At 37.5% G+C, this 115,092-nt stretch overlaps 4 protein-coding genes across 13 annotated transcripts; 3 read left to right on the top strand and 1 right to left on the bottom strand.

The window, feature by feature from the left end:
- Positions 1–3,974: 3,974 nt before the first annotated feature.
- kifc3 (kinesin family member C3) lies at positions 3,975–48,615 on the top strand. Of its 8 annotated transcripts, none has more exons than XM_083552905.1 (22): positions 3,975–4,173; positions 23,811–23,919; positions 26,591–26,730; positions 30,384–30,585; positions 30,673–30,809; positions 31,963–32,028; positions 32,890–33,021; positions 33,188–33,418; positions 36,068–36,229; positions 37,726–37,873; positions 38,012–38,142; positions 39,152–39,263; positions 39,793–39,971; positions 40,066–40,170; positions 40,272–40,402; positions 40,833–40,956; positions 41,511–41,640; positions 41,992–42,221; positions 44,404–44,556; positions 44,864–44,990; positions 45,976–46,022; positions 47,748–48,615. In XM_083552905.1, exons 2-22 carry the CDS (start codon positions 23,838–23,840, stop codon positions 47,754–47,756), a joined length of 2,778 nt encoding a protein of 925 aa, XP_083409031.1. In that variant the 5' UTR covers positions 3,975–4,173; positions 23,811–23,837; the 3' UTR covers positions 47,757–48,615. The 8 variants fall into 8 exon arrangements, with proteins under 8 accessions (XP_083409031.1, XP_083409034.1, XP_083409033.1 ...); XM_083552907.1 differs by having other exon boundaries at positions 3,978–4,177; XM_083552902.1 differs by lacking the exon at positions 3,975–4,173 and adding an exon at positions 13,769–14,422.
- A 1,147-nt stretch (positions 48,616–49,762) lies between these two features.
- On the bottom strand, positions 49,763–68,633 carry wt1b (WT1 transcription factor b). Of its 3 annotated transcripts, none has more exons than XM_083553088.1 (9): positions 67,838–68,633; positions 65,276–65,386; positions 63,703–63,793; positions 59,910–59,981; positions 56,381–56,483; positions 54,444–54,591; positions 51,861–51,950; positions 50,418–50,501; positions 49,763–50,286 (listed from the first exon to the last, which is right to left on the bottom strand). In XM_083553088.1, the coding sequence occupies exons 1-9, from the start codon at positions 68,217–68,219 to the stop codon at positions 50,165–50,167; spliced, it is 1,203 nt and encodes a 400-aa protein (XP_083409214.1). In that variant the 5' UTR covers positions 68,220–68,633; the 3' UTR covers positions 49,763–50,164. The 3 variants fall into 3 exon arrangements, with proteins under 3 accessions (XP_083409214.1, XP_083409212.1, XP_083409213.1); XM_083553086.1 differs by having other exon boundaries at positions 50,409–50,501; positions 67,838–68,629; XM_083553087.1 differs by having other exon boundaries at positions 50,409–50,501; positions 65,276–65,383; positions 67,838–68,627.
- A 14,249-nt stretch (positions 68,634–82,882) lies between these two features.
- eif3m (eukaryotic translation initiation factor 3, subunit M) lies at positions 82,883–91,889 on the top strand. Its single transcript, XM_083553107.1, has 11 exons — positions 82,883–83,041; positions 84,649–84,781; positions 84,965–85,103; positions 85,801–85,924; positions 86,010–86,104; positions 86,203–86,286; positions 86,372–86,471; positions 86,991–87,072; positions 90,018–90,161; positions 90,333–90,393; positions 91,693–91,889. The coding sequence occupies exons 1-11, from the start codon at positions 83,000–83,002 to the stop codon at positions 91,814–91,816; spliced, it is 1,128 nt and encodes a 375-aa protein (XP_083409233.1). The 5' UTR covers positions 82,883–82,999; the 3' UTR covers positions 91,817–91,889.
- A 13,072-nt stretch (positions 91,890–104,961) lies between these two features.
- Positions 104,962–114,775, top strand: prrg4 (proline rich Gla (G-carboxyglutamic acid) 4 (transmembrane)). The gene is made up of 7 exons (XM_083553184.1): positions 104,962–105,432; positions 105,780–105,892; positions 109,699–109,862; positions 110,099–110,126; positions 111,933–112,059; positions 112,455–112,637; positions 113,918–114,775. Exons 2-7 carry the CDS (start codon positions 105,790–105,792, stop codon positions 113,943–113,945), a joined length of 633 nt encoding a protein of 210 aa, XP_083409310.1. The 5' UTR covers positions 104,962–105,432; positions 105,780–105,789; the 3' UTR covers positions 113,946–114,775.
- Positions 114,776–115,092: the final 317 nt, after the last annotated feature.

Raw genomic sequence — 115,092 nt, 5'->3', positions numbered from 1 at the left:
CAAAAATTGCCTAGGCTATAAGAAGATCAGTAACAGCCTGAAACTGAGTTACAGTACACTGGCCAGTGTACTACAGAGGTTTTCCAAGATGGGTTCCACTCGGAACAGGCCTCGCAGAGGTCGATCAAAGAAGTTGAGTCCTTGTGCTGGGCGTCAGGTGCAGAAGCTGCTTTAAAAAACAGATGCATGACTGCTGCCAGCATTGCTTTAGAGGTTGCAGAAGGTCCACTGTGGTCTGATGAGACTAAGATACACTTGTTTCGGCTCAGATGGTGTCCAGCATGTGTGGCAACACTCTGGTGAGAAGTATCAATCAAAATTGTGCCTTGCCTATAGTTGAGCATGGTGGTGGTGGCACCATGGTCTAGGGCTGCATGAGTGCTGCTGGTCCTGGGGAGCTGCAGGTCATTAGAGTAAACAAGGATTTCAACATGTACTATGACATACTGAAGCATAACATGATCCCCTCTCCTCAGAAACTGTCCAAACAGCAGCTCTCCAACATAACAACCTCAAACACACCACCAAGATGACAAATGCCTTGCTGAGGAAGCTGAAGGTAAAGGTGATAGAGTGTCCAAGTATGTCCCAGACCTGAACCCTATTGAGCACCTGTGGGGCGTCCTTAAGTGGAAGGTGGGGAAGCGCCATGTGTCTAACATCCAGCAGCTCCATGATGTCATTGTGGAGGAGAGGAAGAGGATCCCAACAACAACCTGTGCAGCTCTGGTAAATTCCATGCCACTGCTGGATAATAATGGTGCACACAAAATAATTACACTTTGGATATAGTTTTGACATGTTCACTTAGGGTGCACTCACTTTTGTTACCAGTTATTTTGGCAATAATGGCTGTATAGGGAGTTATTTTTAGAGGACAGTAAATCTGTACTGCTACACAAGATGCACATTTACTACTCTAAAATATATCTAAGTTTCATTTCTGTAGTATTGTTCCCTGAGAACATCTAATAAAATGGTTGCTGAAATGTGAGGGGTGTACTCACTTTTGTGACATAATGTATTTCAAATATAAAATAGGATTTTGTCATTTTTACTGTATTTGATAGAGTTGATGAAAATGGCTTCATATTTTGTATCAAAATACTTTAGTGTTTTGTAGTTTTGTAGTTTTAAAATACTGTAAAATACTTTGTAAGAAGTCTACATCTCAAAAAAAATTAGGCCTCTGATTGGTGCCTACTCAGTAATTTGCCCAAACTTGTTGAGAACAGAACAGAAAATGTATCCATATGAAAGTAGGTAAGGAGTGTGCAGGCTGCCAGCTTTCAAATAGGTGATTAATAATAAAAAATATTTGATTGGCGAATATTGTAACCTAATTGAAGTAGCTGTTTAGTAGGATCATGACTTTGCATTCCATTGCATGGATAACTGCTTGACACATAATATAATATTATATTAATTATTAACAATCAAATAATTAATTAGTTAGAAACTAGTTGCTATAAACACAGGTGCCATTAATCATTTTCTTATGAATGACTTGTTTGTCATTGAGTCAATGTTGCTGATGCAAAGTAGCCCTTCGTTACCAAACACCAAGTAACTAAATTAGGATACAATTATGAGTCATTTGAAAACTGTTAAACATTAAACTCTGTTAATTTAAAATTAACTTTCATCTGGACGATCACGGGGATTATGTATTTAAACATTTGATCTGTTATCTCTTGGCATATGTCAGATTTATTGCACGACTCAGCCAGAGAAAAGCTGTTGCTATCAAACATTGATTACTTAATCAACTGAGTCGGTGTCATGGTGAAGGAACAGATAAAATAGGACACTTGATGAAAGGTTTGTAAAAAAAAATTTAATGCTCCCTTTAAAAGTATATTTTAGTATTTTTAAAATACAATAATACAGTAGATTATTTTGATACATGGTATGGCTGCTGTATTTTGCAGTTTGTTTTGATACACTTATAATTAATGCATTTGGTATTTAATTCAAAAATACAATTTGATGTATCCTTGCCCCACCCTGACTATAGCTATAAATTATCCATATAAAATGGCTGTTTTTCAGTATGATTTGTTTTCATATTGTGTATATTTTGTCACTGTAAATTATCTTTGTCCAGACATATTGTATTGTAAGAAGAGAGAGAAAGAGAGAGAGAGGGGGGGGGGGGGGGACAGGAAATGGGAGGATATTTCACATTGTGTCTCCCAGCCTAGTAGGCCCAAGACAGGAAGTGCAAAAAAAGGCGAGAATATAGGACACAATACTGAATGAGCTGGTTTCATTCAGCTGACGGGAAACACTAAGAAATAGCCAACTCTTTCACTCACCAGTGGGCTACAGCATACAAGTTGCTCATTATGTAAGGGATATAAAGATGTTTTTTGTGCTAATTCATTTGTGTATACCAGAGAACATTAAGATACAGTAAATCCATTTTACACTACAGCACTGGTGAATTCTCAAATGCTATTGGTCAAAAGGGAAGTAATTTGTTAACTGGTTCTAATAAGTTATTGCTTCTGTAGTAAAACTGGATCTGTCAGTGTATCTGAAGGATCTAGAGGGTGTCACAATAATCTAAAAATAATAACAGATTTTGGAAAAATCGACCACAGTGGTTTTTCACCACAGGAAATTCTTTAAAATAGATTACTGTGTGTGTTTTCTATTCTCATTATTGAATGACTACAGTTTATGTGATTACAGTTGCTATGGCTCACAGATATTCCACAACATAAATTGTGACTTCATCATTCATTTCCAGACATGATAAGATAAAAAAAAAAATATGTATAATGATCGTAATCAAAAGCCCCCATTACAACATATCCAGAAAACTTAAATGTTTAGTTGCAAGCAAGCCAAGTTAAGTCTTTTGGCTACACTATCAACTAAATCTGATTTAGTCAGTATCATATTATCTACCATTGACCTATTTTACTAAATGTGTAGCTAGCTTATGCCACTTAGGACTTTCTAGGTACTTGCTAGATAAATAAATAAATGATTGCAATTAAATGATTGAGACCCTACAAAGATAGGGGGCACTATAAGCCTATAGGATACTTTCTATACTGATGCTATTTAAGGAAAATCAATCCTACATCCAATTACAAAAAACATTGGGTATATGTATAACAAAGCATCACAAGTCAAGGTTTGAAACTGTTTTGGCTTTGTCTTTCCTCACAATGTCCAGCTTTTCTTGAAAAGTCCATCTTGTAAATGTCCTTGTAAGTATATCTACGACCAAATCAATTTTTTTCTCCTTTGTCATCCATTGTGGGATGGAAAAAAAATAACAGCAGTTAAATTTACAAAAATATATATTTGAGCTTGTGTTTTGAGTTTGCTACAGATGCAGTTTTGCGAGCTCTGATTAGTACGATCTTTGACCGTCCTATCAAAGGGTGTGAAAATGTCAACGTTATTGTATGCCTGCTAGCTGGCCCTGCAAATCGAAATTTGATTGGTTAAAGAAACAGCCTTCAAGCAACATGGTTTTAAGGCTAGAGGTTGCTCACAGTGATCATTATGAAGGGCTTACGGCAGATACCTTTGACCAATACATGATGTGATCGTTGAAAGGATAAGAACTGTAATATAAGCATACACTACTTGAAGCAGAACAACCAAGTAAAAAGCTACAGTATGAATCGAAGAGAATAGACAAATGGGAATAATTAAATACATATTCATGGAAAAAATATAGTGATTCTGATGCCAGCAGAGAAGGCCTTGCTGGCTCTGATGGGCACCACTGCTTTACAGTACCTATTACCAAATCATATTACCAAATAGTGCATACTTTTTGTAAAAAATGTACTTTAAGAAGTAAAATTAGAGTATAATGTGTGCTTCAGTGCATTGTGAGCAGACAGTTGTGCATACTTCAGAACTATCTAGAACAGTGTGTAAGTAGGAAAGAACGCAGCTACGTCAATGCACGGCAGCGCGCGCGGTCAGCTGTGCGCGCCCTCGCTGTCTTTTTTTTTTTCCGCGTGTCAGGACTGCGCGTTCCCGCGTCTTACCGCTGCTCCATAAGTCGCCGCTTGTCTTTTCGGCTCGGTGGAGCCGCTTTCTCATTCATATCTCACGGCAAAAAAAGGACGTCGGCTGCAGGACAAAGCTCAAATTCTTTTGAAATACATGAGAGGAAAAGGTTGATTTTGGCGTCACACAGTAAGTCTGACTTGTGTGTGTGTGTGGGCTTGTGTCCAGACTCGAAAGTCTTGAAAACGGTTACTATAAGTGTGTAAAAGTTTTTCTTTTTAGGAATAAAGTTTGGCCGGTCAGCAGGGAAAAGTCGCGTTGACGTTGAGACCAGTTTTTTTTAATGCGGCTGTGTCCTAAATCGGTGGACTCGTGCCCTCGGTAGGGCGCAGAAGTCGCTTTTTGCTACAGTTTTACATAACTGTACTTTATGCATGGGATTACACTTAATGAAGTTTCGAAATGGTCCAGTGTGTTAATAATTATTCAGATAAACAAATTCTTAATTAAGAAGAAAGAAAGAAAGAAAGAAAGAAAGAAAGAAAGAAAGAAAGAAAGCAAGCTGATTTGGAGCAGGACCCAACGACTACCCCAATAGTAATTAGACTACTAATTAGACTATTATTATTAACCGTAATATGACTAATAATATGCAGTGATGGGACTTGAGGAGTTTTTTTTTTCCTTAAGCAGCTTTACTTGTACTTTTCGGCAACTTTTACTTAATTTATATATATATTTTAAATAATATTTTACTTGTATAACATTTCAGGGGGAAAAAACTTGAATTGCGTTAATTGAGAACCTGTCGCGAGATCACAGTTTCTCGCGAGAGTTTGAGTGTCGTAGGGGTCCTGTAACAGACAAATTTCCATCTAAATGTATGATGTGTAGAAATGTGAAATACTAAATAGCCTAAATGGTTAAAATTAGGGCTGCAGCTATCGATTATTTTAGTAACTGAGTATTCTATCGATTAGTCCCTCGAATAATCGGATAAGTACTACTTTTTCTTTATTAAAGAGCAATAAAAAAAACTCAACCAATTTAGTGCATGTAAATGCCATATTACATCAGAATGCAAATACATATCTATAAATAAAAAATATATAAAAAAATATCAATTTAAAAATACTTCAAAAACAGTAAACGCACTGTATGGTGTTTTCTTTTGTTTTAGTTTGAAATGATCCCAAACTTTGGAAACTTTGTGTTCTTTGGCTTGAATCTTATCCATGCCCCTTCGCTGTTTTCTCTCCTTTCCTTCGTTTTTCTTTCTGCAGCGTCTTCTGTGTTTACCTGTCCAGGGGTCTACTTTATCACTTTCCATGCAAAGGTTGTGATTTATAAAAAGCAAACTTGACGGGAGAAAATGCACTCCTTTTAAATTCTGTAAAGCTGCTTTGACACAATGTCTGTTGTGAAAAAGCGCTATAGAAATAAAATTTACTTGAATTCTAGGTAAACTCTGAGCCCCGCGTATGTACCAGGCGGAAACACGGACGGCACGCACAATCTTTGCGTGGTACGTGGCGAACGCACGATTCTAGCCACGATTTGTGCGTTCACCAAATTTATAAATGAGACCCCAAAGCGCTCCAAAGTTTGGCGGGTGGTGCGTCAGTATTAATGGTCGTTGGGGAAACGCAGTGCTCCGTGTGTCTATAAATGAGCTGAACAAATCATCGGGGCAAATTATGTGCTTTGATGCTTTTTTAATTAATCAGCTTCTTTTGTCGCTTTAGTCATGTAGAAATAAAGATGGAGTACTTTTGCTAAAGTAATATTTAAGCATAGTATTTGTAAATGCTTGAAGGTTGTAATGATGATTATTACTACAATTAATTTTATAGCCCATTTCGAAAACTCCAGCTCATTGTAAACACACCCAAAACCTGCTTGCTCAGCCGCTGAGTAATCCTTCTAATTCTTTAAGTATCATGTTGGTGTGAAATCAGTGTCTGAAATGATGCATTTCCGTGGCCTGTACACACCTGAAATCAGGTAATGTGTAGGCATGATAGGTATTCTCCCAGCAGTGATTCAGACTGATGGCATTAATAGTCTCCAGTATGTTCCAGTGAACCTGCATTTAGAGTGTATTTGATTAAACCTTCTATGTACTGAATGAGGGTGTAAAATGCTGTAAATGTATGTGCAAGGTGTTTTCTAGCACACCTGGGTGTAAAGTTTGTCTCTTGCATGTAAATAGTCTGCCACTATTTAATAATTGATCTACAAACAATTCCAAGCAATGAAAGTTTCATGTATGATGACGGGACCTGAATATGGCACTCATATTTGACATAATTGCAGGTTTTGCCACTAGGTAATATACTGTATACTTGCTGTCTGTCTTTCACACGCATCATACCTGTGTGTGGAATTTGTCTCTCTTTTATTTTTTCTCTCTAGGAGAATTGGCATAAAATGTCATTTGTTGCTCAGTAAATCTGCTTCCAAAGCAGAGAATTAGTTCAAGTAAAATTTCCTTTTTTTTAAAGTGACATTGAAAGTGTTCTTATTTTATATATACTTTTATAACATACAAGAATGGTAATTATGCAATGTGTGAAAGTTTATGCACTTCTCCAGTGCATAGTTTCAGAACTTATGACTTGACCTCTTATTCTGAGCTGACTGAGGATGCCTACTTTATAACACAGCATTTTAAACCAATGAATTAAATTGTAAACCAAAGTGATTCCAGTTCACTATTTCCACTCTCCAGAATTGTCCTTAAAAACTGTGGAAGTCAAGACACAGCTCCAAATAAATTAGAACATAAGTTGGTTAGTGGTGACTTCTCATTACGGGTAAAATTCTTGAATTTGCTTGGTTATATGTTCTTGTTTAACAATGAATACCATGTACAGTAGGTGTTCTTTAGTGAATCCTTCTGTAAGGAAATGCAAAACATTTTGAAAGATGAATTCCGTATGTCTCCTCTTTTTTCTTAGTATTAACTCAAAAGACTTTTGCAGTCGTAACTGTCTACATCCACAGCAAAAGTGATTACAGGAACTCGCTTGCTTCGCAGGCATTCCACGGGGTAAGACCTGATAACAGCACGACATGTTCTTTTGTTTAAAAATATTGTAAACATTACCAAATTCCTGTAGCCTAAGAAAAGTTAAACAGATAAGAACAGTGTGAACAGTGGAACTGCTTTGCGTCAGGCCACATCACTACAACCTGGAGTTTTATAACCTGGACAGGTTTAATATGAAGCTGACTGCACTAGATTGGATATACAGCATTAACAGTACAGTGAATCGTGTGCAACTTGGGAGGTGTGTTGGAGGTTTTAAAAACAAGCTTAAGCCGTTAGATAGAAATGCAAGAGGAACGCGGTGTTGTCTTCCACGTCTGTCTTTTGCCTTTTAGGCTATTTATTACTGCCTCAAAGTCTTTTCACTGGAGCAAGTTACGCATTTTTGTATTTATTTCTACTCCTGCAGTTTTTCCTTCTTTAATGCTCCTTTCAGGAGTCGTACTGGGTGTGTTCGAGAAGGAAATTAAATAACGCAGGGATTAAGAGGGCACGATCTGTACCATCTACAAATCCGTTGCTCGAGTCATTCCAGAGGGTGAGTCTGAGCCGAAATTGAAGTGTGTTTGTTCTCAGAAGGATTACTGTGAGAAATAAACAGTGTTGTTGCTGCTGTTTGGGTGGCGGTTCATCCTGCTATTCTGGTCTTCACTGAAAGACAAGTGAAGTTGCAGGAACTAGTTTCGGGACTAGTAACGGTTGAATAACCGCATAAACAATGTTTTTACACAGCACAAACAAAAAATATGAATGTTAATACGTTTTAAGATGGCAAATAAACTATTTGATTTGTTTATGATGAAATCAAATCAGTTTCCATTGTCCTGCTGTTTACTGAATGGCACATTTTTTAAGTTCAAATTTATTGATTCTGATAACATGAACACAATTCAACTTATAATAATTAATTCAGTTTATCACAGTATGTGAACAAATGCATGTAAAACTGCAAAAAAAAATTACATTATTTATTTACCTGAGATCATCAAGCCAAATATTCTGCAGGAGTCTGCACGGTTTGTGAGTTACAGTGTTGTGTTCCTAAGCAAGTCAACCAAACTTTGTTTTTAAAGGCATACAGCAAATACAAATTGCTTGACATTGGAGATTTACATTGTAGGTGGTGTTTGTGTGCTGGTTTTACACAATACACACTTATTAGAGCCTGTGTAGCGATGTTGTCTCCGGATTGTTTCTGAACATCATATTTATTTTTGCTGAGTCTCCTATAAACACACACACACTTCTCTGTAAGTGCTCACTGTAAGAGCATTTTTTCACAAGTGGTGAAAGTGCTCAATCGAAACCAGATAGAAGTGTATGCTGTTGGCTGCACCATACCAGCAGGTGGCACTGTGCTCCTCTCTCCTCTTCCTTTCATGCAATCTTACTACTGTCTGCTGGTGGCTCTCCCCATTCCAGCTTTAGCAGTGTTGCAGACCAGAACAACACAAGTCTCATCACATCATCATTATAGTTAATATATTGGGCAATTTTTATTTATTTATTTATTTTTTAACTATTATTGTAGTCTGACTTTCTGCCATCAGTTTTACTGCTTTATTTAATATATAACTTAATATGTATATTTATTTATATTTTTATCTTTTCTTTGATCTTTTGCTGTGAGCACCTGCAACCAAACAATTTCCCAATGGGATCAATAAAGTATTCTGAATTTGATCTGGGGAATCTTGGAAATATTCCAAGTTTGATACTTACCAGGAATGTATGGGAATTGATTAGAAATGTGGGGAGATTTATATAAACTCCCCACATAAAAAAGTAATTTCTTTTTAAGCATTGATTTAATTGTTAGAATATGTATGTTAGTATGTAAGTTTTAGACATTAATGTTTATGTAATTTATGTAAATACTCATCAAGATGGACATTTTTCCAATTTTATTTTGTGTGCAGGATTCAAGAAATTATTCGTTGTGTTATGTAGAAATGCACAGAACATGTAGAGGGTGTGGCTTCAGTAACCCTGCAGTAAGTGTGATTGATGAATGTGCAGGGTAGAAATTCAATTAAAATTGCATTCAATCTGTTTTTTTTTTCACAAAGATTATTCTGCAAGATTGATTTATTCCAACTACATAAGTTACCTTAAGCCATTATTTAATTCCCAGTTTATTCCCATTAATTCCCTAGGAAAGTTTCCAGTCATGAACATTTCTGGAATTTTGCAACCCTAATAATCGTACAACTCAAATAAAAAAACGGGCAGAAAAGTACAGAACATTGGTGGTGAGTGGTCTGTAGACGGTAATGATGTGTGTTAGCTAACACATAATATATCATTCGTTTTCTGTAGTCAAACTTTCTTTCGGCTTCTCCCATTAGGGGTCGCCACAGCAGATCATCCGTATTCATGATACGCACGTTCGATTTGGCACGTTTTTATGCTGGATGCCCTTCCTAATGCAACCATCCCCATTTATCCGGGCTTGGGACTGGCACTAAGAGTGGCTGGGGTTGGTTCCCTGACCGGGGATCGAACCCGTAATTGATTTAAATGTGCTCATGGAAGACAGGATCCAGTGGCTCAGACTGAGTCAGATATATTAACAATTGAGACTTTCTGATTGCAATAGTCCTGAGTTTCTCTACAGAAGTAAAATGAGTAAAGATGTTTGCTGGTGCATGTTTAAACACCCTGTGTTTTAGAATTTGTTTTGTTTGTTTGTTTTTTAAGTTACATTCAGTTTTGGGTGGGTAGGGCAGAGGCAAAGTTTCTATTTTAAAAAAAAGCAGCTGTGGGAAATATGAAAAGCAGATGTGGAGCTGCAACACATCATGACTGCTTCTGTTCTAGTGTGTGCCCATGCCTGGACATTTTGCTGGAGACTCTGAGTCACACTGGATGTGACGGTGTTCGTTTAGAATGCTCTGCACTAAGAACCATTTTATACACACACACGCCCCAGTTACGATGACCCCTATGATTATGGTGCTTCCCACCCATATTACTGGGTGTATAATTAGGGCCTGAAACACACACACACACACACACACACACACGTGTGCGCACACCCCGGGCATGTAAGGACAGTCATGCCACTTGATTTGTCCATGTCTGTCTTTGTCTGGTTGTTGTCCTTTTTTTTTTTTTTTTTAAACTTGTCTAATTGCCTTTGTATATATCAGTCCCTTGTATTCCTGTCTGTCTTTCTGCCTTTACTTCCCTCCTTCTTTCTCATCTTCCAAGTGTTTCTGTCTCACTGTGTCTGTTTTTGAATTTCTCTCTTCCTGTTTCTTCCTTCATCTGACCATCTGTCTGGCTTTCTGGCCTCTCCCCTTACTCCCACGTTTTAATGAGAAATTTGTGTTTCTGTCATGCTCAAACTAATTTTCCTAACTCGCTACACCTCCTTTTTCCACCCATTCAGAGTTCCTTGATTTTGTCCTCTCTGATGTAAAGTTTGGAAGTCAGATTTGGCCTGAAGTCTTTAAATGAGGACTGTGTGGTTTCGGTTGCTCAGGTTCACTAGTGTGTGCAAAAGCTGGTAGCTGCTTGTGAACTTTATATGCAGGAGGCATATTTGTTAATAAGTAGACATACACCTGGATAGTAATCATATTTATTGCTTGTGGGTTAGGTCGATGATTTCCATCAGCAGTGAAATTACAATCCTAGAAAGGAATGTGGCAGAAGTTTGCCTTCTCACAAGAAAACCACCCTAAGCATACTGCCAAAATACACACTAGTGGTTCAATTGGTTCTCGCGTCAATAATAAAAATCTATGTCAGGACCTAATCGTTGCTGTTCATTAGCAGTGTCTGCTAAATTTGCTAGAATTTGAACAATTTAGTCAAGTACAATGGGCCTTAACTAGGGTCGCAACATTCCAGGGATCACATACACACAGCACACTTACTGCAGGGCTACTTAGGCCACACCCCCTACATGTACTGTGCATTCCTCCATAGGTCATTTCCTGAATCCTGCAAAATAATTTTGAATTTGACAAAATAATGTCAAATGTCCATCTTCAAAAATTTTATTTTTAAGATAAAAAATTTGTTAAGCAATTGTTTGTCACAGGATGTGTAAATCAAAATAACGCTCATTTAAATTCCAAATGGTACCTTTACAAAAGTATTTGCACCCCTCATAACAGTTTTATGCAACACCTAGATTAGAATGTTGTTTTGTACTTCCATTGTACATACAAGTACTAAATAGTCAGCTGGACTTTTGACTTCAGTGACAGGTGGATATAATAAGATAAGAAGGGATTAGGCTGAAAGAGTCTAAGTGCAATAGAGGGAAAAGTGTAATGGTGCTGAGGCTCGGAGTATCAGGGTTATTACTTATTACTGAGATTTGATTTAGTTTTTATACAAAAGAAAACATTTGCTTTAACTTCAATGTCACATGTCCGGCGTCTGTAAATGAGTGACAGCTGGGTTTACGCATGATTACAGCTCTGTATCTTTTTTTTTTTTGCAAAGAAAAGCTTCTTCTAAAGTTCTTTATTAGGGGTGTGTCTGTATGTATCCAGGTGAAAGAACCATGACCTGCTCCAGAGCTGACGACAATAACAGCATGTGCACCAAGTCTGAGACAGTCCAGGATAGTGCAGATGCTCACATTAAAAATGGTCCAAACTCTCTTTGAAAATCACATTGCGATTCAAAATATGGTGAAAAATGATTGTGTAAGCCTTCAGGCAGGAAAACAAATCTCCACAATTTATGATTTATAAAGTTGGGAGGTTGTAGCTCAGTGATTAAGGGATTCGACACTGGATTGGAAAGTCACAAGTTCAATTCCCAGCACCACAAACCTGCCATTGCTGGGCCCTTGAGCAAGGCCCTTAACCCTCAACTGCTTAGTTGTAAGTTGCTCTGGATAGGGGCATCAGCCAAATACTGTAAATGTAGAGTGTGGGAGAAAGTATGCTATCTGTAATAATATAAGCTAGGTCATGGATTTCTTTCAGTGAAAATGGTTGACAGGTCTGGTAAAATATCATTCAGTGTAATGTGTGAGACTTAATATAGTGACAATGTAATATATATTGCTTGTGTGGAATTTTTTGTCCTCATGCTCCATGTTGAATTTGGTTTTGCTAATAATAAACATACATTTGCATCCATATTTGTTCATGCCCATGTTGATTAAAGTATTATAAACTTTAAACGTTTAAATTCAAGTTACATTTAGAGCAGATAAAAAGGTGCGATTAAGTTGTGAAATAAAATAAAATTATATATATTTATATAAAGGGGTGTCACGGTATACAAAATTCACAGTTCGGTATGGGGGGGGATTCAAAACATAAAATTGCTTGTCATTTTTCTCTTACTAATAGTTTTTTTTTTTTTTTTCAATTATCATTAATATTGTGATCAACATTTGAATATTTCACATGTTTAAAACAGTTTAAAAAAAAAAATGCCTGCTTGGTTAATTGATATATGAAATCATAATTTCCTAAAGATATGATCTGCTTAACAGTTCTACTTCATCTATTTCATCATTCTTTAATGAATGTCTTCATTCCTTCCATCCTTCATTCATTCATTTACTCCTTCAATATGTGGATTTGTCTGGATTTTCTCCTTTCAGTAGATTTTTAAAGCTGGACATAAAACGCTAGCGCTATGGATTCAAGAATCAAGATTTATTTTTTTTTTTTCCAGTTTCACTGCAAGTTGCATGCTGCATATAACTACGTTTGTGAGACAAAAAATCTTCAATCTATAGCACTAGCATTTTAATGCATAAGCAAAACACTTTTTATGTCCGGTACAGAGTGATGCGACACAGCGTTCTGCAAACTCGAATTTATTTTTATACCCCTGTTATTGTTATGTTTTCAAGTTAAACATAATTCCAAAAATGCGCTCAAAGTGCAAAAACCCGCGACTAAACAAACTTGCAATCTGCCACTTTATATGTTCTTGAGGAAACTCAGATCTTGACTATGTTCCACACGTGTGCACAGAACATAAAGCAGTGGAAATTGATGGTCCAAAGGATCTGTATTTTGAAATTAACACTCCTAGCATTGCTGCATGTCCCACAAATGTCCATTTTAATCGACCGTTCAAGATTAGCACCATATTACACACGTTACATGGAACAGTACCATCCCCATCACTGTTGCTCCATTTCCAAACAAATTAAACACGTGACAATCAAGCCACCAGAAATATCCTGCTTTAATCGAGACTGTCAAGTCCCATCAGGTGGCATTGCAGTAATTGTCACAGCAGTGATAATATGGGTCATGCTATATTTAGACCCTCACTCTGAGAATGCTTAGCTTATACAATGCCTCGTGTATGTGGCGCCATCACCATTCCACCTATTGGAGGCTGTATAAAAAGCTTTCTTAAAATGTGAGACTGGAGAAGGGTGAAGAATTTTGTTTATGTGGTAACCCAATACTTTGACAACACCTGAAGCATTGTAATGTTATTTCTTGATAGGGGGATTAGTAGGAACTTCGTTCTTTGTTTAATACAAAGATTTATTCATTCCAACACCGTAAAGATTAACTTATCTACGTGACCTAGCAGGGTTTTGTGAAGGAGTGTTAGGATTCAGAGTGGAGGACTTTAGACTCGATCATTATAATTTTTTCCATAGAAGAGTTTCTAGTTTTATCAGGGGTGTGTCTGGGTGTATCCAGGTGAGTGGGGCATGATCAGCTTCAGTTATAAAATCGGTAGCAAGCTATAAAAGCAGCGCATGCACCCAGCCTGTGAAAACATTGGATTATCCGGAATCTAAACGAGCATTAGGAGCAGCTTTTTTCTGATGTCATACCCCACTGTTATTGAGAGCTTACGGGCTATGTGGTCGTTAAAACCAGGAGAGTGGCTATATAGCAGGAGACAGGGACCAAATAAATATATTGTAGAAGTAAACTTTGCCTTCGGATTGAAATTTGGAGAAGAACCTCAATAGACATTGATCTCTACGGCTGTAAGGTGTTGCTTATGTTTCAATATAGGCTATCTGACTGAACACCAAGGTCGCCAACGCAGCAGCTGATATCAGACAGCTGTAACTCGCACCAGAAGATAGCATTACAGTTTCCCTGTGGAGTACGAACAGGTTGAATGTCCCCCGGAGGACTTGATGTGCAATTGGGTGTTACCTGAAAGTGTTTTGTGTTGGTCGCTGAGATCATGTACGTGCTGTGTACACTGCTGCTGCTGTCCATCCAGAGCCTACTGAAACGACAGAAGGCTGTCAAGCCTAATGAAGCCGAGGCAGCAGAGTACATCGAAACACCGAGGCAAAAATCACTCTATATACAGCACAAGAAAGTGGAAAATCCTGTCGGGGGTGGAACCCAGGACAGACGCAGGTCATGCACCAAAACCCAGCTGAAGGTCCTTGAAAAGAGTGCAGAAGCCCAGGTGAGAGAGTTAAGAATGTGTGCACACACAGGAATAGTGTTGATGCAGACGAACAAATGAGCAGCTTTACTATAATTGTCAAATAGTAATTGTCTGGTTTTCCATGATGCTGATATGGCATACATTTTATTAAAGATATGAGATGAAAAAAGATTATGTAGTGTTGGTGTGATTAAGTAATAGCATTTCAGTATGTGTTTAATGAGCCTGGTTATGGGTAGAATACAAATTTCAGTCTATTACAGTGTAAATATATTTAGTTTGAAACAGTTAAGGCTTTGGAAAGTCGAAGTTTTCAGTCCCAGTGAAGAAAGCATGGTTGCTGTGCTGTCCCAATAGTCATAGTTTCTACACTATATGGATATTAGTATTGACACTCTTGTCTCTAACCCTAACCCATATGTGGTTCTTTCGTAAACTGTTATTGCAAAGCTGAAGGCCCACACAAAATCTTTCCTTTACTTGAACTATGAGATCCAAACCTGTTCCAGCATGGCAATGACCCTGTGCTCAAAGCAAAACTCCATGAAGATATACTTTGCATTGTTCGGAGTGGAAGATCTTGTTTAGAGCTCTGGCCTCAAACCTTTTGAAAACCTTTGGGATGAATTGGTGTGCTGACTGCACCCCAGGCCTCCTCACCTACATCACTACCTGACTTTACCAACACCCTTGTGTCTGAATGAGCACAAATCTAAACAAGCACACTCCAAAATCCAGTGAAACCTTTTCTAAAGGAGTGAATCATAGGATTAAAGGAGCTAATTAGGACTACATGTGGAATGCGATGCTCAAAAAGCACTTTTCATATTTATGACCAGTAGTTCACAAATGTATGGCAAAATTGTGTATGTCAGCACATGTGGAGGAAACTTCTGTACCTCTGTACCTGTCAATCCCAATACAAGTGGTATGGCATTTGCATTTTTCTGTTCCAGTGACGGAGGTGTGGCCTGTGTATCTGTAAGTCCCAATCATGTAGGTGTGGCCTGTGTATCTGTAAGTCTTACTGAAGGAGGGGTGGCCTGTGTATCTGTAAGACTCACTGAAGGAGGGGTGGCCTGTGTATCTGTAAGGCCCAATCATGTAGGTGTGGCCTGTGTATCTGTAAGTCCCAATCATGTAGGTGTGGCCTGTGTATCTGTAAGACTCACTGAAGGAGGGGTGGCCTGTGTATCTGTAAGACTCACTGAAGGAGGGGTGGCCTGTGTATCTGTAAGACTTACTGAAGGAGGGGTGGCCTGTGTATCTGTAAATCCCAGGGGAAAGGGGGAAAGTGAACATGGAGCTATTTAAGCCATGGTGCCCACATTTACTGTAAAAGAAAAAAAGCTTTAAACATCACAAAGGGTAAAAATAAATTTCTTGCTGTGGAATGTTGGGAATAATGGCTTTATGTATTGAATGACTTGTATTAGTGATATGGGTGAGATGTGGTAAGAAACTTGTGATCTGTGTTTATGGAAAGTTAAAGGTGAAGGGGATAAAGTTACAGAAACATTCAGAACTCTGTTCTGTGGAATTGTTCTTCTTTGGCCCTGGTGTTCTGTGTTCAGCTTAGGTAGTTCGATTCTCTGGAGTGTGTGAAATATCCAGAGAGAGAAAGAGAGAGAGAGAGACGGACCTTGAGTGCTTTAACAAGCACTGACAGGTTAATCTGATTTCTTCAGGTAAAGCACTCCTCTCTATCCAAATTTCCCCCTCACACATGCCACTGAACTTTTTTTAGGTTTCCATTTGCAAGATTTTAAGATTCGACTGTAACCCTGCATTTTTGGTTTTTGCTATCCATATTGCAACAGGACAACAAACATGTTTGTTTTAGGAATATGCTGTATGTGTGTATGTACTGTATATTTGTATACAAACACAAGAATTGGAGAGAAAGGAAAGTGTCCACAAGAGGCAGCTTTCTGAACTCGATGAATAGAATGGCTTTGCACATTACTTTTTTGTTTTGTTTTTTAAAACACCTGAATCTCTCATAGGGAAAATGCTCCAGCTTAGCTCGGATTTCTCTTTAATGGTGTTTGTGTTTGTAACCCAGTTACTGAGCAGTGGGAGGCATGTGGGAAAGTGTTTCTCTCTCTCTCTGTAAGTGTGCGCGAGAGCGAGCGTTCCATCTCTGGAGAGCTGCGTTTCTGAAGTAAATGAGGTCAGTGTATTGGTGCTGTATGTGAGTGAATGAATAGGCTCTTAATACACAACCAGAATGTGTGAGCTAACTTCATTTAGCAAGGGAAGATTCTCGTTTGTGTTGTTTGAGCATGTGTGAAATTAGAGCTAGCATATTTTCAGGGGACGAGGGGGAAGACATGCCACAGATAATGTATTGTATACTGTACACAATAATGTGATCAATTCTCTAAGTTCTTTCTGAAGAAGTACTATGATTAATAGACTAAAGCAATGCCTTTATATGTATTTATATCATATAAATACATATTTATAGTTCGTGCTCAAAATATGAATTTTCTTTTTTATTTATATTTAAACTTAAAGTGTCTGTGATTTAGGATGAAGGATAAATGTTTTGTTTTGTTTTTTTCATCAAAGTTCCTGGCAACACTGAAAAAACTCAGGTGTTTATTATATTATAACAACAAAAAGCAAGTTTTTTTTTTTTTTTTTTTTTTATGAATCAGTATATGGTCTCTTTTCTTTTCTTTTATGTTTGTCTTTACTCTATATAGCTCTTTGCTCTATAGTCATTGTCTTTAAATGTGCTTTATAAATGAATTGTGACTTGTCCATTTGCAAATCAGAAATATATGCAACTTCTGAACCAGCCGATGACCTGTGGGGCTTTCTATCTAATTTAAAGATCCTTCTAGACTTTAAAATTAAATCTGTTTCAATTTTACTACTATTTATAGCATGAAATCTTATTGTGATGATTTGTGTAAATCTGTAAAACACAAACTCAATGAATAATTTCAATCAGTTTTCACAAGATTTGTACAGTGACCCCCACAAAACCTGGATTTTTCATTGGCGATTTATTTTTTATTTTTAAGTCAATTCAAGAACCATATATAGCTGACTCAGTACACCGAGAAGTAAAACAATGTTCCTCCAGAACCCTGGTGCTACATAGACAACATAACAGAAAACACAGAGCTGAGGACTAGAAAGTGTCCTCGCCACATAAAGTGCATCGTGTGCAACCTGGTGCAAACAGTGCAAGACAGTAGACAACACAGGACAGTGTAGGACAAATACACAAAACACAAAATAGCACTGCCAGTAAACCTGCTGTATATTACACAGTGCAGTGTGTAAGAGTACTGAGTACAGGAGTGAACATTTGTAAGTAAACAAAATGGTTTGTGCAAAAAAAAAAAAAGCAATAGCAGCAGTCAAAAAGATGTGCAAAATAAGCATGTAAACAGTATTCGTTATTATGTAGCTAATCTTTTCAAAACTGCAAGAAATATGCTCAATCAACAAGCGAAGGTTTTTTTAAACAAGCATGATTTTTGTGGTGATTTCAGCCGAGCGATACGGTGCACAGACAACAGTGTTGATTATGGAGCAGCAGCTTCGTCAATAAAACATAGTTTGTGCACAATTATGGCAGAAATTCGAGTTAAGCTCTTTTAAGACAGTGTTTAGGTCATCTTCATGGTAGATCAAAAATTGCATGCTTTATTCTGCATGTCTCAAATTGCAGTCCTGCTGCATGAATTCTGTATATTCAACCAGATGTTATGTGCTTCAGTGTTTGAGGACAAAAGTAGGTTGTCATGTGACCACAGTGTGCGCTCTTAAATAGCATAGTAGGAGGATCTAAGCATCTTCTGTAGTTAAAATATTTATTTTTTAGCTAATCAAGGGGAGAATTGGAGAAGAGGTGGAGAGGAAGGGGTGGTGATGTCCAGTGATGCTGCTTCCATTTCCGTTACTAAGGAAAGTGTGTGTGTGTGTGTGTGTGTGTGTGTGTGTGTGTGTGTGTGTGTGTGTGTGTGTAAGAGGGAAAGAAGAGGGAGGGGAAGAGAGTGAGTTAGTAAAAAGAGGAGGAGTGCAGCAGGAAACTGGTGGCAATGTGACCGTGCATGGTGTGTGTACAGTCAAAGTGTGTGTGCTCGTCTCCATGGCGGTGATGGAATGAAGAGAGCCGGGAGGTGAGTACAGCTGGACGGTGATCCACTCTATCGTTTGTTGCCTAAAATGCCGCTTGCTTCTAATTATATCACTGAACCTTTTATTAGCAAAAGAATATGTAGTGTGCGATCTGGACTCGCACTCGAACAGCACGCTGCTTTTTTTTTTTTTTCTCATCTCGTGTAAACTTCTCATTGTGTCTGTGTGTGTGCACAACGGAGACAAAGGCTGATGGGTGATAGACTGCAGATGGCAGCAGCCTGCTGGTTTCGTTATGGTGCACCATAGTAGGGAGCGGATCGTGTGTGTGTGTGTGTGTGTGTGTGTGTGTGTGTGTGTGTGTGTGTGTGTGTGTGTGTGTGTGTGTGTGTGTGTGTGTGTGTGTGCACATTGAATAATTGATGGGTATGGCTCGTCTAATGTAATGCTCTTTGTCAGTTGTAGCTCTCCTGTCTCTCGTCACAGCCTCTTAACTGATTATAACATTCCAGTGGATGTTCTGCTGCCTTTTTCCTAATAACAGAATGTCTTGGGCATTATTATTTACTCAGTGCGACAGAACAAACATGTTGCAACGTTGTGATTTTATCGTGTAAGGAGTTGATTGTGTCCTATGACAGAGTGTATATATATATATATATAATGTGAATATATTGACAAATATATGTATATTACACTGATGTAAATGAACCACTAATTTCATATCATGCATGCAAAAAGTTACTGTTTAAATGATGCTTTTATTCTGTGGCCTAATGGAAGAAGCCGAAAGAAGATTCATATTAAGAATATTGCAAGAAGCAAAAACCCTTAATAGTGAGATTATTGCTGTGCTGTGGATCAGGCTGCTTCATTCTATTAATTTTTTTGCTGTCCTGGAAATGAGCCCCACAGGTTCTGAGCTATTTATCTTTATCTTATTCGTTTATTATTTCAAAACAGGAGGTAGAGGAGACTTGCAATGTTTGCATTTCAATTCATTTCTAGAGCAGTGTAACTGCAAACTGGTTTTCATGTGAGAGAAGAAGAATGTAGGATAGCTCAATAGTATGTGCACACAGGACATTTGCTCAGCAGGTTGAACCACCAGAGGGAAAAGAATTACTGACGTGCAGAATGTGTTTTCCGTTTCAAGGTGATGTTGCAACGCAAAGAGTCATATAAAAGTCACTTCACACTTTAACCTAGCAAGAGAAAATAAATGCTAGCTAGACTGGAATACCTTTTACTTGCAATGTGTGATAGACTTGTGTTTTATTATATGATGAACTACATTAGAAGCATTAAGATTAAGGCTACAAAGACAACCCCTATACAGGAATTACTTTGCTTGTTCTTTTCCCAATATCCAATCAATGCACAAATCTAGTAACTAACTTTTCAAGACTGGATACTGTCCATGGGAATTAATAGGAATAAACTGGGACCTTAGTTTACATCTTCCTTGTGCTGTGTGTAAGCTAATGTGCAATGAAATTATACTTACAAGTAAATCAAACTCAAAAATCTTAGTTGTATGCATTTCAACTTATGACCAAACAAACTGTTTATTTTTTATGTTCATATGTCATAAAGTTTATATAACATTCCCAAATTTCTCTTTAATTTCCATAAATTACTGGTAAGTTTCCAACTTGAAATATTTCTAAAATTCATGAAAATGTTCTGGAAATTTACCTGCAATCTTCCGCCTCTTTGAAACCCTACGCATAATACATCAATACACTGAGAAAGCTACAACTTTTTAACATAAATACATTTAAATATAGTTTTTTTTTTTCTGAAGCCGCTAAAAACATCTTAATAGATTCATCTTCATATTCATATTTACTTGTCATTTTGCACACTTGCTACTATTTGCACTTCTGGTAGATGCTAAACTGCATTTTGTTGCTGTGTACCTGTACAATGCACTGACAAAGATCTGTCTGTCTCTAACTGTCTGTCATGAACACGTGTTTGAATTACTGCAGGTTTTTGGTCAATATTGTTCTTGACTAGGTTACAAATGCCATTTCAGTCCAGTAAATATACTGAATATTTTTTTGTTTCACTGTATGTTGTACTGATCAGTGCCTCAGTTTTGTAGGTGTCTCAAACACAACCATTACAAAAGACAGGTTTTGTAGCAATAATTATGTTGACAATGTTTAATTAACTTCATAAGGAGCTTATATTTGTGCAGGCATTCGTGCTATGATGTTGCAATAGTATTTTTAATGCTATGTTAACTGAGGTAAAGACTGTGTACCTTCTGATCGCTGGAGTGGCACAGTTGCATGAATTATTTCTTCAAGGCATAAACTGTCTTTCAGGAAGTAGAAATGTATGGAATGTTCTACCCGATGTGCTTTTTTTAGTATTGAGGTGCCGTCTCTGCGGTCTGGGAAGCTGCAAGCTTTTTCTGTGCTGAAACTCAGTCACGTTCTCATTCTCCTGAGAGTAACCTGACTCTACACTTACAGAGAAGAGAACAGAGGTGCTGATCCAGGAGAGAGTGTGTGCTGAATGCATTTAGGTCATCGAATGATAAACAGCTCCATAACATTAACCTCGTTACGTCCAGGTGAACTCTCAGGAATGTTGCAGCCCTCTAATGGTCAGCAGTGAAAAATCACACAACGCTTTAAGCTGTAAGGCTCACCATGCCTGCGATATATTATTGTTTAACCTTAACATTCTAATCAACTGTTTAATGCCTTTCAATCAGCAGGCTAAAATCTTCACAGATTCAGCTCAAATATGGTAGCGGTTTTGTTTTTTTGTTTGTTTTTGAGGGAGTTTAAGAAAAACAATACACACAGCCAAATATAATTTTCTATTTTCTAATTACTACTATATAACTCTTCTGATATCATTTGCTCTAAACTTAATTACTAATAAATAAATACAATTATTATTAAATTTGTATTTAAAAAATTTTAAGGATGTTTCCTATTGCTGGCGTTACATCCTATTACTTATATTTATGAAAAAAAAAAAAACTCAGAAATGAAAGAATTTTCATATCGCATTGGAAATGTTTGCCTAGGCATAGTGAAAAATCATTTAGTCCCAAATTTGCCCTCCGCTCTTCTGGGAAGATGTTTCACTAGATTTTAACGGGTTCTTGTGCAGATTTGTGTTCATCAGATACAAGGGTGTTCGTGAAGTCAGGTACTGATGATGAGGTCTGGGGTTCATTCAGTGTTCCAATTCATCCCAGTGGTGTTAAGTTTGGAGAAGAACCACATATAGCAGGAAAGCCAGGTGTCCCAATACTTTTGTCCATATAGTGTATATGCGAATAACCAAATGTGGTTTAAGATGAATATATGAGAATTCTGAACCATGATCAACTTCAAGCTTCAGGGTTTTTCTAATTGTTCAGCAAATTTTGTTGTTCAAAATATATACATTTTTGATGGGTCCTTAGCGAATGATTCTTTACCCCATCCATTCGGCAAAGACCTTACAGATAGGGGGAGCTGTTGACTGCTTTAGTGCTTTTTTGGAACAGGTGCTACCTTTGATCTGGATCTGGCCCAGGTTGTCTGGGCTGATTCGCCCTTGACCACAGTATGAGGTGGAGGGAGAGTGGAGGCCATCTGTTGATAGGTTTAAAGGATTATGGGTAATCAGGAGTGCGAACATGGAGCAATTGCGTCTCATCAAACGATTTTCCATTTATTTATTTTTGTTTATCAAACTGCTCTTTTTTCCACTGCTTCTTTTACTGTAATGGAGTAGAAGCCGGGTTGCCGTTTCAGTAGGAAAGATGTTTGGTTGGGTCGGATCACTTTTTCACAAAGGCTGGAGGGAGAAACATTGCTATGTCCATACCACAAATTACCGAAAAACAGGAAAGAAGGTGTGTGTGTGTGTGTGTGTGTGTGTGTGTGTGTGTGTGTGTGTGTGTGTGTGTGTGTGTGTGTGTGTGTGTGTGTGTGTGTGTGTGTGTGTGTGTGTGTGTGTGTGTGTGTGTGTGTGTGTGTGTGTGTGTGTGAGAGAGAATTGTAACTTCTCATACCTTAGCGTAATCGGATAGCAGGTGTATTATGTTTTTATACTTTGATATTTAAAAAAAAAAAAAAAAAAAGTCTCTTGTAATATGAAGTTATGAAATCAACCAATTAGTATGTTTTAGTCACCATGCACTTACTGTATGAGTAGAATATATAATGTTGTTCTCTCTCATCGCCAAAGTGATTCAAGCTGAGCGCTTGTGTAGCTCTCAGGCATGTTATGCTCAACTCTGCAGGAGCCAGCATAAAGCATTTTCCTGCTTTTGTTCCGATTGCTCTGTTCGGCTTCTTGTTATTCAAGCGGATCTTAGTACTGCAAGTGAAACTCATCATTCTGTTTGTTTTTTTTTTAATTCTTAAACATGCCACAAAGGGGTTTTTGCACACATTATGTGGTGCAGTATTATTTCCAATGCTGCTGCCCCCAGTGGATTTATTATGGTATTACATGGGATTAAGTGCTAGTGCAGTTTTTCATTTCCTACATGATGAAGTATTTATACTACTCCTCGCACTACCAGTGTTACGTGTGTTATTTAGTTACAGATTATGGAAGCCTGTTTGTGTTTTTCGAATGTGCAGTGGGATACTGCAGTAGGTAAATGCACTAAAACAGGGGTCTTCAGTCTCCTCGACAAAGGGCTACTGTAACTGCAGCTTTGCATTCCTGACATTCCACACCTGTTTCCACCAATGTATGGTGCTAATTTTGGTCTTCTGTTAAATATTAGGTGCTTCAGATCTTTGATTGGAAATAAAACTGGCATCTTAGTGCATAGGACCAATAGGAGATGCCCTGGTTTAGGCTAGGAGTGATGATCATGTCACAGCATGGCTTCCACAGTATCATAACGATCCTGGAAAATCTGTCCTGCCAGTTGGATTGAAAGCAACAGCACCTCAGGCTTTTCCTGTTTGTGTTATAAACTTGCAAATGAGCCGTGTTGTCATGTGTGAGTGTGTGATTGTATCTCTCCCTATGCTTGCATGTTCCTGTGTGTCCATGCCTGAAAGGCTGGTTCTTCACAATCTGGGTTTTTTTTTCCCCCTACATCTCTCCATCCGTGTGTGTGTGTGTGTGTGTAAAATCTATGATCGGTATTCTGATTAATCAGAACCGTATTGCTCTGGAATCTAAGAAATTCCTTGTAGCAAGGAATCATGGGAAACATTGCCACCTGCAGAAGAGGTTCCATGCTCTGTTGCATATAAAGGTTGAACCGGGCACGCGACAGCAAAGTCATTCTTTCTCTTGCTCTCTCTTTTTCTCTTTCTGTTAGCGGTACACTCTGCTTGGCCCGGCGGTCATGTTTAGCACAAGGAAGACGTGGGACCTCGACCACACCCCCTGCCTGCAGGAGCTCTGGAACACAGACCACTCATTGGATGGTGAGTGAGCTCACGTGCTTTCGCTCAAACCAGTGTGTCGACATTTTTTTGATGACAAGCGTGTGTGTGAATGAAAGCGAGAGGAGGGTAGGTGTGTGCGGTTGTCTAGCTCAGTCAGAGAGGAGAGGAGAGGAGAGGAGAGGATAGGAAAGGAGGACAAGAATGCGACAAAAGGAAAGGATATCAGGATGAATATGGGGAAAAGCATTTTCACGTATTCCAGGTAAAGCTCTTGCTCGATGGAGAATGAAGGAGTTTGTTAAAATTCTGAATGAATGTCGATTCATTTTTGTCATCTTAAAGCTGCTGATGTTAACGGTAGTGTCGGTGACATGACACACTAAAATATTTGGCTCATAGTGTTATTCGTCATGGTTTGTTCAGAGCTGTCATTTCCCTGTTTTTAAATCGAAAAGCGGGTTTCTTGGATAACGTTCTTGACCGGTGATCCGCTGAAGGACATGCAGTTCCTCTTCGATCATTGGCTCGGGGGTTACCAAAATTAAATCGCATATATGTCGCATGTAAGGACCTCGGAGGAGTCGGTCCATCTAGACTAGTGTTCTGAGAAATGGCATTGCAGCTGCAAAAACATTTCCCGCTGGCATGACGACCTGCTGCATTCATGAGTCGTGTTTCCTGCATTTGCAAAAAAAGATAAAGATAACAAAATGTAAACAGTTCTGTATAAACAGGCAAATATTACCATCAACAAGAATGATCTGAGTGCCATCATGTCTTTACAATGTATGTACACATTCGTACTGAAATCCCTCATACTTCAGCGCTGTCACCATTTTGTTTTGTTTTTTTAGTTTTTTTGGTTGTTTCTTTCTTTTTTTAATCATCAAATTTGTAAACATACGCAACAATGCCAGGGCTGTGAAAAAGAAACTCGAGTTAGCGCAGTGTCACTGTGGCTACTCAATCTGTGCAGGAAACACGGTTTGTAGTGCATTGTAAAATTTAAGTTTTGCACATGCGTGAAATCGCCACCACTTCCATTTTCACGTCTCGCGATATGGATTCTTTTGCGCTTCATGTCCAGCTTTATTAAAAGGAGAAAATCCTGAAAATTCTGCATATCAAGGGAGCGAATGAATGAAGGATAAAAGGAATGAAGACATTTGCTAGTATGCTGAAATGCACACACACACTGTATTATACACATCTGTATTACCCAAATGGGGTCTTACAAAAAAAATTTTTTTATATAAAATTTTTCCATTTATTAGAATTGTATTTAACTAATTTAATCGGTTACTCAATTTAATTAATATAAACAAATCGTACCGAGCTGTGAATTTCGTGTACGTTACACTTCTAATGTACACCTAGAATATACAATTATAGCAGCCTTTTATAACGATTACTTGACACATTGCACAAGACAATCACAATCAAATATAGTATAATTTCTATAACAGAATGTGTGATGTATGCGAATGTTCGGCATTTCGGATTAAATAACATTCCTCTATAGATAAACGTGTTGATAAAAGTCTTAGAGAAATCAGGATTTTATAAACGTTATTCAAAGTGAGCTAAAATATCTTTCTGGTCTCTGAGCGCCACCATATTTGTAGCTGTCCCATGAGTTTTGCACAATCTCCGTATCACAGCAGCTGTCAACACACTGACATTTCAATCACACGTCTCCGACACTGCCGGAGCGTTGTCTTCCGCGACGCATGCAGTGTAAACCCGGCTTTAGATTGCCGTGCTCTACGTGCATGCTTCCCAGTCGCTTAGCAACACTGCGATCACTACCTTAACCGCTTGAATGGCAGGCATACCCCTCCCATGCTGAAAGCACGAAGCCACCGGTTCTCTTTTTGACGTCATTAATCGGCTGCCTTATTGAATTTTACAAGCCTTGCAGCTTCTGAAAGTTTGCTGTATGCGCTTCCTCCCGTATTGTCTCAGTAGCCTTTTAAGAGATTACAGAAAGTTTCAGGTGAAACTAAAATCCATCACAATCACTACCTTGTTTTTTTTTTTTTTTTGTGTGTCGCCAGGGTTTGTTGGAGCACAGAGTCCTGATTGTTTTCCCATGATAAGACTCGGAGGCACTGTGCAGTAAATTGAAAAATCAAGACACACACACACGCGCACGCACGCTATACATACACACATGCAGGTACCCATGTTAGGTTAATGTGTCACTTGCAGAAGCCTTTTATCTGTTAACATACCATGTTTATCGCACTGTTCCTGTTTCCATAGTGCCTGAAAGACCTTGAAATTGTTATTGTGGAAATAAATGGACAGGGGGGGCATCCAGAGGGGAAAAAAAAGGATCACAAATTTAAAGAAAATCTGTGTTAAAAAAATAGTTTGTCTATTATGTAAAGGATCAGTGTTTTCTCTCATATTCCAAATGAGGTTCATGCCCCTGAATGCGTTTTGGTGTGTGTGTGTGTGTGTGTGTGTGTGTGTGTGTGTGTGTGTGTGTGTGTGTGTGTGTGTGTGTGTGTGTGTGTGTGTGTGTGTGTGTGTGTGTGTGTGTGTGTGTGTGTGTGTGTGTGTGTGTGTGTGTGTGTGTGCGTGTGTGTGTGTATATAGTATGCGTGTGTGTGTGTATATAGTATGCGTGTGTGTGTGTGTATATAGTATGTGTGTGTGTGTGTGTGTAAGATATAGATATTGATCATATATTGTGTATGTGCAGCAAGCTCAGTGGATTTCTTGATCAGTGATTGTGAGGATGAGAGCTCCTTCCTGACGCTGCCCAACTCCGTTCTCCAACGCCGTCGTTTGACCTCCGACCTCTCCGATCCCAGCCTTTCTGACCAGCAGCTGCTCATACAGGTAACATTAGCTACTTATTGACTTTGCGTTTTAGCTGTGCTGTGTTACACTCACGGATTTCCAGCTACTCTAGTGCTTATTTCACTTTAATCCCATGAGATGAGGCTATTTGAATAGGAGAGGCTATTCAAAAGGACCTGCATAAATGAGTACATCACCTTTTAGAAATTCAGGTTTTCATCTATTTCTCAGCAAATATCAGACCAATTTTCTGCATTTATTTTATTTTTTTTTTGTTTACAAAACAGTATTTTTTTAACATTTACTTTTATGATCATGAGTGTGGTCACCAAAGATATTTAGGATAAAGAATGTAAATTAAATTTGAATATTAATTTAAAAGAGAGATTGGATGTGTTTGAGAAATGTAATTATGCTGGATACTAAAGGTTTTTCTATATTATATATCCATAATATTTTTCTCTTTCACACATGCATATTTATATCTATATCTTGTGTGTGTGTGTGTGTGTGTGTGTGTGTGTGTGTGTGTGTGTGTGTGTGTGTGTGTGTGTGTGTGTGTGTGTGTGTGTGTGTGTGTGTGTGTGTGTGTGTGTGTGTGTGTGTGTGTGTGTGTATATATATTATATATATATATATATATATATTACACGAGACGCATGTTTTCTAATTAAATAATTGATTTCTGAAAATGACATAAGCAGCTATTTTCACACACACTTGGACTTGTTTATCTTATTGGACACTACATACTCAGTGGTCGTACCTAACTATATTAGGTGTTTGTGCAATGTTGAAATATCACACATATTTGTGTGTGTGTCTGTGCCTGTATTTGTGTGTGAGACTGTGTAAGAGGATAGGGTATAAATGGGAACGAGCTGGACTCTTCATACCCAGGTTTCTAGGCTCTTCACTTCTTAGCTCATGCTCAACCCTGATTGGTCACTGATCACATGCCGCCCAGCTGCGTTCCTGTCTTTGAGAGGCCAGTGCTTTTCCCTTTGAAAGTGCAGTGACTTTATGATCCAACACAAAAGCTTTGACGTGGGACGCTCTTGCATATGTACCACAACTGTGTACTCTGCATTGCATTGACGTCCTGTCAAGCTTGGTTTTTAATGTTGACGCCTAGCAGAAAGGGATTTATTACTTGAGTGTCGCTCTATCTACCATTTTAGCTAACTCGGCTCGACAGTGCATTTCCAACTCTGTTAGGCAGATTGGAGAGCAGGCATGTGTGAGTATATTTGACTCTGTATGTTACGGTTTAAGTTGATTTGGTTTCTGGTTTTGAATTAAACATGAGCTAAGAAAAATTCTGCTGTGCTTTAGGATTGTTCTGCTCAGTGTCTACATCTAATGTTAGTCCTGCTTATTATTTTTCAACTTATTTATATTATATTGCTGATTTTTCACTCCTTATCTTTTATCTATTAATGTTTCCATTCTTTCCATTGTCATTATCATGGGAATATATACTCTAACACACTTGGGTTTTTGAGTTCTTGAACTCTCTAATCTGAAAGTGATTTTCTAGGTTTTGATTGATCACGTGTTGATTGATTTAAAGATGTATCTGGTCAACACCATGCACACATACTTTGTCAAATAATAAACAAATGGGAAACATTTTGGTTTTAAACAAAGGTAAGTAAAAGTATAACTGCTGTTGTGGTGTTTTCTGTTAGCATTTGCCATCACATTGTCATTTACAAAGTTTTCCACCACTGGAAATACTTCAAGATGGAGGAGTTCTTGTTTCTCTGTGATTTTTGTTTACCTTTGTGTGAGAGAGCACGAGCGAGTGAGAGGGAGATCTAAAGCAAACTAGAGGTTGCTGAGGGATAGACCGGTATTAATGCTATTAATTAAATGGCAAGGAATTGTCTCGTACTTGTTCTATATCAACAAATGTTAAATTGTACCCGCTAGTAAACTGATGTGATGTAAACAGTAAAGCATTGTAAAATCACTGGGGTGATAACAGTAACACTCTCGCATCACTCCTCATTACTCCTGCATTGCATGGGTTAGTTTTGTGTATCAGTATGCCCTGTTGTGTGTTATTTGTTATGTTAAATAGTAAAACCATCCGGTTTGGTTTGTCTGAATAACTTTCCCCTAATGCATTGTTTCTCAAATCAGTTTTTTGGGACCCCATGCCTACCCACCCTCCCCTCCTTCCTCCAGCTATTTGTATCATTAAAGAAGAAACACAGATGTATCTGCCTGATTATAATTGTCTTGGCTCTCTCTGCACCATCTCACCTGTACAGAAGGTCACGTGCGCTCTCTCTCTCTCTCTCCCCCATGCAATCGTTTATTCACATTCTCTTCTCCCTCCCCATCTTTGTGTTTAGCTGTGAGCTCTTTTTGTCATCACCGTGATTCTCTTTATGGAGAACGTTCTCTACAGTGCTGCGGGTTGCTAGTCAACTGCTAGTTTTATTGGTCAGGCATTCACATACTGATTCTGTTTGGAGATCAATAAATAAATTATATATTTTTTTTATACATTATAGAATGATGCAGGTGTCATGTTTTAGTCCTTATAAACAAATAAAAAGTTGTGGGTGTCTCTTTTTTTCTTTTCCCCCTCACTTTTCTTTTCACCCCAGCTTGGTCACCATAGAGTTCCCACTTTCCAGCTAGCTCTCTCTATTCAATAGCATACAATAGCCACCATCTAGGCTGTTCTCTCAGACATATCAGAGTCCTAGCTGTGATTAGATACCCTGATATTGCTTTGTTGTTTCCTAATGATCATTAAAGATTGGAAATGATGGCCTCAAAACAGTTTAAACCAGATTACACTTAGATTAGATTAGATTCAACTTTATTGTCATTGTACGAAGTACATGTACAGAGCCAATGAAATGCTGTTAGCATCTAACCAGAAGTGCATAAAATGGCTATTTACAATAAATAACTATGTTAAAGGAGGGCATGGGTCCATATGTACAGGGCTGAGAGTGATTCATGTACATAAGAGTGCAGTAGATAATAAGCATAATACCATGCTCAATAATGATATTCATATATGAATGCTTGTTGTATACAGTATATGCAGAATTAATAATATATATTTATATAATATTGCAATGATAACCCAACTAAAAATTAGTTATGGATGGTGTGAAAGTGGATAAAGCAGTGCAATACATACAGAAAAGTGACAATGCAGTAGTGTATTTGTTGACATTATATGATCAACTGTTCAGTGCACAGGAAAGATAAGAGAAGGTTGAATAGTCCATGATTGGAGTGAGATTGAAGTCCTTTGCCGACACCGTTTCTTGTAAATGTTCTACAAGGTGGGTGGCTGAGTGCTGATTTCTCCACCCTCTGAAGGGCTTTACAGTCCGAAGCAGTGCATGCGGATGGTATTGTGAGGATAGTACAGCGATAAAGTTCTCCAGTATCCTGTAGCACAGAAGGGACTTTAAGTCTCCTTAGAAAATGGTTGTGCTGTTGTGCCTGTCTAGTTGGATTGCAGTGGGTTGATTGCATTTTTTTTTTTTTTTTTTCCTTTTTTTACTATAAAGATGTCTGGTATTAAAGTTAAACAAAAACCATGTCCCTAGTATTGATATGATACTGAATTATTTAATGGAGATGCATGACATCACTGAATCTTAGCATCACTTAATAGGATGTACTGTAACTAGTTTGAATTGTCTGTACGCCAGGTGCTGCAGGAGAAGGTGTGCGAGTTCCAAGCTCGATTGCGCAGTGAAGACACCACCGACAGGCGACTTCTACAGCGACTACGTGCACCACAGGTCAATCAAGACCCACAGAACAAAGTAGGCACAAGCCAAGAGCATCCATTCACTAATCAAGAGATTCTCGAGCAGGACAGCCAGCAAAGCCAGGCTGCCTATAACACAAGTAAGAGAACTGGTGCATGATTTAGTGTATAATCTGTAGTGGAGTTAAGATTTGTTGTATTGACTGAATTTTTTTTGACTGCTGTAGGTGTAGGGAGCGTGAGCGCAGGATCTCCACATCCACAAGAATTTCCTGATATTGTTGCGGTGAGAAAAGGTCACGCACAGCCTCGGTTTAAAGAAGACGTCCACCAGCTTGTGCTTATCACAGGGCTTCACACACAGGTGAGCACACTAGGCAGGCATGTGCTGGTGATAAATGTTCATGTCAGTTATATGATCTAACATACTGTAACAGTAATATTGTTACTGGGGCATGTTTTTTATTAAGGTTTATTTAGTTTGCATTTTTTACCAAAAAAGTAAGCTGACTGTAGCTGTGGTGAGTTACAGATATATCATGTAATGTTATGTTAATAGGTTAGTTAGCTACATTTATGTAATATACCCCGATCAGGCATAACATTATGACCACCTGCCTAATATTGTGTTGGTCCCCCTTATGCTGAGGAAGACAGTCTTGACCGCCGATGATCTTCTCAGCCGTCCTCACTATCCTCTGTAGGGTCTTGAGATCCGAGACGGTGCAGTTGCCAAACCAGGCAGTAATGCAGCTGCTCAAGATGCTCTCAATAGTCCCTCTGTAGAACGTGGTCAGGAATGGGGAGGGAGATGAGCTTTTCTCAGTCTTCTCAGGAAGTAGAGGAGATGCTGGGCTTACTTGGTGATGAAGCTAGTGTTGAGTGACCAAGTGAGGTTATCCGCCAAATGAACACCAAGGAATTTGGTGCTCCTGACGATCTCCACGGAGGATCCATCGATGTTCAGTGGAGAATGGTCACTCTGTGCTCTCCTGAAGTCAACAACCATCTCTTTTGTTTTGACAACGTTCAGAGACAGGTTGTTCAGGCCATACCAGGCTGTTAACCGTTGCACCTCCTCTCTGTATGCTGACTCATCGTTCTTGCTGATGAGACCCACCACGGTCGTGTCATCGGCGAACTTGATGTGATTCGAGCTGTGCATTGCTACACAGTTGTCAGCAGAGTGAACAGCAGTGGACTGAGCACACAGCCCTGAGGTGGTGGTGCTGGAGATGCTGTTTCCGATCCGAGGTCTCCCAGTCAGGAATAATGTTATGTCATGCCTAGTCGGTGTATTCACTACATCCTTTGATGCATCAAATACAGCTAGAATAGGAGTTGTTCTATAAATAGAATTATATAGTAATGCATTTCTTGTCCTATAATTTCCGTTACAAAAGTTATTGGAGCGTTGCTCTTCATAGCCAGTTACTGGTTACTAGTAACCAGTAAAACTGGTGTGTGTGTGTGTGTGTGTGTGTGTGTGTATGTGTGTGTTTGTGTGTTCCTCTCAGATTGAGGAGCTGGAGAAGAAACTGGTGGACCGGACTCAGGAGGTGGAGAGACTGCGCTCTGAGCTGGTAAGTGAGGCTAGGCCTGAGTTGCCATTAGGAGCTGAATGTTGGAGGGAAACACTCAGTCAGATAAGAATCGGAGGAGTTTACTAAAGTTGTGTGTTTAAAATCTCACCTCCTTGTGCAATAAGTACAAACACTGCCTGTTGGATTTCACTTTTAATAGCCAATCTGAATTAATCCATGAAAATGTAGTGTTTTCACACAGCTTGCCACTCAGGTAGAACTGTTCACTATTAATGAACCAAAAATGTTAGTGACAGGTCTGTACTGTCCACACTGATTTGCAGGTTATTAAGAAAAGCTTTTTGGTGACACAGGAATTATAGCTGCATTCAATGTAATTCACTGCCACAATGACGTCTGTCATGAATGCCATGAATGTAATGTGAATGGTTGCCTGTCATTCACTCGCTAAAATAAAAGTAGGGCAAAGGTAGCACATTATATTAACAGCTAACATCCGAACAATTAGGACATTTTATTAATTTAAGTAATTTGTCAATTATGTTGTCTGTCAATAAAGCTCCTGGTTTTGTACGAGTTTGCTGACTCATGGCCGAGGCAGCTCACCTAATTTTTGTTTGAATTTTGACTTTCAAAGCAGCTAGCTTCAGATAACATTTGCGGTCATCATTTCTTACGCTTTTAATACTAAAAGCAGAGGCTCTGTTAAGATTATGCGGTTTTCAGGACTGCATAACAGTGAATTCTGTGTCAAAGTTTAGTTTCAGCTAGCGTCAGTTTGTTTGTGCCTGGTTTTATCTGAGAGCTGAGAGAATGTCACACTTTGAGACTGAGCCCAACCTAGTTTACATATGAGAGCAGCAAAGCCTTTCAGTACTGTGTGTGTGTGTGTGTGTGTAGGGGGCGACAGACCTGGAGAAGCAGCTGGAGCTCCTAGAGAGCGAAAATCAGCGGCTTAAACAGGAGCTTAAGTCCAAGAGCATCCATGAGCCTGCACATGCCTGCTCCACCTCCAGCTGCCCTCACAGCCAGGTAACACTGAGAGATGCACTCACACACACACACACACACACACACACCTGTGAGACATCTTTTTTTAATGTTTAGTATGATGTAAGTAGCACAATACATCCTAGAACAGTGACTTGCATAAATGTAGTGCATTCCCTGTCTGACATCATCTCTGTGTGTGTATCAGGAGGCAGCAGCCCTCCGAGGGGCGCTCTCCTTATGTGAGGAGCGCTGTAAGAAGTATGAGTGGCACATGGCCAAGCTACAGCATCAGCTTGGGGAACGAGCGGGCTCAGTGGACGAGTTGCATGTGTGCCTGGAGGAGGCGCTACAGAGCCGAGACAAGCTTCACAAGCAGCTCTCTCACACAGAGGAAATGCTGCAAAGGCACAGTGTAGCAGCGCCATCTCAGGCCATGGTGAGAACTGTGCACACATTTATAATAACCCTGCCTTTAGCATTTACTATTTACTGCAGTCTATTTTTTAATACAGTTTCAAGAATGTACACTTACTGAGCACAGGGCTGCCGCAAGGTCTTATGTCTAAAAATCAAGTTAATTTAGCTGTTCTAGGTCTTAAATTATTTTAAACAGGTTTTAATTTTCTGATGTCCATGTAACGCAACCTCTAATTCTCATTAAAATGCTCTCTTTAGAGCTTTAGGATTTTTTTTTTTGTTTCTTGGTGTTGTAGTTCTTTCTTCTGCTAGTCCAAATGTAATTCGATGTATTATGACTGTTAATAAGCCCAACAGGCAATCAGCTTACTGTTATTGCCACAAATCAGGTTTATTTTTTAATTTAAATTTTTTTTACTTTTTTTTAGTTAAGCGATATGCATGAAAAAAAATGGCTTGGTTAAAGCCAGTAGCTAACAACGTATTTGTGTGTTTTTAATGTCGTGATTATACATCTTTTTAACCATTAAGAATTACATTTATAAAGGTCTTGGTCATATATTTGATTTGGTGAAACCTGCAGAAACCCTGGAGCATTTTATTAGGAGCACCTATACACCTATTCAGTCATTTAGTTGTCTACGTATTGTGTCTCAGCAGTTCAGTGCATAAAATATGGACCAGCAGTTTTGGGCATTGTTCCACCATCAGAATGGGGAGTAAAATGTGATCTTAGTGATTTTAATCATAGCATGATAATTGGTGCCAGACTGGTTGGTTTGCGTTTCTCTATAACTGCTGAACTTTTAGGAGTTCCACATACAACAGTCTCTAGCGTTTATTCAGAATGGTGCTATAAAGAAGCCTCCAGTGAGCAGCAGTTCGGTGGACAGAAATGCTTCGTTTATAAGGGAGGTCAGCAGAGCATGGCCAGTCTGGTTTGAGTTGACAGAAAGGCTACAGCAGAAAGCATGGATATTGAACAGAGCACCAAACACCAAGACAGCGCTGGGCAATCTACCTCATGAACATTTAAATTCTCTCCCCATCATGCAATAAAAATAAAATAAAAAATTTCCAATACCACTTTATTTATTATTTTTGTATTCTGTGCAATCTTTTTTTATTATTATTATATTAAAAAATGTGCAATTTCACATTTTTATCCCATTCAAGTGGAAATATACCGGGCAATAAAGCCTTTTCTGGTTCTGAAAACCACTCCTTGGTGAGCAGAAAAGCATCCCAGAATGCACGATCCATTTTTCCTTGCATCAACGATTCTGGCTGGTATGTAACAGTGTGGCAAATGGGTTCTTGTTGCCCTTTTGCTAAATAATACTAATCAATCATTGCTCGAATGCCACAATCCGTTTTAGTATTCTTGCTGATCATGTACAAAAATGTACCCATTTCAGTGGATACTTCTAGCATGATAAAGCACCAGGTTATAAAGCAGAGATCATCTTAACCTCGTTTCTTGAACTTGACAATGAGTCCAATCTACTTCAATGTATTTAAGTGGTATTTAAATGTATTCAAAATCTGAGTACAATAGAACATGTGGGAGGGGATTCAGTGCATGGAAGTGTGTCTGATAAATCTGCAGCATTCATGTTAACTTGAACCATAATCTCAAAATAGTGTTTCCTGCACCTTGCCATGAAGCATTAAGGATATTTGTATATGAGTGTAAAGGAAGGGTCCACCCAGCAGTATTCTCAATAAAGTGCTCAGAGTGTATAGATCCCTTAATTAGTCTTTTGATTGCTAAGTTTTTTTAAATCAAACATTTGATTTAAATGGGGAAATCTTTTTCTTTTTAATGAGGTTGTTCTCATTTTTTCCACAACAGAGAAAGAAAGAACGAACGGACAAACTATGTAGCAAGTGTCCAGCAATGTTACTTCTATCTTGGAATGTACAGTGGAGGGAGAATGTTCCATTACCCTGAGCCATCCTGTGAAAAAACATACAATACTGTTGTGTTGCAAGTCGCTTCCCTTGGGCTGTTTGCTGTTTGTTACTAGTTCAGTTTTTAAGCATCAAAAGCCTGACACATGATAAACATGTTAGGAAATTCTCATATTGTTAAGAAAAACAAGACAATCTAGCTTCCTCTTAAAATATATATATATATATATATATATATATATATATATATATATATATATATATATATATATATATATATATATTATAATTATTTATTTATTTATTTATTTTTTTTGTTCGTTAGATTTCGTGAGAACATTTAATTGTAATGAGTTTATAATGATCTGAGTTGTCCAGGATTTACTTTTCAGCCTAAATCCTTATCTCCTCCTATCTTCGTATCACTTCAGTCACCAGCTTTTTTTTTTTTTTGTCATCCAACAATTGAGATTAAGAATTTTATTCTTTATTCTTTTTTTGTTTTGCATACTCTCATTACTTTTTCATGTCATTTTGCAAATGATAAAAAGCCTCTTTTTATGTAATGCAATACATCCTCAGTCTACAGTTAATGCTGGTAGCATCAAATTTAATACATAGAATTTTTCAACAATTACAAATCTTGTTTCAAAATACAAGGAAATGAAGTGACACTTAAATTTTATACGCCCCGCATTTTATGCATTTTCTCTTTCGCTCACTCGCTTGCTCTCTGTCTCTTTACCTGAGCAAGGCAGCAGAAGCAGAGTCAGCTCAGTGGAAACAGGCTCTAATGGAGGCTCAGGCACATAATCAGGCTCTCCAGGAGCAGCTGGGGGTCCAGCGCCACCTCCTCCGAGAGCTTGAGCAGAAGCTTTATGACAGCCAGAGAACCAGCAGTGAGCTTCGCAAGCAGGTACACATACACACACACATGCACACACGAACATCTAATTATGCTCAGTATCTTAATGTGAATACCAGAGCTTTTTCTAACATAGATGATGAGCAACTTATTTCTCTGCTCTGCCCATTAGGGGTTTCTTCCATTTTCTTTTTTGAAGTCTCTTTGATTTTTTTTTTATTTTTGTTTGTTTGTTTTGAAGTTTTGAATACTGTTGTGTGTTTCTTTTATGGTTTAACTGGCGTGCTTATGGTTAAAAGCTTGTGACACCTGACCATTTATACTAAGACATTTAAGACTTTTTTTTTTTTTTTAAATGAACATTCCATTCTTGATTTGACCTTCACTCTTTTGGGAAGATATTCTACTAGATTTTGGATAATAGTTGTGTTCATTTGTGCTCATTAAGCATTAGTGAGGACAGGCAGCTGACCTGGTACTCAGCCACCTTCTAAGGTGTTTATTTGAGCTGTTCGAGTTCTTCCCTTCTAGCCTTGTTGCCTCATTTCTTTATAGGGCTCACATTGTGTAAAGGGAACTTTAAATAACATCAGAATTTCAGCTAGACCCTGATAATACATGTTTTACATATACTTCTGGTCTTACTATGGATTTTTGTGACCTTCTCATTCAGACATTTTCTACAGCTCTGTCGTATTCTTATTTATTTATTTATTTATTTTGGTTCTGAAGCTGAATTCTAAAAGGGCTCAGCTCTGCATTCTGTTTTTTGATACTTCAAGCTATGCTCTGGCTTTTTGAGGCCAGCTAGATTTTCCTGACCAGGGTCAGCAATGAAAATGTAAAGTGTCCATATCCAAATGCATTAATTCTTTTTTGCCTAACTAATAATAGATTAATCTAAATGATGGTTTTATGGATATCATTGAACTGTGCTTTTTGAATATACAATATAATACTGTTAGGCTAATATTGGTATTTGATAGGATTCGACACTGTCATGCGATCAGTACATTCCTGCTTCCATATCTCCAAATCCTTGTCGGTGGATTTTGCCCATTGTTGATCCTTGAAGAGTAGAAGAATATGTACTTTCTCAATCTGTATGAATAAGTGACATGGTCTCACCCATTGGGGTCCTTATACCTTGGTGGACTCTCACAGCCTCCCAGGTGTTTTTTCACTGGGCTATATTAGACTTGAGTGTCTGACTTCTCCTTATTCATTCTGAAAGGAATGTTAGTAGATTAGTGTAACACATGGTTTTCGAAAGTGGGCTATTTATCTGCTATGGGGTGTTAAAAATGTGATTGTGTATTTGAGAAATGTCTGAATTAATCACAAGATATGCATTAATGCTCGACTGACATTTGGGATTTTTCTTTCCAAATAGTTTTTGATTTTAATTTTTCAGATTATTTTATTCAATATTATTAATTCAATCTGTTTTACAAATAGCATTTATTAAGTTGCTCATCACTTTATTTATTTATTATTATATATATATTTTTTTCTTTACTTATGCACTATTTTTGCATATATATCAGATCCTGGCTTATGAGGGCGAGATGGAGCAAACTCGAAGCCAGCTTGCAGCTGAGATTCAGAATCTCGAGGAAGAGAAAAACAGGGTCATCGAGGAGGCATTCATCAGAGCCGAGAGCGAAATGAAAGCTGTACACGAAAACCTTGCAGGTGTGTGTGTGTGTGTGTGTGTGTGTGTGTGTGTGTGTGTGTGTGTGTGTGTGTGTGTGTGTGTGTGTGTGTGTGTGTGTGTGTGTGTGTGTGTGTGTGTGTGTGTGTGTGTGTATCTAATCCTCTTTTTACATACAGGCGTAAGGATGAATTTGCTGACTCTGCAGCCTGCTCTGAGAACACTTACATGTGACTACAATTGTCTGAAGAGGCAGGTCCTGGACTTTCCCTACATGCTGCAGAATGCAATTGCTGAGGCTAAGCAGGAGGTGAGAATCCAATAGAAACACACTAATGTGTGATTATGAACATTATACATTTGTGGTCATGTGGCCTAGTATTGATCATGTACAGCTTGCACAGCTGCAAAATATACATGTGTATATAGTAAAGCTTAAGTAATCATTTTGTTTTAACGGGGAGGTGTATGTAGTAGACATGGAGTTTGTTGTCTTATATTTTGTCTATGCATACCAACACAAATGGCTAGATTTGGATTTTACTTTTTTTAATTTGATACAGATAAAAATAAAAATAATAAAAACACCATGTAAAATAGTACTGAACTTTTATTATAAAAAATAAATGAAATGCTATGGACATTGTGTAGACATTTAAAGATTACCAATTTAAGCCTGACTGTTTTGAATTTATGTAAAATTGTAATCCTTTAAGCTAAGATTCCATTAGTAACATTAATTGAAATAAAAAATTCTTTAGAAGTATTGTTTTTTTTTTGTTTTTTTTTTAATTTCTACATGTAATAATACATTTGTAAATTAAGTTACATTTGATTTTATTTGTTAGCTTTAGTTAATGCACTATGAATTAACAGAAATGAAGTACAGCACACAATCTAACAAGTCAAACAGCACATGGTGTCGGTGGTTTGACTCTAGAGGCCGCTCTTGTACTGCATAATGACAGCGAAACTTCTCATCCACTCCAGCACAGACGCAAAACCCGGAAAAACTATCAGTAATTTTTGCCGACAGTTCAGCAATCAACAATAGTGCCGGTTAACTGGCAAAACCGATGAATCATTCGACCTCTGGTACAGATATATCATTTAGCCCATGCCAATTATCATAATTTCTACAGGGGTCCTCTGGCAGAATTTTTAGCAATCACATTTTTTTTTATGCTGTACATAAATATTCTTCACATACTTTTATCAAATAACATTGTAAAGCTGCTTAATCTTTTTCTTACACACTTAGATGTGCGTGTGTGTGTGTGTGTGTGTGTGTGTGTGTGTGTGTGTGTGTGTGTGTGTAGATATGCCACATGATTGCAGAGGTGAGCAACACTAACCAGGAGCTGCTACGCAAATACAAGAGGGAGATGAACCTGAGGAAGAAGTGCCACAATGAACTGGTCCGCCTCAAAGGTACAAACTGTACTCTGTAGAATATACATTAAAAATGATTTTTTTTTTTTATAAAGTGTAGAGTCTCCCTTGACAATGCTTGTATATCAAAACAAGTGCATAACTTCAGCATAATTACAAAACAAACAAAAAAATTAAACCTACTGATACAATGGGTAAAATTGCATGCATTAAGGGTTTAGGAGAGATCACCACATTCTAGCCAAAAGGAAATATTCATGTTGTTGAGGCTGATGCAGCTGGCTAGAGAAAATGTTCTGTATATAAATCTATTTGATGGAAATTCTTCAAAAATAGTTTTTACTTTTTGTGAATTGTGAACATTAGTTTACAAAAATATTTCTTGTAATTGTTAAATATTGTGTAATTTAATCAAAACATTTATACTCTGTAATGTGTGTAGGATTTCTAAGGGATGTCTAACGTCCGGTTTGATTCCATGTCTCATCTTTTTAATAAGGGCCTAATTTTTATTTTAAAGAAATGACTTGATTCTCAGCAGTTGATTTAAAAAATATATTTTTAACAGGAAACATCCGCGTGTTTTGTCGCGTGCGTCCCATCTGCCAAGAGGAAGCAGAGACGGAAGCCAAGAGCGTGGTGTCCTTTGACTCTGACGACGATGCAGTGCTTCACCTTTCCAACAAGGGCAAACTTATGGTCTTTGACATGGACAAGGTCTTTCCACCTCAGGCCACACAGGCAGAGGTCAGGAGGTCACTGCAGCCACTGTTTGGGTTTTTTTTGTTGCTTTTTAAGTGGCCTGTAAAGTGATCTCATAGTGTCTCTTCTGTTTGAACAGGTGTTTCAGGAAGTGCAGTCTCTCGTCACCTCCTGCATTGACGGCTACAACGTGTGCATCTTCGCGTACGGACAGACAGGTTCAGGAAAAACCTACACCATGGAGGTAACAGTTTAGACTAAGTTATGATCTCACCATAAACAAATAACTTTCATCGACATTTTTCAGATTATGAGTGTTAAATATTTGGTCTGTGTATCACACAGGGTATTCCCAAGGATCCCGGCATTAATCAGCGAGCTCTGCGTCTGCTCTTTTCTGAGGTGACTGAGAAAATGCCCGACTGGCACTACACCATCACTGTCAGCATGGTGGAGATCTACAATGAGACACTGAGGTAAGAACTTCAGCACTCTCTCAAACAAACGTTTAGACTCTGGACCCTCACAACTGCCATACAGCAGTTAACCACAAGAGGGTGAGCATTACATTGATTTTATCACAGCTAAGGGTGTTTTATATTAAAAAAAATACAAAACACATTTGGTTGCTTAGCAGCATAACAGCTGGAGAAAATAATTGCTGTAGTGTAAAGTTTTGGTTTGCAACAAGATTTTGCACACGCTTAAAAATGGATTTTAGTTTTCTTGCAGTTTTATGTATTGCCATCTAGTTTGAGTGTGTATAGAGAGACTCCTGCACACCCCTGCACATGTAATTACACATTCCAAGGTATTGCTAGATTGTACTCTTTAATTGTGCTGTGTACTCTCTTTAATTGTGTATTTCATTGTGCTTTGAATGTAATGTTACTCTATTTTTCTTAGGAATCTGTTAGGGGACAACCCGAGTGAGAAGCTGGACATTAAGATGTGTCCAGATGGCAGCGGTCAACTGTATGTGCCTGGACTTACAGAGTTCACAGTGAAGAGTGTAGAGGATATTAATAAGGTAAGTGCTCTTCAAATTTGTTTAATTAAAAAATAAATATAATTTTTCTGTATCAATTTATGTTTATCCTATGCTTTGATTTGTTTCGTTTTTCTTCCGTCACTTGCAGGTTAGCACAAACAAAATCAATAATGTATACTATTATTACAAACATGACATAAACCAAATGTTCTTATACACCGATCAGGCATAACTTTATGGCCACCTGTCTAATATTGTGTTGGTCCCCCTTTTGCTGCCTGAACATTTTAGAACCGTCGAGCATCAACAGCATTAACTTAAATTTTCAAAATTGAGCTACAGAAACTCGTCTGTTGGATCGGACCACACGGGCCAGCCTTTGCCCCCCCACATGCATCAATGTGCCTTGGTCGCCTATGACCCTATCGCCTTCCTTTCTTCGTCTAGTCATCACAATTTGGCCCTCGTCAAATGTTATAAAAATGTTATAATGTCAATGTTATGCCTGCTCAGTGTATTTGTGTAGTACAGTGATTAACAATGCTGCTTGAGTGGAAGTGTGTGTGCTTAATCTTTGTCCTTTGAACCTGTAGGTTTTTGAGTTGGGTCACATGAACAGGGCGACAGCATGTACCAACTTGAATGAGCACAGCTCTCGCTCTCATGCTCTCCTCATCATTAATGTGGCTGGATTTAACTGCTCCACAGGGCACCGCACCTCAGGTGATCTCACATACACACGTACAGAAACATTGAACAGCTTATCTGTTAAAGCCTATTCGATTGGTCAGAACCTGCTCTTTTCTGCTGGTTAGTCTTGCTGTTGTAAACAATCCCAATCATACAGGCTAGTCAAAGTATCTGGTAACTGGTAATACTCATTCATGCTAACACTTTCCCTGATTCTGGTCTACAACCTATCAACATTGTAAAGTAAGGCACAGCTATTATTTAATGCAGCTTATTTGTCGAGGGATAATCTATGTACCTGTTTTCATAGCAGCTTCACTTTGTATTGTTTAGTGATAAATGGAATAATGGCAGCTGTTCTTGTTTGTATGTATGTTAATGCAGGTAAGCTGAATCTGGTGGATCTGGCTGGTTCAGAGAGAATCTCTAAATCTGGGGCTGAGGGAAGTCGTCTGCGTGAGGCGCAGTGCATCAATAAGTCGCTCTCTGCGCTGGGTGACGTCATTAACGCACTTCGCTCTCGCCACTCACACGTTCCCTTCAGAAACTCACGGCTCACGTACCTGCTGCAGGACTCGCTCAGCGGAGAGAGCAAGACACTAATGCTGGTGCAGGTGTGTGCACCGCTTCATATAGTTTGGCTTGTGGTGATTGAAAATGGTGACCTCTGCCGTAACTCTTGCAGAGATGCAGCACCATCTATTATTAAATACTGTCTGGTTTATGAGTTTAAAGTAATACAAAATCAACTGCCCTACTTATTATCAAAGCATTTCAATAAGCAAGCTGATTTATTACCAGCTTAATAACGATAGTATTTTGCTGTGTTTTTAGGGGGTAACAATTAGGAAGAAAGAACACAGAAAATTCTTATTATAACAGTAGAAAATCATTTTAGCAATTAAGAAATTTAAAAACCTAAGGTCCATAAATGTTATTTAAACATGAGCAAGTTCCATCAAACATTGTACAACATTGAGCAATATTCAACACCAGGTTAATGCAACATATGTTCTCTAATGCAGGATTTTCATGTTGAGGGGAATGTGGAATAGGTTGGGCGTGTAATAGGGACATAGTGTTTAAATTATACATTTTATATTCAGACTTTTTAAATAAATCAGCTTTTAGAGAGTTAAACTTCCATAGAGATTTAAACTGTTAGAACCAGTGGTGGACAAAGTACTATGATTATTATGGAAATAATGTTCCTATTAGCTTTTTTATTTTTTTAAGACTTTTGCTTAATCAACTCAAGTTTGTGAAAACTATAAACGATCTATTAATAAAATTATATTACGAGTCAAACACTGATATATCTATTACATCATGAGCCCAAAACCTTCTTTATATTAACTACTTAAAAAAAAATAATTGTGCAAATAGGGTCATCATTTATGAGTCTCAAGATGTTTTGCTTGTTGTTGAATTGACACTGAACTGTATGTTCATGCCATGTAGATACGCCCAACCGGCAATCAAAACAGTTTATAAAAAAAAAAAAAAAAAAAAAAGAGCCTGATTGGTGGCTTGCTGTGTGCTTAAAGATTTTATTAATTTATAAATAAAAACGACTGATTTCGCTAAAAGTAGTCGAGTAAAAAGAAGAATATTTGACTTTTTAATGTAGTGAAGTTAAAGTAAAAGTGTCCCCAAATGGACATACATCAGTAAAGTACTGCTGTTTAAAAAAAGCTACTTAAGTACACTAACGAATTACATTTACTTCATTACTGTCCATAACTGACTAATATCCCAGCAGTATACTAAATAAGCAGCAGCAAACTGGGACTATTTCTAGGCTGGATTGAGGTACTTTAAGGCTAACTGTAGCCTTAGATAAACAAAAACCAATATGGCGGCAATATATTAACGTGCTTAAAATTAAATATGTACATGATGTGCGTTATTAAATGAGTGTGCACTGTTTTTGGAGGTTTTTTACACAACAGCGTTGCCGCGATTTGTTTGATTGATTGGTCATGCGGATGGAGAAAACCTGTAATGCGGATAAGGAGGCGGAAGCCAAAGTAAACGCAAACAAAGTTTATTGAGAAAACTCAGGAGATAATCCACCAATACTTGTAGCCAAGCAGTAATATCCAGTGGTGCGCGGATAATACCCGGGAGCGCGGTCCACCAAGTTCTGTAAAAGCAGAGACAGTTCGTGTAGAGAATCCACGGATCCGCGCTATGAAAATCGCAGCGCTGGGCAGCAACGGATAAACGTAAAACAGCAGGATCGGGGTAATCCGGGGTGCCGTTGAGAGAATGCGGAGTCTGAGAAGAAGGGTACGTAGCGGGATAGCTAAACGCGATTACACAGACCGCCATGAACCAACACATACGATCATGAACAAACAATAACGGACCGCGAGTGTAAGGAGGTGAGGGGTTTAAATAGGAGATGGGATGAGCGAGTGAATGAGAGTCAGGTGTGTGTGATCAGCATGACTGCGAGGAGCTCCGTGTGGGCGGGGCACGCACGGGAGAAGAAGCAGGGTGCTTCAGGAAATGCCGCCGCCGAAGCGGGTGTGGCAGGGGGATTCCTGACATAACCGACGTTAAGTGACAAATTTGCCCCCCCTTGTGCTCGAGATATTAGGGTTCGGCGACATAAAAAAAAAATCTACACATAACCGATTAAAAAATGATAAGACAAAGCGAGAATTTGGCGGTTGCACTTCAAACACGTCGACTTAATAGGGTTGGCGAGTTAACCGAGGTTGAGATAAGTGGGTTTGACTGTAATTCTAATGTACGAAACCGTGCATTCATTTATTGTACTTTTTTCAGGTGTCTCCTTTAGACAGCAATATCATTGAGTCAGTGTGCTCTCTGAAATTTGCCCAGCGCGTTCGCACAGTTGAGCTCGGATCGGCCTCCTCTTCACGAAGACAAGCGGAGAACTCTTCAACGTCCTCCTCACCTACCCATGACAGTGTGGAGGTACATGCTAAGAACTTTTAAATAGTATGATACAGATAATTAAACATATATTATGAAATTATAAATGAGACCCCAGAGCGGTCCAGAGTTTAGAGAGTGGTGCGTGAGCAATAACGGTCCATGTGCAGACATGGTGCTGTGCCTGTAGTTAAATGGACTAAACGAAGCATCAATGTAATTTGTTTTAATGCTTTATTTATTATTATTTTTTTTTTGTATTCGAATTACTCAAGGAATCGGTTCTGTCAGCATTGAGCACATAACTTGCGAAGTCAGCAAGATGTCTTTCTCTTTCTCTCAATCACAGTTGGATTCTCCACCCATAACTCCTGTGCTTTTACCCATCTCCCGGGCAAGCAGTGTGGGCTCTTCTCTTTCTACTATCTCCAGGGTGTCCAGCACACGGAGGCGATCCCAAAGCCAGCAAGCTCCAGGTGAGAAGATACACAAGCCTACGTCCTATTGTCTGTTTCCCGAATAGTTTAAAATAATAGGAACAGAAAATAAGTTTTTCAAAGTCAGTTATTTCTCAAATAAAACTTTTTAACTAAGTGAAAAAACGTTAGGTATAAGTTCTCAGGGAACACAGTGAAATGGCATAGTTATAAAAAAGAAAAGAAAAAAACAGCCATGTGGTATAAAAGTAAGGAAGATGATGTAAGTAATAAAACCTAGCAGGAAGTGATATTTTTAATTTACCATTTCTAATGGTTTGCAATTATATTTCATAAAATAAGTCTAATTCTAAAAACATTACAAGAAACAAGTTTATGTAACCACTTTCCTCAAAGCAGCTGTAAACACTAATTTTTCTTTTTGAACATTAATGAGACAAAATAACCAGTTTGCCATTTTTCCAAGAAACTGTTAGATAAAGGTCTTGTCTTGAATTATTTCCCATATTAGGTGGAAAACTTGATGGAATGTTGAACCACTCCTATATTTGCCAGTCATCCTTAAAGGTTTTTTTTTTTTTTTCCACTGTATTAAGTAATTACTCATGGTGCACTTTAGTACAGAACGTAGCTGGGCAGGAGGTGATATAACAGTTAGATTTGCAATTCACCAAAGGATTTCTCAAATGCTTATAAATTCCCTTCTTCTATCTAGTATATTAGTACTAAATAATGGTATTCCTGGGTCTTTAACTGTTCGGATTTTAGTGTGTTCTTTAGTAGTTCAGGTACAGATCAGACACCTTGTATGAAAGTTGTTACTTGTAATGTTTGTGCACAAGAATCATTTGTCTTGCATGTGTATTTCTTAATATATTTTTTTAAATGCATTTTCTGTTTACTTATAATGCAACCATATTCTAACTATGAGGGGATCTAAATTATTCCTCATTCCTATTTGCTGTCCCTTGTCACCTTGTCTGCATTGTGATTGGTTGGTCTCCTCTGATTGGTTGGTTTGCAGACAGACAGGTAGACAGAGGCAGTCCATTGCTTGGGGACAGTGGGCAGGTAGGTAGGGTTTTATCCGATTAGTCTCTCGGCATGGAAATGCTCAGCATGGCATCCGTGTCACCTGATCGCCCTCGGTTCATCTAACACAATGTGTGCTAACCCAAAGAAGTTGTGTGTGAGTGTGAGAGGAAACCTGTGTTGGTGTTTGTTTTCCTTTTTTTTTTTGTGTCGTTTACGTGTGTCTAAGCACCTGCTTTTTTTCCTGTGGCTTTCTTTGTATGTGAGAGAGAGAGGAGTGTGTATGCACCTGCTTTTGTATGGCTGCACTGTTCCTTGGTGCTCACTTATTGTATATGGGTGAACCTACAGTATATCATGAACACAGAACCCACATGTACACGGCTCTTTCCAATGTTGGGCTCTTGCTTTTGTCTAATCCATGAATAAAGCAAGCTGTTATTTTCATGCAACTTTCATGGCTGGTGACTAATGAACTGTAACGTATTTTCCATACTCCGTCACGTCAGAGCGTAAGGGTTTATTTAGACACGCTTCCTTTGTAACCCTAATTTTATCTGTTCTTTTTTTTTTTAAACATATATGGCTAAAGGTTTGTGATTATTGAGCGTATATGTGGTGTGTCTGTTTCACACTGCTCTCACAATGAAGCATACAGTTGTCTTGAATGTCTGCACTAAAACTAAGACTCTGATCGCACACACTCCTCCTCATCCGAGACGTCAGTAATGCTCTTGTAGCTGAAAGAGCCCAAATTGCCACAGCCACGTTCTAAACTCTCTCCAAGTCAATATCCATGGCTTATAAATGAGCACAAATGAACATGATGAGAGAGAACTGATGGAGAATAGATCTGGAGTGTGTGTTTATCACAGATTGGTTGTTTTGTATACACAATAGAGTCTTTATTTTTCATTGAGAAAGAGTGTGATTCTATTTCATTATGTGCTTAGATGCTACAATGATTGATCTCAGACACTGGATCAGTATACAGTCTTCGTTTATACACGTTTTGTTCACCCACAGAAGTTGTAATTAACACTTATTGGGACTGTTTGAACATCTGTTATTTAGGGAGTAGTGCTGCATATACTGTATCATACTAGAATGAACAGAAAATGAATGTAAGACGAAAAATACAAATGGCTCGCATTTTACCATAAATGACCAAACAAAAGTACACTGAACTCATTTTTTCTGCTGTCTGATTTTAGATTAAGATCTTTCCAAGCAAATTCATTGTCCATTCTTGGTTTTGTAATGCTAAGGAGATGGGTTTTGCACATGCAGACACTTCTCCCTGAGTTTCAACACATTTCTCTATTTTGCATTTGTGCCAGTTCTATTGTAGATCTCATCCAAACCCCATGTCCTTCTACACTTTCCTGCTCTCAACAGCGATTTGTAGGCCCAAGCTCGCATGATTTATTGTTTTGGAGTTGTACGGTGACTTGTGACAAGCTTGTAAGCAATACAAGCTATGTTTATTCCTAACTCCATATTTGTTCATGTAAACAGATGTGAGCTATTATTTTTGTTCTTGGAATGAAATGATCTACTGAAAAAGCGAAAAAAATATCCAAGATAGTATGGAAAATACAATGTGGTGACTGTGGCTTTTTTTAAATAGGATTTTTGATTTTTTTTCTTAACAGTCAGCTGGATTATTAAGTCAAAGTGGGGAATGTGGGTTTTACTTGTGGGCTGTTTAGATTTTTGTTCTCTTGCAGTTTTTTTAATATAATCTCTTTGTTCTTTGCTCAGGACGAATGAAGCTTGCCACATGATGCTCTGATGAATCGAGTGTGCTGAGAATCTGCCCTTCAACATGCTCCGCCACGGTTTTATTTCAAACACCGGGGACCGGGACGAACCAAACTGACAAATCAGGGATATGTGCAGCATTTCTGTGAGAGATTTGACTATACTATTTGTGACTGAAGAACCTGCTTTCCTGCCAGGCTCTGTGCTGTCTCATGGAGAATGTGAACACTTCCTCCCTCGTGGCAGTGTTTATGGACCTCTATGCACTTTAGAACACACTGATCTGATCATTCATAGTGTTAATAACCCAGTCTGGCTTAGGACTATAACAGGACTGTGTTTAACTTTAAGTATGTGTGTTCTTTCTCTTTTTTTTGAGAGAAAAATACTAGTGTATTCTCTTGTTTTTTTGGGTTTTTTATCGTCCTTTTTTTTTTTTATTATTATTATTATTATTCAAAGCCTAAGAACAAAGTCATACTTCTGAAAACTTGTGTAGCAGTCGCAGTAAGCAATAATCAAGGCCAAAGTTGAGCCTGTCTGTTATCAGTCACGTTCTTGTTGTGTATATTTGGAACTGAAGGCAGCATATTGAAGTCTTCCTGATTTAAGCATGTGTAATTTCAAATTTATGATCAACAGCTGACTTATTCATTCCATATAGCTGTGAATAGGAATGCTTTACATTTCCACCCACAGTCACTATTGCATTTTCACTGTATGAACTCTTTCATCTGAAATGGACCACTGAGAGAGAGCGGATATTGACTGCTGTGGGGTTTTGCTAGCTCTGGTTTATAATAGCATTGCTTTGTATGCATCCCAGTTTTTTGTACACTTTTTAATAAATGCCTTCAATGTGATTTTATTCTTTCGCCTTCCCAAAAGTTTGTGCATTTCTCTGACGCCGAAACGCCATCAGTTACAGCAAAGCGAATAATAAAAAAAAAAATTTCTCCAGGTCTTTCTCACCTAAATTCTTTATATACACTATATAATAAATTCACCATAATTATTTCTTTAGTGTCACGAGATGAAACCTCTCCTGACCTGCGTATCTGAAAGAAAGCTGGTTCTTGTACATTTACGAGAGAGAAAAGATGCCGTGATTGTCAAACTCAATCATAGAGGAGGGCCAAAATTAAATAGCAGGTCTCAGTAGAGAGCCAAACGCTGTCAACATTTAATAAACAACAAGGCAGTAAAAAAAGTGTGAAAAGTAAAGTAAAAACTTCTGCTCTTATGCGGATTTGCCTTAGCGAGATGCTTGGCATCGTTTCTTGGCTGTCAGTTTATTATTTATATGAATTGGAAACCAGGAACACACTCGATGTCTAATAAATGTTTTCTATGGTATACTGTATTAAAGTACAGCGAATAACACTGATTTATTATTCTTCATCATGGCACATGTTAGTAGGTGGGATTTATTAGGCAGCAAATGAACATTAAGTCCTCAATGTTGATGTGTCAAAAGCAGGAAAAATGGGCAAAAGCAAGGATTTGAGTGAGTTTAACAAGGGGCTAAATTGTGATGTCTAGACGACTGGGTCAGAGCATCTCCAAAACTGTAGCTCTTGTGGGTCTGCAGTGGTCAGTATCTATCAAAAGTGGTCCAAGGAAAGAACAGTGGTGAAACGGCGATATGGTCGTGGGCAGCCATGGTTTACTGATGCACGTGAGGAGTGAAGGCTGGTCCGTGTAGTCCGATCCAACAGACGATTTACTGTAGCTTAACTGCTGAAGAAGTTGCTGTTAATGCTCAATGGGTCAGGACTGTTTTGGCAGCAAAAAGGGGACCAACATAATATTAGGCACATGGTCATAAAGTTACGCCTGATCTGTGTATCTGTGGAACTGATTTATACATTACTAATGGCGGACTAGTCTCTTCTTCAAAATGCCTTTCAAGCAAATCCACTATTCCAGTCAAATCTGCCATGATTAGCATTGTGGTCATGTGATCTAACCAGTCACCAGCTATTTAAACATGCAGAAAGGATTTTCCTTGTTGGTTTGTATAAGAAGATTTTTAATACAAAATATGGATATTAAAAGTCTGTCAAAGATTAACATACAGTATATACAAAAAATACATAACAGTGCATTTTTGTTTTCTTTTTTTTAAAAAAGGCATGTTTATAAAATCAGAAATAATCGTAATTCTATGTGAGCCGGTTTATCCATTAAAGAGCTCAGTTCATGAGTTATATACAGCATGAGATGATCTAAATTATTCCTTCATTCAGGATCTGAAGCCTTTTGTTTATTTTTTCTGGGGATTACTTTTATATTCCAAAGCAGTTTAATGAGGTTAATAATTGAGTGTTCAGTCTTGGGCATTGCCGTCGTCGGGTCTGTTTTAATAATCACCAGGAGTTAGTTAATGATTGTATGTGTGTAAGGATTGTGGGAGTTCAAAGAGACGACTGCAGTTTGGTGACATTCCTCTCATGCATGCTATGATGTCTGACAAGCTCGTCCGACCGAGCAAACTTCTTCTGACAGCTCGGCCAGCGACAGGTAAACGGCTTCTCACCTGAGACAGGCAAAAAAGAAGCGTGAGAATAATTAAACGCATTAGTACTAAGCTATATAATAATTGCTAATGAATCTGTACTTAAACTGAAAGAGGATGAGGATGAAAAGGGGATTACGCACTTGTTTTACCTGTATGAGTCCGTGTGTGAGTCTTGAGGTGGTCAGAGCGTGAGAACTTTCTTTGACACGTCTCACACTGAAATGGTTTTACTCCTGAAAAAGGGGAAATGAGAGCATGAAGATTATTAGAGAGCAGAATAATGGGTCAATTCTGATCATTATTTATGTTGATATGCTGATAAAGACACCATGGATTATATTATTCTAAAAAATACATAACCATGTACAGTAAAAACATGCAGTAAAATTCATTTCACAACATAAGAAGGCTGAAAACCTTCAAAAATTTAACAAAATAATAAAACTAGAATAGAGGAATAAAAACTACATGGATAAAAGTATTGGGACACCTGACCCAAATGTCCTCCAGCATGACAATGTCCCTCTGCACAAAGACAGCTTTATGAAGAAAAGCTTTACATGGGTTGGAGTAGAAGATCTTAAGTGACCTGCTATGAAGTCCAAAACTCAACCCTATTGAACTTCTTTGGGATGACTTGGAATGCTGACTGCACCCCAGGCCTCCTCACCTCACCTACATCAGTACCTGACTAACCAGTACTAACACCCTTGTAGCTGAATGAGCACAAATCTCAAAAACACACTTCAAAATCTAGTGGGACATTAAATGTGTTCTAAATGTTCATAAACCACAGTTTTACAGTCAGGTGTCCACAAACATTTGTCCATATAGTGTAGTAGAATTTAAAATAGAAATGTAAATACATTATGGAGTAAATATATGTGGCAGTATTTATACTTTCACTCTGGGAAGGCAAAAACAGTGTGGTTTCTTTAGTAATTTTCTTTGATTTTTTTCGTTTTTGTAATGCAAATTCTCTGGTAGAATTTTTAAGAAACTAAGAATAACACAAGCATAAACACATGTTGACTGATTAAAAATTATTCATGTCTTGCAGGACCTGAAAAAAGTTTCCTGATTGATGTCTAATTTTACTTCCATGTTTCTGTTGTATTTTAAACAACACACAGTGATCCATAGCATTGCATCAGACACCAACAGCTTATATCTTTTATCAGCATTTCCTGCAAACAGCTACCCATTAATTACTAATAAATATGGGTCAGTCAAGATTTTTTTTTATATATATTTTATATTTTAAAATATTTCCAAATGATCCTAATTGATTCTGATAATTCATGAAAATTCATGTAACTGTCTATGTGAAGAGATAGCTGAATGGCTTCCACTGTAGAATTCTAATCATAAGGTTGAGGGTTCATGCCCTGGCATTGCCAAACTGCCACTGTTGGGCTCTTAACCCTTTCTGCTCCAGGGGTGCCGTGTATCATGGTTGACACTGTGCTTTGGCCCAAGCTCCATAACAACCTGGGATACTGTATGTAAAAAATCACTGAAGATATAAACCCAAAATGTAATGCATATATACCATTAATACAAGGTGAATAAAGATAGCGCTGGATTCTGACCTGTGTGTCTACGCTGGTGTCTCTTTAGCTGGTCGGATCTGGAGAATCGGCGGCCACAATCCGTGTAGTCGCACTGGTACGGTTTCTCTCCTGAACACACACATATTTATGAAATACATTACCACACAAAATATTTAGAATGCCTGTTTTTTGGGACACAACTTCCACTTGAAGAATCCATTTATTTTAATTTATATTATAATTTAAGTTTATTCCTTAAAAATTCCTTAACCTCGTAGTCGTCAGCGCCGCGTCCGCGCAACCAATATCCCGTTGTTCTCAGGTGTTAATGTTTATTAAATAGATTAAATAAAATAAGTAGATTAAATAAAAATGAAATAAAGAGGGAGAAGAGTAACCATGACTAACTATACATTATTCTAAAGGTCTAAGCCTCAAGCGGCGATTTCAGATCACTGTTTTTCAATGGAAAACGTCTCAATCAAAGTGTGCTGAAGTCTGCCAGTATAAACAGAGCTACATAGCTTATATTTATACAAAAATGCTAACAAATTAGACAACATACTCAAGCAAAGCTAAGCTACATCTATCTAGCTAGAGAACATACTGTACTTAAAACATAGCTAGCAAACAAATAATAGAGCCAAGAAAAAGTTAGCTAGCTGGCATTAGATAAAGAATGTTTTCCAGACTTGTTTGCTAGTTAACATTAAATAATATGCTGAAACAAATTTAGCTGTCATTAGTTGATTAATAAATAAACTAAGCTATCCTACTGGCATTAGCTTGAGAATGTACCCAAAAACATCAGCGACCTATATGGTATGCACAAATGCAGCAAGCTAGCTGGCATAAAATACAGAAAGCTAAAATTTAAAAACAGTGAAAACATAGCTAGATAGCTGATATTAGGTAGAAAAGGTAAACAATAAATGTTTTTATTTAAAACTGGACAATATAGCTAAGCAAAAACGAGCTAGCTAGCTGGCACTGGTCACCTCGCATTAAACAGTATTCACAAAGGCAGATAGCTGGCATCAGATTAGGAATGTTCTCAATAAAATTTTGTTAGTTAACATCAAATAATGTACTGAAACAAAGTTAGCCAGCTGCCATGAGTTGATCAAATTTAATATTAGACAATGTATGCAATAAACTAAATTATCTTACATGGAATTAGCTAGAGAATATACCCTACAACATCGGCTACCTAACATTGGACAGTATACCAAAATACACAAAGTTTGCTGACATAAAATACAAAATGAGCTCAAGGAATTTTGCTAGCTATCATTTGACAATATATACAAATAAATATTAGATTAGATTTACTCTTGTTGTCATTATATTATCATTATGCGAAAGAAACAAAGTAAAAAGTTAAGCTAGCTGCCTTTAGGTAGGGAAAATACAAAATAAGTTATTTAGTTAACTTAAACAAGGCTAGTCCTTTAGCTGAAGTACATTCTCATTAAATAGCTTTTATAAATAAGGCCAGCCAGCTAATTGACATTAGCTAAAGAACAAGGAATTTAGCAAGCAATTTAGACCATAATCCCAAACAAGGCTAGGTGGCACTAGCTACAGACGTAATTTTCTAACAAAGCTAGCTAGCTGACATTAGGAAATGTACAGAATCCATGTAAATAGTGAATTGAGATGGACATGCTCAGGGATGTGTGGTGTATATCCAACTAGCGAGCTGTGATTCACTGAGAGAAGATGGGAGTCTATCAGTTATTAAGTTATCACTAATTTCCTTGGAAATTGCATATTTACACACCAAGCCTTTCCCCATAAATAGGAGTCAACATGTGATTAATTACACCACACACACACACACACACACACACACACACACACACACAAACACATACATGTTGGGAGTGGCTTTAAATAAATGGGTGAGATATAGTTGAATGATGTCACCATGGTTACAAAAGCAGTTCTGGTTCCTGTATGACCCCATGGTGTGTGTGTGTGTGTGTGTGTGTGTGTGTGTGTGTGTGTGCTTGTGCTTACATCTGCTGTATTCACACTCCATGAGCAACTGAAAACTGGATGTTGAATTAGGACTATATGTTTAATTTTTGCCAGCTTCTTTTATGGATTTGTGTTGGAGCGAGGCAATGTTTGGATAAACATGTCAAAAATGTATTACCCCTCACTTGAGAATGTCCAAGCTTTTTCCCTTAAGGTTTGAGAAATCATAAAAAAGAGCGCAGTATATTACCGGAATTGTGTAGTGGAGACTTGAGACTGAGACAGTGAGTAATATGTCCTAAATATTTTTTTTATTTACAGTGATCACATTTAGAATTACATTTTACTACTGTCCACCACTGGACATCATGCTCTGTATGGATTGTATTAAATTGTGATGACATATTATACATGGATAATGTTATGACTGATTTTTTTCTCAACACTACAATGGTGCATTATTTTGTTATTATCCATGCATGGTGTATTAATACACTTCGTACAGTCATTGTAATGAAGAATCCTTTCAGTTATCTTGCTTATGTTGTGGTTATGCATCATAGCCCCCAAAAAACGCAAGGATAAAGAACAAGTGTGAATGTGTAGACCACTTAAACAACAGACATGAGTGTCTCTTACCTGTATGTTTCCTTCCATGCATCTGGAGGTGTGAGAGTTTAAAGTATCTCTTGCTGCAGCCCGGGTACGAACACACAAATGGGCGCTTCTCATTGGGTTCGGCCGACCTCACGATGGAGGGCGGGATGCTCGGGACTCGTCTCACATCCTGGAGGAGGGTGAGACAGGCCTGGGGTTAAAAGCAGTATGTAATGGAAACACACAAAGATACGTGTCTAACTAACAAACAGCTCGGTGTGTGTAAAAACGTTCTTCATCAGCAGTCAAGATCTGAAGTTCTGAAGATCGCTTAAAAGCAGTAATATCTGTGTGAGGACTGAGTGAGGACTTTTGTATTTACGGCTTCTCGTTTTATTTTCTTATGGTGTTACAACTACCAGTTTAAAGAGAGAATTTATTTGCTGTTGAGTCTAGCTACTAGAAATGAAACATTGCCCTATCCAACTTAGCTCTGTTTGTTTAAAACCACTTCAGGGAACACCTTGTTTCCCTGTTTTCCCCAACAGATGTCACCATTTTGTCCCTTTGTCCTCATTAATTTTTAGTGTTTCCACCTGAGTCCTGTTTGCCTTGAGTGGTTTTATGGCCTTTTGACTCAGGTTCGTGCTTGGTGGTTAAAGTTGTGTGGTCCGTTTTTCGAGTTTGTTTTCCCTATGTCGCCTGCCTTTTCCAGAGTTCCAAGGTTCCCTTGTTTTGTTTTGTTTTTTGAGTTTGTTGCCATAGCTCCAGAGAAAGACTTCACTTGTAGTTTTAGATAGATATTAAAATATATTAAGATATTAGAAGATATCAAATTTTTCCTTATTGAGTTGTAGACAGATGCTTTTCCATTGTGCTGTATTCTTTAGAAACTAATTAATTTTTTTGTTCAGGTTTTTTTTTTTTGCATTTAAAATAAATACAGAGTTTGTCTCTGCATTTGAGTTCACACACACACACACACACACACACACACACACACACACACACACACACACACACACACACACACACACACTTGTGGCAAACTGCTAGAACTCCCACTTCTCACTCGGTCAACCCAGGTTTGAGCCGAGACCATGAGAGTGTGCACTTAAGAGTCAGGAAGAAAACGCTCATATACTATATGGACAAAAGTATTGGGACACCTGACTTTTCTAGCCATTTGTGGGTCTTCCCCAAACTGTTACCACAAAGTAAAAGAACAGGTTAGGGTTAGGTTAGGTGCATAAGGTTTTTGATTATTACATACTGATCCCTCTCCTTCCATCCAAAGCATATTGTGACTGGCATTTCTTCAAACTTCACTTCATAATTATTTCTGAAGCTGTAAAAGTTTGCTAGGGAACATGTCTATAAAATGATGAACAATCAGCCAATCCAAATATAAACTTATGAAGCTTACAAAAATACACTTGTTCTAAAGCAATGGTATTAGTAAAAGTATTACCAGTTAGTTACATTACATTAAATGATGAGTTACATTATTATTAGCAGTAAATAAATATCTTGTAATGTATTGGATCATCAGAGAGGTGTGAGATCAAATGAGAAGCAGAAAACATAATTTCTTTAAGGAACCTTTGAGATATTTATTTCTCAGAAAAATGGAGCCAGAGAAAGGGGATCAATAGTATTTGTTGTTCTACATACATCCACTGCACTGACAAGACTGTTTGTATCTAGTAAATGCTTTTCCTGATGCTGAACAGAGTTAATGATTCAAACAGCAACACAACATGGGACAGGTCTAACTAATCAAATGTTTAAATCGACCTGTCCTTGACACACAATCTCTGCTACAGCTGACTGACAGGATTTAGAGGGGAGTCAGTTTATGACCTTTAGTTGAACCTGTTTAACAGTAGCTGTGTGTGTGTGTGTGTGTGTGTGTGTGTGTGTGTGTGTGTGTGTGTGTGTGTGTGTGTGTGTGTGTGTGTGTGAGAGTGTGTAAACACCTGAATTCCTCGGAACATGCCATGTGTGTGTATGTGGTACTGAGCACTGTACATCACAGGAGCAACAGCTGCCGTGGGCTCGCTCTCGAATCCTGTAGTCGGACTGCAATACGTCACAGAGAAGACACAGAAATGTGCATGTTTACTCATCATGGCAACCTCAAATGAACAGGACAGTTTGTTAATAAAGGACAAAATAGCAGGATCTAACAAACCTCAGACCTCTACACATATTGTATATGGAGATACAGGGAATTATATGTACAATATCTCGAAATGTATATAACTTATGCGGTGCAATATCTTATGCACCTGAATAGATAAAAAATTAGGAAATGTGGGGAATTAGGACCTTATTTTACTTTGCTTTAGCAAGTATATTAAGATCTTTCCTACCTTTAATAATGAAATGAAACGTTATTAAAGGATGTTTCTAGTAATGAAATAAACACTTTATATAAGGCCACGGGTGTTATTCCTCTCAAAGGTTCTGCTTATGATAAGTAGATACCACTAAGCATCAATCACAGCGTTCAAAATGGAGCGCGCTCTACCCTGATTGGTGGATTGCTGCGAACTTGACCAGTTTTTATCCGCTCATAAATAAAAACGAACTACCGATTTCGCAAAATATAGTTGAGTAAAAAGTACGATATTTGACTTTGAAATGTAGTGAAATTAAAGTAAACGTCTCCCCAAATGGAAATACTTCAGTAAATTACAAATACGCAAAATAAAGCAGGTACAATTGCATTCACTTCGTTACTGTTCACCAAGGCATTAAATATATATGAAATGGGGAAAAAGTGTATTGAATATTTTATTAACTGCAGATCTATTAGGATTTTTATCCACTGCTTGTTTTAGCATCTATAAAAAGGCACAAACGTGTGAAATACGTGCATACATTAGAATGTTTTGGCTATTGAGATGGATACTACAAAAAGAAGAAAAGAAAGAATGCTGAACTGATATTCTAAACAAATCTATTTCCTTCTGGTATGAAGAATGATGTCTGTATGAATGAATTTTCAGCACTGATAAAGTTCAGAGTCAGGCTGTGTAGGGAGCACCTGATGAACCTCCATAAAGCTCCCTTTGTCCTGTTAGCTGCACATCTCAGGCTACGCTATCAGCTAACACTAAGCCAGTCATCCCTCAGACTATCTATCCATCTTTCTGCACAGACAAACAGCTCATGGCAAAGAGGAGGAGCAGGGGCATAGTGATTATCTGCATGAACGTAAATATTACACTCTGCTAAAGTCACGCCCCTCGCCCATGCTCGCCCATCACGCCGCATTCCACTACAACCGCGTCAAGATACTTTATCTTCTCTGAACTGGTTGACTGAGCAAAAGCATGACCCCCTTCTGTCTCCAGCTCCCTTTCACCAGTATGAGTTAAGCATTGATTTCATTCTGTAAAGTTTTTTTTCTAGATGTTAAACAGCAAATCTTAAAACACCCTAAATCACACACCCTTTTAATCTGGGACACTGGATGGTGGAAAAACAAAGCACTTTCTTCACTCACTGTGCACTGAGCCACATCTTATTGCCTCCTCCTTATACACACACATACTTAACCAATACCCACTGTCTTTTCCTTCCCCCTGTCTGTTTTTCTTTTGTGCTATTTTCCGAGTTCACGGTCAAGGTCAGCGCTCTATAACTGAAACCTTCAGAGGAAGTGGCTCCCACTACAACAGCTCCAAAACAAAATAGTTTTGCACTCTCAGGAAAGAAGGGAGTGCACTACTCTATTACCTAAAGCTTCACATCTGCAGTGCTTCAAGACAAAATGAACATATTCAGTTTTTTTCTTTTTTTTACCATGTTACTGCTAACATGCTAGGCTGCAACCTGGTAACGTTTGAACTGACAAAATTATTTTTTACCACTTATATTTTTGCACCAACTTTATTTAGCTGTTATAAGTGACTTATTTTGTACATACTGCAAAACATTACATGTAACTACAAACTTTTTTTTTTTAAGTATCACATGCTTTTTACTTTGTGTTGGTATATTGTTGTAGTATCAGGTCCAGTTCTAGCCAATTATTTTAGGGTGGGCTGGGACAAATAGTAGGTGGGCAATCAGTGGTAGTGGCCCCAACACCTAATCCAGTTCTCCCCATAACTAATATTTATAAAACTAAACTAAACTAAAATTAAACAGTGATAATTAAAACAACTTCGAAAACTTAAAACCTTAATAAATCTTGTTTTTATTGGATCAGATTAGTTCTCAAATAAAATTAAATCCTAAATCAACTTAGAGACATTTTTTTTAACTACAGTACAAAATCAGAACACTATAAAAAAGTTTTTTTACACTTTTATAGAACTTTTTCCTTTTTTTTCAAGATTCATAACTTCACCAAAGACAGAATTAGAACATTGTATAACTACTTTTTTCCACTTTTAATAAAAAAAAGGCATATTTTCTGCCCCCTCACGTTATTACTTTATAACCAACAGCAACCTTAAACTTTGTTTTTTTTTTTTATTGTACCTACCAATTTTTTGTTTCTGTCTAGCTATTGTTCTGTCCATCCATCAGTCTATCTACAGCATTAATCTCCTGTTTTCCTTGGTAATTCATTTATGACTAAAGTATCTGTTATGGATTTCTCATGGGTCAACATCTCTAAATTCCTCTTTCTTTTATGCTGCATTTTGTGATGATAAGGGGTGTAGGATTCTTGACAGTGTAGAGAAGGAACTCTCACATGATGATGAAGACACCAATTTCCAGGTCTCCAGCCATAATCGTGTACTGAACCAGGAAGAATTAAATAAGCAGCATATGTTACCAGAAGCATGTTTTGGGTAATTAGCTAATATTAGCTGAGATGGCACAGAACTGGGGCTGTAACAGCCAAGAGATGGGTCTGCTTTGGTGCACTTGTTGTGGACTAATGAGCTTATTAGACGTATCTAATAATAATAAAAAAAAAACTTGTGATCAGGTGTGCACACGGCCAGCCCTTTATTGTATATGCAAGGAATAAAAAACTTTCCTATAAAAGCATGCTTAATCATGTCCATGTACAATTTTCTTCCTCAACATAAATAATTTCCTACCCCATAGCTAAGTGTTTCTTTAAACCTGAGTATTTTGAAAGTGTACAGTTCTAACCCTAACACAATCTAACTGATCTGAAAAGTTATGAATGAACCATAACTATTAATATTTACTTCAACTAGACTTCCTTTGTGCTCACTATTCTTTCTTCTCTTTCAAGCTGTTGATTGTGTCAGCGCTGTTTTCAACACTACATATATCTTTGCAGCTGCGTACTGATATGAAACCGAGTCCAGTTCTTTGAAGATAACCCAGAGTAGAGGCTATCTGTTGCCAAAAGAACTAATCTCAGGCCAGGTCAATAGGATCGAGGGTCCCGCTTTTATATTCACTGCACCACTTCTTGCATTTACAATGCCTTTACTTTTTAGGTTGAAAAAGAAAAATGTGGTGGAGGAAAGTGCAAAATAGTGCAAAGTGATCTGCGAAATGCCATACCTCTTTATGGTAGAGGTCAGACTGTTGACTGGGTTCCAGGTCATACACTCAGCCATTTGGTACAGATTATCACTGCCAAAAAAAAAAAAATAAATACAGTGTTAAAACAATGAAAACGATTGGAAGGTTGTGAGTTCAAGTCCCAGGGCTGTAAATGAAACTTTTATTTCCGAACCTTAAATTCTTTAATTGAATTCACTACGAAAGTAAGGAATAAACTATAACAGGCCATGCTGTTATATGATATTTATCAACAACAAGGCCTGTTATCACTGCCTTATTCCAAAGCAATTTGCCTGTGATTACTTGATTAATGAATAACATTTCATACTTTTTATCTATTTATAGTTATACTAGCTGAAAGTACCCGTGCTTCGCTACGGAAGGTAGAACGCTAAGCAATATGGCAATAAGCAGTAAGCACTGAGCAGGACTGGATGATCAGAGATCAGAACGTAACGTCAACAAACAACGTACTCCCCCTTTGTAGTACCGATACAGGGCAAACTACTTTGAAAATAATTTTTATCGTGCATCTAACATGTAATAAGAAACAATGTAGTAAGTTTCATGAGGATCCGTACTGTTATTTCGAAGAGTTTACAATGCGTGAGAAATCGCGTTTTTCGTGAGTTAGCCGCGATCCAGGGAGAATTTTTCAAAACCCTTTCTTAGTGAGCACCTAAGACCCAAGAGGAAGGTATGTTCCAAATTTCATTGCAATCCGTTTAGTGGTTTTTGAGATTTCGTGATGAGTAAGTGAGTCAGTCAGTGGTATTTGAGCTTTATATATATATATATATATATATATATATATATATATATATATATATATATATATATATATATATATATATATATATATATATATATATTTAATGCTCTGAAATGTTTATAAGGCAAGTTATTTCCTGTTATCACTTACAATGTAGCAGCTATAAGCAGTCATTCCTTCTCTAGACAAAAAGATGCTGAAGACAGATGAAAAACTTACAAATTGCTGACAAATAAGATTCCATAAATGTTAAGTAAAAGCATCTTTGTGGACAGTGTCAGCATAACAGTTACAATGGTTAAAAAAACTTTGCCTATTAGCTGTGAATGAGTTGTTACTAAAGAAACAATGACATCTTAAAATAACTTTGATTTGAATTGTTGTTCTAGAAAATTTACATTGATGGAATTTGGCAGACACTTTTATAGAGAGTGAGTTAAAAAATTGTTATCTCATTCATAAAACTGAGCAGCTTTGAGGTTAAGGGCTTGCTCAGGGGCCTAGGACTGACAGCTTAGTGTGGCCAGGAACTCACAACCTTGGTATCCAATGTCCAATGAATTAACCACTAAGCTACCATCTTTCCTAAAATTAATTGGCATCTTTTGACCAATCGGAGTCCAAGATTTCAGTAGTGTTGTTTTATATTCCGTTTATTTAAAAATATTTTTTTAAAGTACCCTTTATTTTTTATTAAACTTCGTTCACTGTATTAAGGAATCGTGTAGTAACAATGTAGTGTGTGTGTGTGTGTGTGTGTATGTGTGTGTGTGTGTGTCTGTAAAATGTTTAATATTAGCATCCATTAACTGGAAGGTTGCTTTAATCCAGCAACTCTAGGTGAACTTCATCCAATCTTGTATAGTATTAAATGCAGCAAGTTTAAACCAGGAATAGAGATACACAATAGAACTGACAAGAAATCTGTTAGCCTCTAGTTAACCTCTAGTGAGCTACTGAACAGCCTTCTAGTCTAAATAAATAACCATTGAACCGGCTGTAGTTTCTTAAATATAAACTATATGCGATTTTCAACTGAAAACTGTCTTATCTGACTGACATCAAGCTCAAGCTCCTGTTACCTCTCGCACCTAAATGGTCAAGGTTACCAGCTAATACATTCAAATACTTTTCTAGCAAAGTTAGCAAGCTAGTAACTCAAGAAAAGCTACTCAAGTGAAGTTTTTGCTTTTGAAATCACGATTAGTTTATTTTGTACGATTGATTTAATCAATGTGTTAAAACATGTACAGTATAAAAGCTCTGTAAAAGGCTACTTTCTCAGTTTTCTGTTTTTGTTTCAGAGTTTCATAGGGATCTACTATGCTGTAAGAGATATGTTTTGCTAAATACATTGAAGTTTGATGTTGTGTTCTACAACTAGTAAATAAATGATTTCTGATTTTTCAAGAAAAGCACAGGAGCTGCTGTACTGTAACTACTTTGCTTAGCGTTCGCAGGAAGAGAAGTCGGGCGCCCTCGCTCTCATATCTGATCAATGACAGCAGAACTGCAGAGGTCTGGAGAGTCAGCGTGCCTGGTACAGTGTCGTAATAATGTAACAAGGTGAACGTGCTGACAGCAGGGAGGCGTCGAGAGGGAAAGAAGCTGAATTAACCAGCATGGAGTGCTTACAGTCTGTGCTTGAGTCAGGCTAATTGATGTGTGAATAGAGCTACAGTTTTCAAGTGTGAAGGAACACAGTGGTAATGTATCACATTAAACCCAAATGTATATAAGTATAGAAGATGGACTTTCTTTTTTTAAGTGGATCGCTGTTTTATGTTTTTATTTCTCACCCTTTTTTCACTGTTTTAAGTGTAATATTTTTATGGGCAGTAGATTTTCCAGCAAAGGTGGATACAATACATCTTATACCTGAGTAGTTGAGCAGAAGTAGTCTAATTTTTTTATCAAAATAGTCATTGTAGTCGCATTAATCAGTTTGACATTCACTGTTTAGTACCCATGAACAGAAAATGAAAAGCAAACTACAAACGTTGAGATTGGAGCTATTTGCTTTAGAAACCCATGACTTGCTATTTTTAAAGTGTTATATTATTAACCACTGGCCTTGATGTTAAATGCTAGAAATGCTCTTCCTGTTGTGTTGTTCGTGATGTTAGTGATCATTGTGTTTCTGTATTACAATGTAGGGCTGAATAAAAATTGAAATCTTTTTTTCCTCTTTTGTATCATGTGCTACGGGGAATTGACTGAATACGCAGCAGTACTACAGGAAGACGAGGAGGCGTCATTAAATCTTATCTACATTCGTTCTCATATTTTGGGTTCCACACGATCTGCCTTTTCTCCAAACAACATGAGGACATTTTTCCAAGAATATTCCAAGAATCATTGAGTCTAGTGGTGTACGCTTGTTTTGCAGAACTGTTTACCCCCTTCACCCGATTTACATTGAATGAGTTATAACCTGGAACTGAAATGGATTTCATTCGGAATATTTCATTTATAAAAATAAAAACATTTAATAACTAAACCCAGATTGTTTTTTATTTTTAGCACTATTTGTTTACTTATAATCAATTATAATTATTATTAATCTCAATTAATTCCATTATAACACTACAAATGATTGGAGTTGATATTTATTCAGAACACCTTTTATTCCAGTCTGTCTTCTAAACTATTGTTATGCCATACCAGTTAGCCCTCTCCTGTCCTTGTGCCCCCATACACGTTTTAATATCCCATAATTTTCCTTTCTTGGCCCCCCACTTCTGTCCTCAGCCTCTGATTTACCCCAGTACTATTCTCTCTGGGGATGGCCAGGCAGGGAAGAGGAATTCAGAGGAAATGGACTGTAGATCACCCTGAGTGTATTTTGGCTTGCTAAGGGGCTGCTGTGCAGTTCTTAACCTTTATACAGACAGCATGGCTCTCCGCAGGCTTACACTAGATTTCTGAGTCACATAGTGGGCGAATCTGCCATCAGCATATAAAATGCTGTCAGATTAGATAAAGAAATTAATGCTTTAAATGCGATTAGACTTTTACCTGTTGTAGCTGTTTCGTAAAAGTAGAGTCTGGCTGTCGCTAGGGGCGTGGCAACCATAGACAGGGGGCGGGGCCAGGTACTGCTGCTCATCTATGAAAAAGAAGGGAATGAATTTTAAAATATTTTCAATGATTTATTAATGTTATTTTGCTGTTGTTATTGCATTGTATCAAGTATGTTTTAATTCTCACTGAGAATTGCAATGGACAGCCATCTTAGACAATCTAAATAACTTCTTTCAAAGGATTTAGAATCCCTCTAGCCATTACCAATACAATATATTTGTTCAAATGTTTACCCCAATGTTTAAAGCCAGGATTCTACTGGAGAGATGGAAGTTAGGAAGATGGTAGAGTTCCAGTATGAACTTAAAAAGTTTCCCCATTTGTTCTTTACAACATTATCTGAAACATTTAAATTATCTAGCAAGATTTTCAGGAACACTGACCTTCATGGCTGGTAGCTGCTCAGATGAACGCTCCAAACTTTATATACCAAATATCCAAAGTCTGACATGGATAAATTTAGTATACATGAAAAGTTTGGACTAAAAAAAGCTCTTGTACTTGTACCATTTTCCCCTCCTTCTATTTTCCTGTTTACTCTGTACATAAGGACTAACAGATTGTTCTTCAGGGAGTAGATATTGAAGTGTGGCCTTTTCCTCACTCCACTTATCCAAACAGGCCCTGTGCTCTCGGAACCCATAAAGCACTCACATGGATTTCTGTATCAAGTACTTACAACTAAAAGAGGATTAGGTATTTTAAATTTACCAGCACTACAGGGGGTACAAATGGGTCATCTGGCAACAGTAGACATTCCTACTCTTTATCACACTCTCCTTCAGTTTCTTTACTTCAGTGGAGGAGGATTGAACAGTTATTTACATTTAAAGGTGATAATAATTTGGAGCGAATTGGTTTGCTACATTGTTGTTAATATCCTGTGCTTTGATTAGCACTGCCTGACCCCTTGATTGCTCCACTTTACAATTGTAATGTATTCACCAATGTAAAAGTTACTTTGAATGGAAGCAACTGCGATATAATTTTAAGGCTACCAGACAAGATATAGAATCCAAATCATAGGTTTATTTAAAAACATTTGTTCTGATATTTTATCTTTGTGTGGTAACAGCTCCGTCAAAATGGCAGACATAATGTACACTACAGTAAATAGCTTCATTAACTATAATAATGGATTTTGTAATTATCTAATTAAATAAAGGTACAGTTGTATTTTGGAAGTTTCTACCATTGCAATGTCTAAAAATTCAATGCATTGTATTTTGCAGTATTCACATTTAATTAAATTTTATTGTTTTATTTCTTTATTGAAAAAGATCATTGGAACAGTTTTTGACACAGAAGGATGTCAAATAATAAAAAGTAACACAGGAAACACTAAAGTATTTATATATATATATATATATATATACAGTATTTACTGCACTCACAATGACTTGACCTGTCTGTTTTATTGTCCCATATAGTGTAATCTCTAATGGTTTAAAAATGTATGTAACAGCTAATTTGCAATGTTGTGTGGGTGTGTATCAGGTGCCCTTACCCACAGTGGTCTGAGACAGAGCATCCTCATGTTTGAAAGGGTGAGAACAAGGAAAAGGTGACGAGTGATGAACAGGTGTGTGAGAAAAACTCAGTGCTCCATCCACATCTGCTGTATTAGAAAAGAAAGTTAGAAAAAAAAGAGTTAGCTCTCTAATTTATTTTGTGTAATACTTTTTTTTTTTTGTATTTCTAAAGCTTTAAGGGGAACAGTTGGACCAAATCACGATTGAAGTGTTATATGTCATTTTTATTTTTAAATATTTTTTGTTTTTGTTTTTTTATACTTACACCTCAGAAATTTACCTTATATAAAAAATTTTATTCAAATATTGTATGTATTTTATTTGTGTATGCAGACTGTCATATTACTAAGTAACCACAATGCCTGCTATCCTGAATACTTTCCCATGTTTCATGATTCATCAGAGAAAACAAAAATATATTATAAAACACCATATGAACACTAAGGCATTTGTGACCTTATATTAAAAATGAGAGAATCTAGAACCTTGCAGCAGAATTAAAGTTGCGCTTGTTGAAAATGAATAACATTCCAAACCACAATATTTGCACATTCAGCAGAACTGTGGTATTAAAATGTAATACTGTCAAATGTAGTTCATCTGCCAAGTTCATTTGTCAATTGTTATCATTAAAACTGGAGCTGCAAAGTAAATGTTGGGTAAGTTTAAAAACGGTAAGTTTATTTTATTAAACACTGGTAAAAAATACATGGGATGACATCAGAAATAAAAATGCATGCCTATTTGGGCTTCCTAAATCACAGCTAATGTATAATTTGCTTTTTCATCCTATTTAAGACTGGTGTCTTAACAAATTAAGAAAAAAAAAAATTCAGCCACTATGATTTACTCTCAATTTACTCATTATTTAAACTAGGAGACCCAAACCTATTCCAGCATGACAGTGCCTTTGTGCACAAAGCCAGCTTCATGAACATATGGTTTACATGGGTGAGAGTGAGAGTGAGATCTTAAGTGGCCTGCTAAAGTGCTTTGACCTCAACCCTATTGAGCACCTTTGGAATGATTTAGAATACTAACTGCACACACCTAAAGCCCTTAGATAGTGAATCTATCACACCCTTATGGGTTTATGAGCAGAAATCTAAACAAAAAACATTAAAATTTAGTGGAACAGCTTTCCAGTAGAGTGGATGTTATTATAAGAGCAAAAAAAGGACAATGTGGAATTGAATGTATCACAAGTAAATCTTATGGACAGGTGTCCACAAACTTTAATTTACACAGTGTATACAAAGTTGTTATATTACTTCACATTCATGGAATCAGATTTTCTCCAGGACAGAGAAATTTAAAATTGCATGTTTTTTTCTTAATGGTGGCCTAATGATATATAAGGCTGATGTGTAAATGATGTGTTTATAGCTGTTATATTAAAAGTCATAAATTGTTTAGACAGTACACTTTTTTATGTATGCTAATTAATATTATACAATTACTATATTATTAACATTGTATTATTTAAAGGCTCAATGGATTTTACTCAACCATGTGGTTGATTACTTTTTCCTAGAAAAGCAAGCCCTAATGTTTTTACTCCTCACCGATGAAAACCAAATTTGTATTATATTTCATTATGAGTCCTGTAGTAGCTCCTATACTACTTCTGACTCCAGGACGTATCTATATATCATTCACAGAGTAACTTTAACTACATTTATTAAATCACAAATAAAATATATAGGACCAAGAAATCACAGCATTCCCTGAACAGCAGATCCTGATATCTGTATATTAATCATTAACAGAACACTGATGCAGTACATGATATACTCTCTGTGTGATAAATGGCATAATGTAACATCATAGTAAGATATTAAGAGGTGAGGGAGCATGAATATATTTTTTGTAGTTCCTGGCCCTCGTGATGAGATTTGGTCCTAGTCTGTGATTAAAGGTCAGTGAAAGTTCGCAGTAAAATCATACAGAGATTGACTCGTTTAAACATTCACATATTGTTTTGGCCAGGTTTTAACACTGCAGTGCTTTGTGGACAGTGATGATCATCTATCATTGTTGTTATTCTTAAAGCAACCTGATCTCAGCTTTTCAGCAATGTTTCATTTTTGTGTTCCAACATTCGTTCTTATAAATTGCTTTGTTAGACGAGTTTCAATCAAACAGCAGTCAATATCAACATTGCACCGTTACTGAACACTTGATTTATATTACTGTATTTATTATACTATAATTAAATAATGCAGTAAAAGTAACCCTTATAAGTGTTTGAAAATAAGCTTAGTTCAAAAGTGATTGTAGATTTATGCCGTACAGACGTGTGGACACTGATGCCACCTGATATTTTCTCTTTCTTGAAAATAGTACTTAAATTTTCCAACACCACCAATTTAAAGGAAGACAAAATGTGTGTATTTTCAATTAACATAATTAAATCCATTACATTAATCTACTTTTAGCTGTATGACTGACCCAGGAGTGAATGATACAAAATGAATGCTCTGTTGTTGTCTGCACAAATGTTTTTAAGAAGAACTTGATGAATGAAGATCACTTACCCCTTGGGATTGGAGGATTTTCAGCACAGCCGTTCAGATATGGGTTGGTGCTGAACCCCCTGTTCTGCCCAGACGATGACTCGGTGAACGCCCCGTACCTGCAGCCTCCGGTCAGCTGCCCTGAAAAGTGCACAGTGAAGGCTCCGAGAGTGCAGTGAGGATCATCATGGGTGTCTACTGACCCCCAGCCAGGCTCCTGCTTGATCAACGAGTGTGAAGTCAGAGCTCCATATGGAGAGCCAGGGTGGAAGTCGACTATCGGACCCCACTGAGGAGCGCCGCTGTTGGGACCTGGAAGAGGTGGTAGAGTGGGTACGGCGGGCATGAGGGGAGTCAGATCTCGGACGTCCGATCCCATCAGCCCGCAGGACTCGGTCAGCATTTAGAACAACGGAATCAAGATCAAAACACGAATAGGAACTAATTTCCCTTTATAACTTTTCAGAACTCTGAACTTTCTTTTGGGGAAAAATTCATGAAAATGTCTTGCAAGTTTCTGCCCGAGAAGATCTGCCCAAGTCCGCAGAGATGCAATAGAAATCAAACTCCAGTATAGGGAGCACTTTGGAGTGCTGGTTTGTCTTCTTTGGGAGAGAGGTGAATGCGATAGAAAAGGGTTCAGAGGAAGCAAAAGAAGTTAGAATGGGTGAGATAGAAGTCACCCCGATCCTTTCTAACAGTGTCTGGAGCTTGTCCGTGTGAGTCGGATGTAAAACAATCCTGGAGGAGGAGGAGTTAAAGGAGAAATGATGAGCACTTCATTAGCTTTAGTCATTCTTCTAGACAGCACTTTCTGTGACCTGACTAATGTCATGATTAATGTTTCTGTGGGGGTGGGGGTGTGTAGCTTATTATTACAAGATTATAAAGTAAAAGAAATAGTGTTTATTAGGGTTGTAATGGATTGATTGACAAATAATTTATGTTAATAATAAATAATAGTAGCAGGATATTAACAAACTTCAAAGTGCTATTCAATCTAGCCAATGGTTACGATGATTACAATGGTTACAACTGCAGGGTTTCCTGTTGTCCTTGAAACATCTGTAACAAGAATGCAAACTTATAATGAAACTAATAGCAACATTTGTGACAAGGAGCAATTGGACTTTATAATCCAAATCTGTTCGAAATATGTGATTTGATATGATAAACCATCTAAATTGCTGTAACTTTCACAGTTTCCTCTTTTTCACTTCCCAATTCTTTTGAAAACCATCTGGATTTCATTTATAATTCAATTTTTTTCTTACAAGTCAGCAATTTTGAGAATAAATCTAAACAGTAATTTATATTTACAATTACATTGATGAAACAATGAGATTTTATTAAACTACATTTTTGATGATATTCTATAAAAGAATAGACACGATAACGATCAAAGTTTTGAAAAAGATAACAAAGATAAATTATTTTAAATTGTAGTTTATTTACTTCCATTAGCAGTAATGGTTATTGGTAAATTTTAAATTTTACATTTTTGGTTCAATATTGCCCCAAACAACATAAAGCTCTTTCTTTATTGAGAACTGTAATTGACTGTAATATTGATTTAAATTATATTCAATAATAATTTTTTACTTTATAAATTACATTTCTGCAACTTTCCCCAGGTGTCATTTGTCAGTGATCTGATTCAGCTCCATGGGAAAAAGACAAGGAAGCCATTAAAAGTGTCTCTGGCGCTGAAGAGGGAAAAAATCCCTTGAACACATTACAAGCATATCCACACTCACAGAGACAAGACCAATGTGAAACATCCCATCTGTTAGACTGTGGAATTCTCTGCAGCAGTACTATCTAAACTAAGCCTTACCTGCTGAGCCTGGGAAGTGTCTGGATATAACCACAAGTATCTTGTTTAATCAGCCACACCCACAACAACAATGTTAAGAAAATGACTCCACACTGGCGTGACTTACAGTGCAATTGAATAACAGCAAGAAAAATTTGTTACACTAATATACAATATTCACTTGTCAGCCATTTTGATAGGAATTCTAATAGATCCCGTTAATAACATTTGAATCATATGTAGCAGAAGCAAAATGCTAACAATTATACAGATTCAGGTCCTCAGTTAAGGTTCGTATCAAACATCAGAATAGCAGAACATCAGGATGTGTGATTCCTTACTCAATTAACATTTTATTTCTTGGTGAAGTTCCTTCGACTGCTAAGTACATTAATTGCTCTATGGAGCAATATGAGGTAGTGGGCATGCTTGCTGACATCTGTACAACATCTGGAAAGGTAACCCAATCCAAAAAAACAATTGTATTATGCATAAAACTACGATTGCGACAAATACAAATCTTTATTATTTAATTAATCAAGGAAACATGAGCTTTTTCGTAGCAACACTTTCAAACTGATGGTCAATGAAAAGATTGATATTTCAGTGAATTTCAAATATATGAACATATGAGTGAATCTGGATATTTGAAAGGTTTCTATGGGAACCTGAGATCAGAGTGCTACTGACCGAGGGCTCAACTCTGTATGTACTGAAGAAGAGGGGGATGGTGGTGTCAGAGAGAGTGCAGAAATGCTGAGTCCCCACTTGTTGCATCATCTAACAGCAGGACAGTGGGGGAATTTCTTTACTCTGGAAAAGCTGTGATTCACTGCAAATCTTATGCAGTCTCACAGGACCGTAGCTTCTTTTTTCACAATTCAGGGTTTCATCACTAGGACTTGATTAAATACAATACGTCGGAGCATGAGCTATGTTACAGTAATTGCAAAAAGTTTTTTTTTTTTTTTTTTTGTACAAATGAAGAATTCTGAAGAATTGGCTGAATTGAATAATTAAGAACTCATGGTACATTTATTATTTACTAGGTTTTTAATCCAAGAAACAAAAGGGAAAATAGGGACACAAATTTGGGTGCAATGAACCTTGTTTAACAAGAACAAAATCAGGAGATGTAAACAATAAGCTAAAAGTTGTTTTATATATATGTAATATATAAAACAGTTTTAGCTTATTGTTTACATCTCCTCATTTTATTACATCTGATTTTATATTAGTGATACAAAAATCACATTAATCCAAATAACAAAAACTGAGGTAAACTGTAAATTTGCCATTTATCTTCTCACTATTTGTCGACAATTTATTATAAATAATAATGTAAGCTACAATAATTCCTGTCTTAATTTCAGTCTTCTTCTTTAGGTTAGAAATATATAAGGTGCCAATTTAAGTCAGTTTTAAATTGAACTGAAAAGTGGCTCCAGTTTATCTTAGTGTATATAAAAAACATTTACAGCATGTGTCAGACACCCTTGTCCAGAGCAACTCACAATTATCCCATTCATACAAGCTGCTATGTGGTTAAGGGCCTTGATCAGGGGCCCAGGAGTGACAGCTTAGTATGGGTGGGATTTAAACTCATGACCTTTTTATCCAAAGGCCAATGGCTTAACCACTAAACGACCACCTCCCAAAAAGATGTTGGTCAGTTAAGGGTTAATAGTACTCTCAGCATAGGTCATACAATGGTCATCTTAAAGAACTCATTTTGCTGCTTACCTCTAGCACTAATATTAGAAGTGTTAAAATCTCTAAAGACAATTAAGCAACCAGGAGAATGTCAATGTCCTGTATATAAATAACACCACAATGAAGTAATGATACTCAAGACCAGCATCAAACCTAATAAACTGGACAAGAGATAAAATTATAAATGTTTAATGAAATCCGGAGCACAGTGTGATCCAGTAAATATTACTACGGTGGGCTATATCCAAACTTCTTCATATGTTTTTTATTTAATGCAAAGAAATGTAAATGTAACCAATTCTACCAGTTAATACCAAGTTGATGTATGTGTTTAAATAGACTGTTCATAGGAAAACCTAAAAGAATGAGCAAAAATATCAGGATCCAAAAGCACAGTGTTGAAATTTCATACTGTATCCCGAAAGGCTTCCAGCCTTATAAATGTTTAAATAATCTTGTGTGACAAATTTCAACACTACAAAAAGTGTATGAATAAATAAAGCTCAAGGGGGCAAATAGCCTTTATTAGTCACATATACATTACAGCACAGTGAAATTTGTTCTTCGCATATCCCAGCTTGCTCAGAGCGCAGGGTCGGCCATGATACGGTGCCCCTGGAGCACAGACGGTTAAGGGCCTTGCTCAAGGGCCCAAGAGTGGCAGCTTAGCTTAAACCCCCGACTTTCCGACCAGTAACCCAGCACCTTAACTACTGAGCTACCACTCCTATACTTATGCAAGACACTGTACACGTATCATTCAGATACCGAAGGTGTCTTTTGCACTCAAAAAAGCAAATAGAATAAAATTGTGCCAACACTAAACACAAAACTGCACAGATGCTAGGGTTTGGGTTTCTGTAGGATTCTTCATGACATTTTTTATTCATGATTTTATTTCCTTCAACCCCAACCCCAACCCCAACCCCAAACCCAACCCCAGACACACACACACACACACACACACACACACACACACACACACACACACACACACACACACACACACACACACACACACACACACCAATATTAAGGTTAGGTCCCAAGAATGATAAAGGTGTCTGATTTTTTACACTTCAGAAATACCAAAGCATCAAAGAAAAGATAAAAAAAAAAGTATAAACAAGACACTTGTATTGCTAAATGTTCTGCAGATGTCTTGGCTTGTGTTTGAGCAAAAAACATTACTACTCTTCCTTCCCCTTCATCTTGACACATACACAACATTGCTACATTTACTGTTATATGACATACTTTCACCCAGAGGAAATGTCTATGGCTGTGTCTCAAATCAGTAGGGTGTTTTTAAAGATATGGTTTGATCATAAACAGAGTATAACAAAATTATGGATTTGAAGAAGAATGTAGAATTGTACAAACAGCACTTAATTTTCTGATAACACTTAAAGCTGGCAGCTTTAAACAAGGTCCTAGTGACAAGGGAAAGCTCCTGAGACAAAATGAGAGAGAATTTGAGAGGAACCAGGCTAAAAAAGGGAAATCATTGCTCTCCAGCAGTTGTATGCTATAATGTAAAGCAGTGTGTTTAAATGTATTCTATTCAGAATGATCATTAGTGTTGATTTCTGTAGAGTTTACCTCTATAATATTTTAAGTTTTAAGCAAGTTATTCACTGTAACAGTGGATATCTGGCTTGAGTGCACAGTTCAGAGTATAAACATCTACAGTCTAAAGATCCATGAAGCCACTGAGGAACTCAAGATCTTTGAGGATGGATTTGGACTGTAATAATTATCACCTGTCTACTTTAATGGCATAGGACCACATGTTGCATGAACAGCTCTGCATTTAAGCACCTATTACTACACACCTCAACAATGGAACTGCAATGAATAGATATTTTGTGCCACCCAGATGAGGATGGGTTCCCCTTTGAATCTGGTTCCTCTCAAGGTTTCTTTCTCATACCATATCAGGGAGTTTTTCCTTGCCAATTTCACCACTGGCTCGCTCATCAGGGATAAACAATTATAAGGAACAAACTTATAGGCAATAACTTATAGGCACAATTTTATACAACCTTATAACCTTTATTTTAGACACTGTTCAATGTAAAAAGTGCTATACAAATTAAAATGAATTTCATTGAATTGCAATTTTTGCAAGTGTAATCACTGGGATTGTCATAAGAGGACATTCACCATCATCTATGTGATACTCTCCACAGCAACTTCACAACAAACTTCAGGGACAACAGATGATTCTCAGGTCATGAAGGCGCCAAGCAAACTAAGAGTATCAGGATGAGTCAGGCAAGGCCAGCAGGCATCTCAATAGGGAGCAGGAGTAACATCTGGAGAGAGAAAGAGTGAGAGAGAGGGTATATGCAGGGCTCGCACTTGTGCTTTAAGAGGATATACATCATGCCCTGATACAAACTCTGGCAAGACTAACTATAACAGAATAACTAAAGGGAGCGCACCCAAGCACACAAGCAGGAGAGCACCCTGAGTCAATCATTCCACCATCATCAAACCAAGGTGAATAACCACTGAATGCCTCCATTGCAATCTTTGTTATTGTAGATACTAAAAAAAAAAAGTGCTCAGATACTAGATTTATTTGCTTTAATTGTTTATTTGATTCTTTATATGCTTTTAGTACTATATTATAAAGTGTAGATCAGGGGTCACCAACGTGGTGCCCGTGGGTTCAAGGTAGTCCGCAAGGACCACAAGAGTAGCCCGCGGGCCTTTTATAAAAATACATAATATATATAAGAAAAAAAAACTTTGTTGAATCATTGTTGATAATTATTATAAGAAATCATTAACATGATCAGTGTCTTCACATAGATAGAATATCATTAATTATTAATAATAATATATAATAAAATTGTGAAAATTTGTTATTTCAGATCAAACTGAAAACTGTGTGTATCAAACCGGTAGCCCTTCACATTAATCGGTACCCAAGAAGTAGCTCTCAGTTTCAAAAAGGTTGGTGACCCCTGGTGTAGATAGTTCAGTATAATCAAATTTATCAAGGTATGATCTATTAATTAAATTACTAAAATCAAATTAAATTAGGCATTAAATTACTTCTGAGGTTTTGTTTTTAGCTCACAAACCAAAGTCAAGTCAAGGCAGTTAACAGTGGGTCAGTTTAGGCAGCTTGGGCCATGGCCCTGGCACATTTTGCTAATTTATAGATGACAAAAGTGTAGGTAACGCATAATCACAGTCTTCTTAGTCTTTTCTTGTTGTGATTTCAGGGTTGACTGTAACTAGAGAGAACTGAGGAACCAAGGAACATATTAGAAACCAAAGAGAAAGTGTTTGCTTCTTGAGTTTTCCTCCACATCCTCCTTGTAAGGTTCTACAATTACAATATTTTAAACAAAATCTAAACAAATGACCAATGCGACATGATACACTGTATGGTCAAATGTATGTGGACACTTGGCCATCACACTGATATGCACCACTTCCAAAACCCTGAGCATTCGGTGTAGTTAGTCCTCCTTTATATATGTTACAATTTTCAGTTAAGGAAACCTCAATGTAAAAGAATTACAGATTTGTTTTTGATATAATGAAAGTCCCATGTGGTCCAGTTTAGTTTGAGTCTACAATAATGTTTCTTTTACACTGATGTAATCCACATAATATTCAATTTTGAGAATGGCTGAGATTAACCAGGATACATCTTACAAAAAGATACTAAATCTCCTCACAGATAATGGCATGCAAGGACCCAACTAACAGTCACAAATCATGAGCACTTTTCCTCTGACACACTTGGGAACTTGGGAGCGAAAAACCTGCCAGCACTCACAAGTTCACTGTTTTATCTCAAAAACCTTTTTTAAGATCAAATACTAAACTCAGTCAGATCCAAAGCTTTAAAAGTGTTCTTGTGTCTCTTGCAGTTTCTCTTCCATGTAAAATAAATGACTTGTGTCTGAGCAGTAATCTGTCTGCAAGAGCAGGTGAACATGATTCGGTCCACTAAATGAGTACCAGGTTAAATGTCATGTTGCCACTGTTGGGCCCTCAAGCAAGGCCCTTAACCTTAAAGTGCTTGGTTGTATAAATAAGACAATTGTAAGTCGCTTTCCCAAATGGTGTAAATTTAAATATCCATATTTGGACTTAAATTTAGTTAAAGCATTGGACTTTGGATCCTAAGGTTGTGAGTTTAAATCCCAGCTACAACAAGCTGCCTGGGCCCATGAGAAAGGCCCTTAACCCCATAGCTGCTCCGTTGTATAAATAAGATAATTGTAAGTCGCTCTGGATAAGGGCATCTGCCTAATGTAATACATTTTATTGTAATTTTATTGTAATTAAATCAAATGCATTTAGTGTGTTGTACAATTTAAGAGATATATTACTGATATAACCAAATATAAATACATTATTTGTATTATAGTCAGGTTTATATAATGTGTTCTACACAATTTTAAATACAGATACAAATAGAAATATCACATCACAATAAAAAAAAGGTCAGTGAGCACATCTGTTTAAATCACAAACACACCTGTAATTAATAATAATTATAAACTCTAGTAATAGCAAGTTTTTCCCCCTACTCATGTGACCAAATATAAATGGGTGCAAACAGAGATATGAATAGGAACAAGTGCACTGTTCTTTATTTCTTTGTTTTAATCATATTAATGTACAAATTGGCAAAATAAACCAAAGAAATATATTTGCCTTGCTGAGGAAGCTGAAGGGGTACGGTGATGGAGAGGACAAGAATGTCTCTAGATCTGAAACCTATTGAGCACCTGTGGGGCATCCTCAAGCAGAAGGTGGAGAAGCGCCATGTGTGTAACATCCAGCAGCTCTGTGATGTCATTATGGAGGAGTGGAAGAGGATCCCAAAAACAACAACCTGTGCAGCTCGGGTGAATTCCATGTCCAGGAGGATTAAGACAGTGTTAGATAACAGTGGTGCTCGCACAAAACATTGACACTTTGGACATAGTTTTGTTACCAGCTATTAACACAATAATTGCTGTATGTTGAGTTCTTTTTAGAGGACAGTAAATCTGCACTGCTATACAAGCTGCACATTTCTATAGTATTGTCCCATGAGAAAATGCTAAAATGGTTGATAAATTGTGTTGGGTGTATTCACTTTCGTGAGATACAGTATTTGTGCTAGCAAATAAAGATTTTAATTCACTTTAAAATGATTAATGTACATTCATTGCGTTTTTTTAATTCTTAAATTCTTTGTTATTATAAAACAAATATTTTCCTTAAAATCAATAAAGCATTGTAATGGAAAAGCATAATAATTATTTGGAATGTAACCAACAAACTGCAGAAATTCTAATCAAATATTATGTACCACAGTTTTACGGTTTACTCTTTTGAGATATAGATCCCTAATGATAACTCACATTAGATAAAGAGCTTGCCAGAGGCTCCACAGGAGATCAGTTTAAGACTCAGGACAGGTCACTGAAGTTGAGTAACTTGAGTAAATAAGTACAAATTAAAAATTATGTTTTGCTAATTCCTATTTGTTTCTATTTGTTCTTTGAATTTGGTTTTTGAAAAAAAACTTCTCGAAGACTTATTATACTTTTACAGCATTTGGCACCCTTAAAACTAAGAAGTTGAGAGTTAAGGGTCCAGCAGTGGTAGCTTGGTGGTGCTGAGATTTGCAACTTTTGACTGTCCAATGCCTTAACCACTGAGCTACTCCCTTACTAGACTAGACTACACCCTCTTCAGGATTAAATACAAATACAGATAGAGGTCTGAATATTTGGAACTCTAAATAGCTAGAGCTACAGATATTGCATTGCATTACAGCCCTACAGTATACCGTATATACGACCTTTAGATTCACCTGTTGACACAGAAACAGTTTTGATTTTAATTTCAAATGTTCTCATAATGATTTGACTTCATATAACAATGAAACATACATATTTCTAAGTAACAATGCCATGACTTTTCATGTTTTTCGAAAATACCTAAAAATTTAATTTACTCAGCATTTGCATCTCATACTTATCATTTAGCTTTTAAGTTATTTTCAGGAAGAAAATAGGAACTAATCACTGTTGTCTGTTGTTGTGGTCAATAAAAAAAAAATGGTTTAACCTTCTCTAGGTGTTCATGAAATACCTGTATGGCACCTGTTTATTTTTTTGTATCTCCCTTTAAAGTCAGTGCATATTAATAGATTTTTAATACAGTCACCAGATGTGCTGTACATCAACAGTTTTTGGGAAAATGTTTATGGCCTTAGATCAGTTCTGAGCAATAGCTTATTCTCAGTAACCACAAACACACCTCTCATCAAGCTCTGTGAGAAATATTTTTGGAGAAAACTGAGGCAGCACTCTCTGTAATGGATTGGGATGCACAATTTTTATGACTCTTACACATTCTCGCTGTCTTGGGAGGTGTCAGACCAAGAGATTCAGGAGGAAGGTATTTAACCAGCCCCAGAAACATCTGGGACATTCTTTAGGAGACCCAGTAGGACATGTCCAGAAAAAATTCAATACAGCAGTCAAAAAGTGTTATTGATCTTAATATATATATATATATATATATATATATATATATATATATATATATATATATATATATATATATATATATATATATATATATATATATATCATCGAGGAGGCATTCATCAGAGCCGAGAGCGAAATGAAAGCTGTACACGAAAACCTTGCAGGTGTGTGTGTGTGTGTGTGTGTGTGTGTGTGTGTGTGTGTGTGTGTGTGTGTGTGTGTGTGTGCATGGTACCCTGTGATGATCTAGAATACCATTCAATGTTAGTTCTCCCACCTTGTCCCTATTCAATGAAGGTTTTTTCCTCAGGTAAATCAGATTAGTTCAATATGCCAATATAAATTATTGCAAACTGACCGAGGCATGTATTTATTATTTTAAAAACCTGTTGTTGTTATCATTATTATTACAAACATATTATCATTCAAAGTCATTTAGAATTTACAAAATGCAAACTGCGCGAACAGAAGAAAAATCTTGCAAGTCAGGGAAACTTGCAAGTCAGGGATTTTGTAGGATCTGAATCAGGTGTATGATTAACCATAACTGAAACAGAAACAGTTGTGTAGGAGGCTCTCCCAGGCAAAGTCTCTTCCAGGCAAAGATTTCAAAGCAGACTGCAGTTTCAAAATGTGCTGTTCAGCCAAGGAAACTTAGTGGATGAAAGACTAAGTGGATGAACGCAGTGGATGAAAGACACATCATGCTTACTTCCCTTTGACATCAGAAGATGTTCATCAGTGCCATTATCAAGGAAATGGTGAAAACTAATCGGACTCAGGTACACCCATTTAATGTCTGAAATAGTCTGGCCAGAAGTGGTCTTCATAGAAGAATTGCAGGCAAAAAACCATCCCTCCAACAAAGAAACAAGGCTAAGCAACTCAACTATGCATGAAAACATAGGAACCGTGGTACAGAGAAATTTTAGAAAGTACTCTGATGAGTCAAAATCTGAAATATTTGCCGAAGTGCTAAATAGCGGTACAATAATGAGAGTCAGCAGGCAACAGTGAGGCATGGTGGTGGTTCCTTGCATGTATGGGGCTGTATTCCTGCAAATGGATCTTCAGTAAAGAGAACAAACAAGTCCTGAAAGTGATGTTTTGTCCAACTGCCCATCCCCACCACTGGACGGCCTTGACTTTAACATCATTGAGTCTGTGATTACATAAGGCGAATGAAGAGTTTCAGGCAGCCTACATTCACAGAAGATCTGTGGTTAGTTCTCGAAGATGTTAGAACAACCTACCTGTGGAGTTCCTTCAAAAACTGTGTGCAAGTGTACCTTGAAGAATGAATAATTTTCTCACAAGTGCTTACAACATTTGCACAGTATATATATATATATATATATATATATATATATATATATATATATATATATATATATATATATATATATATATATATATATATATGTTTTCATATTTTGGACTTCTGATTTTTTTTCCCCAAGCACTATAGATAAATAAATGTTATATGAAATAACATTTAAAAAATATTTTTAAAAGACAACATAATGTAAAATGATACAAATTTTCATTTGTTAAAATACCTAACATACAAGGTGTCTTACAAGTTGGTTTTAAATCCCATGGAATCTATAGAATATACAAAAAAAAAGAGAAGTTTTGAGTAAAAAAACAGTGTTTCACATCTTCACTTTATGGCGCAAGAACAGTCGAATTTGTCAATATGAGAAATATTCTTACAAAGACAGGGAAACATTCCAGGAAAGTATTAAATCATTGTCTGACAAAACTTATACCAGTTTTACAGTAACAATCACACCCCCACTTCTGTAACTATCTCTCTCGCTGCATTCAGCTGAATCCGTAAATATTTTAAGCTCATTTCACTGGAAGCTGCATATTTGCTGTGCTTTTATAGTTACTAATAAAGCAGAAATTCACAGACCTGCACAAATTACCCTTGTACATAAAATGTACTAATGTATTTTTAGAATAATACAGTTTTTCCAGTTACAGCTACAAAGGTTTTAGCCTTGTTTGTTTGCTTTAACGTTTTGTAGAATTCAGCCATAGCACCTAATTGGTCTTTTCACAGACCAACACACATATATATTATATATTTTCTGTGTTATTTGCTAAAATATTTTTACTAGACACCTGAATATAAATGTTAAACATAATATTAAAAAGAAAATCCTATCCACAAATTTATACAATAAAACCAATTACACACTACAGCTCACACAGCTAGTTCTCACTAGTTCTCATTGTTGAAGTGTTGGTTTTGGTTCAGTATCCAGGGCATGAGGAGCTCACTGAAGTGAGGCGCTTAGTGAAGAGGTCACTGACCTTACTGATGTATGAGGACAGAAAAATAGGTAGGTGGATGGGGTGAGAAGGTTCGGAGGATGGTGGGTAAGTGTGTGGAGTTGCATTTTGACTCCAGCTGAGCCAAAGGAAATGATTTAAATGTAAAATAAATGTCTTGATGAACATAATTTATTTCTTATTTTCTTGCATATTTCTTTGCTGGGATACAAACCAAACCCTTTAACAGTTAACAATGTTATCGAAGACCTGTGAGAGACTGAATAGTTTTTTTTTTAAAGAGAAAGAGTTAAAAAAGTTTTCGAATTTGATACATAGGAGTATTTGGTACCAGGCACATCCTTGCTGCTAGGGGAATGATGTAGTGTAGCTGGCCTGCATTCTTTGGAGATGAAATATAACTCATCTCAGCCTCTAAAACAATGTTTCACTTAATTCTAGTTCAAGGTCTTTAAAATGTTATGCATTTCCAACATTATTAAAGGACTTCTGATCTCCAGCCAACAAGAAAGTGAATTATTCGGACTCAGATATTAGGTTTGTTTTACATGCTCCTCTTGGTTTCTTTTGACGACTGGTACAACAAAGTGTCTTTTCCAGCTCTCTGAGTCACATGATGTTGCAACACTTCCTAGTGGGTAAACTATCATAGTTTTTGTATCCAGATCTTGAGTCATCTTTCTGAAATTTGTTCAACTCTTCACAGTGTCCTTTGGCTTGCTACTTATTACAGGCTCATTTAATCAGATATACTTGCTTCATAAAATCAGTGACTATCGGAAAAAAAGAGGAAGATCACTTGGGTAATGGTTTCTCTGTAAATCCATTGTTTTATTAATTGTTATGAAAATCTGGTGTTGGATTTATACCATTTTATTCAATCAAGTCAAGTCGAGTTTATTTCTATAGTGCATTTCACAACAGACATTGTCTCAAAGCAGCTTTACACAAATCAACAGTTAAGGTGAATGGTGTGCATTTATCCCTGATGAGCAGCCATGGCGACTGTGGCAAGGAAAAACTCCCTTAGATGTTATGAGGAAGAAACCTTGAGAGGAACCAGACTCAAAAGGGGAACCCATGTTCATTTAATCTGGTGAATCGTTGAAGTAGAATGCTACACATGATCTGGCTAAAAGCAGATGTGTAGATTTGAATGTTGGGATTGTTTTTATCTGGTTACTTTGTTTTCCTCCCTCCTCGCAAACTCTGTCTAAAGGGTTCACTGTTACTGTATGTTGCCCTGTGATGGACTGATTTATTGTCAGGCATCTTTCTGCCTTATGTTTAGTGTTCTTGAAATAAGCACTGAATCCAGCACAACCCTGACTAAGACTACATAATTAGTAATGTTTATGAATCTATACATTTTATAATCATAACAGTGCAGAACATCAATCACTCACTTCATGGGTTTACACATTCCTTGCACAATTAATTGCCTGTGGCATGTTTTTTTGGCCCACACTAACTGGATTGAGAATTCTGGTGATCTCCTGGAATATATAGGCATGCCAGCTGGGCATTGAGTGGTTTTGACCACCTTTTGCAGGGTTTTCCATTCACACACAGTGATGCTGCCATAGCATACCACGATGGAATTGGTCAAGATGCTCTCAATGATGCAGCGGTAATAACTCATTAAAGTCCCTTGAGACATATGGACTTTCTTAGGTCTATTTTAAGAACTATAGATGCTGTTGCGAGTTCCTAAACAGGGCTAAAGTTTGCTGGTGCCAGGACAGATCCCCAGAGATGTGGACTTCTAAGAACTGAAAGCTGGAGACCCGCTCTACCCTAGATTCATTCATGTAGACAGGGGAGTGTCTCCTGCTGTTGGATTTAAGGATGTCCACATTGAGCCCTGAAGTCTTCATTAAGGCTCAGGTTGTTGGTGGCTTACCATACTGCCAGGCTTTGGAACTCTTCCCTGTAGGCCGATTTGTCATTGTTGCTGATCTGGCCAACCACAGTGGTGTCATCTGCATACTTGATAAAGATGTTGGCTTTATACAAATTAGTGCAGTCATGGGTGAACGGGAAGTAGTGTAGTGGGCTCAGAACACAGCCCTGTGGGATGCCAATGGTCAGAGTGTGGGTCAAGGATATGTGCTTGTCCAACCTAACAGATTGAGGTCTGTTTGTGAGAAAGTCCAAAATCCATCTGCATGTGGGGGCTTGATGGTCAGTTTAGTGAAGATGGATGGATGGAAAAACATCAGATGAGCAGAGTTTCTAGGAGAAGAAACATATTGAAGAGAGAGGTCCGAGGAAACTACACAGACTATTAAATCAGTAATTCGAAATCACTCTTTGCAAACATGATGAGCAGAAAAACATCTCAGAAATTACAACACATTGAACCATGAGGTGACTGAGCTTCAGTAATCTGGGTTTCACACTGGATTTTAACAGGAGGCCATTCAGAAGGCACAGTGATCACAGGTTTAAACTTGGATAATGGAATAAAACCTGTTCTGAATTATTTGTATCTACATACTTTATGAATATATAGTGAATATAGGCTTCCTAATAAAACACATTTTTAAAAAACTAGTGAGTGTGTACTCAGGTTGCATGTTGCTACATACGTTATGTATATTTTACTGCTGCAGTGTGATAACTGCACCAGTGAATATAGGCTTCCTAAAATAAAATAAAATAAAATAAAATAAAAATAAAAAGCTAGTGAGCGTGTACTCAGGTTGCATGTTGCTTTAAGACAGGCACCCGGAAGTACATGAGCGGCTCCGGCGTTATGCGTAAGTTCTTTTTCCGGTTGCTTGAGCCTTGCAGTGAGCGTGTGGATTTTATCTGCGCTTTACAAGCATGAGTGTTCCGGCTTTTATCGACATCACTGAGGAGGATCAGGTATCATTCAGTCTATTTCAGACCATCTACATGTGTGTGTGTGCGTCTGTTGGCATCTTGTACTGCTTTGTGCGGTATTTTTGTTTGGTTAACGCGTTAGCAATTAGCTCTTGCCCGGCTCCTGGCTCATCAATGGACTAATCCCAAATTGGTCCCTACTTTGTATAAGTGTGCACTAAAATGGGTGTGGAGTAATAGTTTCTATACTCTGCGTAGTACACTTTTTGTCCTTTAGGGCTGTGTTTGGGATGCTGCCTGTAGATCTCTATCCCACTGGCTAATTTATTAGCTGTGTCCTCATGGCCTGTTATCACCCTCTGCTATATCTCATCTCTTTTATATAGGACTGTTATACCGGCAGTCATCCCGTAATTTCAGCCAAGATTTATATTTATTTACCAACTATAGAAATACAAATAACTACTGTCATTTGAGGCAACATTATTCATCATACATCATTCAGCTAACTCTATTTTAATCTACTTTTTTATTTGTTTATTATTTTAATAAATCGAGTGTGTCGTAATTATTTGAATTCCTGTGGAAACTTTGAGCATTCTTGTAATATGTTTGTGGCCATATTTTGTCTGTTTTGTGTAAACATTTGTTGTTGTTGTTTCTTTTTTAGGCTTTTTGTATTTTGAATAGTTGATATTTGCATATATATCAGCTTGTATAGCAGTACAGATTTACTCTCCTCTAAAAAAAAAAAAAAAAACATAGTCATTATTGTCTAAATAACTGCCAACAAAAGTGACCATGTCAAAACTGTTTAAAGTGTCAGTATTTACTGTGTTCACTATTGTTATCCTGCACTGCCTTAATCCTCCTGGACATAAAATTCACCAGAACTGCACAGGTTGTTGTTAGGATCCTCTTCCACTCCTTTATAATGACATAACAGAGCTGCTCAATAGCCACTCCATCACCTTCATCTTCCTCAGCAAGGCAGTTGTCATCTTGGTGGTCGGTCTGGGGTCATTATTATGTTGAAAAACTGCTGATCAGTCCAGTTTTTAAAAGGAGGGCATTCTGTTTTGCTTCAGAATGTCACAGTACATGTTGGAATAAACGTTTCTCTCAATGAACCACAGCTCCTCAGTAACCAGCAGCACTTATGCAGCCCCAGACCATGATGCTACCACCACCGTGCTTGACTGTGGGCAAGACACAATTTTCTTGTACTTCTCACCAGGTTCATGTGCTGGACACTATCAGAGCCAAACAAGTTTATCAAGTTACAGGACACAGGACTTTTTAACAGGCTTGGACTTAAAAACCTTTAACATTTGTTCATTTATATATTTGTTTGGTCAAAATAAATGTTTTTGCACATAACCAAAAGGAACATGCATCTGCATTTGGGAAAAAAAAAAATATTCACAGGCACTGTATATATATAAATGTGTGTGTGGGTGTGTGTGTATATGTATATGTATATAATGTATGTGTATGTATGTATTTAGCTATTATGATCCAGATCCAGACAAAATGAACAGGAAAATATGGCCACAAAGATAAATATTGAGATATATATATATATAATATAAAAAATAATTATTTAGTGTGTGCTTAAGTGAGTTTGTTCATGTGTCTTCTCCCTGTAGGCCTCTGAGTTGCGGGCCTACATTAAATCCAAAGGAGCAGAGATCTCGGAGGAGAACTCTGAAGTAGGCCTTCATGTCGATCTGGCTCAGATCATTGAGGCCTGTGATGTCTGTCTGAAGGATGATGACAAAGGTATTGCAATCAGCCATGTCCATGCCTTACATATGGTGTACAACATTTGAACTAAATGCATATTGCTTGTGTTTTGAGTTTCACACTTTTCTTGCTCGAATTTTTTTACGCCAGCGATGGTAAACTTTTACCATTCTAAAATAGAGTGCTGGTTTTAACTTTTTTTTTTGGTTTTGTATGTAGATGTGGAGAGTGTGATGAACAGCATTGTGTCTTTGCTGCTGATCCTGGAGACAGAGAAACAGGAAGCGCTCATCGAGAGTCTTTGTGAGAAACTGGTGAAGTTCCGTGAGGGAGAACGGCCCACTCTGAGGATGCAGCTGTATGTACACTTTACACTTATTCGTTCATTTTTACATCTTTTTAGTCTGTTTGCTCCTTCATTTACCCATTCATTCATGCATTCATTCACTCCCTTTCTCACCCCTTTGTCCTTCTTTTCTTCTCTTGTTCCCTCTTTCTCTCACCTTTTTTTTTTTTTTTTTTTTTTTTTTTTTAAAAACATCACATTCCCCATTTAATCCCAATTTTCTTCTATAATTTCATCCACTCTTCTGGAAAGAGGTTCCACTAGATGTAGGCGTGTGCTTGTGGTAGTTTGTGCTCATTCAGACACACGGGTGAGGAGGCCTGGGGTGCAGTCAGCGTTCCAATTCATCCCAAAGGTGTTCAATAGGGTTGAGATCAGAGCTCTATAGCAGAACTTCAACTCGAACACATGCAAAGGTTATCTTCATGGAGTTTGATTTGTGCACAGGGCCATTGTCATGCTGGAACAGGTTTGGGTCTCCTAGTTTAAGTGAAGGGCAAATATCAGCTACTGCATTTGAAGACATAATATACAATTGTTTCTTCAGTTTGGGAAAGAACCACATATGGCTGGGAAATTCCGGTGTCCCAATACTTTTGTCCATATAATGAAAATGTTTACCAGCAGGGGTCTGCCGGACTTTGTGGCATATTTTAGATTTGCTTCATATTTCAGTCAGTGTCTGATGTTTTTTGTTTTAACGTTTCAGCCTGAGCAACCTTTTCCACGGTATGGACGAGACTGCACTGGTGCGATACACGGTGTACTGCAGTCTCATCAAAGTGGCAGCTGCCTGCAATGCCATCACCTTCATCCCTACCGATCTGGATCAGGTACACCCTGAGCAGCAGAGCTAATGCAGTGAGTGGATTAAAAAGCGATCAGCTAATTACAATAACTATAACTATTTGTCTGTAGGTGCGCAAGTGGATCGTTGACTGGAACCTAACCACAGAGAAGAAGCACACGCTTCTGAGACTGGTGTATGATGCCCTGGTCGACTGTAAGAAGAGGTGCAGACATTCTTACAGTTTTCCTGGAAAAGGTGTTAGATTTTATTTCGTTTGAATTTTTCAGCCTGTTCATCATCATGTGGTTTGTATATGTATAGTGAGGCTGCAGCGAAAGTGATGGTAGAGCTGTTGGGAAGTTACACAGAAGACAATGCTTCCCAAGCCCGGGTAGATGCCCACAGGTATGCTGTTTTTCCATCTTACAGTTGTCGTTTTACGTATTCTGTTCAAAGAGATATACTACATACCTCAGTTTTTCTTACACAGGTGCATTGTCCGCGCTTTGAAAGACCCCAACACTTTTCTGTTCGACCATCTCCTGGCTTTGAAACCTGTGCGCTTCCTGGAGGGAGAGCTCATCCACGACGTGAGTAAAAATTAGGCATATATTTGTTAAATTTCCATATTTTTCGTTTAATTTTTTCTCTGAGAGACAAATAATGAATAAAGAAATAAATCGCGATCGGCTTTCCCAATTTATATTACATTTTTTTTAATATATAAATGAATATATATATTTATCACTTTTAAATACATGGAACGATGTATTTAATGTTATTGACCCAGTATCATATCCAGGATAAATAAAAAGCAGGAGATAAAGCTATAAAATCTTTTTCTTATTCGTTATTCTTTTATTCCTGCTTTATCTGTTTCAAGCTGCTTTAAGACAATGTCTAAGTGCTATACAAATAAAACTGAATTGATTTGAATGAAAGTAAATTATCTATGATGATTCTGAGCAATCAGATGAGTCGTGGTGATCACGGGCACTGATCACCCGCTATGGACAGTCGAATGATGAATGGCTTTATATATGGACCCTTTCCAAGTCTGTCTTTTTTATTAGACAATATGTAATCATGCACCTTCTCTTTCTTTTTAGCTGTTGACCATCTTCGTGAGTGCAAAACTAGCAGCCTATGTCAAGTTCTACCAAAGCAACAAGGACTTTATCGATTCTCTCGGTAAGTGCATCAGGCTTCATGAAGCCTAGAAGTTTTAAACAAATTAAACACATGCCTGCATCAACCCTTTGGTACCTGTAATACCATAACATGTAGCTCTCTGTAGGTTACATCTGAATCAGTTCCATCATATTATTCCAGTAATTCTGCACAAAGCGATGACTGATTATGTGCTGAGGCAGAATGGGATTTTGAGAAGATATCCGCTACTGTCTTTGTGATATGCCATCCATTTCTTTTTTCTGTTTAGTGTCTCAAACTATGTAAGCTTGTCTGTTTCCCAGCAGCTTGGTCCAGTTTGGGTGGAATAAGTATGTAGGCATTCATGGTCCCCTGGTGGTCTAGTGGTTAAGATGCAGCGCTCCCACCGCTGCGACCCGGGTTCGATTCCCGGTCAGGGAACCATCTCCAGCCACTCTTAGTGCCGGTCCCAAGCCCGGATAAATTGGGGAGGGTTGCGTTAGGAAGGGCATCCAGCGTAAAACATGTGCCAAATCAAACGTGCGGAGGATCCGCTGTGGCGACCCCTAACGGGAGAAGCCGAAAAGAAAGTTTAAGTACGTAGGCATTCATTTAGTTCAATGTTAATGATTTTCCAATCCATTAGCTGGTACAGAAGAAAGGGAAAGCTCTTTACTGTGCTTCAATTTAATGTCTAGGCTAAAAGTGTTAACAATAGTGTAACACATAATGGCTAATAAACCAGTTAAACACACACATTATTTAATATATATATATATACATATACACACATTTTGGTCGCACCCCCGCAGCCCCTACGGTACTTAATTGAATTCATCTAGACATTATGCCACTTTTTATAATAGTGTACAGTATTTGACCAAATAAATAGTTTAAAATGTTATTCCTGACGTTCCTGAACATTCTTTCCCACTGCGGATTCCTGCAAATTTTAAGATAACTTGCAACTTGCTGTTCCAAATGAGAACCGTGAATTAACGTGGGGGTTGACTGACTTTGTGTGTGTGTGTGTGTGTGTATATATATATATATATATATATAATACACTAACTTGTTTTCATGCTTGACAAACAGGCTACTGCCTAATATTAGTTTACAAGTACAGTACACTGATCTATTTGTTGAATAGGAGAGTAAAAAAAAAAAAGCCCTTGCAGTCTGAACGAAATGGGGAAGAAACTGAATAATGGGATTGCAAAAGGGCAGCGTGCTTTAAGCCTGAGCTGATGAGCATTATTATTTTAGCATCACGTTCACCGGAGCGTGAAACGCAAGCAAAGCACAAGATGTTCCGCTAGCATCTGGGCAGTGTTTCTGATCTGCTGGAATGTACCACTCAGCAGAGGCTTTGTTTGGTGTCTGCTCCATGATGCGAGTTCATTAATGCTGGCATCCTCCCTACCTAATATGAACAAGACATTTCAGACACTTTGTAAAGACTCAGCACCTAATGAAATGGATCATCGCTTCTGAGGTTGTGTCACTGGCTAGTTAATTAATGTAAATACATTTTTAATTTGGTTTAATGTTAATTATTTACATTGCATCAGCATTGGCTATTAGTTAAATATTCGTGTTTGGAGCACTTCTATGCTTTTCTGACGGTGCCAGGGTGCAAATGAGGAAATGAGAGTAATTTTAAAGTGTTGCAGTGCGATTGTCATTAGTGTTCATGTACTGATATTAGAGTGACACTGTGCTGTTCCATTCCAGTGTTAAAGTGACAGTTATGCAGTTGTGCAAAAGAAGGAGTCCAGTAAGGGAAGGTCGTGGCAGTATAAGAATAAAGTCGAGATATTTTGAGAATAAAGTTAAAATTATGAGAATAAAATCGTAGCAATACGAGAATCAAGTCTATATGCCCCAACGCATTGGGACCCCAGCTGAAGTACTGGCACGCACCGGTGTTTAACTCCTTGAGGATCGATTTCTTTGAACATCATCCTCATCTCTTGGAATAACACGCAGATTTAAACATCAATATTCTTGGATCGATCACTGGTCGCCATTTCAGATTGCACAAAAGAGGCAATTTCCTGTCTGATTTTTTTCTTCTAAATTAATTACATTTCCTAGATAACCGCTGCAGTGTCTATTTATTAATTATTACTACAAGATGATGCGGCAAAAGAAAACAATTTCCTTATTGCTAAACCCTGACCTAATAGATTTAACTAAATCCTCCAGGTCTATTTAATGCAAAACTCTTCTGTGCGTTTCTTAAAATGTTACCACTTTAATCTCGTATTGCTACGACGGTATTTTCATGCTTATTTTTTTTACACGTGGCACTAAAACGCCATCGTATGTCGAGGCGCTGCAATGTAATGAACGATTTAGACCCCACAGCTCTGCTCTACCTTGATCATGCATGTACAGTAAGGAAACCTTTCAAGTTTGTTTACCCCGACTCGCTTTGCCATGTGCAGCCACACAATATCTAAAAAGTCTTTGCTGTAGTAATATAAATTGCCCTCACTTGACCTAAGAGGCCCAAACCTATTTTGGTATGACCACGTGCACAAAATGAGATCCATGACCTGATTGGCCGAGGTTGGAGTGGATGAACTCTCATGGCCTGCACAGAACTCTGACCTCAGAGATTAACAGAATGAACTCTGCAGATCTTTTTATTTTATTTTATTTTATTTTTTTTTTTTTTTTTTTTTGCTGCTAGCTACCATTAGCGAGAGAACGCTGGGCTGAAGGTGTCGCGGATTGATGACGGAAAACTTCGAACGAGTGTTTTGTGTGTCGGTTTTTAAATGTCTGGCATTCTGACGTGACAACTGAGATCATACAGTGTGACATGGGAATCATGTTCATACAGTCTGACAAGCAACAGTCGCAAAGGACTATAAAACTTGAGCAGTGTGAGCCTGGCATTAGGCAAGCTCCAGTTTTTTGTTGTCCACCAGGCACGACTTTTGTTTGTTTATTTATTTATTTTTATTTGTGTATAGGTCTGTTGCACGAGCAGAACATGGCAAAGATGAGGCTGCTTACCTTCATGGGCATGGCTGTGGAGACGAAAGAGATTTCCTTTGACACAATGCAGCAGGAGCTACAGATCGGTGCAGATGATGTTGAACCCTTCGTAATTGATGGTATGGCTCAGCTTCTGAGAACTTTTATAGAGATTTTTGGTTGATTGAGCAGAGATCATGTATCATGACTTTAGTCATTAGTGCCAAATCAGCTCTTAGTGACCGACCTAACATCAGCGCTGCATGGGTCCTGGACCCTAATTGTTGTGCACGTATTATTTCTTTCATCAGCTGTTCGGACCAAGATGATCTACTGCAAAATTGACCAGACACAGCGCAAGGTTGTCGTAAGGTGAGTTTCCTGAGATACGTGGTTTCCGCAGGGTCTTAAAATTTTTAAAATTCTAAATTTTAGGCCTCAAAAAGTCATTAAATCATTTTAAACTGGTAATAATTTTTCCGATGTCTATGTAACACTATTTCTAAAGCTCATTTACGAATGTTTTTGTGGTTGTTGCAGTTTCCTTGGTGTTTTAGTTCTTTCTATTGCTAGTCCAAATATAATTCACTGTATTATGACTACTTGTTTTAATGTCATGATATAGGTCTTACATTTCATTTTAAAAGGTCTTAAAAAGTCTTACATTTGACTAAGTGAATCTTGCAGAAACCCTGTAGATAAGATCTCATATTCTGGTTTTCTTCTCAGTCAGTATTCATTCACACTAGTAGTTGGGGTTTGTATACGTACCTGGGTGCAGGAGGTTTGTTTCCTGGGTAGTGATAAAAGATGTTTCCAGCGATGAGGCATAACATTATGACCACCTGCCTAATATTGTGTTGGTCCCTCTTCTGCTGCAAAAACAGTTTTGACCCGTCGAATAACCAACAGCATTAACTTCTTTAGCAATTTGAGCTACATAAGCTCGTCTGTTGGATTGGACCACACGTGCCACTGCAGACCAGGAACATCCCACACGAGCTGCAATTTTGGAGATGCTCTGACCCAGTCATCTAGACATCACAATTTGGTCCTTGTTAAACTCGCTCAGATCCTTACGCTTGCCCATTTTTCCTGCTTCTAACATCAACTTTGAGGAAAAAATTGTCACTTGCTGCCTAATAAATCCCTCCTGCTAACAGGTACCATGATGAAAAGGTAATCAGTGCTATGTTATGCCTGAGCGGTGTATATTTAGTTTTGTATTTCAAGGTCTTTAAATATGTTGTATGAATTTCCATAAATTGGTTGTCATTTGATCTCCATATTAATATCTGAGGAACGAACACCAAACCAAGTTTTGCAGAGTTACGAGTTTTGTCGACGTCTCAGCATTTACGTGCACAAATTTTCCCAAACTCCAAAACATCCAGTGAAACGCTATTAAATCGGGTATTAAAAACGGGAAGAATGTGGTAGACTGACTTTTATTATACAAATGTAAATATTTCAATTATATAGTTTAAATCAAAAGCAAAAATCTGAAAGAATAGACCATCACTAATCAGTGTTTTATTCCTGGTCCTGCATGCTAACGTGTGTGTGTGTTCGTGTGTGTGTGTTCGTGTGTGTGTGTTCGTGTGTGTGTGTTCGTGTGTGTGTGTTCGTGTGTGTGTGTTCGTGTGTGTGTGTTCGTGTGTGTTCGTTCAGCCACAGCACTCATCGCACGTTTGGAAAGCAGCAGTGGCAGCAGCTTAACGACAGTCTCAGCTCCTGGAAGCAGAATCTGGCCACAGTGAAAACCAGCCTGCAGACGCTCTCTCCTTCTGCCTAACACACTCATAACGTTCAGCAGTTTTTATATATATATACACACACACACTCAATAAAAGACAAATGAAGACCGTATATTTTGTGGCGTTTGAACTTTTTTATTTAACATTTAACACTCCATGTCTGTGTAGAATTTAGTTTGAGGCTTTCATCTGACGTATGGAGTTAAGTAATCAGGGTTGTGGCAAATATTATTGCATGGTGAGAGATGGGACACAGGCTTCAGGATAAGGATTGTTTGTTTAGGATAAGAGATAAGCTTCATTTGACAAACATTCAAGTCCATTTCTATAGTCTTTCTCTCCAAGAACAAAGTGAAGGGAAGTGTAATAGGAAAAGGGAATACGTACACTAATGTAGGGCCTGTTTGTGTTCGTATAGATAGATAGATGTTGACATTTCTGACTTAAAAAAAAAAAGTTAAAAATATATTGGATAAAACAGGATCAAGAATAAACTGAAATGTAATACTGACTTCAGTGGAGCTAAAGGCAACTATTTATTTGCCCCTGAATAAATAGTTGTTGCACACTTCATCAATAAATTGATGAAGTGTGCAGATGATTCTTGAATGTCATTAATAACGGGGACTGTAAGGCATCAGATAAAGCAACGATCAAATAGTTCTCTAAAATAGGTCAAAAGTGAATCCTGTGAACCTTCAATTTTTGAATATATACAGACAAATATGTGTACATTTGTGTTGTTGAAATTCATAGATGCCATAGAGAAGAAATTCAGCTTTGTGCAATTCCAATCACTGTAATCCAAACTGTTGTTTACCTCAAGGAATACTGAAAAAGTGCACTGTCATTGTCAACATGACAAAAGGTTCTTTTTTTAGTGTGGTATTGTTTGTATCAATTATCATGAATATTAAAAAAAGGTTGTGATATTAAAAAAAATTCATATGCATTACTAATAATTTCCTCTTGTTCCTGATGAAATTTCTTGAGGCGTTTGTATAATTTCCGCTGAAACAGGAAGTCAGGGTGGGTTTGACTGGACAGAGGATGCAGGTAAGAAGAGTACAGAATGATGTCATCAAAATGTTTCATCTGTATTGGTCAATAGATAATTTGAATGCATATATCATTTAAAGTTGAGTTTTGGCATTGTTTTTGAGCTTGTGATGTAAAAATGATGCTAAAAGCCACTTTTATTCAGTTTTTGCGGGACTTTAGGCTACCTTATTCCTGAGAAAATTTTGGGCTGAAATAAGTCTCTATGTCTCGGTACTTAAAGCATACTAAAGTGATATTACAGAGGACAATTGCTTTGGTTATTTACTCTATACACTATTCACAATACACTTGTTTTCAATAGAAAGTTAATAAAGGTGGAGTCCGTGCATACCCCAAACTAGTTACATGGTCTGCATTTGCATAGTTAAATCTAATAGGCTATTATATTTTATGATGCAATAACACTCATGTCATTTGTTAAATACAATTTCAAATATTAAAATGAGCCTTTTCATTTTTTAAAAACCTCTGCTGTGATCATTATCACACTGTCTAAACTGTGCCCTTAAAAGTCTCCTGGAGGTATACAGTCAACACATTTGATTTTTTTTTTCCTCCATGCTACAGGTTATGTTAGCTTTTCTCAGATGCTTTTGCCAAACTACTCATTCAAACTCCACATCATGTAGTCACTTGTGCACATCATAAAAGCATTTCTCGTTGCTCTGATTCAATTGCGAATGCTTTTGTACATTCATTTGACTGATTGTGTACAAATGTCTGCTGTTTCCTATATCATCAGTTGTTTGTCATGTTGAACAAAATATTTAGTTGTATACACCTGAATAGTTTTAACCCCAAAACATCTCGGCATCGGTTAATTGCAAAAGTCATTGAATGCAAAATGGTTACCAGTTGTCAGAATCTGTCGATCTTAAATTTCTATTAAACTTTTTATGTAAAAGTGTCTTAAATTGATGAAGTGTGCAGATGATTCTTGAATGTCATTAATAACGGGGACTGTAAGGCATCAGATAAAGCAACGCTCAAATAGTTCTCTAAAATAGGTCAAAAGTGAATCCTGTGAACCTTCAATTTTTTAACATATACAGACAAATATGTGTACATTTGTGTTGTTGAAATTCATAGATGCCATAGAGAAGAAATTCAGCTTTGTGCAATTCCAATCACTGTAATCCAAACTGTTGTTTACCTCAAGGAATACTGAAAAAGTGCACTGTCATTGTCAACGTGACAAAAGGTTCTTTTTTTAGTGTGGTATTGTTTGTATCAATTATTTTAAGATATGCACTTACTGGTTTGCAAGTATTAAGAATGATTCGAGATTCGAGAAATGCTTCAAAGCAAAAACTAAGGAAAATCTGTAGTGTGTAGAGAGACTTGGCTGCCTGTTCACTTTCAATTCTAAGCACTTCTCTATGGGGAAATTCAGAAATATTATAAACAATGTCCATGAAAGCATTCCTCCAGCCAAGCATATTCCACTCAAGTGGAAGATGTTTAATGATTGCATAGCTTGCTGTAATACATGTGGCGGTCTTGGAAAACCCATGAGATGTCACTGTGGTTGATCTATGGGGAAAAAAAGAAAGAAAAATCCGGTTTGGACCAAAGTTGAGTTTTTCTTCCAATAATATAATGCAACATATGAACTTTTAGCAAACATAATTTTACTAAATTGATATGCAAATATTTTTTATTTGAACTAATTTCTACTCTCTGTAAAGACCATGGTGTGTAAGGAACCAGTTTTTGGTGGTAAATGTGGTGGTAAGAACTATTTTTTACACAAATTACCATAATGAAACATATAATCCCTCTCAATTCAGTTTGCAATTCAATACCGATTGTTGAGTTTGTTTACGCTGCTTTTTCACTGTCACAACACAACAGTCTAATGTAGTTAAATTCTCTGGTAGAGGCCTGAATCAGAAGAACAACCTGACACTGAGGCTCGATTAAATGCTATAAAACGAGTTTTACCTCAGGTGAAACAGAGATTGTTGATGATGATAATAAAAATTAGTACCAGCAGATCTGACAAATCTGTAGATTTCTTTAAAATTCCGCAACTATATTATACATGCCGATCTAGTTATAAATGTAGAGGTTGGTTGTGCACCTTTTAATTTTGGAAGAAAAATTATAGTCCATGTGTTGAAGATGTATGCAAAAAATGTATGTATGTACATTTGAATTCAGGAAAATCTACACAAAATACAAACATGCAATTACAAATACAATGTGACAGGTTTTCTTAGGCTGCCATACACACACATCCATACTGCCATAGGTGTCTTCCAAATGAGCGTATAGGTGAAGACTAACCGTGCCTCACAACCATCCAGGCAATTTTACTATCACTAATCTTCAGGGCTGGAAAAATATTATTGGAAAAGATCGTATTTTATTGTGTCTTTACAGTGCATCCGGAAAGTATTTCCAGTGCTTCACTTTTTCCAAAATGGATTAACTTCATTATTTTCCTCAGAATTCTACAAGCAATACCCCATGATGACACGGTGAAATACGTTTTTTGGAATCTTTGCAAATATTTTAAAAATGAAATAAATTACATGCACATAAATATTCACAACCTTTGAACTGACACTCAAAATTGAGCTCTGGTGCATCCTGTTTCCACTGATCATCCTTGAGATGTTTCTACAACTTGATTGGAGTCCACCTGTGGTAAATTTAGTTGATTTTTAGTGATGTTGATGTTGATGTTTAGTGATTTGGCCATGCCATGCCACAAAGCCATAAAGTTCAAAGAATTGTCTGTAGATGTCCAAGACAGGATTGTATTGAGGCACAGATCTGGGGTAGGATACCAAAAATGTTCTGCAGCATTAAAGTTCCCAATGAGCACAGTAGCCTCAATGCAATGCAGCACTGCACAGAGACATCCGTGATGAAAACCTGCTCCAGAGCGCTCTGGACTTCAGACTGAGGTGACTGTTTATCTTCCAACAGGACAAGGACCTTAAGCGCACAGCCAAGACAACAAAGGAGTGTCTAAGAGACAAAACTGTTCTTGAGTGGCCCAGCCAGAGTCCAGACTTGTCCCCAATTGAAAATCTCTGGAGAGATTTGAAAATGACTGTGCACTGACCCTCCCATCGAACCTGAAGGAACTTGAGAGGTTCTGCAAAGAAGAATGGGAGAAACAGCCAAAAAAGGTTCACCAAGTATCATACTCAAAAAAGACTTGGAATTGGTGCCAAAGGTGCTTCAACAAAATATTGAGCAAAGGCTTATTTATTTGTAATAAATTTGCAAAGATTTCGAACACACTACTTTCACGTTGTCATAATGGGGTATTGTTTGCAGAATTTTGAGGAAAATCTTCTTCTTCTTTCGGCTTCTCCCATTAGGGGTCGCCAAAGCGGATCATCCGTCTCCATAACCCCCTGTCCTCTACCTGTGCCTCTTTTAAACCAACTACCTGCATGTATTCCCTCACCACATCCATAAAATCTCTCCATCCTCAGCATTCTTTTACCGATATACCCAAAGTTTCTCCTCTGCACATGTCCAAACCATCTCAATCTCGCTTTCCTCACCTTGTCAACAAAACGTCCTACATGTGCTGTCCCTCTAATAAGCGCATTTCTAATCTTGTCCATTCTCATCACTCCCAAACCCCAACATCTTCAGCTCTGCTACCTCCAGCTCCACCTCCTGTCTTTTACTCAATGCCACTGTCTCTATACCATACAACATCTCAGGTCTCACCACAGTCCTATAAACTTTCCCTTTCCCTCTCGCAGACACTCTTCTATCACAAATCACTCCTGCCACTCTTCTCCACCCACTACACCCTGCCTGCACTCTTTACTTCTCTAACACACTCTCCATTACACCTGCCACATTCATCTCTTTAAGACTATACCTACCCATCACCTCCTCATCAACTCCCTTCACCTACTTCCCCTCTATCTCACAGCCCACTTGTGGAGCATAGGCACTGATAACATTTATAATCACCCCTTCAACTTCCAGCTTCACATTCATCACTCTATCAAAAACTCTCATCAGCTACACTACACTCTTACTGTATTCTTCCTTCAGAATCACTCCTACACCATTTCTCTTACCATCCACACCATGAAATAACAGTTTAAACCCACCTTACTCCTCTTCCACTTGGTTTACTGAACACACAACATATCTACCTTTCTCCTCTCCATCATATCAGCTACCTCTTTTGGTTTACCAGTCATAGTACCAACATTTAAAGTACCAACCTGAACCTCCACTCTCCCACACTTCTCCTTTTGCTGCTGTCTCTGTAAACGTCTTCCTCCTCTCCTTTTCCTCCTTCGGCCAACAGTAGCCCAATTTTCACTGGTACCTTGTTGGCTAACAATTCCTGTGGCAGTCGTTGATAAGACGGGCCTCGACCGATCCAGTATAAATTTTTGAATCATGATCTGCATATTTGATTTGTTTTACGCTGGATACCCTTTCTAACGCAACCCTCCCTATTTATTCGGGTTTGGGACCGGCACTAAGAGTGCACTGGCTTGTGCAACCCTAATGGCTGGGTTAGAATTTTGAGGAAAATAATGAATTTAATCTATTTTGGAATAAGTCTATAGCATAAAATGTAAAAAAAAAAAGTAAAGTGCTTTGAATATTTTCCGGATGCACTGTAATCTATTGCATAAGTAAACCTATATATTAGCCAACTATAGAGTGCTAAATCTGCACTACTGTATATTTATGATCAGCTGTCATTAAGCAAAGCATTTCCATCTGCACACAATGTGTTTTCTTCATAAACTGTGAATTATCAACAATTTTTATTTATTTAAAGCCCCCTGCTAATAGCAATTAGTCAGCTTGCTGTGCAGAAGCCTATCTGTGTAAACTGTGAAACATGACAAATCATGTGATTTATAAAAGGGCCTTCAGTAAATTATATGAAACACCACAACAACTCCCACTATCTCTCCCTCCATCGTTCTCTGTTCATCTTGTTCCCGCTCTCCATTCGTGGTATCTGGTTAGTGGTTTAGATTACAACGATGTGCTGCTGAGATTTAGCAGTTGTTTCTTACGTTTCATGACCCCGGTTTATCAGGCGCCTTTTTTTACAGGTAGCATATTTAATTGCTGACAAACATGTTTCTTTATCAATTACATTAAGACAGTTTCACAACCCATGTTAGCAAACATGTTTTAAAGATAATTTTTGGCTTTACAAGAACCTAAAATTTTCTTTGACAATCTGTTAGTTAATGATAAAAGTAGTTTTTTTAAGTTCTTTTTCCTGGATACAGCGCCTTCATTATTTCATGTATAAAATATAAAAGGTTTAACTTTGATTTCTAATGTTTGGAAGCATTTGTTTTGGAATCGGTTGCTCTTAACTCTCAATATAAAATCCAATGAACTGTCAGTGCCAGGAAAGCAAGCCATTATAAGACTGGAAAAAAATCAAAACAAGCCCATCAGATAGATAGCACAACCATTAGGTGTGGCCAAATCACCTATTACACTATGCACTAATGAGCCATGGAACACCAAAAGAGGATTGAGACCACAAAAATGCTGTGATAGATAACAGAATTGTTTCCCTGGTGAAAAAAAACCTTTTCACAACAGTTGGTCAGATTGGGAGCACGATCCAAGATGTAGGAGTATCTGTATCAAAGCAATAACTATGTGAAGTACAGTGAATACAGAAGGTAAAATTGCGCAAGAATGATTGGAAGAGAGGAATGTGGAAAAAAGAGAAGAAACCTGTTTATGATATGAAGCATACCACATATTTTGATAGTGTGAGCATGTATGGCTGCAATTGGCACTGGGTCCCTTGTATTTATTAATGATGTGACTGTTGACACAAGCCACAAGATGAACTCATGAAGCGTATAGGGTTAAAAAAAATTCTCAAATTCAGCCAAATGTGTCAATATTTATTCAATGATGCTTCACAGGACAGATGTACAATGATGTAAAGGATACCTTAAAAGCAGACTGTTTAGGGCAAATGAGTGGAAGGTTCTGCAGTGGCCAAGCATTTCACTTACAGTTCTTCATATAAAACAAAAAGCAAAACACCTCAAGAACAAGCAGGAACTAAAGACACCTGCAACAAATGCCCGGCAGAGCATCCCCAAGGTTGAAACCCAGCATGTAGTGATGTTTATGAGTACCAAACTTCAGCCAGACATCAAGTACAAAGAATTCTCAACCATTTTGATTTGGGATTATGCTTGTTTGTCCCCCTACTGTTGGTCCCTTAGAAGCTGTGTGGGTGGGGGTAAGTAACATGATCTGGAAGCTAATGGCATTATGGTGAAAACTATTCATTTTGAGCATATTTTCATTATTAAAATTTTAGATCTAATACACTGTGGCCGACACCTGTAACATTGTCAAAGACCAAAAAGTCCATAGTTAAACCCTGTCATTAGAAACTGTTAGCATAGATTACCGGTATGTGCTTTTTTGTCTTCTTTCACGCAATGATTCACTGTTAAACATGTAAATAAAAATTCTTTAACCAAATGCATTTCTGATAATCTTCCTTTCGAGAATAAAGATGGATCTTTTCCACATTCACACCACGTCAGCATTCGTCAGACTGGTTTGGATATTTCTTACAGTGTCCAGACACACACTGAGGGACAAGGGTAAAATAGTGCAGATTATTGTTGTTCAATTAGCAACCGGCTCCAAGAGAGCCAGACATCTATCATATCACTGAAGAGTGTGCTGGCTCAGGATCGCATGTTTAAAGCTCGAACAGTGGAGCTACACATTGCTATGTGATAATGAAGATTATCCGTACCATGATACAGCATGGCTCGTTCTTGTTATTTGGAAGATTGCTTCGATAGTGTTATTCCTTAAACTCATTACACACAGCCAAGAAATCCTGCTGGTCAAAGACTCCATAGGAAAAAAAAACAAACATTGTAATAGATTTTTTTTTTTTAACCACTACGATTTTGTTTATGTTTTATAAACCACTACTTATCACCTTGAGACTAAAGGGTAATAGCACACTGACCAAATCATTAATTTTGGTTAAACAGATTAGTAAAATCAATATGAATTGGGTGTAATATATATTGGCAAGTAAGGGAGGGAGAGCAGTTTAGTTATTGGGAGAAAATAGAAATAACTTTTGTTATTATTATTTCATACATAAAGGTCACTTAAATGGTTTTATAAATAAAAGCTACAGTGCATCCGGAAAGTATTAAGTTAATATTTTTCCACATTTCATGTTACAGCCTTATTCCAAAAGTAATTAAATTCATTATTTTCCTTAAATTCCACAAGCAATACGCCATAATGACAACGTGAAAGAAGTTTGTTTGAAATCTTTGCAAATGTATTTTAAAAAAAACGTACATAAGTATTCATAGCCTTTAAAATGACACTCAAAATTGAGCTCAGGTGCGTCCTGTTTCCACTGATCATCCTTGAGATGTTTCTACAATTTGATTAGAGTCCACCTGTGGTAAATTTAGTTGACTGGACATGATTTGGAAAAGCAACACCTGTCTATATAAGGTCCCACAGTTAACAGTGCATGTCAGAGCACAAACCAATCCATGAAATATGTTTGCATCGGGGCACAGATGTGGGGAAGGGTACAGAACATTTCCTGCATAATTTAAGGTCCCAGTGAGCACAGTGGCCTCCATCATCTGTAAATGGAAAAGTATGAAACCAGCAGGACTCTTCCTAGAGCGGGCTGCCTGGCCAAACTAAGTGATCGGGGGAGAAGGGCCTTAGTCAGGGAGGTGACCAAGAACCTGATTGTCACTCTGAAATATCTCCAGCCTTTCTCTGTGGAGAGAGGAGAACATTCTAGAAGCCATTCCTCAGTAAAAGGCGCATGACCGCCTGACTGGACTTTGACAAAAGACACCTGAAGGACTCTCAAACTATGAGAAACAACGATAAACTCTTTGGCCTGAATGACAAGCACTATGTCTAGAGGAAACCAGCCACTGCTCATCACCTGGCCAATACCATCTCTACAGTGAAGCATGGTGGTGGCAGCATCATGCTGTGGGGAGGAATTTCAGCGGCAAGAACTGGGAGACTAGTCAGGATCTAGGAAAACATAAATTATTAAGTTAAGTACAGACATCCTTGATGAACACCTGTTTGGGAACGCTGGACCTCATTTCCCAATAAGACAGCGACCCTAAGCAAACAGCCAAGATATAATGGCCCAGCCAGAGCCCGGACTTGAACCCGATCAAACATCTCTGGAGAGATCTGAAAACGGCTGTGCACTGACGCTTATGAAGCTTGAGAGGTTCTGCAAAGAAGAATGGGAGAAACTTTCCAAAAATTGGTCTGCCAAGCTTGTAGCATCATAATAAAATTTTAATTAAAAAAGGCTGTAATTGGTGCCAAAGGTGCTTCAACAAAATAGTGAGCAAAGGCGTGTGAATTTTTGGGGGGTTTATTGTTATTTTTTATATATATAATTTTGCAAAGATTTCAAACACACTTCTTTCATGTTGTCGTTATAAGGTATGGATCATAGTATTTTGAGGAAAATAATGAATTTAATCCATTTTGGAATAAACTGTAACAACAAATGTGGAAAAAGTGAAACGCTGTGAATACTTTCCGGATCCACTGTACCTGACTTTACTAACACCCTTGTGCCTGAATGAGCACAAATCTCCCCAAGCGCACTCCAAAATCTATTGAAACACTTTGCAAAGAATATACGAATCTGGTCAGATGTCCACAAACATTTTGTCCATGTAGAATATATAGTTTTATAGTACATTTAACGAGGTGGACTTTATTTAAGAAGAAATACAAATATGTTTAGCTTTCTTGTATTTTATTTGATCATTTCTGTATCATTTGTTCCGGTTTATTACATTAAAAACAAGAAATACATTAAAACTCAGTAATCACTCTGATTAGATTTGACAAAGTTCAATATAAATACGGCATGGCAGTATTTAACTCATAGTGCGAGACACATATTGTAAACATGAATACTTTGTGACATCTAGTGGTGTTGTTCCTGGTGTTCTTTTCAGTATTTAGTAATAGATGTACTGTTCACTGTCATACTGCCTTGGACAGAGATTATTTGAAATAGCCAAACTCGAATACACCTATGATCCCGGGGAACAATTAAAACACAACTGAACATTTAAAAATGTATTGTAAAAAATGTAAAAAAACAAACAAACTGTACACAGGATTAAAATTCTTTACTTACCTCTTTATTAGTCACACTGGCCTTGTTTATGCACATGTACAGCATTGAGTCTGACAAATGTGCATAGCAATGTACACTATATGGCCAAATGTGTGTTTATATGTATGTATGTAATGTATTTATGTAGGCTCAGATTTTAATAGTGTGATCTGCTGTTGTAGTCTATCGGTTACTATAGAAACATATATATCTATAGTTATACCGTAGCTGTTCTGTCAGCTCGAATTACTCTGATCTTTCTCCTCTGTCCACTGTCAACACCACTGCAGAGCTGCCACTTTTAGGACCATTAAGAAAGAAAAGTCTTTGTATTTTCCACATTCTTTTTTAACTTTAGAGACTGTCATTGTGTGTGTAAATTCCAGATCAGCACTTTTAAAAAATACTTCAGCCAGCCTATTTGGCATGAACAACCATACCAGGGTCTTTTTCCTTATTATGAAGTTTGATGCGAACTTTAACATGCTCCTGACCTGTGTTTGAATAATTGTATACATTGTGCTACAGCCACACGATTGGTTGATTAACAAGATGGACGACATTAACATGGACACCCTGAATAAATAGGGGACATGGTAGCTATTTTCTAAACAGGTGTGACGACTATTCTTTCAGTGTTGTGCCAGGCTCCTTCTCCACAGTCTTTGAATGTTCTAAATTGTATTCAGGATCACTTTGCACACAACTATAACCCTGCTCTTATATTCGCTACGTTTCTACTTTTGTATGGCTGTTCATTTTAACACTAACATTTCTCACTTCTGCTGAATAAACACTTATGTTGTAATAGCAAGACTGAGCAGGTGTACCGGTGTTCAATAGAATCAGAATGGCTTTATAGGCCAAGGATGCCTGAACATACAAGGAATCTGCTCCTGGTTTAGAGTAAACAAAAAGTGCACAATTAACATGCAGGCTGGACTGAAGAAGACATGTCTAAGTCTAAGAACATCCTTCTCTCAAGTAGAAGTACAGATACTCATGTTTTAGAGACTCTGGAAAAAGTTGAAGTACTGACTATACTTTCTCACACAAGTTAAAGTAAAGAAGTTTGGGCTCTGACATGTACTTAAGTAAAAAGGAGCCATTACTACTACCTGTTTTAGTGTCACGCTGGTAACTGGACCTCACGTCATAATATAATATATTAATACAAAATAATTTAAAATTTGTTATCTAATGAATGTTTCCAGGCTGAACATCCACCATATAGAACACAAGCAGTTAAAAGATGATGATCAGTTGATCAGTAATGTCTCTGTTCTTAGTCATGTTTACATCGCTGACACCCTCTGTCTTATCCACGTTACCCCCAGACTTCTTGATGCCTTTTGCGTTGCTCGTTGTAAGCTTCGTAGGCCAGCCTTCCTCTGTGGTATGAGAACCAGAAAATGATACACCAGTGATAGATTGGAAAAGCCACGCAATGACAAGAAATAGGTTGGTGGGATGAAAACGATGCTTAATGGGAAGAAACAATATCAATCATGTCTAAACTAAAGTAAGAAAATACACATATTTGTGTGAAGTCAAGTAGTAAAACCAGAAAGATCTACTGAAGTACAGTAGCAAAGTATTTTGACTTCATTACTTCCTGTCTTTGGACCTAAGTAGTCTCTGAAGAAGACACTTGTCCAGTTGGGTAGCAGAGCCAAACTAAACAGTGACTGATCAGTAAAATTTACAGAGCAGATTCTTAGGCAGGTTGTGCTTTCTTAGTAGGTGGAGAAAGTACATCCTCTGCTGGGTTTTTCTAGTTATATTAGTGGTGTTTTCCTCCTCCCGGTTTCCTCTTCTCTGTTTTTTTTTTCTGCTCTGCTCTGCTCTTCTCTCACCCAGGTGAGATGAACGACTAATGATTCTCACAAAGCATATCTCTAAACACCTCACCATGGCCTAATAAATAAATAGCACAAACACACACCTTACAACATCTGCATGTGTGTAGACAGTAGTCATGTGTGTGTCAGAGAAGTATGTGAGGGTTGTGCAGGACATGTATGAGGACAGTGTGACAGCAAAGTGTGCAGTAGGAACGACAGACTGGTTCAAGGTGGAGGTTGGACTGCATAAAGGATCGGCTCTGAGCCCTTTCCTGTTTGCACTGGTGATGGACAGGGTGACGGACGAGGTCAGACAGGAGTCTCCGTGGACTATGATGTTTGTGGATGATATTGTGATTTGTGGTGAGAGTAGGGAGCAGGTGGAGTAGAGCCTGGAAAGGTGGAGGAATACGCTGGGGAGAAGGGGAATGAAGGAGGAGTAAGACAGAGTACATGTGTGTATAAGAGAGAGGGCAGTGGAGTGGTGCAGTTGCAGGGAGAAGAGGTGGAGAAGGTGGAGAAGGTCAACAGTGCAAAGTAATGAATAGTGTGTTTGAAAAGTGAAAAAAGAGTGCAGAAGGATATCTGCAAGAGTGAAAGGGAAAGTTTATAGGACCGTGGTGCGACCTGCGATGTTGTATGGTTTAGAGACGGTGGCATTGAGTAAAATACAGAAGACGTTTTGGAGACAAGGTGAGGGAGGTGCGATTGAGATGGTTTGGACATGTGCAGAGGGGTATATCGGTAGAAGAATGCTGAGGATGGAGCCACCAGGAAGGAGGAAAAGAGAAAGACAAAGGAGGAGGTTTATGGATGTGATGAGGGGGGACATGCAGGTAGTTGACTTGAAAGAGGCAGATGTAGAGGACAGGGGGGTATGGAGATGGATAATCCGCTGTGGCGACCCCTACTGGGAGAAACCAAAAGAAGAAGAATATATATATTTATGTAAGTGAAATAATATAATGTGCATATTATATTATCACTATGCATATTTCATGATTAATATTTTTTTAATGCAATTTAATTATTGCATAACAATAAATTGATCTCACCATAAAGCAGTATCAGTGCGAGCTTCATTATTTCATTACTTCATTCACCGTTGCAAAGAAAAAAACTGCGACTGCAACAAGCGCAGGGAAATCGGCCGAGGCGGAAGTGGTAATCTTTCAAAAAAACCTTGTAAAAGTCAATAAAATTGAATTTATTCGGTACTAAATGATCCGGCACCGATTAAGGAGGAAACGAGGTGGGGTTTTTTTGCGTAAAACTGGTCGTAGTAAAGCCTGGGGCACGCGCTGCTTTTTCAAGTGCGCGGTTTCTGAAACTTTGCGCGCGCTGACATTTTGCGGCTCCCACCTGAGCTCGCGCGGTGCTCGTGCTGAAGACGTTTGGCGCGTTGCCACGGAACAGGTGGTGGTAGAGGAGGAGGAGGAGGAGGAGGAGGAGGTGGATTTCATGATCTGAAACGAAACTTCCTGAAACGCCATGACTCATCTTTGGCTCTATCGAAAATAAGTGATAAAGCTATAAGAGGAAAGCGAAATCGGACACTTTGGGATCCGGACCGATTGAACAGGTAGGAGTGTTGTGTTTTTCCAACCACAACTTTATTTCCGGCCCGGAAACAAACCGAGACCAAACCGTCAAAATCAACAAAAAACAATAATGCCGTGTTTGGATAACATTTTAGTCTTTTAGACGTCGTCTCTCGTCGTCTTTTCCTTTCGTACCAGTCTTCCCTCGATTTCTGTATTATTCCCGGTGGAAAGTCTGAGTTAATTTGGGGGAAATGCTAATAGGAATGCCTGAGATGACAGACAGGCCAAGCTGAGGCGTGGACATTGGTAGTGTGTGTGTGTGTAGGCGAGCGGCGGCATGTGACCCGCTTCCCCCGGCTATTTATTCTCTTTTATTCTCTTACAGCTGGACAGAAATGCGGATATCTATATTTGTGCTGTGCGCCTTCACTTTTTATGGACTCTCTGTGTGTGAAAAAGATACCAAGAGCTCCAGGCAGGTAGAAGAAAGAAATGCAGGTGAGTTTATTCAGGAATATAAACCAGGTCCAAAGTGTAGTGTTCAGTCAGAGTGTTAGGGAAGGAGCAATCGATACTGGTGTTGTATCGAGAAGATCGGTTCTTATATTAATTAAAATAGTACTTTTAATATATACTGATTGTTTTTTTTATTATTATTATTATTATTTGTATTGTTTTTAAAGTAAAAAAGCAATGATTTAAAAAAATGTAAATCAATTTGAATAATATAAAGATATAAAATATAAATATATACACAAACACGTAATTCACGTACAATCTGAGAGAATTCATCTTTACTATCACTTCATCTTTACCATCTGAGAGAATTCTTTCAAAAGAAGAGAGAAGGATTTCCTTTTTCAACAATTTTTGCATAAAAAAAAAACTAGTGTTAATAAAACTTTACAGGGAAAAAAAACAAACCCGAAATGTTTCATACACGCATTGATGTTGATATTAAGAATATTGTTTATGAAAGTGCTATAGCATTGAATCAAAAAGAAAAGAGTCCATCTCTAGTTTAGTCCTAGTTTAGTCCTTTATCCTTGAAACTGGAAACTAATTACATTAAACATGTTTACGCAACTTCAGCCTATTCCTGGACACTGTTTTCAGTATACACTGTTTCGGAGGATTCTTTCGAAGCAGGTGAGAAAAATAATGAACGAAGAGACTTCTTAATATTGCCTCTGTATACCGCTAATATGGAACTAACAGAATCAATTCTGTCATAAAGAGGAAACCCGCACCGGGCCATTAAACTGCGTTTCAATCCGGTGTCCAGTTACTTTTGAGCATGTGAAAGTGTATTGAGTCAACCACATGTTGATTGCTTCATTTTTTCCATCACTCTCCAAATACTTATGGACCTGGCTGTATATTCTTTTGTGTTCTGTAATGGTCTAGTTATTTATTGGAGTGTTTTTTTCCTGAACCTTCACTGACTAGTCAGAGTTATGATGTTATTTATAGCCCTGTTTTCCAGTTATTAAAAGTTTGGATTACATCTATTAAATAGAAGGGAACAGTCAAATACGATGTCATATTAGTAGGTAATGATATTTAATGTTCAATCAAGTAACATTACTTCTCTAGTAACATAATTAAGTTATTTACTTAATAGCCACACTAATAGCCAAGTGTCTACAATTGTCTATCCTCATATACCATGAGGAATATGGGATTAAATAATACAAACTACACAGTAAAAATCCCACAGTGTCACATTAACGAATCCAGTCCACTAATAAATTGAGCCATTCATTCAGAAATGTTTATTTCCCTACTGTAGGTGTTCATTTTTTTACCATAGGAATCAATTGAACATGTGAGCCAACAGAGCAAGAGGTTATAGAATGCACTGGTTGTTCATTCAACACCATTAGGTCAAACTTCTGTCAAATAAGTTATTGAGATGTGAAAAAAGCTGCCACAATAAACCTATTATTAGCCCTTTGTTTCACTTTTCTGATTGCATGTTGATGCAAACTGAACATTTGTTAATCAATATGTGCAACATTTTTATACACAGCAACATGTTTGTCCTAACCACATTATTTGTTCAAGCATATGTCTCAGTGCCTTATTATAGGAGATGCCCTTTCTGTGTGTTCTCTAGAAGCCCTATCACATTCCTCCAGCCTCTATGGCTGGCAGATGAGATGATTGTATCTTCGAGTGACATCAGTTAGTTTGAAGGCAGTGAAATAATCCAACTGGCATTTAAAAACATTTTCTTGCTACACTCCATAAGCCAGAAATACATTCGAGTCGTCATTGGTCTGTCTTCATGCTAGTTATTGGCTAATCCTTTTGAAAATTCTATCGAATTATTGGCCTCCGTGACGCTATTCTCCTCGGACTCCAGTGTACTGGTATTGCGTGTGTTTCTTCAGCTTCCTCCACTGAATGACTGCAGGAACGCAGGGCAATTTTGCTAAGGGAGATTCTCTTTAACTTTGCTCTTGTGGAAAAAAAAAATTTGAGCAAAGACACATCAGGTCACACCTGTGCTATGCCTTAGGCTGAAACATGCCCAAGCAGCAATTGATAACATGAGGAATTGTTTGTGTTGCGCATGCTTCACCAGGAAGAGTTTTCAGCACAGGCTAGCAAGCAGAACAGCTGGATGCGTGCGCTCATCTGACCTCCATACACTGCACAGATGAGGAGGTGTTAAGAGTTCAAAGAAGAAAGACATTGATGCCTTCTACTCTTTAGGCACCCTTTTCTTTCCCTTCAGCACAAATGGTGGAAATCATCCCTGCAGAGTGATTTAGGGAAGAGGTGGTTGGGCTGCGAAGAAGAGCGTTGATCTGTGAGAATTTTTTCAAAAGCAGAAGTCTCTCTGTGGGGGAAAAAAGAAAGAAAAAAGGAAAATTATATCTTTTGTCAACAATAATTTGATTTATAAACTACATAGTCTATAAAATCAAAAAGGAAAGAAGTGGTGTCCTCCATCTCCACTTTATTGACCTACTTTTCCTTCCGTCTTCCTGCACAAAAGAAGAGCGTTGATATGCAGTACCAGTGTAAACGTCCTGAGAAGCTAAAAATTCAGTGGCCGATTGTGAAGACTGGAAAGTCATGATATGAGTGGAAGAGACTGCAGAGAGCGAATCGGGCAGCGAGGCAGTTCCTCCTGATGTTCCTGGTACTCTTGGAGGAAATTTGTCGTTTTGAATGAATGACTTTGCCAGCAAGGTGCCCATTAAAGTTAAATCTGCTCTTGACATTCATGGGTAGCCTCCCACGGAGCCACTTGCAAATGTGACCATGCCACCCAAAGCAGGCCAGTTCAAATCGAGTTTAACTGAACATGCCTATAAAGCAGTTGGTCTCGGGCAGAGCTGTGATCCCCAATGGGATATCTTTGCTAACCACATACCAAGCTGTCAGCCACTGCAGGTCAGACACAATAGGGAACAAACTGTTAGCTTTGGCTTCAGCAGTTTATAGAGCAATTTGTTACTAAGGATGTAGGCGTATTGTTAAGGCCAAACCCATTATTTATTACCAAGGTCATGAATTCCATCATTCCAATTGAATTAAAAGCTTATTGGCTTATTCCCCTTTGCTTCGGCAGAGAAACATAGACTGGGTGCATTATGCTTAGTGCGCGCTCTGCGTATTTATACAGAAAGGACTGTGGAGTTTGTAGGGATCAGCTGTTTGGTTCAGTCCGATAACCAAATGGTAGAAACGTTTTGCTTTTTTTGGGGGGGGGGAAGTATTCCCCCCCAGTAAGGATTTCATGTCCCCAGCTGGTTTGTTTTGACATACTACAAGGTTTATGTTATTGTCGTGGGCTCATTTAAAGAGGGTCACGATATGCTTTATTTGTAAAACAGTAATTTAGTTTTTCCTTATTGGATAATTTTATTTGTTTTTTTTTATTGGATGTTACAATTTGTTTAATGCTTTTAGTCTTCATGAACTCCTCCAGCCCCACGAATGACTTTTCTAGTTGATGATGGATTTTAACCAGGCTGTTTGGCAATCCAGTATCCTATAGTGAGACACCAAAACATTAAGTGAGATCTCATCAGATCGGGCTTCTTGCTGTGTGAAGCGAGAAAGAGGTGTATATTGCCTGAGAGCTGCCACTCCCAGACACAAGCGTCACGTCTGAAAGCCAAGAGGTTGAAATCAGCATAATGTGATCGGCCTTCTGAGGCATATCCTCTAGTCAAACTCCTCATTTAATCCTCTTATTAACCTCTTACTGGCATCGATATTAATCATATTTGCATTTTGATTTGTTACAGCATATGTGTAACTTTGTTCATTTTTGCTCTGGACAGTGTTCACGGAAGAGCAGGAAGCCAATACCTTTTTGGGACGGCATCTGCTGTACAACCGATTCGATTTCGAAATCTTCACCCAAGGGAATTTAGAAAGAGAGTGTATCGAGGAAGTGTGCAACTATGAAGAAGCCCGTGAGGTTTTCGAAAATATTCCAGACACAGTTGAGTAATTTGACTCTTTCCTGCCAGCATATTCTTTTGCCAGACCTGTGCCATCGACCAACAAACAACGCTTTGTGACTCATTAAACACACCTACTTAATAAATGCACAAGCTGTTTTCTGTTTTCTTGCTTGGTAGGCAAACTTGTTTATCATGTTGATTTACACATCAAGTGCTGATTAAGCGGAAGTTCATAATTTTATTATTATTTTTTTTCTCGTTTTGTTTTCATCAGGATGCATTCTGGAAAAAGTATACAGAAGGTAAGTAGAAGCAGTTTGTTCTTACTGGTTTTATGACCTGATTTGCATTTCAACTATTGGGTTTATCAGGTTTGGTTTTTAGTGTAATTTTAGGATTATTTAACCTGATGAAATTACTTTTTGAAAGAGTTTTGCATAAAATGTACAGAATGTGCTGGAAATTCAGTTATTAAAATATAAATGCAGGTTTGCAAGGAAAAAGCCATCATTTTGGCAAATTACTGTCTGTCTGGAATTTCACATCTTCTCCCTGTGTCCCTGTGGGCTTCCTCTACATTCTCTGGTTTCTTCTCCCTTCCCAAAAATGGAATTGCATCAGCTATGCTGAATTGCCCCTTTGTTTAAATCAATGCATGCATGGTTGTTCCATACAGGGTAAATTCACACTTTTTGCCCTGTGCCCCCCAGTAATGCATTCTTGGTCTGCCGCAACCATCACCAGGGTAAACCATTACTTTATATCAGATGAATAAATTAATGGTGAATCAAGATGAAGGTGTTTTAAAAAAAAAAAATGAGTATTTACCAGACATAAATATATGGGGGAAAAAATGGTTTTGTCAAAACTTGTATTCAGCATCAGGGCTGTAGTGAATCAGGACGCTATTCTAGGAACACTGGACTACACCAGCCTGCACGGAATGCCATGCACACTCATTCACACTTTGGCGAAATGTAGGAGAACGTGTGAAGCGCCACGCCGACAGTAATCTGAGCTCAAGATTGATCTGGGAACTCTGAAGCTCTAACTACAGATTTTTATTATATTAGGATATGCACTATTTGGACAAAAGTATGGGGACACCTGACTTTTTCTGCCGTATGTGCCTTTTTTCTTTTTAGTTGCGGATTAAAACGTTCATGACGCCAAGAAATTAATCAAGAACTTACATAATCTTATCTTTTATGAACTTCTCTTGGCTCTGTGTTTATCTGCTGTCCCAAACCAATTTCTCCATTTTTTTTATAACTTAATATGATGACATTTGTACAGGGGACATTACGATACTGATAGCTGTTATCTTCAAACAGTGTCATTCTTGAGACATACCGTATTATCCCTTTCAAAGTATCTGCTTATAGCTTTTTATTTTTAAATAGAATGACAACGACATAAAACACTGTTGTGAAAGTACATGGTGCAGATATTTGGTTTAGGATCTAAACTGATTTTTCTTTTGTGCTATGCAACACCTGGGGATTTCCATTAGATCCATTGTTTCCATGACTTCATTATTTATAACTGTGTAGCTATGACTAACTGTTTCGGTTTTGTTCTACACCGAATACCTCCATGTGACGTGTATGAAGGTGTCCTCGGTGCTTGCCGACTCAGTTGTTACTCGCTGTAATAGGAAGTTGGGTGAACATTAATTTTCCACCCCTTTGTTTGCTGTAATGTGGCAATGCAGGTTTGATGACATAGCGTTTAAATTTAGGAAAATGTTTATCAGTTAAAGATATCTTTATGCGTTTTCTGTCATTTATCAATGTTTTTTTTTTTTTTTTTTTTTTGTCTGTTGTGTCTCTAAATGAGCATCCAGTCTCTTAAAAAGTCCTAACACAAACCTTTACAATTGTTATAACAACTAAAATAAGGCAATCTAGAGAGTAGCATGATTGATTAATATCAAATCCTTGAAGTGGAACGTGACAAGACATTAAAAGTGTTCAATATTTACAGACGTTGCCTGAAATGTTTTCAACAGTCATTGATTTGTTGAAATACTGAAGGTTAAACGTGATGGTTTTAACTAGTGTATGTTATGAATCTATGGCAAAATTTGTTATGTTTTTTTATATTAGCTGCTCAGGATCAGGGGCAGAAAATTGATGTGACAGCTCTGTTGGTGGGCCTCATCGCAGGGGGAGTGGCCATCATCATATTGGGTCTCCTGATCTGGTATACCTGCCAGAACACTTGCAAAAATAAGTAAGGACACGATGCACATACCTTACACATGTTACATACATACATTACACATACATTATCTTTTCCTGATTCTAAGAGATTGTTTTGCCCATTATTTCTATGATTAGTATGGAGACATGCTTTTTTTTTAATCCTGTTTAATATGAACTGTGTTTTTATTATTATAAATTGAAAAAATTTATAAATTATTATAAAGTCTAATTATAATATATGCTAAGAATGTAATTTAGATATAAATGTTAATGTGGCTTGTACAGTGGAACAATGTGTGTTGTTTTTTCTCTCAGGAAGTATATTTTACAGCTGTATAACATTGCGCAGTGGTGGAATATTTATTTTTTTAACTTTGTTGATGCAATTTAACATTTGGACTGTTGATGTGTGTGTATCTTCAGGCCTGTCAGGACTCGTTCAAGACGCAGTAATGCCTCTGTGATCATCCGGAGGCTAGAGGAGGTGTCGCTGCACCCCATCCCTGCTCCCTTATCAGACGATTTGGAAACGCAAGGTCTTCCGTCATACGAGCAGGCCATCGCTATATCTGGACCACACGATGCTCCACCACCACCATATCCTGGGTACATACACACACACACACACACACACACATACATACATACATACACACACACACACACACAGGCACAATGATTTAAATGCATGAATTCTAATGTTTTGGGTTAACTGGTTTTTTTTTACATGAACTTTTGTGCACATGGAATTGGGATCCGTCATCTTAAACTTAACAGACTTTACTTTGAGATACATATAGTATATACTTTTAATGCATGCCATTAATAAGGCATTTGTGTAGCTTTAGGCAACTTTTTAAAGTGATTTTCCAAACGCACACCAAGTTGGACTTAAGAATGACATTAATCTGAGTAATCGATCTTTTAGAGCTCCACCTACAGGCTATTAACTGAATGTCTAATGGCATTTCTACACTTTACTGGCTACAAGTTTCAGGATCTTGAAGGGTTCTATCTGACTGATTTTCTGCATTTTCATGTACACGAACTCTAACTGTATCATTAAAAGATTCTGTTTTAACCAAATTCCTTGCGATATTAATACTAATACCCATCACTTGCAATTATATTGTAGAGTAATGCACATACAGTAAGTTTAAGATCACCTCACAAATAGATGAACACTCACTAAAGGATTAAACTGTGCCACACAAGTATCTAAGAAGGGTATAAAACCATTTCTAATGTTTTGAATGTCACAAGCAGCGTTGTGGGATCAATCCTCATTCAATGAAACCTTTTTTGGAACAATCGCAAATCTGTCCTGGCAAAACTCAGGCATTGGTCAGAGAAGATACCAAGAACCCATGGCCATTTTAACAGAGTTTCAGAATTTCTCAGCCCAGTTGGGAAAACCTTCTTGAAAGGGAATCATCTAAGAATATACTCTGGGGTCTTTATGGTAGAGTCTAAACAAAAGATGCACCTGTGTAAAAGGCATAAAGCAGGCACTTAAGTGAGATAAAGAAAAATATAGTCTTAGTCTGATTAGGAAAAATATCGTCTGGATCTCAACATCAAGCAAAACCCAAGTTAGTAATGCCATCCCTGTGTTAATGCATTACCAAATACAGGTGTGAAATGCTAATAGGGAATTATCTCAGAAGACTTGAATCTGTAATTGCTGCTGAATGTGCTTCTGAATAAAGAGCCTTAAAGCTTGTCATTGTAGGTTAATAAAAAAGGAGGGGGGCTGAATACCCACTGTACTTATCCATCTGTGCATACCTCAACATGCAACTGTGTTAAACGTCGTTATATCTTATTTAATGTAGATTTATGAATATTTCTCTGTGAATAATTACCAACCTATCCTTTTTTTGCAGGTCGAGACCAGGCACCGTTCGACGATAACCCAAACCTGTCATAAAAAAAAATGGCTTGGGTGTTGCTTAATTTAAACCAGAAACTGTTTTGTTATGAACTGTTTTATTTCAGAATCACTTATAGAGCTAGCTTATTGGTTATAAATAATGTACTGGTTTTACACTAATTAGAAAGTTGCCATATATGTATGTGCTTAATTTATCTATCTTTAGACTGCTTCTCTGTTTTGCAGTGCTGTGTAAATAGCTTGCTGACCAGGTCATTTCAGTTTACACTCGTGAATGAAGCACACTAATATCATGCTAAATGCAAATGGCCTATAATGCAGTTGATTATAACCCCCTGTGTCTGTGAAGGCTTTTGATGAAGGAAAATAGTGAAGAAAGTTTTAAAGGCGATAATTGTGAATACTGCATGTAGACCTCACGTTTTTTTTTTTTTTTCTTGTTTTTTTCTTTAACACTGACCTACCAAACAAAACCAGCTTTACCTCGTTTACCTCAGATTTTAATAATGGTTGTAGATGTGCTTGTAATTAATGACATTGTTTCTTTATACATTGTTAATTATTGTTAGTTTTTTATATATATATATATACATTTTCCTGACTGTAAATGTGTAATGTAGCCACACAAATCAGAACACTGTGCTATTAAATAATAAATGCAGCTGGGGGGTTTTCTTTTGAGAAAAAGAAAGTGGTTTTGTGGGAAATAAGATGGTAAACCAAAGGCCATGTTGGCTGACTTTTTTTTTTTTATATATATATATATTTTGATACGTCTGTTTGCCACAACAACTAGAGCTAATATATGTTTAATATAAAACAATTAATTCAATAAATTTACGTGAAAATATATTGTTTCTTATATATCACACCCATTACATAACACTGTATGCATGATGCACATTAAAAGTAAAAAATTAGAAATTATTTAAATCAATTATATATTATTTTTTATAAGGATCAATTTAAGAACATTAAAAAAATATATATTTGAAAGTTGCATTCCTCTAAACGTTTATCGATATTAACTATAATTGTTTATCAGTCTTTTATCATTGATTATATAAAGTCAACTTTGTCATTTTTAAAGTTTTGTATTTCTTATTAAGAAAATGTCTTGAAATACACTTATTTTTTAGAGTTTAGTGCTTTTGTTGTGTAAATATA

The sequence above is a fragment of the Silurus aristotelis genome (assembly GCF_946808225.1).
Source record: "Silurus aristotelis genome assembly, chromosome: 10".
In the NCBI taxonomy this organism is placed as follows: Eukaryota; Metazoa; Chordata; class Actinopteri; order Siluriformes; family Siluridae; genus Silurus; species Silurus aristotelis.
The sequence above is the reverse complement of the archived record's forward strand: the minus strand, read 5'-3'. Positions and strand labels throughout refer to the sequence as shown.

Bases quoted from the DNA above. Each gene is read 5' to 3' on its own strand.
- prrg4 (XM_083553184.1), top strand. From the start codon at position 105,790: ATGCGGATATCTATATTTGTGCTGTGCGCCTTCACTTTTTATGGACTC. The intron at 109,863-110,098 runs GTTGAGTAATTT...TGTTTTCATCAG, and splicing joins TCGAAAATATTCCAGACACA to GATGCATTCTGGAAAAAGTA. The intron at 112,638-113,917 runs GTACATACACAC...CTTTTTTTGCAG, and splicing joins CCACCACCACCATATCCTGG to GTCGAGACCAGGCACCGTTC.
- kifc3 (XM_083552902.1), top strand. From the start codon at position 14,189: ATGTACGTGCTGTGTACACTGCTGCTGCTGTCCATCCAGAGCCTACTG. The intron at 23,920-26,590 runs GTGAGTGAGCTC...GTGTATGTGCAG, and splicing joins CACAGACCACTCATTGGATG to CAAGCTCAGTGGATTTCTTG. The intron at 40,403-40,832 runs GTAAGAACTTCA...TATTTTTCTTAG, and splicing joins ATCTACAATGAGACACTGAG to GAATCTGTTAGGGGACAACC.
- wt1b (XM_083553086.1), bottom strand. From the start codon at position 68,219: ATGCTGACCGAGTCCTGCGGGCTGATGGGATCGGACGTCCGAGATCTG. The intron at 54,592-56,380 runs GTGTTTACACAC...ACCCTCCTCCAG, and splicing joins GCATGTTCCGAGGAATTCAG to GATGTGAGACGAGTCCCGAG. The intron at 50,502-51,860 runs GTCAGAATCCAG...CCCCTTTTTCAG, and splicing joins ACACCAGCGTAGACACACAG to GAGTAAAACCATTTCAGTGT.
- eif3m (XM_083553107.1), top strand. From the start codon at position 83,000: ATGAGTGTTCCGGCTTTTATCGACATCACTGAGGAGGATCAG. The intron at 83,042-84,648 runs GTATCATTCAGT...TTCTCCCTGTAG, and splicing joins ACATCACTGAGGAGGATCAG to GCCTCTGAGTTGCGGGCCTA. The intron at 84,782-84,964 runs GTATTGCAATCA...TTTTGTATGTAG, and splicing joins TCTGAAGGATGATGACAAAG to ATGTGGAGAGTGTGATGAAC.